Here is a 121,587-nt window from a genome sequence, read left to right on the forward strand (position 1 = left end):
TCAAAATAAGAACAAAATACTTCATGGATTTAAAAAGGAAATTAAGAGATGGAATTCAATATCTGAAAAAAAGTTTTAAGAAAGAAATTTTAATACACATAACAAGTTTTATTTGTTTGAAATTCCTATTTCATCATCAGTTATTAACAATTTTATACTTATCATTAATGTATTTTCCTTTACAATGAATCATAAATATTTAAAATTAAATAATGAAGAGCATATAATTAGCAATGGATCATCAAATCGAGCATAAAATCGAAATCGAAACATATTAAATACGAAAGCTAAATTTGTCAATTGAAAATCAAAACTTTTATAATTATTCACGAATTATTGATTTATAATCAAGTCCTTGGCTTAATTAACATTGTTGACCAAATCATCCACGTTTTTTATGAGATTTATTGAAAACATGTTCTCTAAACTAAGTCACCGTTAATTTATGCTGATGGATGATTTGAACATAGTGTTTCTCGTCAATTTAATTAAGTTGTAAGAATGGTTGCAGCTGTATTATACAAAACTTAGTTACAAAATGTTGAGAATCGGATTTCAATTTCAGGGATAGAATCATTTTATAATATTGATTTTCAATAACTTTTGTTTGAATATTGAATATAAATTAAAAAATCAACCTCCAATTTCATCAGAATTGAAAGTTACTGAAATTTGCCAAAAATATTCCACTGGAGTCACTGCCTCAGCCATGAATGTTTTGGGTGTTTTGAGTCTTGCAGTATGGCCGCCAGGCAGCCATGCTTAGATCACTATGCTTACATCACTCATACTTGCAAGAAAAAACAACGAGATGAACAATCCGAAGGGTGGTTCATCTTTTTTATATAGCATACACATGAACAACATTGAGTGTAGATGTTTGTGTGACAGATTTCAATTTATCTCACAAATACACAGAATTTTGACAGTAGAACTGACAGTAAATTCACGTTAAAAAAAAGTCAGGTAGAATAAAAATTGACTGGGTGGTCCTAGATATGTAAATGCATAACAAACAATTATGGTAAAAACTATAGAAATCATTGTTTTGAATAAACCATAGAAATCCATAAAAACAAAAAAATTAAACGCATAAATCTGGTCTAAAACCGTCGATAAAATTGAAATATCTCTTGAAAAAAAATCGTTTTTATTGTTTTGTTGATCATGAATTCGAAAATATCAGCAGTATTTCAATTTTTAAGCAAAAATAAAGTTCAAATGATTAATAGAAAATTTATTCACCATCAATATGAGAAACAGAAATTTAAAATCGATCTTATGTAGCGGAAGTTAAGCGGATTTCAGTGTAAGTACTTTAACTTTTAACTAAATTTTATTGAAAACTGGTCTTCTTAGATATGTTTAAATTAAATTTTAATATTCAAATTTAATTAAAAAATGCCATAAACGAGTGACATCATCAAAAATTAAATTTTTGTTTTCTAAAGTGCGTACCCATATGCATCAGAGCCTGCAAATATTGTGGAAATATTTCGAAGAACAATTTTGAAAAAAGAGAAAAGATTTTAATATATTGTTGAAAACCAGTCAAATGGTGTTGGACTGTTCTTATTCATGTATCATAAATTTTTGTATACCAGAATGGATTCTCCAAGATACACACTTATGAATATAAATTTATGTTACATATAGAGAACACCAATAATAACAAGGATATTCCAATTAATAAAATTTAAAATTAAATGTTCATATAAAAATTAGTTTTTCAGAAAGTCCAAATCACTTATCTTTCCGGGCGTTGAAATTTTTTATTGTTTCAGAATGACAAAAATTTGAGTAAAAATACATAAAAAAAATCAAAGAAAAAAGTTACTTTTCTATTACACTGGAATAATTTAACAGATAATAATTTCTAAATATGGACTACAAATCTTCAAAAAAAAACAAAACGTATGGGGACTCACCGACCAAATATTTAAATTTTGCCTGAAAATGATTCAGAAAAGGCTAAATTTTCCATTTCTGAAAATAATAGAGTTGCTGTATTTTTTCTTTTACACATCTTCCATAAACACACCGTGAATAGGTAAAACGAACTTTACCGGGTCAGCTAGTTCTTTTTTAAAAAGGGAAATTAAAGGGAATCTTTCGATTGCTTTGATTCAGTTAAATCATAAAACCAAGTAGGCTCACTAAACATATCCGAGTGAAAATGAGAAGCGATGACCAAAAAAAAGGTCATCACTTTGAGCGAAATTTCCGTTACTTTAACATAGCCTGATTTTTATTTCACCAGTTCCCTGAATTTTGAAAAAAATGTTGGCAACCCTGCGCTATTTAAGCTGACTTCAAACGACATTTTCTACGATCTTTTCACTATGCAGTTGGAACTTGGATGGAATTGAGATTCGCAACAACATTGTAAACGCCTTGCACCCTTTTGCACGGGAGCTCGAATCTTTATGCCAGTAGTGCTTTTCCAATCATATCTCATCACGTTTGGTACAATGCATGTTTCAGCGCATTTTTGGCACCGAGTGGCATTGAAATTTCGAATCCTCTTCTGTGTGCGTACCTAAAGTTACAAATATTAAACTAAATCTTCAATGCTTTAAGGTTTTTGAAATAACAATTTTCAGCATCATAAAATAATTCTTAAGAAAATAAAACCATATAAAAAACTAATCAAAATAAAGTAAAAAAAGTCAAAATTCTATGCTTTCATTTGCAAGCTTTCTAAGCTTGCTCTGAATTGTCTGGAACTATTTATAAGAAACAAGATTAATTCTTTTATCTGAAATAGCCAAAGCCTATAACATCTAAGGCCCTTGGAATCAAAAGAGTATAAATAAGCGCATATAAGCTTTGCGAGAAAACACACTTTTAAGCTGTGTTTTTTATATCATTTATATTAAGTATTAATAGAAGGTATGAACCTAAAGTTCCTAAAATCTTAAAAAACACCAAATACACACCCATAGAAGAGGTTCAAAAAATCCAATGCCTATTTTGCAAATCTCTGTGCCGAAAATGCGCTGAAATGTGTACTGTGACAAAGAATATGATTGGAAAAGTACTTCCGGCATAATGACTCGAGCAAAATGATACATTCAAGCGGAACAAAAAAAACGAAAAACGTGTGCTGCACTTTCAACCGACGACGCCTACTTCACTGCCAATTGGAGCCAAAAGTGCCAAAACCTAAATGCATAAAAGCTTAAAGGGTGATACGGTCAAAATTTGGTCAATATCAACTTGACGTATTTCATTCAATTTTACATTTAAAAAACCTGAACACCCCTCATTTTGAAGGTGTGTGTGTGTGTGTAGAATGTTGCTCCTATTTTGATTTTGGAATTCACTCTTCAGTTGTCAAAATGCCGTCCAAGGAAGAAGAGCTAAATTGCTAAAAGTTGCCAAATCAACCGTTACAAATGTAATTAAAGTGTTTGGGGAACGTTTGTCGACAGCCAGGAAGTTTGGATCGGGGGAAATCGAAAACCGGAAGCCGCTGAGACGACAAAGAGAGTTGCCGGTAGTCTCAAGCGAAACCCTAACCTTTCTCTCCGGGATGCCGCAAATAAGCTGGGTGTATCGTCTACAACCGTGTATCGAGCCAAAAAACGAGCCGGACTATCGACTTACAAGAAGGTAGTGACTCCAAATCGAGATGATAAACAAAATACGACGGCCAAAGCGCGATCCCGGAGGCTGTACACGACGATGCTGACGAAGTTTGACTGCGTGGTAATGGACGACGAAACCTACGTCAAAGCCGACTACAAGCAGCTTCCGGGACAGGAGTTTTATACGGCAAAAGGAAGGGGAAAAGTAGCAGATATTTTCAAGCACATGAAACTGTCAAAGTTCGCTAAGAAATATCCGGTTTGGCAAGCCATCTGTACCTGTGACTTGAAAAGCAGCATTTTCATAGCTTCCGGGACTGTCAACCAAGAAATTTACGTGAAAGGGTGTTTGAATAAACGTCTGCTGCCTTTCCTGAAGAAACACGGTTGTTCCGTACTGTTTTGGCCGGATTTGGCATCTTGCCATTACGGTAAAAAGGCCATGGAGTGGTACGCCGCCAACAACGTGCAGGTGGTTCCCAAGGACAAAAACCCTCCCAACACGCCAGATCTCCGCCCAATTGAGAAATACTGGGCTATTGTTAAGCAAAACCTAAAGAAGACCAAAAAAATAGCTAAGGACGAGCAGCAGTTCAAGGCAAACTGGCTTTCTGCGGCGAAGAAGGTGGACAAGGTGGCTGTACAAAATCTGATGGTAGGGGTTAAGCGTAAGGCCCGGCAATTCGGTTTGGAAAAGCGGAAGCCTAACTGAATATTTTTCCTGAATTTTATACTAATTAAACTTGAAAAAGAAATTTAATTTGATTTCTTAAATAAACGATTTCACCGATTTACACGCGTTTTCCCTTGAACAAATTTTGACCGTATCACCCTTTAGCAATATTCCTGTTACCCAAATTTCCTCTCATGTCAAATTAGTTTCCATTTGCATCATTAGTTTTCGAGTTCCAAAGCCAGCAACAGCAAACTCGTTCGGTATCATACACTTAGAGAAATCTTGGTGTTTGATCCACAAAAAATTAATTTTGATTCAAAAAAAGTATTCTTTTGAAACAAACTCATTTTTAATTTGATACAATGTATTATGAGTTTGATTCTTAAGAAATATTTTTGAAACAGAGAATTCAATCTTTGAATTTAAAAAATACTTTGAATCAAAGAATTTTTTTATTTCAAGAGGAAAAATTCTTGAAATAAAGGAAAACGTATTAGAAACACAGGAAAGACATTAATGTTCACAAATGGAGTGAACAGCCATGAAAAAATTATATTTTTTTGTACGAGTTTCATCATAAATTCAATCCTTCCAGTAAAAGACTTATGAATATGCTAAACATTACTCTGATACTTCGATCACCGAAGGTCTGAAATAAATTTCATTGGAATCTTATTCTTTGTTGTCAAAATTAGAAGGACCAGGAGCAAATATTGAATTTTGTAGATGCATTTAACTGCGTTAAATCTGCTGATTTCATTCATCTCTAAATGCTGGACTGATGACGGACTTGATGCAATTTCAATTAATAGCCTTCAATTACCTACACCCGTCCACAGGGCCGGATTAAGTCATCGGGGCGCCCGGGGCAAATTTTCTCGGGGGGCCCCTATGAACCAATTTTTATCAAATGCTTTCCTAGAGAATGTTGATTAACTGGTTAATCAAAGAGAATACAAAACGCGTTAAACGTGTAAAAGAACTGGACATGAGTTCAGCATACTGTCTTCAAATAGCCTTGTCTACGTAGAAGATTGTTTCTGGCACCTTCAAATAAAAATTGTTAATTAATCACTTGCTAACATTGCGGATGAGTTTAGAAATTTTAGAAAAAAATTAAACATCTGATTCAAGCTGCAAAATACAAAATTTATTCATCATTTTTTTATACTCTTATCCCCAACTTAAATTCTTTGATTTAGAAAAATGACCGAATAGATATTTTCAATGATTTTCATTTCATAATTGATCGTCTGGTTTATTCTTCATGGAGAAATATTTACCTAATGACATTTGGGCAGTATCATAAACATTTGAAACATAGAATACAAAATTCAAAAAAAATAATTTAATCCAAATTCCAAAGAGGTACAGATATAAGAGTGTCAGAATTCAAGACTTCAATCAGGTTATATTCAGAACCACAGTTCAGTGTCTCAAATCTAAATCATAATTTCAAATCAAGTTTGAAAAACAAAATTTGAACTTGATTAAAAATAAACAGATTCAAAGTAACAATCAGAGCCAAAGTAGAAATAGCACAAAATGTGAATTTCACAAAAAAGACGTTTTCAAAAGATGTTTGAGAATATGTTTCTCATCAGATAAAAAAATTGTTATCAAATTGTTATTCTAAATATGACAAAAGTTTCATTCGATGCCCTCAAAGCCAAAGGGGGTATAAATGCAAAAACGATCGATGAAAACAAATTCAGAATAGAGATTCAATGTTTGAAACACAGAATCAGTTATCATTCACAAAGGTCAGAGAAGGAATCCAAATGAGTTTAGTACCTTAAATAAAAATCCTGAATTCTCAAAATTAAGAAAATCCATGAAACTGAACTTCAGTAACTAAAAAAACAACACAAGACTTGAAAATCTCAATGAATCAAATCTGGCAAAGATAATATTTAAAATATAGAAACATTCAAGTTAAGAAAATCACAAAAAAAATTGTTAAGAGAATCACTTAATGATATTTTACGATAATTTGAGAATGATCATTTGGAAAATCATATGCTGAATTCAGGATATTTACTTCAGTAGAAGATGAAATTTTGGTTCAATCACTTGAAAATGGTTCAATACGAATTTCAAGTCTAATACAGGAATTGGGATGTAAGTTCCATAAAGAAACACTGTATTGTTGACTGGTTCAATTTTAGCAACTACATTTTTTTTAAGATTTTATTTTCAAAAATAGGGAGGAAAAAAGGTTTAGAATTTATAAACCAACGGAAATTTCAAAAATTATGATTGAAAAGTGTAAAATTGAAATAATACCCGGTATTAACCCAGATACTGCCCGAGTAAAATTCTGAAATGTTTATCATAAAGCTTCCCTATTCTTTCTTGGCACTGTGAGCCAGTTTTGGCGAAATTAGCTGCTATTTTAGTGCAGTAACCATTACGTAATAATAAACAATATTATTGTGCAAGACGTTTGTACGTAATGAACATGAGGAGATGTTTTTCTTTATTTTTCCTGTTCTGTACAGAATATCCTGACTGACATGATGAGATTGAAAAAATGAAAATTTGAGGTGTTTTGCCTCATATTCTTCCAATTTTTTTCGAATTCTGTTGACATGATTTTTGTACAGATTTTGGGTTGAAAATTTTGAAATTCAATACGAAGATTTTGATATTCTTATCCCGCAAAATGCGGGAGAACTCCTTCACTGTTTACTCGAGGGGGCCCCCTTAACTTATGTAAGAGAAACATTATTCTAGATATTATTTCACGGGGGCACCTTTAGTTGTGATATTTCAAGTTTTGATTTTATGGATTTGTAGAAATTAAAGTAGTATGATAAGAGTAATGTTAAAACTTTTTTTTTATCGGGGGGCCCCCCAAAGCCGGGGGGCCCGGGGCAATTGCCCCTTTTGCTCCCCCCCCCCCCCCCTTAATCCGGCCTTGCCCGTCCATCATCGGTTGTTAGTTAGCTGGACGAGACGTGGAACATCCATACCTCAAATCCAAACAAACTCATCATCAACAACGGACAGACACAATGATGTATGGATGTAGATCGGAAAAAATTAAGCGGGTCAACACAGCAGAAGAGGAACCGCAATGGGAAATGTTGTGGAAATTTAAATGAGCTCTCGCTGCTAAAGCCATCAACATATGAGTTGAGCCTGGATGGAGTGTGTTTGGGTTGCTTCATATTATGAATGAATGAATGAAGGAACGAGATCATTCATCGTCGGAAACTGAAGAGGAGTTCCTTTCCTATGCTGACTGTTTTCCAGTCAGTAGTTTAGTAGGTACCTCTAACTAGTTGTTCTTTTTTATCGCAAGTTAGCATCAAGCATTTGGGCTTGATGTGGAGCGCATCCGAGTCGTCGCTGTTTTCCGGTTTGAGGGACAGATTTTTTTCATTCTCTTCCCTTCGCTACCTTCTGCTGTTCTAGCACGCTAACCTGTTGATGTCGTGTGCAATCGTCACTCTTCTTTATCATCAAGTTATGTTATGGGAAAGGCTTTTCCTGACAGTTTGTTCATGAAGATCGACGGATTTTACCACCTCACCTAACTCTTCCATAGGTAACCACGAGTTTGACTCGTGAAAAGGAATTTGGTCATGAGTTATAAATTACTACGCTGACTCGTTTTCATGAAGTAAAATCCACGAGCTTACCTCATGTTTGTCCAAAATCTCAACACCTCGATCTTGACTCCTGATTCACCATAAACCAAAAAAGTCCGAGTTTGGCACTTGATTTTCTTAAAAAAAACGAGTCAGAATCGTGGATAAAATTTGAACAGAGTTTTATTCGAAGTATTATAAAAAAAGTTTTTTCTCGGAAACCTAACAGTTTGAGTTTAAGAAAAAATGAAGAAAAATTCCAATGAAACTTCCGGAAGTTTGTTGATGGTTGTAAACTCTCAGTCATGCGCTCTTGGCTTGAGGATCCCAGAGCGTGAAGCAGCACAATTTTTCCCCATCGAATGGCCTCGAGTCCCCCGGCTTAGATCATATCTTTTGATGGATTCTGTCTTCCCGTAGGCTACAGACGAAGAAAAAAAACTAACAGGACTCACTCGGGAATGTGGTGGGACGCCCAAATTGCCACCCGGATGACTCCGGGTCGAAAGTTCGACCCAAAACCGGTTCTTCGGTGTGGCGCTGCTCTGTACGTGATTATCTTTATATGTACACCTACCTTTCCCTCTATTTCTAGGATTACCCAATTCTAGACATGCCGACCATCGTCGTTAATGATGATGGCTTGCCATCTCGAGTTTCGGGCGGGCAAAAAGAGCGCCGTAATTAAAACTGGACCTCGCTCGACTAGGTGATCATGATCCCAGGAAAATGGAGGCTAGGAAAAAAAACTAAAATATAAATCAGCACCGTCATATAAGTCTTGTGGTGTGATCATCGTTCCTTGTCGTATTTTTTTTTTTCTTACTGCTGCGAAGTTTCTTGCAAACATTAAGACGATCTGATTACTAGGAGTTCTAGACCGGCAGCTTCTGCGCTGAGCTTAAGTACTTGAGACCAAAACTTGATTCCGCGTCGAGTGTTGCAATTAAAAATGCTCATCCAAGTTAATTGTTTCCACTTTTCATCCGGTGCTCTTAGTTTTGTTTTGTTTTTTTTTTTTCAATAAAGATGAAGAACGTGACTCGCTCATGAAACAAAAACTTGAAGTTGTAACACTTTTCTCATTGACAATCTAAAAAAATTCGCTAGTGTTACATCAGTCGTTTCAATATTAATTTAAAAAAACGAACTATCAAATGTTTTTTTTTTCAGTACTGAAACAGTTCTTCCAAGGCCATGGGTGTAAATTTTCAAGCATTTGACCCAAATTGGTGCAAAGCCATCGTCGTTTCAATCGGAAAAAAACAACAACAACCGTTAAAATGTGTTAAAAGCCAGCAACAACATCGACCCAAGATCATGAGATCCCACAAGAAACTACAATTAGCAAAAAAAAACCCAAATAGAAAAACAACCAGTCTTTAGCTGATCGATCAGAAGAATCGATCGAGAGAAGCTTTCAGAGCGTCCAGTTAGATAATTATAATGATTTGAGAGTCGTCCCGCACCGTTTGAAAAAAAAGGTTGAAGAGGTAAAAATCAATCACATGCGTTGGTGATTGAAGCTTCAATTAAATGAGTAACGTGCGGTTTCCATCAGATTGGAGTTTTTCAATCGGATGTTTAAATTTTGATCCAAACTCTGGGATCTATTGCTGATTTGTGACTCAAAATTTTGATTTTTTCGAAAAAATTATTTCATAACTTGAAAATTTTGACAATTTTCACAATTTTGACATTTTTGTGATTTTCGTCATTTTTGTCATTTTTGTCATTTTCGTCATTCTTGTTCTTTTTTGGTCCTTTTTGTCATTTTTGTCATTTTTGTCATTTTTGTCATTTTTGTCATTTTAGTTATTTTTGTCATTTTTGTCATTTTTGTCATTTTTGTCATTTTTGTCATTTTTGTCATTTTTGTCATTTTTGTCATTTTTGTCATTTTTGTCATTTTTGTCATTTTTGTCATTTTTGTCATTTTTGCCATTTTTGTCATTTTTGTCATTTTTGTCATTTTTGTCATTTTTGTCATTTTTGTCATTTTTGTCATTTTTGTCATTTTTGTCATTTTTGTCATTTTTGTCATTTTTGTCATTTTTGTCATTTTTGTCATTTTTGTCATTTTTGTCATTTTTGTCATTTTTGTCATTTTTGTCATTTTTGTCATTTTTGTCATTTTTGTCATTTTTGTCATTTTTGTCATTTTTGTCATTTTTGTCATTTTTGTCATTTTTGTCATTTTTGTCATTTTTGTCATTTTTGTCATTTTTGTCATTTTTGTCATTTTTGTCATTTTTGTCATTTTTGTCATTTTTGTCGTTTTTGTCGTTTTTGTCATTTTTGTCATTTTTGTCATTTTTGTCATTTTTGTCATTTTTGTCATTTTTGTCATTTTTGTCATTTTTGTCATTTTTGTCATTTTTGTCATTTTTGTCATTTTTGTCATTTTTGTCATTTTTGTCATTTTTGTCATTTTTGTCATTTTTGTCATTTTTGTCATTTTTGTCATTTTTGTCATTTTTGTCATTTTTGTCATTTTTGTCATTTTTGTCATTTTTGTCATTTTTGTCATTTTTGTCATTTTTGTCATTTTTGTCATTTTTGTCATTTTTGTCATTTTTGTCATTTTTGTCATTTTTGTCATTTTTGTCATTTTTGTCATTTTTGTCATTTTTGTCATTTTTGTCATTTTTGTCATTTTTGTCATTTTTGTCATTTTTGTCATTTTTGTCATTTTTGTCATTTTTGTCATTTTTGTCATTTTTGTCATTTTTGTCATTTTTGTCATTTTTGTCATTTTTGTCATTTTTGTCATTTTTGTCATTTTTGTCATTTTTGTTTTTTTTTTGTCAATTTTGTCATTTTTGTCATTTTTGTCATTTTTGTCATTTTTGTCATTTTTGTCATTTTTGTCATTTTTGTCATTTTTGTCATTTTTGTCATTTTTGTCATTTTTGTCATTTCTGTCATTTTTGTCATTTTTGTCATTTTTGTTATTTTCGACATTTTTGACATTTTTGTCATTTTTGTCATTTTTGTCATTTTTGTCATTTTTGTCATTTTTGTCATTTTTGTCATTTTTGTCATTTTTGTCATTTTTGTCATTTTTGTCATTTTTGTCATTTTTGTCATTTTTGTCATTTTTGTCATTTTTGTCATTTTTGTCATTTTTGTCATTTTTGTCATTTTTGTCATTTTTGTCATTTTTGTCATTTTTGTCATTTTTGTCATTTTTGTCATTTTTGTCAGTTTTGTCATTTTTGTCATTTTTGTCATTTTTGTCATTTTTGTCATTTTTGTCATTTTTGTCATTTTTGTCATTTTTGTCATTTTTGTCATTTTTGTCATTTTTGTCATTTTTGTCATTTTTGTCATCTTTGTCATTTTTGTCATTTTTGTCATTTTTGTCATTTTTTGTCATTTTTGAAATTTTTGTCATTTCTGTGATATTTGTCATTTTTGTCATTTTTGACATTTTTGTCATTTCTGTGATTTTTGTGATATATGTCATTTTTGTCATTTTTGTAATTTTTGTAATTTTTATAAATTTTGTAATTTTTGTCATTTTTGTAATTTTTGTATTTTTTGTAATTTTTGTCATTTTTGTCATTTTTGTCATTCTTGTCATTTTTGTCATTTTTGTCATTTTTGTAATTTTTGTCATTTTTTGTCATTTTTGTCATTTTTGTCATTTTTGTCATTTTTGTCATTTTTGTCATTTTTGTCATTTTTGTCATTTTTGTCATTTTTGTCATTTTTGTCATTTTTGTCATTTTTGTCATTTTTGTCATTTTTGTCATTTTTGTCATTTTTGTCATTTTTGTCATTTTTGTCATTTTTGTCATTTTTGTCATTTTTGTCATTTTTGTCATTTTTGTCATTTTTGTCATTTTTGTCATTTTTGTCATTTTTGTCATTTTTGTCATTTTTGTCATTTTTGTCATTTTTGTCATTTTTGTCATTTTCGTCATTTTCGTCATTTTCGTCATTTTTGTCATTTTTGTCATTTTTGTCATTTTTGTCATTTTTGTCAATTTTGTCATTTTTGTCATTTTTGTCATTTTTGTCATTTTTGTCATTTTTGTCATTTTTGTCATTTTTGTCATTTTTGTCATTTTTGTCATTTTTGTCATTTTTGTCATTTTTGTCATTTTTGTCATTTTTGTCATTTTTGTCATTTTTGTCATTTTTGTCATTTTTGTCATTTTTGTCATTTTTGTCATTTTTGTCATTTTTGTCATTTTTGTCATTTTTGTCATTTTTGTCATTTTTGTCATTTTTGTCATTTTTGTCATTTTTGTCATTTTTGTCATTTTTGTCATTTTTGTCATTTTTGTCATTTTTGTCATTTTTGTCATTTTTGTCATTTTTGTCATTTTTGTCATTTTTGTCATTTTTGTCATTTTTGTTATTTTTGTCATTTTTGTCATTTTTGTCATTTTTGTCATTTTTGTCATTTTTGTCATTTTTGTCATTTTTGTCATTTTTGTCATTTTTGTCATTTTTGTCATTTTTGTCATTTTTGTCATTTTTGTCATTTTTGTCATTTTTGTCATTTTTGTCATTTTTGTCATTTTTGTCATTTTTGTCATTTTTGTCATTTTTGTCATTTTTGTCATTTTTGTCATTTTTGTCATTTTTGTCATTTTTGTCATTTTTGTCATTTTTGTCATTTTTGTCATTTTTGTCATTTTTGTCATTTTTGTCATTTTTGTCATTTTTGTCATTTTTGTCATTTTTGTCATTTTTGTCATTTTTGTCATTTTTGTCATTTTTGTCATTTTTGTCATTTTTGTCATTTTTGTCATTTTTGTCATTTTTGTCATTTTTGTCATTTTTGTCATGTTTGACATTTTTGACATTTTTGACATTTTTGACATTTTTGACATATTTGATATATTTGACATTTTTGACATTTTTGACATTTTTGACATTTTTGTCATTTTTGACAATTTTGACATTTTTGACATTTTTGTCATTTTTGACATTTTTTATATTTTTGACATTTTTGACATTTTTGTCATTCATTTTTGACATTTTTGACATTTTTGACATTTTTGACATTTTTGACATTTTTGACATTTTTGACATTTTTGACATTTTTGACATTTTTGACATTTTTGGCATTTTTGACATTTTTGACATTTTTGACATTTTTGACATTTTTTGACATTTTTGGCATTTTTGACATTTTTGACTTTTTTGACATTTTTGACATTTTTGACATTTTTGACATTTTTGACATTTTTGATATTTTTGACATTTTTGACATTTTTGTCATTTTTGTCATTTTTGTCATTTTTGTCATTTTTGTCATTTTTGACAATTTTGACAATTTTGACAATTTTGACATTTTTGACATTTTTGAAATTTTTGACATTTTCGACATTGTTGACTTTTTGTCATTTTTGTCATTTTTGTCATTTTTGTCATTTTTGTCATTTTTGTCATTTTTGTCATTTTTGTCATTTTTGTCATTTTTGTCATTTTTGTCATTTTTGTCATTTTTGTCATTTTTGTCATTTTTGTCATTTTTGTCATTTTTGTCATTTTTGTCATTTTTGTCATTTTTGTCATTTTTGTCATTTTTGTCATTTTTGTCATTTTTGTCATTTTTGTCATTTTTGTCATTTTTGTCATTTTTGTCATTTTTGTCATTTTTGTCATTTTTGTCATTTTTGTCATTTTTGTCATTTTTGTCATTTTTGTCATTTTTGTCATTTTTGTCATATTTGTAATTTTTGTAATTTTTAGTAATTTTTTGTAATTTTTTGTAATTTTTTTGTATTTTTTTGTAATTTTTTTAATTTTTTGTAATTTTTTGTAATTTTTTGTAATTTTTTGTAATTTTTTGTAATTTTTTGTAATTTTTTGTAATTTTTTGTAATTTTTTGTAATTTTTTGTAATTTTTTGTAATTTTTTGTAATTTTTTGTAATTTTTTGTAATTTTTTGTAATTTTTTGTAATTTTTTGTAATTTTTGTATTTTTTGTCATTGTTGTAATTTTTGTCATTTTTGTCATCTTTGTCATTTTTGTAATTTTTAGCTTTTTTTGACAATTTTGACAATTTGACAATTTTGACATTTTTGACAATTGTCGCAATTTTGACAATTTGACAATTTTGACAATTTTGACAATTTCGACAATTTTGACAATTTTGACAATTTTGACAATTTTGACATTTTTGACAATTTTGACAATTTTGACATTTTTTACATTTTTGATAATTTTGATAATTTTGACAATTTTGACAATTTGACAATTTTGACAATTTTGACAATTTTGACAATTTCGACAATTTTGACAATTTTGACAATTTTGACAATTTTGACAATTTTGACAATTTTGACAATTTTTACAATTTTGACAATTTTGACAATTTTGACAATTTTGACGATTTTGACAATTTTGACAATTTTGACAATTTTGACAATTTTGACAATTTTGACAATTTTGACAATTCTGACAATTCTGACAATTTTGACAATTTTGACAATTTTGACAATTTTTGACATTTTTGACAAATTTGATAATTTTGGCAATTTTGACAATTTTGACAATTTTGGCAATTTTGACAATTTTTACAATTTTGACAATTTTTAAATTTGTCAATTTTGACAATTTTGACAATTTTGACAATTTTGACAATTTTGACAATTTTGACAATTTTGACAATTTTGACAATTTCGACAATTTTGACAATTTTTAAATTTTGACAATTTTGTCATTTTTGTCATGTTTGTCATTTTTGTCATTTTTATCATTTTTGTCATTTTTGTCATGTTTGTCATTTTTGTCATTTTTATCATTTTTGTCATTTTTGTCATTTTTGTCATTTTTGTCATTTTTGTCATTTTTGTCATTTTTGTCATTTTTGTCATTTTTGTCATTTTTGTCATTTTTGTCATTTTTGTCATTTTTGTCATTTTTGTCATTTTTGTCATTTTTGTCATTTTTGTCATTTTTGTCATTTTTGTCATTTTTGTCATTTTTGTCATTTTTGTCATTTTTGTCATTTTTGTCATTTTTGTCATTTTTGTCATTTTTGTCATTTTTGTCATTTTTGTCATTTTTGTCATTTTTGTCATTTTTGTCATTTTTGTCATTTTTGTCATTTTTGTCATTTTTGTCATTTTTGTCATTTTTGTCATTTTTGTCATTTTTGTCATTTTTGTCATTTTTGTCATTTTTGTCATTTTTGTCATTTTTGTCATTTTTGTCATTTTTGTCATTTTTGTCATTTTTGTCATTTTTGTCATTTTTGTCATTTTTGTCATTTTTGTCATTTTTGTCATTTTTGTCATTTTTGTCATTTTTGTCATTTTTGTCATTTTTGTCATTTTTGTCATTTTTGTCATTTTTGTCATTTTTGTCATTTATATCGTTTTTATCATTTTTGTTATTTTTGTCACTTTATTTTTTTTTTAATTTTGTCGGATTTCCCTTTTTTTGTTGTTTTAATTTTTTGTCATTTGTGTTGTTTTCTGTTATTTGTGTTTTTAACTTTTTAAAAACCTATTCAAAGTAGAATTTCGAATAAAAATTTCTTGAAGTGATGCGGCTTTTCAAGTTTTCTGATTGCAATCTGAAGGTAGAGTAAATTTGTGGGATTTGCATTCTTTTCAATAACCGTTATTTTCAATGTGCCATTGGGGTGAATTTGAGTTTTGCTCAAATCTGAATTCAGATCGGTATCCCGATTAGATTTCGGAAACAAACAACTCGATTTTGTGATGCTATCACATTTTGGGATTTACAACTATTTCAATAGATAAAGGGGAAAATTTCTTAATCCCATCAAATTTGAAATATTTATGCTGAAGAGTCACGATTGGGCTGCAAACCGCCGACCAAACGAAGAAGGTTGACAATCACTACCAGCTGCTAGTCGGTGTTGTTCGATATGGCCAACAACGAACGGTAAATAAAACATTGTCAATTAGCCGCTCTGGAGCGTGGTTCCTTTGCGGTTGACCGCCCATGAAATGCCCATGCCGGTAGTTTGGCAAGATTTATAGATTCCGGCACCATGCGAAAAAAAAATAGACGGCATAGGTGGAATAAGCCATTAGGTAGCGCAAAATAGACTGGAATTTGTTCTTTAGCTAGTTCGTAATGAAGCCGTAATGCAAAAAATGAATGTAAAAGATAAAAAACCGCATAAAAGCGTCAAAAGAGAATAAAATTCTTTCTTAGCTAAAATTAAAACAACTTTAGAGCGTTATCTTCCCAATCCTACGTTTCTGACAGGACTTAATGAAATTAGAACAGTTTTTGACAAAACGATTTATCAACTATGTGTAAACAAGATGTAATTAGTGTTACGGTCCTTTGTATCATGTGAGGAACATTCTTGTGAACAAACATTACCAGACCGAGGAATCCGTTACTCAATAAGAACTTACCCAATTCTTTTAGCTCTCTATGCAATGGGTACATCGTGGAGTAAAATTTAACCATAGTCGTCACAGTCATGGCGCTAATTTTATTAGATTGTATCATTCTTTCAACCATTAATTCATTCCTACGCCCCTCAGTCTCGGTGCGGAACTGCGATTGTTCCTCGATTCTTGGATCAGCAACTACAGATGAAAAAGCAGAGAACAAAGCCTTAAAAAAACAGGTGCGAAAAGCGCAATTGTCTCACAAATGACCGACTGACGACGATGACTACCGGCTGCTTGACTGACTGACATTAAACAGAGGTAAATGTTCTTGTACCCCGCGTGTAAATCATAATGGCAGACATCTATTTGGGGAACGTTATGACCACATTTAAGGTGATTGACTTTGGCGTTTTTTTTTCTTTGCCTTCAACTCCACCGCGGTTTCTTTTATTGTTTGTTATAAAGTAAAGTTCACTCAAATTCGCGGCTGAGTTCGAATGCTTGGCTGCACTTTCAACCAGGTTGATTTTTAATAAAATAAACAAACCGTAGCGCGGTGTTGTATTTGTGGTAGACTTTTGCAAACTTCAAAATGCTAGTTCCAGACAATAGTTACAAATGGCTTCCGAGAACTGTTTTATTTGTGATTTACACATAACCCAATATTGAGTGCAAAATATTCAAAGTGTAGAAAGTGTCGAGTTTCCCAAAAAAAAAAATTGAGTGACACCAAGGACTTTTGGGGAAAAGTTTATCCCCTGAATAACTCAACCTGATCATGCGAGGTGAGTATTTTTGCGGTTGTCATGGTGCATCGACCGGCTACAAACTGCCGCGCGGTGCATTCAAGCGTGGGTGCAAACAAACAAAAAACATATCCAAAACCGGTCAAGCGTGACCGGACCATCCATGCTGGCAGACCCTCCCACGGGGATAAATGCTACTCAAAGTCTGGTTGAAAGTGGTATGAGCGACGCAGATGATTACCGAGGGACTGGCAGACATAAGTGTACCAATTCTTTCTGCGGGAACATAGAATTGTTACATGTACACAGTGGGTATGCATGTTGAGTATGATCAGACGTCCATCGGGGCTCGAGCCAGGCTCACGTTATTGATACAGAAATGAAGCGCCTCACCCTGCCGGTTTAACATAATCAATTGCACATGGAATGAAACACATCTGTACCTGAGGGTAGATTGTTTGATGGATTGAGTTGCACAAGTTGATAAATGCTTTGTTTTGACAGTTACTATGACAAGAGTTGTTTGTTAGCAGTTAGGGTGCGTTTTGAAACGTCACATCTATATAAGGTACACCGGGGTAAGTGGGGACGGGTTTTCGTATAGTTCAACTTTAAAAAATCATTAAAAAATCAGCAGTGGGTCAATTTTGATAAAATCGCGTTCAATGTGATGCAGAACATGTTGTTCACAAATGCTGAAGAGATGAGCTTGATAGACGCAAAGCGAAAAAAGTTATCACGTAAATTGTTATGGACTGCTGGTGTCTTCACTTACCCCGCTTTATGGGGTAAGTGGGGACGGTAGATTTTCCCTTTGATTTCTCAGGAAATTTTCAACAAATTTGTGTTTTTTTGGTTGAATACGTTACTTTATTACTCGAACCGTCCAAAATTTTGGAAAAAGTTCATGGTACTATTAATAAGGCATCTTTCAATGATTATTGTGTGTAATCCGATATTATTGAAAATATATACTTATTTTAGAAAAAACAAGTGCTTTTCCCAACTTTTCATGATCTGAATGCTAAATAAAGCTAAATTTGTATTGAATGAAGGAGAAAAATTGAAAAAATGTGTAAACATCAAGTATGTATAAGGCCGTCCCCACTTACCCCAGGTAGGGTTTGGAGACACAATTTTAGATTTTTTCAAATAAACCCTTTTTTCGCAATTTTCAACCGTCATTTCTTTTCCTAACTGGTTGTTCCGAATGTAAGGATTGTTTCAATGTAGAGTTTTTCGTCAAGAACCAGCTAGTTTACGAGAAATTTGCGATTGAAAAAGATGCACATCAACTCCACATCGTAGTTAAAAATAGAAAATTTACAAAAAGTCACCGTAAACATCCGCAATTGTCGGAACCGTATCTCTTTTACAGTTATTGGATAGATTACAAGTAAATTTAACATTCTGCATTAAAAGTTTGAAAAAATAGTCCACAGTATTGTTTTAATAGCCACCGTCCCCACTTACCCCGCGTCCCCACTTACCCCGGTGTACCTTATATAAAAAGCAATTTCTGTATGTTTGTTTGTTTGTTTGTTTGTTTGTTTATTTGTTTGTCCTCTATAGACTCAGCCGTCTTAAGAGCTAGAGAGCTGAAATTTGGCATGGATACTCATTAGGACCAGGAAGGATGAAAAATGTTCTCAGATTTTTGGATGACCCCTTCTGAAGGGGGTCGTCCATAAAAGAAAAATATTGTTTTCACGATATTGACGTTATTTTTCGTCGGATTGTATTGAAAATTGGCACATGAGTGTGTTGAAAGATGAGCAATCGATTTCAGATGTCAAATTTTGTGTAAGGGGACATCCAAAAGGGTCGTCCATATTAACTGTTCGCTGCTTTTGCGATATTGACGTTATTATACATCGTATTCAGATGAAAATTGGTACATGATAGTTTTGAGTGACGTGCAATCGATTAGCGGTATCAAATTCAGTGTAAGGGGCCGGCAAAAGGGGTCGTCCATATTAAATTTTCAGTATCTTAGTGATATTGACGTTTTTATACATCAGATTGAGATGAAAATTTGCACATAAGAGTTATTAGGGACAAACAACTGATTTCACTTATCCAAACTAAAATCAAGGGTCGGCCAAAGGGGTCGTCCATATTAACTATTTACTGTTAATGCGATATTGTCGTTATTATACATCTGATTCAAATGAAAATTGGTACTCGAGAGTTTTGAGGGACGAGCAATGGATTTCAGGTATTAAATTCAGTGTAAGGGGTCGGCAAAGGGGGTCGTCCATATTAACCTTTCAATATTTTTGCAATATCGTGGTTATTTTTATCGTATTGGCATGAAAATTTGCACGCGATAGTTTTTGGGGACGGGCAATCGATTTCAGATGTCAAATATTTTGCAAGGGGTCGACGAAAGTGGTCGTCCAAATTAATTAATTTTTCACTTTTTTTAGCAATGTTGAAGTTATTATGCAATGAATTGCTTTGAAAATTTACACACGGGAGTTTTGAAGGAAGGGCAATTGATTTCAGATATCAAAGATTGTATAAGAGACCACCGAAAGGGGTTTAAATTTTTAGCAATAATTTCGTGCAGCGATCCAGTCGAAATTTATACTCGGGGGTTTTTTTGGCACGGTCAATTGATTTCTGATTTCAAATTTAGTAGCAGACGACAGAAAAAGTGATCGTCCAATATTTTTGCAAATTATTAGTTAACAATGAATTCGGAAATGCACCCGGTAAATGCTTGGCAATTGACTTTCATACAAACTGTTCATGACATATTCCGAGTTAAATGCGAAACGGAGTTCGTATGGGATCAGCTAGTCTTGTATAAAGGGCATTGTTAAGAATTTCAACAATTTTGTAATGAAACTTAGATTGAAATGTAGTCCACAAGTGCAACAATAAACGTCTTCCAAAGCTTTTTTTCAATTATCATTCTGTTGAGATTTGTCTCATCATAGCAACCGATGAAACGAATATCAACACACACACATCAGAAGTGAACAATTAGGAAATGTAACACTAGAGATGGTTTTAGTATACATAGACAGATAAGTTAAAAAAAGTATTCCGATTTCTACAAGCTATTAGTTAAAGATCTCTCCTTTCCAGTGCTCAAAGTGCTACTTCTACAGGTTCTGGGCACAGTACTAGTGAAAATGGGGAGAAGAGGAATCAACAGTGGAAGATCTAGCCAAGAGGCTGATGGGAGGAAAATGAGCCAAATCCTGGAAGGTCAACAAACCAGCAATCATCGGGAAGTCTTTGAGACAGGAACCAGAGCCACTGGAAGGTGGTAGGTGCAGATCCATTGGGAGGTCGTTGTGCCGGGACCATTGGAAGGCCGGCGAGCCGAGTACTGTGGAAGATTGTCGATCCAGGAACCACCTGAAAGGTCGTCAGACAGATGCCATGGAAGGCCGTTGAGTCCGAGCCATTGGAGGCGGACCGAAATCACTTGTAGATCGTCTTGTCGGAAGGTTGGTGGGCTGGTATCATGGAAGGTCGTCAAGTCAGGAACCAGGTGGTCATCGGATCAGCAGCCACTGCAGAAACGGAGTATCACGAAAGATCGTCAAGCTGGTGCCGTGGAAGGTCATGGTATCGAAAAGCCAAATGGAGGGCCTTGTACTGGGACCACTGGGAAGCCTCCGGCCCTTGGAAAGGCGTCGAGGCGAAAGGAAAGCTTCGAGCCGCAGAAAGAGCGTCGCAACTAGAGCCATGGAAAGTATTCGAGCCAGAGCCATTGGGAGGTTGTCGTCGAACTGGTGTCATGGAAGGTCACCGAGCTGCAACAGGGGCAAGAGCGTTGTTCAAATGAAGGCGACGATTGAGGTTCAGTGTGTCAATACTGATGTTATGAAATCGTTTGGTACATCTTTGTACCTAAAAATAATCACATTTTCGTAGATGACGGAAAGAATTAAAGAAACATAAGCTATCAAAGAACGAAAGAACATAAGCCGTAAATATCATGAATTTTTCGAAAAAGATACAACGGCTCACCGACAGGACTTGAACCTGCAATCTCCGCTTCAGTACAACGGCGCGTTAGCCAATTCCACCACGGTGAACGTGATGAAACCGGCGAACCCGAGCAATCGAGCTCTGCCGATCAACTGCTGGACCTTCTATCGAAAACACAACGTATATCCCGCATGTCCCATGTGTAACTGGTCTGCTCGGAACCTTGAGCAGCACTGATTCGCTTCTACATCTGACCGTAAGTTGCGGCAAACCCGAAGCAATCGACCATGTGCTCGCTCGGCTTAAATCCCGAGTCGATGGGTGGGGTTAGAGAAACAAGAGATATCAGTAGCTGGAAAGATCACATGCGGGATATACATTGTGTTTTCGATAGAAGGTCCAGCAGTTGATCGGCAGAGCTCGATTGCTCGGGTTCGCCGGTTTCATCACGTTCACCGTGGTGGAATTGGCTAACGCGCCGGTGTACTGAAGCGGAGATTGCAGGTTCAAGTCCTGTCGGTGAGCCGTTGTATCTTTTTCGAAAAATTCATGATATTTACGGCTTATGTTCTTTCGTTCTTTGATAGCTTATGTTTCTTTAATTCTTTCCGTCATCTACGAAAATGTTCAGTGTGTGTCGTTGAAGAGGAGCAGCTCCATCTTCAGGAGGAGCCGCCGGATGCAGTTAGGATACTGCTGATGAATGTGTTGCGAAGGAGTGTTTAAATTTGTCTCATAGTAACAATCAATATCAACACACACACATCAAAAGTTAACAATAATTAAATGTAACAATAGAGATGGCTTTAATGTGAATAGACCGAATAGCTAGAATTAAAAGTATTCCAAGTTCTACCAGCTAGTAGTTAAAGATCCCTTCTTTCCAATGCCCAAAGTACTGCTTTATCACATTCGAAAAAAGCTAAGCCTGCAGCATAAAGCATGGATCACTACAAATCTGGACGCACTATTTATTTTACCATAGTGCTCCTAGTTGTCGGATCTGGAATGTTTTGGCAGCACTTTGTAGAGGAATGTTTTTTCTACCAGTGCTGAAAATTTCATTACGATTCGTTTTGTTTCAAAAAAGTGACACGTGATGGAAGCCGCGAGATGAAAATAAATTTTTAACACCCACGTCAAAAACCCAACGTGGTCGGGTTCAAAAATCGCGAAATCGTTAAAAATGGTCAAATCAACCGTGTTTAGGGTTCTCAAACGTTTCCGTGAGATGCGTACTATACATCGGCAGGTTCATACCAAGCGTTATAGTGGACCTAAGAATCAGAAACTGCATTTGAAGGTGTTGAGAACGATCAAGGAAAACACAGGGTAGTCGGACTATGACATTGCCAAGAAATTCAACGCCGACCGGTGCACCGTCAGCAGAATTCGTCTACGCGAGAGAATACGATCCTATCGGACCAGTAAGCAACCAAACCGGACATTGAAGCACAATTTAGTAGCCAAAGGACGTGCCCACAAGTTATACAACAAGATTCCAACGAAGTTCGACGGATGTATCCTCATGGATGACGAAACGTACGTGAAGATGGATTTTGGGCAGCTTTCTGGCCAAAAATTATGTAAAGCCACTGCAGTGGTGCACTGCACTGGTCATGGTGATGTCCCCGGCAACTTCAAATTCGTTTTTGCTGATAAGTTTGCAAGAAAGTGTTTGATCTGGCAAGGTATTTGCAGCTGCGGACAAAAAATTCCGGTTTTTGTGAAAAACAAGACCATGGACTCCGAAATTTACAAGGAGGAATGCCTGAAAAACTTTTTTTTCGTACATAAGATCTCACAAAGGACTAGTTAAGTTTTCGCCAGATTTGGCAAGCTGCCACTACAGCTAGGAGGTTCTACAGGGGTATTGGGCCAACGGGTGGATTTTGTCGAAAAGGACATCAACCCACCCAACTGCCCTCAATTCCGCCCTATCGAAAAATTTTGGGCAATTGTCAAGCAGAAGATGAAAAAGAATGGTAGGACGACTCGGGAAGCAACAGAGATGAAGAGATTGTGGAACAAAATGGCCGCTGAGGTCAGCGAATAGGGTGTTCAAACTATAATGAGTGATACTCAACCAAAAGTTCGAAAATTCATCAAAACAACATCGGAATAATTTTTTTATTATTTTTCCTTTAAAGTGCAATAAAAACCCTACATTTCAAGTACAAAACATTTTTATTTCGTTTACATAGCTCCGAGATAGACCCGTTTTAATGCGTCCAGATTTGTAGTGATCCATGCTTTAATGGTGTATTGGAAAGAACTAAAATATTCTATATCACAGAAGCATAAAATTTTATTCAATTTCAGAAGAAACTTACGACTTTTATGGTTAAAAAACTCAACAACCCATAACTGTCTTAATTTTAACATAACTTTTTTATAAGGATCTGTGCTAAGTGCTAAATAAGAGCAATATCAGCGCACGCATAAGTAATTAGTTAGCTAATACTCAGTTTGGCTCAAACAATAGTTTGAGTTTGAATTATACTATTTTCGTTCTGCTTATCTCGGTCGCAATTTTTTTCTGAAATATTTCAAAACCAACGACCTTTCCGCTAAAAATACTTCGATCAGCACGTGTCTCAAAATAACGAAAATAAGCCCGTACCATCTTAAGTGGAAGCATAAATTATGAAAATCGAATCGTATGTGTGTGGATTAATTCGAGTAGCGAGCTCCGTCTGGCATTCGCATTGGCACGGTCAGTCAGTGTTTTCTCGAGTGGTCCCTCAGTTTGTCTGACAGCAAACATTACCGAAGATATGAACCAAAACAATTTTCATCTATCAGATGCCATGTATCATCTCTTCATCTTATTTAGCCAGTCTGCCGGGCGGCGATCAGCCATCATGACGACCGGCGGGCATCTTAAAGTTGGTTTTAAAACCAGAAAACTAAATTAAAGCAATGCAATTCTACGAGCAGCTTTTTTTACACTAATTAGTGAAACTCTTAGGGCGGTTGCGCGAAAATTTCTGCACAAAATTAGTCGTTTCAAGCCGCTCGAGTGTTGTATTTTCACTTTATTAAAGTGTTAACGCCAACATTGGTATCGCGAAAAAGGGTTCCACAATTTATTCATTAAATCGTCGAAAGTAAACATTATCGCACCAGTTCGTTGTTGTTTCGCGAACGAGTGTTTTCGGATAGTCGAAAGGGACTGGAAAATCGACGATTTTCGAATCCTCGTGGATTTTGACGTGAGAATGACATTGAGTGGGCGAATGAGAGCAGTCAAGCGTGATGGGCCGTGCCGTGACGTGACGTGTGTGCTTTTGATGGTCGTGGAGCTGAGTGTTGAGGCTGTAGGTTGTTGGTTTTATTTATTTTTAACAGGGCTGACATGATCTCTTACTCGATGCTGGGATTTTCACTTTGAGGCTGAATCATTAGGCAGAAAGTCCTCAGACAGAAGGCCATTCGGACGTTAGGTCGATAAGGCCACTAGACCGAATTGGTCATATGGCCGAATAGATGTTTGTCCGAATGGACGATAGGCAGTATCGCATGGATGCTAAGCCGGCAAGGCAATTTTCGACGCTAGACTCAGCCAAATTGACGTTTGACCGAATGGTCATTAGGCCGAATGGTTATAATGACGATAGGCGACTTATTGATCACCCAACCTCGCATTCATTCGCCCTAACTACCACTACGTCTATTCGGAGAATGATCATTTGGTCTAATCTACACCCGGCCTAAAAATTACACCCGACCTTATGTCTCATTCGGCCTATTGCTCTATTCGGCCTATTGTCCTTTACGGTTGAATATCCTTCGGCCTGGTTCCCAATTCGGAATATTTGCCACCTATTTCGAACGTAATCAACGCAGATTTCAGTGATGGAATAGATTTAAAGAATAAACTACTTCAGTAAGGTACATAGCTACACTCTGCACTAGCGATTGCTAGTTCCACCAGCGACTGTCAATACGTGAATTGCTAATCGTGGGGTTCAACAGTTTAAAATTTTTAATAAGTTTCTTTTGTTGTCTTTTGATGAAGATGTATTGGTAAAACAGCATTAGCTTAATGAAACTTAACTCATTACATCTTGCCAAAAAAAAATTTTTTTAAATATTTGAATGTCTCAGAAAGAACATTCCGACTAGCGTTGGGTCACCTTGTGTTGCGCAATTTTCATCCATCGCAACCTGAAGTGGACCGACCTTCAAAGTTGCTCTCGGTTCCGGATGAACGATCCACATAATACCAAACTGCGCGTTGATACCAATCAACGTAATACCTTTCAAAGGAGAAGATTGCCATCATTCGAATAATATACGAACGAAAAAAAAATCAAACTCTGCTATTTTATTTCCCATGGTCATTCCGAAACATCGTTCTTCCATTTGACCTGTAATATCTACTGCTCACAACAACCGGCTGAAACTGATTCCGTCCGAAAAAATAAACGCAGCCCCACATCGGATAATTACACGCGGATCGGATCCAATTCAGAATCTGGGACCGCGTTCAGCACCAAAACACACATTCGTCGATCGATCGATCGAAAATAATCGGGCCAAGCCAATCCAGTCAGTAGATACTTAGGTGGGTTGGTAGGTAATTGAATGAATGAACTCTCCGAGCGAGCGGGTCTAAAAGGTAAATAAACATAATGAAAACGCTCACTCACTCATGGTAAGCTCGCTAATCAATAAAATGCCGGGGGAAGCAAGCGGTTTGATTTTTCCGCTGCGAGTACCCCGGCCCAATCATCGAGGAATGTGATATCTACGGGGCTCAGCTTACTCTCGATCGATCGATTCGCACTATTATTGGAGAAGGAGGTGCTGTAGCAAAATGTTGGCAATTGGTTAGTGGTGCAGGTGCGTGCTTTTTTTTCTCTTCCATTCTTCATTATTGTTGCAATTTTGCGGGCTTCTCGGAAACTCGGACGGAACGGCGGAAATGGGATCGAGTTTCTGGGCTGGTCTTTACACTCAGCGGATTTTTGCGGGAGTGCGAACAGCGGATGTTCTATGTGGAATGCCGGTCGTAACTGAGAAGAACATACCTGATTTATTTTGCGAACCGCAAAATGTAATGGTGAACAATAGACTGCTAGTGTTTTGTACGGAAAACTTCAAATTTATACACTTTTACACCACCTCCTATTACTTTTTTTTATTGTTTCTACAGCCAGAAAAATCTCGGTACAATTTGGAAGCGATTCATTCAGTCCTTGATCAGCGCAATGAGGTTGAATTTTGTGTGGGATTAAAATTGCCATTCAAAAATCACCACTGGAGGTTAAAAAAATCCTTGGAAGATTAACACTAAAATGTGTGAAAAAACCTTACTTTATTTTTTTTATATATTTTATGATTTTCACCGTCTCTGAATGCTAAATAAAAAGCTCCTTTACCTTAGGACGTGAATAAAAAAATCCCAACAATCTTTACAGGCTTTACAGAACCTTTGCAAAAGCATTACATAAAACTGTTAAAGACGATAACTAAGGAAAACCTGATTTTCTTTTGCTACTTTTTATTGGATTAATTATTTTTATTTTTATTTGATTACAACTTTTTCTAGGAAGTACTTAGCTTCATCCCATATTAAAGAAATATTAAGCTTAAAAATGAACAAAAGTAAAATAGAAAAAATAATAAAACTCAATACACTTATTCATGAATCAATCAATTCTTATCATATTGCAAACTGATGCTTGGTGACCTAAAATTTTGAAAAGTCGAAATTGCCAAAAATGTCTGAAATGTAAAATATGACAAAAAAAAACAAAAATGCTAAAAATGTCAAAAATGAAACAAATGTAAAAAAGTAAAACGTGTGAAAAATGTAAAAAATGTGCAATATGAAAAAATGTAAAAAATGTAAAATATGTAAAAAATGTACAAAATTTAAAAAATGTGAAAAATGTAAAAAATCTAAAAAATGTGAAAAAAGTAAAAAAATGTCAGAAATGTCAAGAATGTAAAAAATTTCCAAAATGACAAAAATGACAAAAAAAAACAAAAAAGACAACAATGACAAAAACAACAAAAATTACAAAAATGACAAAAATTACAAATTAACAAAAATTACAAAAATGACAAAAATGACAAAAATGACAAAAATGACAAAAATGACAAAAATGACAAAAATGACAAAAATGACAAAAATGACAAAAATGACAAAAATGACAAAAATGACAAAAATGACAAAAATGACAAAACTGACAAAAATGACAAAAATGACAAAAATGACAAAAATGACAAAAATGACAAAAATGACAAAAATGACAAAAATGACAAAAATGACAAAAATGACAAAAATGACAAAAATGACAAAAATGACAAAAATGACAAAAATGACAAAAATGACAAAAATGACAAAAATGACAAAAATGACAAAAATGACAAAAATGACAAAAATGACAAAAATGACAAAAATGACAAAAATGACAAAAATGACAAAAATGACAAAAATGACAAAAATGACAAAAATGACAAAAATGACAAAAAAGACAAAAATGACAAAAAAGACAAAAATGACAAAAATGACAAAAATGACAAAAATGACAAAAATGACAAAAATGACAAAAATGACAAAAATGACAAAAATGACAAAAATGACAAAAATGACAAAAATGACAAAAATGACAAAAATGACAAAAATGACAAAAATGACAAAAATGACAAAAATGACAAAAATGACAAAAATGACAAAAATGACAAAAATGACAAAAATGACAAAAATGACAAAAATGACAAAAATGACAAAAATGACAAAAATGACAAAAATGACAAAAATGACAAAAATGACAAAAATGACAAAAATGACAAAAATGACAAAAATGACAAAAATGACAAAAATGACAAAAATGACAAAAATGACAAAAAATGACAAAAATTACAACAACGAAAAAAAATGACAAAAAAGACAACAAAATGACAACAATGAAAAAAAATGACAAAAATGACAAAAATGACAAAAATGACAAAAATGACAAAAATGACAAAAATGACAAAAATGACAAAAATGACAAAAATGACAAAAATGACAAAAATGACAAAAATGACAAAAATGACAAAAATGACAAAATTGACAAAAATGACAAAATTGACAAAAATGACAAAAATGACAAAAATGACAAAAATGACAAAAATGACAAAAATGACAAAAATGACAAAAATGACAAAAATGACAAAAATGACAAAAATGACAAAAATGACAAAAATGACAAAAATGACAAAAATGACAAAAATGACAAAAATGACAAAAATGACAAAAATGACAAAAATGACAAAAATGACAAAAATGACAAAAATGACAAAAATGACAAAAATGACAAAAATGACAAAAATGACAAAAATGACAAAATTGACAAAAATGACAAAGATGACAAAAATAACAAAAATGACAAAAGTGATAAAAATTACCAAAAATTACAAAAATTTCAAAAATTAAAAAAATTACAGAAATTACAAAAATCACAAAAATTGCAACATTGTCAAAGATCCCAAAAATCACAAAAATGAAAAAATGACAAAAATGATAAAAATCACAAAAATTACAATCACAGAAATCAAAAAAAATTTTCAAAAATGACAAAAATCACAAAAAAAACAATAATCTATAATCTAGCTTGTTTGCGGTGAACAGGTTTGATATCAGGACCATCTCAGTTTTGATCAACTGCTGTATGGAAAATCGTTGTACATTATCATCGACGACGAAACCTATTCAAGTTTGATTACAAAACGCTTCCGGGGGACCAGTATTACAGTATTCGGGATGGCCAAAGTGTTGACGACACGGAGACATCAATTTTTATCGAAAAATTCGATAAGAAGCCAATGGTTTGGCAAGCCATATATGAGTGTGAGTCGGAGATTCGTCGTCCGCTGCTCATGATACGCAAGCATGATCATCTAGTACTGTTTTGGATAGAATTGGCATCAGTTTTCTACTCAATGGCTTGAAACTTTTTAGACCTTTACCAAATCCTATTCGAGAAAACGTGTAAAGCCTGCCGATTATATCGAAAACTTCGCTAAAGACTGGAAAAAAGTGTTCAAAATCATCAAAAATCAGTCTGTGCTCAAAAAGCATATTCAGTGAGTTAATTACGCATTGGAAGCTGGCTGGCACAATTTTCAAACCGAAAAGTATTCTATGTGCTAATATTTTACAAAAATCGAAACTTCTAAGAAAAATAATGTATTCGTTACAATACGCGGGCTCAGTTGCAGGAAATTACTGACGCATAACGCACGGTTTTAATGAAATAAAATGCTAATTAACAAACATGTACACTACACCTCTAAGATGTGTCAATCAAAAGTTATGATGATTTCAAAATTAAATAATTTTTGTTGATATTTTTCTCATCTGTTCAAATGGCACCCCTGTACTGCGTTTTGGGTAGGAGCCATTGTACGTTGGAAGCTAGCTGGTGTGTTTTCCCATATGCAGAAATGTTTTCGTATCATTTCATTGGTTAGTTTGCTTGTCGTAAAAGTAGTTGATAAGTTTTTTGAATTTTTAGATACCTTCAAACCTTAGAGCCACAGGTGTTATTGGGCCCAAAAGAACCATTGACCGTTTGATACTTTTTTGTCTCGATTCTGACCAGTCCAATGTATACACGATACTCAGTAGTGAACTTCCATCAAGAAATAGTGTTGTGTATATCAACGTGATACTCTGGAGTGAATTTTCTCTTCAAGAAAGTTTCAGAATGTATACGCACAGTAAAAATCTCAAAAAGAAAAATATGAGCGTATTTCAAAGTGAAGTATAATTACATCACAACTTAGATAACTTAGGACAAGGTACCTAAAATTCGATCACTGGCCTACGGTTGACTGGAATCTAATTTTGTATTAAATCACTGTTAACTTTAAATCCTGCTTAGACATAATGGGATACCCTATAGCTTACGATTCTGGAAATAGCTTCCACCAGTTTTCACAGATAGGTCGGTTTTTATCAAAAATTGATAACTTGACAACGCAACTTTGGCATTCTTTAGATAACGCTACATTGATCGATTATTACAAATTTAAAAAAAAATCACATGGAGGATCTTTGTTCAATCAATTATTTTTTTGACGATCAATATGTTACCAGTCAACATGTTTCCTTTGAAGTTACTTAATCCATTTCTTACTCCTCTTTATAGTATACGAAACATTTTTAAAATTCATATCAAAAGGTAAAAAACCTTTGGCCACCAAACCATACCGCTGATGAAATATTAATACGAAAAGTAAAAACCGTAACTCGTACACACACGGGTATCCGCTTCGATGGAAATCACACTTCCCAGCACGGGGAGTTATGATGCGTTCTTTGGCCTTAGGTAATCCGGATCGGATAGCTTAAGCGAATCGAAACCCACTTGTGCCGATTCATAAGTAACACAAGTTGGTACAAAGAAATTGAGTTCCCCGAGTTCACCTAAGCGTGAAATTAATCATTAAGTTGTTCTGTTGAAAAGTTGACCGGTTTGAGTTTTTTCTTCGAAGCTCGAGCGGAACAAGAAGTAAATGTGTTATTAACTGACGACTTGTTACTAACTCTTCCTAAATATTGAGTTCAAAGTGATCCAATCATAAAGTTATCTGATGACGAAACTGTTCCAAGTTGCTTTGTGGAGACATGTAGAACATTAAATTTTAAGAACACCTGAAATTGCAGCAAATAACAGGAAATTCCTTTCGATGAGTGGAGAATTAATGTCCATCACCTCCAAGTTCTGAATCGACTCAAACATCGACCCAACTAACATTGAAGTGAAATCGAGTAATTTCCATCCGGTTGGAGTGCATCGAATTCCGCTGGTTTTTTTTAAGCTTAAAATTCAAATAATAGAAGGAAAAAAATCTCAATAACCATCGCAAAGTCTCCATTAATTAATGTCCGAAACGCAAATGGTCGCAATTTTATTGGACCTTGGCAGAGTGCGCTCCGGATTTGTTTCTGATCACGTTAAGATTTTCGTCTGCTGGGCATTATTGATGTTTATGGCTTTGTTGGTTTTTGGGTATTTTTTTCCTCCTTCCATTCAGGCGGCCATTCAGCAAAATCCAACTCAAGAAATCGAAAGTTGTAAATCGGAAGATGAATGGACGCGGGGAGATTCGCCGCGGAGCGTTTATTCAATTACAACAATGGCCAGTGTCGGTGCCACCGCAAGGTGCGTTAGAAGTACCCTTTTCCGCGTACATGAAGCGTATGAAGCGGTGCGTGTTTTTTTCTTTTATTTTTGGGCTTTTCGTCTACTGAACCTTGTTCAGGTCATAAGCCAACGACCATGCATCTTGGAAGCTTTTCTCGTTATTACTTACCTACTCATTTTTTTCTGGAAATATTTCGAGCGGAACACCACCAGTGAGTGAAATGGTTTCGCGAGATTTCCCTTTCATTTGGTGACAATTGTTCGTATTTCTAAGGTATCTAAATCTACAAGTTGCTTCAAAATTCATTTCTGAATAAGTCGAGTAGCAGTCGAAAAATGTCTTGATCATTCGTCAATTTCGGGGCTAGCATTTTCCAATGTTGTGCTACACGTTGTTTTCTCATTACCATACCCAGCAGCAGTCAATCAATGGTTGGTAGCAGGTATAAGTAGTGCGCGGAACTTCTCTCTGTGTGTCAGCAGAGTAGTAAACAACAATCTTTTAATGGGCCGGATTTTTTTTCTACTTTTTCTACCGGGCGACGACATTTGGTCATGCCTTCGAGAGTCAAAGTAAAGAAAAACTTTTACTTTTTTTGTCTGTCCCTTCGCGATGGAGAAGACGTTCCGCGACGATAATTCCATTCGATACGGTGCGAATTTCGGAAGTTTCCGGTACCAACCTTGTTTGAATTTTCAAGACGGGATTACCACGTTTTATTACAGCTTACAGCATTTAACAATATTGTCAGTTTCAATCTTGTGGCTTATTCATTTGGAGAACAACTTTTGTGTACCCAAGAAACAGTCAAAGTTTATACAATTATAAAGGAATGTAACATCGCAAATATCTTATAAAACCATTAGGATTTATAATGTCTCCGAAAAAAGCTGATTGAAGATAGGCAATTTTGAATTAAGAGAGCAATTAAGAAAAGCTGTTTTGAAATTGAAGGAAATATCTCATATTATTTTGACTGATGTAAAACTTAAATGGTAGGGGAGAGTGGGGTAACGTAGGCCACTCTGAATATCTCAGATGTGTGTTGAGATGAAAATCTCAATCCAACTGTCACCGTCGTCGCTTTGCTCAAGCATATTTTTCTATATGTTGTTGACTTGAATACGCATTAGGGGGCATCCATTAATTACGTAACGCTCCTAGGGGGGGAAGAGTAAGCTCGAGCGTTACGAAATGTGACATAGGGGAGGGGGGGAGGTATGCTCCTCGTTACGTAACGATTTTTTCCTTAAAAATTTCAGTTTAATCGCAGCTATTTTGATGTCATGCAATTTTTGCAGAATGATAAACAAACCAAAATCAGCTTAAAATTTGTAAGCTTTATGATTAAACAAACTCCTTGAACAAAATGGATTAAGGAAGGTAGATCATCAGATAACAAGCACACAACAACTTTTAATAAGACAATCATATTATTCTATCAGAGAGTTATCATCAATGAGTACTAAGAAGCGATTTGGAGTGATATTAATTCCGTTTCGAAGAACGTTAAAAAAAATTACGTTAAAGTCTTTTTTGCCATCAAAAATTATTCAAAAACATGAAAAGAGGGGAGGGGGGTTATTATCAGCGTTACGTAATTTTCATAGGGGGGGGGGGTACGTCGAAGCGTGACGATTTGTGACATACGGGGGGGAGGGGGTCAAAAAAGTGCATTTTTTGCGCCACGTAATTTATGGATGCCGCCTTATATGCTTCTTTTATTTATCAAGCTTAAAAAAGTTAAAAAAAATTAACTTACTCAATATTAACTAATATGCTCATACGCTTATGTTCTTAGTTTTGTCATGTTCTTTCACGTGGAAAATAAATTATTGATGAAACATCAATAAGTCACACAAACGCAACCGATTTGCAAAACATAGCTTGTGGGGAATCGTGGGCCACACATTTTGGGCCATCTATATTTTTATGTTTTTAAACACATTCAATAATTAAAATACATTTTCCCTATCTTTAAAGTTCTCTTATGACAAATGAAAGGCTAAGAAAAATATTTTGTCCATCCCATATAAGGATTTTTGCAAAACGTTCACGAGCCAGGTTTTTGAATCTTTTTGATCATTCACATGTCTCTTTTTTATTTCATCATCTAAAATTGCTTTAAAATAACGAAATGAATTATGAAATTACAGTTTTAGGTCAACTAATAAACTTTGCATGTTATTTGGTCAATTTGGATTTGATGGCCCATGATTCCCCACCATTTTTCAAAATCCCAAAAATATTGCTTTTTTTGAAACAGTCAGAACTTGGGGAAAATAACTTATTCAAAATAAAAAAAAAAGTCAAATAATACCTTAAAAATGTAGAAAACCATATCATTTTTTATTTTTATATTATCTTTTATAATAGAGAAGTTATGGAACAAAGAAAAAAGTGGCCCATGATCCCCCACTCTCCCATAAGATTTTTAAACTGTTGAGAATATTCCGTCCTGAAATGAGCATTCATCTGAAATACTCATTTGACTAGTTGTAATTCGTTTAGCTTGAGGTGGCCAAATTTTTTTCCACACGTATACGGGCCGGGCAAATCCGAGCTTTTTATCTAAAAACCTGGCAAATTCCTGGCATTTGATTTCAAAATTTTCAACTTAAAATCGAACATTATTAGGAAAATTAGATAAAAAAAAGACTAAAAATGCAAACAAAAAAATATGGACGAAATATTAAAAGATTACAATAACTCAATTTGAAGTTCTTGTTGTATTTTACCGAAATTCAGGCAACCGGTCTGGATCAAAAGCCCAAACTTTTATCAAAGTCCTGGATTTAATATAAAACTCAGTAAAACAAGATAAGACAAGACAAAACTTGCTTACAAAAAGTAAAACTTTATAGAAAAAGCAAAGAGAACAAAACAAAATTAAACTAAATAAAATAAAGTTAAATTTAGAAAAAATAAAACTAGATAACCATGATTGAATCAGATTTAATAAGATTTAACCAGATTTTTTTTAAACAAGGCAAACCATGATTACATAAGATTGAACAAGGCTAAAAAAGATTTAAAAAACCCAAACAAGGTATATCTAAATAAAACATGACGTAAGCAAGATGATAAGGTAAAAAACAAAAGTAGGAAAAACAAAAAAAAAACATTTATAGGAATATATATAAAAAAGGGATTTCTAGCTGTCTGTCTGTCAGTCTATTCCCTATTTATTCGGAAACTAGTGAATCGATTTGCTCGATTTGCTTGAATTTGCTTGACAGGTGGGTGCTTTTGAGGCAGCAGAAGGTTCCTATTGCAGTTTGAGTTTGAGTTCGAGAATCATTCAAGAACATGGTACTAAATTTGGCATGAAAGAGTATTTGGCTACGAGAAATTTTTCTATGAATGTTTGGTACCCCTCCTTTTTTCCAGGAAGGAAAAAGGAAAGAGAAAGGGAGGCTCTTTTACAATTTTTAACATATCTCGAGAATAAGTCAAAGAAATGAAACCAGATTTGGCATGTGAGGGTATTTGGATACGAAAAATGTTTCAATGATTATTTGAGACACTTCCCTTCTTCCAGTGGGGAGATTGAAAGATGGAGGAGGGCTTTCATACAATTTTTATTGCATTCGATAACTATTCGAGTAAATGGAATCAAAGTGGCATGAGAGGATATTTGGATATGAGAAATAGAAAATATTAAGGACAGAAAGTCTCATTTGTGTTCCGTTGAGAAGGTGGAAGATAGAAAGTTGAATTCTGATGTAAAGATTTGATACTTTATGATGAAAACAAAGAAAATGGTTATCAGAAGACTGAAATCCGAATTCTGAAAAAATAAATGACAGAAACTATAAAAAAAAATCATCTGGGAATAGATCATTCATGTTTCCCCGATGGTGACGAAGACGACTGAAAGTAGCACGTAATTTAATCACTTATAATTTCTCAACACGCACTAATAATTGACGGACAAGTGAACAACATGCAGAATCAGAGAAAATCTGACTACTTCGATTGGAAAAAAATTTCATTGTGTTCATGGTTGCGCGGTGACTTTTACTTATAAATAGAACGGCACTTGTGCTAATCGGGTCATTCTAAAATCGTCTATACGTCTGCCAATCTATATACAAATATCTAAGAAAAGTAGGGGAAAGGTTATAGATTAGGATCCATTTTGGTAAATGGTGCGATCGGGTTTTCCTGCACCTTCTGTGATATTTCTTAAGGAAACCCCTATTTCTATCTATGAGGCAGTGATTGAAAACCTCTAAAGCTGTCTGAAAGACAAAATATAGCATTTTTTTTTTAATTTAAACTAGCTTGTTTTCCTAACGTTTATACCTGTTATATAAATGAATTTCAAGAAAACGATTTTTCAGAATGAAGAGATTGATTGAAGTGAAATTAGAATGAAATATTTGATTTCTGAAAGTTTTGTCAACCAATAACATGAACCTAGTTATTCTGGTTAAATTTTTAAATAAGTTGTCAGTTGTGATAATTAATATTGGTCGTTTTTGGAAATTCATCAATGCAATTCTATTGTTATGAGATATCGCTATTACGGAGAAGAAAATTTATGGTGCTCCCTAACATACCTGTTTATTTTCCAATAAAATTCCGTCTGTTAATGCTTACATTAAAAAAGAATAACCTTTGGGGAATGAATTCATGAAAAATGAAAAGAAAAAAGCTGTTTAACTATTTCACATTTGATATAAATAAGAATATCCTTTCAAAAATAAACTTAGTGTTGAAAAAACCCCTTAAAACAAAAAATAATAATCAAAAAAATTATTTTGATTTTCGAAACTAGAAGAAATAAATAAATGTCAAATCATTTGTAACGCCCTCAATGAGATGAAAATTGTAATATTTCGGCAAATGTTTTCTCAATTTGATTTTCTTGTCAATCGCATTCTCCTGAATGGGACTTTGAAAGCGTGATAGCAGTTACATATACGTAATTTGAAACTGTATATAATTAAAGAAAAAATATCAAATTTCAACACACAAACACATTCTCAAATAATATACATAAAATCATTAAAATGAGTTTTTAAACCTTGAGACCTTCAAATATGTGACATAATGAGCTTTTCAAGCATAAAATTTTGCAAATCACATTTACAATAGAAATATTTCAAACTAGAAATCAAGCAAGTGTAGAAAAAAATTTTGAACTTTTTCTATTCGACTAAATTAAAATAGATATTTAGAAGAACCACTTTTCATCACATAGGGGAGATAAGAGCATCACGAGCACCCAGGGCATAATAAGCACTCCTTTTTTCTACAAAAGTACGTATTTTCTAAAACAAATTTTCATGAGGATTTGTTTCGTACTACTTATAGTATTAATTTTTCACCAAAAAAGAAATATCCTTTTCATTTTTACAGAAATATTAAATAATAACTGTGTGTAGTATAAATGTATGCGTGGGCTCAACAGCGAATTATATACTCGCGAGAGTTGACTCGAGCGGTTTGATGTGTGAGTGAGTACGACACCAAGCACACATCCCCGCGATAGCTGATTCGAGCAGTTCAACCGTCATCCATCAGTCAGAGTGCACAAGCTAAGCGAACAAGTCGAAGTGATGACGACAACTTGTGATGGGTGGTTTCCAGTAGATAGTATGCTACACATTTGGCGACCGACAGGTATTTTGCAATTTATAATGCGAATAAGGAAACAAGGAACCTTGGAAGGAAACCACCCATTGCAAGAGAAAATACTTAAAATGAAAGTGAAAAGTGGGAAGCATTTAGAATTTGGAAAGAATCGAAGTGTTACCAGTGTTGCTAGATTTTCAGAGTGAAGTGTAGTGAATGATACGAAAAAATTAAGATATGTGTTCTCTCACTGACTTAAAAAAGTGATTGGTAACAACATAGTTTAGCGCGTCGGGAGGACAGCTGGAATTTTTAGCGTGTTGAAAGGACCACTCCAGAAAAGAAGTAAGAAAAAAACTAGAAAGCGAGTCGGGAGGACAGCTTCAAAAACATGCGAGTTGGGAGGACCGCATGAGTAGCGTGTCGGGAGGACAGCTAAGAATAAATGCGAGTTGGGAGGACCGCATGAGCAACAAAATAGCGAGTCGGGAGGACCGCTAAGAGAAAGTGCGAGTTGGGAGGACCGCATGATTAGCAAAATAGCGAGTCGGGAGGACAGCTAAAAGAAAATGAAAATTAGTAGAATCACATGAGTAACAAAATAGCGTGTCAGAAGGACAGCTTAGAATAAATGATGGAAAATGAGTTGAGTGGACTACGCAATAATTAAATTGAAAATTTGAAATCATTATAGGCATGAATATGAACTGGAAGGTTCGCTTGAGATACAGAGAAGTGCATCGGAAAACAAAAACAGACTGAAGTGTGTTGGAAGAACAACTCTTGGAAAATCTGATTAAAGCGAAACTTGACCGTCAAGAAGTATGTAAAAAGTATCATTTAATTTAAAAAAAGTCAGATTCAAAGAAATATGAAAAGCAAGCTTAAATGGAATTGAAGTCCATCAAAATCATTTACAAAAATCGACAAAGAAAAACTTAAAAAAATGCCAATCAGAAGTTTAAAAATAATGATATTCTGTGTTAAGATCGTAAAAATAAGTTTGAACTATGTATAATAAACGGAAATTAAGTGGATTCAGGAAGTGTGTACTTGCAAAAAAACACATTTCAGAATGTACGGAATGTGATTTGTTAAAGCAGCTTAAGTTAAAGAAAATATAAGAGGAAACCAACATAGGGGATTTGAAAAAAAAAACTAAGAACAAGAATTTAAAATCACGCCATGTTAATAGTCTTACAAAAAAATGAAACAATAATATTTTCATTGTCCAAGAAAATTTGTTGATAATAGATAGAATAACGAAGGAGCGAATTCCCACGAATTATGAAGGAACGAATTCCCACGATGAAGAAAAATGATTTCAGATATTACTACTATGATTTGCCAAATGTTGATATTTGAAATAGATTAAAATAAAAATTCATACCTGGTAAGATGGCAAGTCAGACGTGAAAAAAATAAGTCTAAAGCCTTCCAGAGAAGCTATTTCTCCTTTGTGCCTGTTTTGACAATATTTGCAGAAATACAGAAAATTCGTTGATTTTAGAAGATTTGCTCTGGGAATAACATCAGAATCTGTTGATTTGGCCACCATGAATACGTATATCACGTTATTACATGTCTACCGTCAAAAGTTCTCATGTGTGCGTGGACTATTCTTGAGACATCAAATAAAATCTGAGAACCGTTTGCGACTGTATGTAATCAAATAAAAATGAAACCAAAGAGATTGGCTTAGGGTACGCATACAAACGAAATCTAAGAAGGTAAAAAAAAGCGGGTACCTACAGCAACTGCAAATGCGGTTTTCCAACATATGCTAAAGCATTGATTCAGTAAGCTGCACTAGGAAATTATTTTGCTCTCTCATTTGTAACACTGGGTAATGGGGGTTTGGGTTTGATTAAACTGAGTCGCAGAGTAAAACCAATACGGCTATAAAGACTAAGAAAACTTATAGGACGAACATTTGGTATGAGGATGAAAAAAAAACGATTCCAAAAATGACGATGAAAAAAATTTAATAAAACTTTTGGCAGGAGTCATGTTATCATACTGTTTCTGTTTTGTTTCATGAGAGGAAAAGACTCGAAGAATTACCATTTTTTATTATTTTTATAATTATAATTTTTAATGATCATAAAAGTAGATGAATGTGTAAATGAGTAAGTTAGGAATGTTTAAAGACTATGAGAATCTGGGTGCCATGTCCGAAACTACAGGCTACAGACAGCTGGTGTTCAGCAAGAGCGCAAATTCTTTGGTTTCGGGCCAGAGAAAATTGTTGAGAATTATAAGCTTTTTTCACTTGCTCACGGAATTATTGTGAAACTGAGAGCATGTTGGTGTTTGGACGCAGTTAAAAGCCCAAGCCGGTAGCACTTTTAAATTTATTCACCTGAAAATAAATCGTTAGCTATAGTCAAAATAAGGTTGGGGATATCTTTTTTCATTTTCTGCACGAGCTTTAATTGTTTTGTTTTTTCCCGAGAGGAAGGGAAATGTGTGTAGTATAAATGTATGCGTGGGCTCAACAGCGAATTATATACTCGCGAGAGTTGACTCGAGCGGTTTGATGTGTGAGTGAGTACGACACCAAGCACACATCCCCGCGATAGCTGATTCGAGCAGTTCAACCGTCACGTCATCCATCAGTCAGAGTGCACAAGCTAAGCGAACAAGTCGAAGTGATGACGACAACTTGTGATGGGTGGTTTCCAGTAGATACACAATAACCATCTAGGTTCTCGAGTAACGAAAATATTATAATTTTTGAGCACCACCAAATAAGCTTTTATGACCTTTAAATCATCTTGATCTGAAATGTACGCACTGCAACATGATTAACACATTGTTTCTCAATTTTCACGATCATAAATTTTTTTATTTTTCACTTAAATCAATTTTAAAACGCGTTTTTACTTAAATTTGTTGACCTGGGCACGATGAGCGTTTTCTGCCGTATAATCTAGCAGCGAATTCAACTCGATGAAGTCAACTGAATAATAGAGCTACAGCTTGACTTGTTTCATCTGTCGATTTGGCCTATTGGTAAGGTGTCGGAGAGGTAATCAGTAGACTCGAGTTCGATTCCTGTTCGAGATTTTTTTTTCACATACCATTCATGATCGATTTTTTTTTTATTGTTACATTATAAGGCTAATAGCATCAAAGCATCATCCGTCAAACAAAACACCAGAAACATAATGTATGAGCATGTGTTAATTCTTTGAATTCTACAAACAGACCTAGATTATTTTGTTATTGCTGTGTTTGATGAATCTACGCCTCACCGTTTAGTGCAATCATGATCATGAATGATAAATGAAAAAAAAATCACCTCGACCAGGAATCAAACCAATAGGCCAAACAGGACATCTTACCAATAGGCCAAATCGCCACAGATGAAAGAAGTCAAGCTGAAGCTCTGAAATTCAGTTGACTTCATCGAATTTAATTTGCTGCTAGATTCTACGGCAGAAAACTCTCATCGTTTCTCGATTAATGGTGCTTATGCTGCCCCAGGGGGGGTTCTCATTACGCCGATACAGTGACTGATTTTCAGCTTTCGGCGAAAATTCTTAAAATTCATTTTTAAACGTTTTTATCTAGTTTTTCAAGTTTCAGCCGATTAGGAAATAGACTTTTTTAGTGTCTGAATACGAAACAATGATGTAACTCACATATTATAGCTGTATTTTATGGTTGAACAAGCGTCCTCCAAAAGGTGGCCATTATGCCCTTTCTTCCTCACTTAAAATTGAAAAAGGCCAACTGGCTCAATCATATGTCACCAATTTAGGATGTTATTCTTTCATAAACCATTCATTCGAAAACAATGACTTAAAAAATAGTGGAAAGCTTTGTGAAACTATTTTTTCATTAGCTCAAGTCGTAATGTGACTTTTGGTTAGTTGATTGGGTTTGTTTTGAAAATAAATCTTCCCAAATGTCGTGCAACTCCTTGATCAAATTATATCACCATAAATGTCTGGAGGATGAGATAATTCCACAATCTTTTCTCTCTACTGTTTAGCTGGGGTAATATGTAACAGAATGTCACCTAACTACCGGGCTCTCAGTAAACATACACCTTCATTACCATCATCGGCCATTTAACGCATCAAACCAAACGAAAGTCGGTGATATGATAGATACCTACTTACTTCGTTAGCGGTTTCCTCCTCCGGGGCGTTGCATCGTTGACAACCACGACGACCGACGCCGCCCCGGCTGCTGACAAGATGATTTGGTTTATGTTGCTTTTTTTGCTGCGTTTGGTTTTCCTTTGGTGGACAATTTTTGCAGACTCCGAGTGTGCAAGTTGTTTCGGCCCTCTCTAAACTAAACATTCCTCTGAATGCAATCACGCACGAGACTTATCCCTGGAAATGGAGACGATGTTGAAGTTTGAATTACAACACGTGAATTATGTGTGTAAGTACCTGCACCATAAATGGAAGAGCACGTGAGCTGAAAATAAAAATATTTTAATTAGAGGAATTCCTCCGGCAGGAAAGTTGTACAACTTGGTTTAATGGGGTTGGAACTATGGCTTTAGCTGCAGTTTTACGCCTTAACTATCCGGCCAAACTTAGTTCAGATCTAGAGAAGTTCTGCCAGATTCGAGGGCGAAAGTTATTTTTTAGATTTTCCACCCAATTCTCATTTTAATTTTTACATATCTCTAAATGACAATAAAATCATACCAAATGCAAAACCTACAATTTTATGTAGAGTTAATCAATGAATTCCAAACCGCCATTTAACTAGTTACTAACTGTTGAATCATCCTAAATAACAGACCTTCAACGAAAATTTCTCTCAACCGGCTTGGACGCCCCGGCCTGTAATTGAAACATAAAAATCCACATTAGAGTAGTAAAGCGCGCGATGTGATTATGAGATGAATAGACCTTACAACAAAAATGAAGGGCTACACTACTGTTTTTTTTTCCACTTTTTCATCCCAATCTTCAAAGAGTGGACTTTTTTTGTGCTGACATCGGACCAAGTATGATGGGTTAAAATGCTCTCACTCGTGTGGGTTTATCGACTACTCAGAGGGGCATTTTGCCCCAACATTTGGGGCTAGTTTGCTGGTTGTAACAAAATGCCATAATTTTCTCTCGACAACCAGAAGCCCTTTCTTGCTGCTTCTGTTTGAGATTTGTTGCTGACCGCGTAATATGTAACTGCAACCACTAATTCAACGAGTAGACATCACCTGTAACTAAGCTAGTACATACATACATAGATGAATAACTCAACCTAGTCGGATGAATATAATTGAATTGTAAGCAGAGCGCTGTAACATGCAACCCAAAAAGAAGTCGAAAAAAAACAATCAACAACTTACCTACCTACTTACCAATAAAGGAAAGAAAAACGACACAGATTGTCTGACTAGGGGGAAAAACTATTTAAAAAAAAGTAAGACCAAAAGCTACTCATTTAGCTTAGCTTAGCTTAGCTTAATTGACTACTCACATCCACCTGGATCATTGAACCCGAAATGCACCATTATCAAATTTTACAAAATTATGTTTCATTATTATCAGTTAATGAAAGCGTCATTATAGTTACAATAAATGCATTTCGAAAACCATGATCGCAAGCGTGGCTCTGTAGAATTAATTCCACATCGCCAATGGTTGCTACTCCGTGATTGACCGAGGCCATCAATTTTGTACAAAGGTCAAAAGAATGGTACTTGGGATTAGTGACTCATTCTCATTGTACAAAACTGATGCTCTCTCTTTGAACATCAATAACGGCGCCGGCCACGTCCTAGTAGTCAATAGATAGTAAGGAAAAATAGAAGAAGGGATGAAAGATATAACTTTGCGCTTTAGGACCGAGGTCACCTCTGCATCCTAGCAAACAATTTTGTTTTGGAGTGTGGGTGGAAGGTTATGACCAGGAAACACTTTTGACCAGTGCGATCTATTTTTCAATCCTAATCTCGAAATTTTTTTTTGAAGAACATTTCTAACCTGCTAAATCCAAATTCCTGAATAATAATCCAATCTCTTTTTATTTTTGTTAACAATCTCTAACATAGCTTTCTCACAAATTTAAATTTTCAAAATCTTTTATGTGGCTAAGATTTACTACAATTTGAGACCTCTCATTTCTCATCCTCCCAAGGAAAAATGAATTTTTCGATAAACTCATTATATAATTTTTTTTAGGAATCCTGCTCAAAAACAAAATTTTTAGAACTTGTCATCTACCTGAATAAGGTTTTTTTCAATGTGTAGTATAAAAAATGAAATTATCTGTTTCTTAGTTTCGCTTATCATTGCATGAACGTTGAAGTGTGATATGAAAAAAAAAATCAAAATTTTAAGATGAATTTATAGAATAATCTTTTTTGCTAATAAATTTCATATACCTTATTTATTTTTATCTGAAACATAAATTAGGCAATGTGTGTTATTCCTGACAATCCAAATGAAAAGAATTTTATTAAACTGTACGAATAATTTACTCAAGCTTGTCCGTCAAAAATGCTCATTTTGCAGCAAATAAAAAAAAAGAATTTCCATACTCATAACGAACGATTTGATTCTAGTATAACTAACTTAAATTTCATTTTAAAAAAAATAAAGCTTTTTTCCTGGATTCCTTAAAATTATTCAAAACAATTGAATTTTAATAAAGTTATTGTTTTTCAAAACTTCTTAAAAATTATTTGTTAATATTAACACTTCACATGCTATCAGTAATTAGAAGTTCTTCTTAAACCCTTAGTGTAAATATCCAGTTAGGTTCAATTGATGAAAATAAACGTTTTTTTTTAAAGAATTCTAAGATGATTTCATTATTCAATTTCAAATAAATTAAAATGTCCCTTATAAAGCCTTGAAAAAATTGATACTCCTCAAGTAGCGGATCAAGATTTGCCTAAAAAAGTCAAATGAAAATATTTAACCGAAAAACTCAAGGTTTTTTTCCATATAAAATTTCGAATGTTTTACCGTTTATGAGTGTCTAAGGTATAAAAGATTTTAATTTCCATAATAAAGTTGGTATAAATAGCTTAAACAGGCAATTGGCACTATTTTTTAAATTCTCGCAAGAGCAGAATATGTAATTTCACCGATATATCCTGTAAATTTTAATATTTTTTTCTATTTTGTATTTCTCGCGAATGTATTATGTTTATTATTAGATTGAAGTTTTTATTTTGAATTATGAAATAAATGGTTTATTTTCAAAATCTTTACAAATTTAAACTTTACAAAACACATGTAAAGAAATATTTTTCGAAGAACAGCAATCATTTTCGTTCAATACTAGCACCTGAACACTATTTTGTTTTCTACTAGCATTCATTTATCATCCATACCACAATATGCGCATCCTAATTTTACATCAATTTCATATTCAAGCCTCAGCCGAAAAATAAATCCTCCAATCATGTGTAACCACCTAAATCGTTCCCCTTATCATCATGTTTAAATGTATGTCTGTAATAATACTTGTAATGTAGTGTAGCTAATCAATTTAATAGAACCAACTAATGAAAATTTTTGATATATGTTTTAAGAAAAGATGGAGACGTGTTTTATCGATTTTTCGAAGAACTGTTTCAACATTTTTTAACCTTATTGATTATTTCAATCCTTCAGTCTATACCACAAACTAATTTGCATTAAATAATAAAATAAAGTAGTATAAAATAATGAAAAATTTCGAACGAAAATGTAAATCGATATTCACTTACGCACAACCGTCCAATTAAAAAAATTGAAGACTTCAAATCCGGAATATCATTCTGAATCATTCACTAGATGGCGATATGAAAACCAAATTTTCTCACAAGATGTCGGTAATGCGCGTTAAGCACGCTATGACTTTCGAAAAGGTATTATCAGAGATCAGAGCCATCTACATTTATTTTTTTATTTCGTGGACTGACACGACCATCAAAAAACGAAACAAACGCTATGTAATCACAATACCAAAATTATAACAAGAAAATCATAAATAAATCGATGAAACCTTTTACTTCACCTCTTTGATTTAAAAAACTCATTAAGAAAACGCGAACAGCTCCAACCAGTTTCCAGTTCATAACTGTTACCTAAATGTGGAATACAGGAGAAGTCTAATCGCATAGAAAATCTTTTAAAACAATCAAGTACTATACAGTGCAATCTTCTACTTAATTTAGAAATAGAATATTTTGGAACCAAAACAAATAACTTGAATGAAATAAATTTAAAAAAATATGTGCCTCGAATGCCGATACTTATCTTTTTCGATGATGCAAGTTATCCCTCATGTCCCATGTTGAAACGCTAAGTTAAGCAACCGTTTGCTTTAGCTAGGACCTAAACCTTATTTTCAGCGCTAGCTTTATTCGTGTTGAGCGATGTTTTCTCGAAGCGTTGAAAGCGTTTGTCAACAAAACGTCATCCAATGACCAAATTGAAGACTTTTAAATCACTCTTTTTTAGAAACTAGCAAAAATGTTTCATAAAACTTCACTATAAACAAACTTGCGGACACTTTATTGATAGATTGCTCTTATAAAATTTTAATTTTGAATAGGTAACACGCGTAAAAATTCACTAAAATTTTCTGCAATAAAACTTGTGTTTGCTAGCAAGCAGTGCTTCCAGACCAATCAGTAAGACCAAAAGCTACTCATTTGCAAATTAAGTCGGTGCACACAACAAGAGCATACCCAGGGTAGTTAATGTGATCTGGTGGACTAGTTATGTAGGCTAAGAGCTAGTCTTTACTTCGGAACATGCACAGAGGAAATCCTCGGGATGGATTGCGGGCGTTTTTCTGACTAGATCAACTGATGATATGAGAAACGAAACGACAACCACGTTGGGTTTTGTGAATATGTTTACAAATAATGAGCTGAGAAAACTCATTGGTCGTTGCCTTAGTTTTATTGCTGATGAGATATTAAAACATAATGGTATCAAAAATTTCTATTTCGATGCAAATCAGAAAGAAAATGCCAGCTTTGAAGGATAAACTTCAACAGAAATCCATCAGAATCAATTATAATAAAATTTCTTTTAATGTATCCCAATGAATACGTGAGAAACGAAGGCTTACATTTACATGTTAACAAGAACATGATATCAAAAAGATGCATAATTATATCTGTTGCCTAAGGAGAGCTTGTCTCACATCACCCACATGAAAAAATACATAGCAAAAAAAATTAAAAAACAACAAAAATGACAAATATCAAAAAGCAAAAAAAAAACTATTAAAAATTGAAAAAATTACAAAGAAAAAAACGCAAACATGAAACCAAAATGACACAAAAATGACACAAGAATGACATAAAAGACACAAAAACGACACAAAAAATGGCATAAAAGCGACACAAAAATGACAAAAAAATTACACAAAAATGATTTGAAATGACACAAATATGACATAAAAAACGACACAAAAATGACAGTGAAATGGCACAAAATGACACAAAAATGATACGAAAATGACAAAAATGACACAAAAATGGAACAACAAATAATAAATATGGCACAAAACTGACGATAAATGATTAAAAATGACACGAATTGAATCAAATATGACAAAAAAATGGTTAAAAAATGACAGATTGAATACACTGACAATAATGACAAAAATGACACAAACAACAAAAACGAAAATAACGACAAAAATTAAAAAAATAGCAAAAATGATACAAAAATGAAACATGAATGACACAAGAATGACACCAAAAAGACAAGAAAAAAACACAAAAACGCCACAAAATTAACATAAAACTGGCACCAAAATGACAAAACATTGACACAAAAATTACAAAAATTACAAAAATTACAAAAATTACAAAAATTACAAAAATTACAAAAATTACAAAAATTACAAAAATTACAAAAATTACAAAAATTACAAAAATTACAAAAATTACAAAAATTACAAAAATTACAAAAATTACAAAAATTACAAAAATTACAAAAATTACAAAAATTACAAAAATTACAAAAATTACAAAAATAACAAAAATTACAAAAATTACAAAAATTACAAAAATTACAAAAATTACAAAAATTACAAAATCTTCAAAAATTACAAAAAATACAAAAATTACAAAAATTACAAAAATTACAAAAATTACAAAAATTACAAAAATTACAAAAATTACAAAAATTACAAAAATTACAAAAATTACAAAAATTACAAAAATTACAAAAATTACAAAAATTACAAAAATTACAAAAATTACAAAAATTACAAAAATTACAAAAATTACAAAAATTACAAAAATTACAAAAATTACAAAAATTACAAAAATTACAAAAATTACAAAAATAACAAAAATTACAAAAATTACAAAAATTACAAAAATTACAAAAATTATAAAAGTTACAAAAATGACAAAAATGACAAAAATGACAAAACTGACAAAAATGACAAAAATGACAAAAATGACAAAAATGACAAAAATGACAAAAATGACAAAAATGACAAAAATGACAAAAATGACAAAAATGACAAAAATGACAAAAATGACAAAAATGACAAAAATGACAAAAATGACAAAAATGACAAAAATGACAAAAATGACAAAAATGACAAAAATGACAAAAATGACAAAAATGACAAAAATGACAAAAATGACAAAAATGACAAAAATGACAAAAATGACAAAAATGACAAAAATGACAAAAATGACAAAAATGACAAAAATGACAAAAATAACAAAAATAACAAAAATGACAAAAATGACAAAATTGACAAAATTGACAAAAATGACAAAAATGACAAAAATGACAAAAATGACAAAAATGACAAAAATGACAAAAATGACAAAAATGACAAAAATGGCAAAAATGACAAAAATGACAAAAATGACAAAAATGACAAAAATGACAAAAATGACAAAAATGACAAAAATGACAAAAATGACAAAAATGACAAAAATGACAAAAATGACAAAAATGACGAAAATGACGAAAATGACAGAAATGACAAAAATGACAAAAAATGACAAAAAATGACAAAAATGACAAAAATGACATAAATCACAAAAATCACAAAAATGACAAAAATGACAAAAATGACAAAAATGACAAAAATGACAAAAATGACAAAAATGACAAAAATGACAAAAATGACAAAAATGACAAAAATGACAAAAATGACAAAAATGACAAAAATGACAAAAATGACAAAAATGACAAAAATGACAAAAATGACAAAAATGACAAAAATGACAAAAATGACAAAAATGACAAAAATGACAAAAATGACAAAAATGACAAAAATGACAAAAATGACAAAAATGACAAAAATGACAAAAATGACAAAAATGACAAAAATGACAAAAATGACAAAAATGACAAAAATGACAAAAATGACAAAAATGACAAAAATGACAAAAATGACAAAAATGACAAAAATGACAAAAATGACAAAAATGACAAAAATGACAAAAATGACAAAAATAACAAAACCGACAAAAATGACAAAAATGACAAAAATGACAAAAATGACAAAAATGACAAAAATGACAAAAATGACAAAAATGACAAAAATGACAAAAATGACAAAAATGACAAAAATGACAAAAATGACAAAAATGACAAAAATGACAAAAATGACAAAAATGACAAAAATGACAAAAATGACAAAAATGACAAAAATGACAAAAATGACAAAAATGACAAAAATGACAAAAATGACAAAAATGACAAAAATGACAAAAATGACAAAAATGACAAAAATGACAAAAATGACAAAAATGACAAAAATGACAAAAATGACAAAAATGACAAAAATGACAAAAATGACAAAAATGACAAAAATGACAAAATTGACAAAATTGACAAAAATGACAAAAATGACAAAAATGACAAAAATGACAAAAATGACAAAAATGACAAAAATGACAAAAATGACAAAAATGACAAAAATGACAAAAATGACAAAAATGACAAAAATGACAAAAATGACAAAAATGACAAAAATGACAAAAATGACAAAAATGACAAAAATGACAAAAAATGACAAAAATGACAAAAATGACAAAAATGACAAAAATGACAAAAATGACAAAAATGACAAAAATGACAAAAATGACAAAAATGACAAAAATGACAAAAATGACAAAAATGACAAAAATGACAAAAATGACAAAAATGACAAAAATGACAAAAATGACAAAAATGACAAAAATGACAAAAATGACAAAAATGACAAAAATGACAAAAATGACAAAAATGACAAAAATGACAAAAATGACAAAAATGACAAAAATGACAAAAATGACAAAAATGACAAAAATGACAAAAATGACAAAAATGACAAAAATGACAAAAATGACAAAAATGACAAAAATGACAAAAATGACAAAAATGACAAAAATGACAAAAATGACAAAAATGACAAAAATGACAAAAATGACAAAAATGACAAAAATGACAAAAATGACAAAAATGACAAAAATGACAAAAATGACAAAAATGACAAAAATGACAAAAATGACAAAAATGACAAAAATGACAAAAATGACAAAAATGACAAAAATGACAAAAATGACAAAAATGACAAAAATGACAAAAATGACAAAAATGACAAAAATGACAAAAATGACAAAAATGACAAAAATGACAAAAATGACAAAAATGACAAAAATGACAAAAATGACAAAAATGACAAAAATGACAAAAATGACAAAAATGACAAAAATGACAAAAATGACAAAAATGACAAAAATGACAAAAATGACAAAAATGACAAAAATGACAAAAATGACAAAAATGACAAAAATGACAAAAATGACAAAAATGACAAAAATGACAAAAATGACAAAAATGACAAAAATGACAAAAATGACAAAAATGACAAAAATGACAAAAATGACAAAAATGACAAAAATGACAAAAATGACAAAAATGACAAAAATGACAAAAATAACAAAAATGACAAAAATGACAAAAATGACAAAAATGACAAAAATGACAAAAATGACAAAAATGACAAAAATGACAAAAATGACAAAAATGACAAAAATGACAAAAATGACAAAAATGACAAAAATGACAAAAATGACAAAAATGACAAAAATGACAAAAATGACAAAAATGACAAAAATGACAAAAAAGACAAAAATGACAAAAGTTACAAAAATTACAAAAATTACAAAATTTACAAAAGTTACAAAAATTACAAAGATTACAAAAATTACAAAAATTCCAAAAATTGCAAAAATTGCAAAAATTACAAAAATTTCAAAAATTACAAAAATTACAAAAATTACAAAAATTACAAAGATTACAAAAATTACAAAAATTACAAAAATTACAAAAATTACATAAGTTATACAAATTACATAAATTACAAAAATTATAAAAATTACAAAAATACAAAAATTACAAAAATTACAAAAAATAACAAAAATTACAAAAATTACAAAAATTACAAAAATTACAAAAATTATCAAAATTACAAAAATTACAAAATTTACAAAATTTACAAAAATTACAAAATTTACAAAATTTACAAAAATTACAAAAATGACAATAATGACAAAAAAAATGACACAAAAATGACAAAAATGGCAAAAAAATAATATGAAAATGACATAAAAACGCACAGAAATTACACAAAAATTACACAAAAATTACACAAAAATGACAAAAATGACAAATGACAAAAGTAACAAAAGTAACAAAAATTGTTATAATTTTTAAAATTACAAAAATTAAAAATATTACAAAATTTACAAAAATTACATAGTTTTCCAAAATGTATGTTATGAGTTCAATTTATATCTCCCAGAGTTCAAAATGATATATTCGTGGTCATTGCTTAACACGAAATTACTAATATTTGTCCAACTAATATGTATCCTGTAATTACCCGATGAAAAGGATTCGAAAAACTGTTTTATCCAGAAATTATAAAATTACACCTTAAGTATGCAATGATTATACTGATTATAGGGTAGAAGACAAACTTTTAGAATTCTCATTGTCTGACACTTACAAACTGTGAAACGAGAACGAACATGGTCAAAATAGTCAATGGATCTTTCCTTTTTTTGCTTGATTTTTGCTAAGGCGTATGGCCCCTGGAATAAAGGATGATGTCTCTTTTAACTTAAAAAATATCACTTTTTTTCGTCTCGTCTCTTTCTAGTTCATCTATGGGCTAATGTTTCGTTCTAATTTTGAAAGCATATAAACTTGAAATTACAAACTGTTAGAAAATGCAAAAGACGACGAGCAGCAATTTTTTTCCAAAATGATATTAAGAAAATAAAAAAGGGGATCAAGTATCCCCATTCTCCCCTACAGATTTTCAAATCGTCGGTATTACTCTTTAACTCTGTAAAAATATTGTTGAAACTTACGGTTTTCCTTGGTAGCAGCAAGCAGCAACCACGAGCAGAACCAAAACAGTTTGTTTTGGTTCCGCATGCTTTGAGTCAATTCGCAATTGAAACAATAGCGGTGATGATTGATGATGACAGCTGATGATGGTAAACACGGTACAAATGTTTACATCATCATACTGTGAAGCCAAACAACTCAACTTAGGTTTGTGGTAACACAACAGTGTTGCCAAATATTCTGGGTAATAATATCAAAGTACTCATTGAGAAATGAGTACTTTCCCGGTTAGGGAATATAAGAAGTGGAAAGTGACAATTAGCTATCGCTAATTAATATAGTTGTATTCTACTGACCTCACAGACGAAACATAAATAAAGATAACTCTATTCCACCACTGAAACCTGCGTTTTCAACAAATATCATCATCTTTATATTGGTGTTTGAATTTGTTTTAAATTTCGATACAAAGAATTATGCCAAAATTCCATAACCAACTTTGGCGTCTTTGAGCAACCTTCCAAGTTAAAGCCAAACACTAAGGTTGGTTGGTTTCTATGAGTGAAAAGCAAAAAAGTATATTTATGATTGTTTTCACGTGTATTTTTACTGCTACAACCATAACTTTCCTCCATGTTTTATTTAGATTTGAGACGAACTCATGATATTTGGTTCAATCTATCTGTTTTTATCGCTGTTGAAAGTAAAAATCAGCAATAGTCGAAATTGTAAATTTGATTGTTTGATTGATATTTTTTACACTTTAATCTGTGACAAACGGAAAAAAATCAGCTCTAATGAATTTAATCCTCGGATACATCGCTTACTTTTTTCCATCTGCTATATGCCTAGCATAAATATTTTGTTGAATTTCTGTCAATGTTTAAACGACGTGTATGACTGTATTGAAATGTGAAAAAAATCAGGAATTCAGGAATCAAACGATATAATCAAGAATAATCGACGGCCCTCAAAAACCCTGAAATTCGTAAACTTTCTATGGAAAAAGTTTAAATTTGCTATTAAAGCACAAATACTTGAAATTCACTCCAGAGCACCATTACCTAATTCCATGATTAAGTGATGCCTTGAAGCATTGTTGTACCTCTAATAACATAATATGGTGATGAGCGTTTCTTGTAAAACTGTTGAACTGGTTTCAATTTCACATTAAGTCTTGTTTCAAAGTACCCATTTATAACATCCAACCGAAAACCGTGACCTGTCGTCGTAGGAGTAGAGTAGATCGTGCGGTGGCTTAGTTCATCATAGAACCGCATATTTATATATTCCGTCCAATTCGGTCGCTTCGAAACAAAAACCAAATCCATCAACGCCAAATGGCGACCTACCGCCAAACAGTTGGCCACCATCATTTCGGCTGATGGCTTGTTATTGCTTTAATGAGTGCGAAATAAGCGTTTTTTATTTCATTTCGCTTTAAAGTTGGATGTCTCTCCTGCCGCCGGCTTTTACGATGAGTTTGTATGTATATTTTATTTATTTCTCGATGACAGCGCGAATTCAAACTAAAGCTTTCCAAAGTTTTAGGTGCGTAAGCCGTCTTTTCACCCTCTGGACGGTTAATAAATGAACATTTTAAGAAGGGTGAAGTGCTTTCATTCAATTTGTAACTTTGGGGGCACTCCTTCTGTCTGGCGATTCTCAGGGGCCACACATAATACCCGTAATTTGCGCGAGCCCAGAGACTTTCGTGTATGGAAAACGTGATCTATGAATCAGCAGGCATCTGGCCCAGCTTCTTTAAGGTATGAAGAAGTTTGGCTTGACCACTACTGACCGACATCCGAAGACGGAACGGATCACACGGAATGATGATGACATTAGAAGATGAGTTTATAATGAGAATGGACGGGCAGAAAATGCAACTGTCGAAATCGATCTCCCAGGGAGGCTGCTGTCTTCTGATTGATATTTCAAAATTGTTATGTGCCTTTTTATGAATAGAAACCAATCTCGGAATGGAGTGGCTGAATTTGCCTACTGACTGACCGATTGATGCTCAGTGGTCTCGGAGATGGTTTTGTTTACGTAATGGTCAATTATTAGGAGTAAAAAAGTGGATGCTGCGTAGGTAATTATCTCTCTACGGGATATCACCGAAAGGGACGACTGATTTCGAAAGATTATACAATCTTGGGGCTTGATAACTTTTGATTCAATATGTTATTATCAACTGAGAGTTTAAGCTGAACTGCTGAATCTGAATTAATTTACAAACTGATAAAGTTGTTAACCACCACGTACAGGAATCGAATTTTCTACGAGTTTAAAAAATCATACACACAAAAAGTCAATGGTAAAAGACATTTTTGTCATTTTTGTCATTTTTGTCATTTTTGTCATTTTTGTCATTTTTGTCATTTTTGTCATTTTTGTCATTTTTGTCATTTTTGTCATTTTTGTCATTTTTGTCATTTTTGTCATTTTTGTCATTTTTGTCATTTTTGTCATTTTTGTCATTTTTGTCATTTTTGTCATTTTTGTCATTTTTGTCATTTTTGCTATTTTTGTTAGTTTTGTTTATTTTGGGTTATTTTTGTCATTTTTGTCATTTTTGTCATTTTTGTCATTTTTGTCATTTTTGTCATTTTTGTCATTTTTGTCATTTTTGTCATTTTTGTCATTTTTGTCATTTTTGTCATTTTTGTCATTTTTGTCATTTTTGTCATTTTTGTCATTTTTGTCATTTTTGTCATTTTTGTCATTTTTGTCATTTTTGTCATTTTTGTCATTTTTGTCATTTTTGTCATTTTTGTCATTTTTGTCATTTTTGTCATTTTTGTCATTTTTGTCATTTTTGTCATTTTTGTCATTTTTGTCATTTTTGTCATTTTTGTCATTTTTGTCATTTTTGTCATTTTTGTCATTTTTGTCATTTTTGTCATTTTTGTCATTTTTGTCATTTTTGTCATTTTTGTCATTTTTGTCATTTTTGTCATTTTTGTCATTTTTGTCATTTTTGTCATTTTTGTCATTTTTGTCATTTTTGTCATTTTTGTCATTTTTGTCATTTTTGTCATTTTTGTCATTTTTGTCATTTTTGTCATTTTTGTCATTTTTGTCATTTTTGTCATTTTTGTCATTTTTGTCATTTTTGTCATTTTTGTCATTTTTGTCATTTTTGTCATTTTTGTCATTTTTGTTATTTTTGTCATTTTTGTCATTTTTGTCATTTTTGTCATTTTTGTCATTTTTGTCATTTTTGTCATTTTTGTCATTTTTGTCATTTTTGTCATTTTTGTCATTTTTGTCATTTTTGTCATTTTTGTCATTTTTGTCATTTTTGCTATTTTTGTTAGTTTTGTTTATTTTGGGTTATTTTTGTCATTTTTGTCATTTTTGTCATTTTTGTCATTTTTGTCATTTTTGTCATTTTTGTCATTTTTGTCATTTTTGTCATTTTTGTCATTTTTGTCATTTTTGTCATTTTTGTCATTTTTGTCATTTTTGTCATTTTTGTCATTTTTGTCATTTTTGTCATTTTTGTCATTTTTGTCATTTTTGTCATTTTTGTCATTTTTGTCATTTTTGTCATTTTTGTCATTTTTGTCATTTTTGTTATTTTTGTCATTTTTGTCATTTTTGTCATTTTTGTCATTTTTGTCATTTTTGTCATTTTTGTCATTTTTGTCATTTTTGTCATTTTTGTCATTTTTGTCATTTTTGTCATTTTTGTCATTTTTGTCATTTTTGTCATTTTTGCTTTTTTTGTTAGTTTTGTTTATTTTGGGTTATTTTTGTCATTTTTGTCATTTTTGTCATTTTTGTCATTTTTGTCATTTTTGTCATTTTTGTTAGTTTTGTTTATTTTGGGTTATTTTTGTCATTTTTGTTTTTTTTTGTCATTTTTGTCATTTTGTCATTTTGACTTGATGAATTTATGAATCAATGAATTGATGAATGGATGAATTGATGAATTGATGAATTGATGAATTGATGAATTGATGAATTGATGAATTGATGAATTGATGAATTGATGAATTGATGAATTGATGAATTGATGAATTGATGAATTGATGAATTGATGAATTGATGAATTGATGAATGGATGAATTGATGAATTGATGAATTGATGAATTGATGAATTGATGAATTGATGAATTGATGAATTGATGAATCGATGAATTGATAAATTGATGAATTGATGAATTGATGAATTGATGAATTGATGAATTGATGAATTGATGAATTGATGAATTGATGAATTGATGAATTGATGAATTGATGAATTGATGAATTGATGAATTGATGAATTGATGAATTGATGAATTGATGAATTGATGAATTGATGAATTGATGAATTGATGAATTGATGAATTGATGAATTGATGAATTGATGAATGGATGAATTGATGAATTGATGAATTGATGAATTGATGAATTGATGAATTGATGAATTGATGAATTGATGAATGGATGAATTGATGAATTGATGAATTGATGAATTGATGAATTGATGAATTGATGAATTGATGAATTGATGAATTGATGAATTGATGAATTGATAAATTGATGAATTGATGAATTGATGAATTGATGAATTGATGAATTGATGAATTGATGAATTGATGAATTGATGAATTGATGAATTGATGAATTGATGAATTGATGAATTGATGAATTGATGAATTGATGAATTTATGGTTTGATAAGTAAGGTTTTCCATTGATTTGTGAATTTATGAGGTCACGAATTCATGAATGCGATATGACCAAAGTTACTGATTAAAAATATTAAAATATTTCAAACTTGCTTTTATTTTTAATTTTTTTTGTACAATTAGGAAGTTCAACATTGAAATCATCATATCTAACGAACTGACAAAGTCATTGTAACCTAATCAGCGAAATGTTTTCCGTCTGTAATTAAAACCAGCGCCATGTCTAATGAAGTCTTTTCCTTCTTCTTGTCTTGTTTATTTGTTTTGCAAATTCAAATCAAGAGGGGGCTCAAGTGTCATTCAAAAACGACCCATCATCAATCTTGATGGTTTGCAAACAGTGGTACCTATTGCTTCTAATACACTGACTGGGTTGTATAGTTAACCCTCCTCCCCTTTCCTCTTTCCTCTTTGTTCCATTTGGGTGCTGCTGACTGCCTCGGGGCGGATAAGATGGGATGGGAAAACTATTTTTCGGCTTTGTTTTGATTCTACTTTCATTGAATTGCTCCGCCGCCCCGTTGGGGTTTATTTCGCGTTATTCAGCCCATTTTGACCAACTTACACAGCCAAGTTTTTTTTTTTTGCGCTGGATTGCCGAACGGGAGAAGATTGTTTGTTTGGAATTTTGCTTCTGTTTGAGAGGAATGGAGGCCATCCATAGATTTATCAAAGAATCTATCGGTATGCTGCAAATAAGTATGGAAGTACTTCAAACTTTTTTTAACAATACCATTCGGAACTCATCAGCAGAAATCGTGCCAAAGAAACACATAAGAAAATAGGTATTTATGACAGATTTTGTACATACATTTTCAGAAGATCATTCCCTGTAACTATAAATAAAAACTTCGATTGATTTTTAAACTTAAATAAAATTTAAATAAAACTCAACGACTTAAAAGATAAAATTCGTATGATTTTTTATTTTGACCTAAAATTTGCAGAATTAGCATTTTTTTTGTGAACGCGCCATGGGGAGATTTTTTTCTACCTTCGCCAATTTTCAAGAAACTCCAAACAGTCTGCAGCAGCGCACCATTTCTCGAAAGTAGGTGAAAAATTTAATTACAGATTTTAATTGTAAACCCACCGGCCGGTAGCGAGTAAGATGCCCGCCCTCTTTCGAGCCGCGAAACTGCTATTTTCCCAATGAGTTACTTCGAAGCATTTGCCTGGGTAAGAAGCTGCCTGATAGGAGGTGTAGATATATGGGAAATCGGGCGTCATATCTTATCGGTCTATTTGATTCGCGAATTGAACGAACGGAATGAATGACCGGAATTTGAACCGAGGCAAAAGTGGATCGGATGTGCGGGGCTGCCTTATCACGGTTGGATGGCTGCATGGAGGTAATTTGTTTGGCTACCAAACCGGTAAGACATTATTCTGGAAATTGTTCAACCGTACGCTTGAAATGGTTTAATTATCAAGCCTTCTTTTGAGCTCAAAAACTTAAAACCAATGACAATTTCGACGATTAACGATCACAAACAATTAAATTATAAATTTATATCACTAGTTGATCGACTTCTTCCGGCGCCACCAAAAGGTTCCATCCTCAGCTATGCATCTTTTTATATAACTTTCAGTTTCTCTCCTAAACTGGGTTGATAAATGACCACCATCGAATTTAAAATTTAATAAAGTGTTAACTCTTTGTATTTTTTTTTCAAACCGATGACCTCGTGCATCAAACATTAATTTAATTCACTCTTCCTTATTATACGTTATTTCAAAACCAAAAAAAAAACGACAACGACAATCCCAGCCGAGGTAACAGAAGCCAAATTTATTGAGACGGAAAATGGAATAATTTATCACTGTTGATGCCAGTTCAGACGAAGTTTAGACGTTGAACCCTAATAATTTATTTGTGCTTCAATATTCGGGCAGCAGATACACTAACATTTTCTTTCGCTGTGTGGTTATTGTTGAGTGAAATTTTACCTGCTTGTCACAATATTTATCCAACCACAACTAGTCGGTGGAAAAAATACCAACGAATTTCGCTTATATGAAGTGATTCATAGTTCAAAGTAATAAATTCGTAGCGCCTTTTAAAACGTCTGGAATAAATTTTCTGTTTCTATAAAGAGAACAGATTTGGGTTATGAAACGATACTTTTTAATTCTACAATTAAATAAAGCAATCAATAAATTTTGAAACTACTCTCAACCTATATTCTTGTTTCTGCTAACTATCAGTTCAAGTGCTTTCAATTGAGCTAAGCCTTTAAACATTCTTTTTTTCTCTAGAGATTTTCAAAATTGACAAAAATGACAAAAATGACCAAAATAAAAAAATGCAAAATATGACAAAATGACCAAAATTTAAAAAAATAACAATAAATAAAAAAAATTACAAAAATTACAAAAATTACCAAAATTAAAAATTTACGAAAAATAGAAACAACTACAAAAATTACAAAAATGACAAAAATTACAAAAATGACAAAAATTACAAAAATTACAAAAATTACAAAAATTACAAAAATTACAAAAATTACAAAAATTACAAAAATTACAAAAATTACAAAAATTACAAAAATTACAAAAATTACAAAAATTACAAAAATTACAAAAATTACAAAAATTACAAAAATTACAAAAATTACAAAAATTACAAAAATTACAAAAATTACAAAAATTACAAAAATTACAAAAGTTACAAAAGTTACATAAATTACAAAAATTACAAAAATTACAAAGATTACAAAGATTACAAAAATTAAAAAAATGACAAAAATTACAAAAATTACAAAAATTACAAAAATTACAAAAATGACAAAAGTTACAAAAATGACAAAAATTACAAAAATTACACAAATTACAAAAATTACAAAAATTACAAAAATTACAAAAATTACAAAAATTACAAAAATTACAAAAATTACAAAAATTACAAAAATTACAAAAATTACAAAAATTACAAAAATTACAAAAATTACAAAAATTACAAAAATTACAAAAATGACAAAAATTACAAAAATTACAAAAATTACAAAAATTACAAAAGTTACAAAAACTACAAAAATTACAAAAATTACAAAAATTACAAAAATTACAAAAATTACAAAAATTACAAAAATTACAAAAATTACAAAAATTACAAAAATTACAAAAATTACAAAAATTACAAAAATTACAAAAATTACAAAAATTACAAAAATTACAAAAATTACAAAAATTACAAAAATTACAAAAATTACAAAAATTACAAAAATTACAAAAATTACAAAAGTTACAAAAATGACAAAAATTACAAAAATTACAAAGATTACAAAAATTACAAAAATGACAAAAATGACAAAAATTACAAAAATAACAAAAATTACAAAAATGGCAAAAATTACAAAAATTACAAAAATGACAAAAATTACAAAAATGACAAAAATTACAAAAATTACATAAATTACAAAAATTACAAAAATGACAAAAATTACAAAAATGACAAAAATTACAAAAATTACAAAAATTACAAAAATTACAAAAATGACAAAAATTACAAAAATTACAAAAATTACAAAAATTAAAAAATTACAAAAATTACAAAAATTACAAAAATTACAAAAATTACAAAAATTACAAAAGTTACAAAAATGACAAAAATTACAAAAATTACAAAGATTACAAAAATTACAAAAATGACAAAAATGACAAAAATTACAAAAATTACAAAAATTACAAAAATTACAAAAATTACAAAAATTACAAAAATGGCAAAAATTACAAAAATTACAAAAATGACAAAAATTACAAAAATTACAAAAATTACAAAAATTACATAAATTACAAAAATTACAAAAATTACAAAAATTACAAAAATTACAAAAATTACAAAAATTACAAAAATTACAAAAATTACAAAAATAACAAAAATAACAAAAATTACAAAAATTACAAAAATTACAAAGATTACAAAAATTACAAAAATTACAAAAATTACAAAAATTACAAAAATTACAAAAATTACACAAATTACAAAAATTACAAAAATTACAAAAATTACAAAAATTACAAAAATTACAAAAATTACAAAAATTACAAAAATTACAAAAATTACAAAAATTACAAAAATTACAAAAATTACAAAAATTACAAAAATTACAAAAATTACAAAAATTACAAAAATTACAAAAATTACAAAAATTACAAAAATTACAAAAATTACAAAAATTACAAAAATGACAAAAATGACAAAAATGACAATAATGGAATAATGACAAAAATTACAAAAATGACAAAAAAGACAAAAATGACAAAAATGACAAAAATGACAAAAATGCCAAAAATGCCAAAAATGACATAAATGACAATTACAAAAATGACAAAAATTACAAAAATTACAAAAATTACAAAAATTACAAAATTACAAAAATTACAAACATGACAAAAATGACAACAATAACAAAAATTACAAAAATTACAGAAATTACAAAAATTACAAAAATTACAAAAATTACAAAAATTACAAAAATTACAAAAATTACAAAAATTACAAAAATTACAAAAATTACAAAAATTACAAAAATTACAAAAATTACAAAAATTACAAAAATTACAAAAATTACAAAAATTACAAAAATTTCAAAAATTACAAAAATTTCAAAAATTACAAAAATTACAAAAATGACAAAAATAACAAAAATTACAAAAATAACAAAAATTACAAAGATTACAAAAATTACAAAAATTACAAAAATTACAAAAATTACAAAAATTACAAAAATTACAAAAATTACAAAAATTACAAAAATAACAAAAATTACAAAAATGACAAAAATAACAAAAATGACAAAAATGACACAAAGGAAAAAAATGACAAAAACGACAAAAATGACACAAAAATGACAAAAATGTTTTTGCAATGGAAAATGTTGGGTTGATTAAAAACTTTGAAACTGTGGTTCTTAAGCTACTCAGTTTAATATTTCAACATCTTTTAGTTATCCCTTATTCATAACTAAATTAAAGTGAAAAATTTATTCCGTTGAGTTGATGATGTCATCACATTTATTGCCACATATCTGACCATCCCAGCAGCATAATTCGAGGAACATGCCCTCAAAAACAAAAGACTTGAGCGAGCCCATCGGCGTACAAGCGACGAACCCATTAATCATATTAGACTTAGGTATCGTTTTGATTTGACGCAATCGTTTGTTGTAAAAAAAATGTTCGCTTTTTGGGGCACTCGAAAATTGTCAGAATCAATCCAAACGGATTATGCTCAATCAATCCAATTAGTCGCCCCCCTCAATTAGAAACATAAGTTTAACCTTCGTCCAAACTCAACGCCAACAACAACAACAGGTTGCGAAAACAGGAGTTTTTTTTCGCTTGTATCTTCACCCTCACGTTTCGGATTGAAAACGGATTGCACGCGAGCGAACCTCGTCACGCAAATGTTTCACTTTTGATTTTATTAGCTTTTTTTGAGTAGTAGTTAATCGTTTTGTGCCCAAATCAGCTTAAACCAATTGACCACCTTCCTAGGAAGAAAAAACTCTAATTAATAGGATTAAATTTCGCGCTCGATTTTTGATTTTCAAAAGTGCACAGTTGTTTTTTTTTTTGCTACTAAAATGCAACTTCGAGAGTACCTATTCGAATCAGCCAATTAGGGCTATTGTTTAAAAAAAAACGACTACTTACCGTCGAAGGAAAGTGTGAAAACGGCGGGCGGCATTTTCGCCAAACTACCTTCATTGTGACCCGAACGAGATGATGGTGCTCGTTCAAAACTTGTTTCAGATGTTAACTTTTATCAGAGACACTACCTTGAGAAACGTGGAAGGTTTGGAAAAGACCGAGTTGTTTTCTTTCGCACGTCGTATGTTTGAATTTGATAATCGCGCCGGGAGAAAATTATCGCACTTTTGTTTCCAATTTTCACTTCACTGATGAAGATTTTTCCGCAAGCAGAGGGAGCGAGGAGGCAATCTTATCTTGTTTGTTGTCTTTATGTCGTTTTGTTGGGACTTAATGTCGCAGTTATGCACCACCAACCGAGTTCAACTCATCAACCTTACTAGTTGAGTGGCACACAATATAATGTGCTGTTCTCAGATCAGCATCACCCCGGCCGGAGTTGTCTTTCTTAAGTCGACCGACTGACTGAGTTGTTGAAGTTTAAACAGTTTAACACCTCATGTAACACTTTAAAGTTGATGATTGAGAAGACGTCTTTGATCAATCAACCCAATCTGATCTTTCGTTTTCCCTTTTTTTTCTTTCAGAGAAACAAATCTGCACCGGCGCCGTGAGAGTGCGCCTCCCCTGACCCGGAACATAACCTCAAACGGGGCTAGTTCTGCACGTGACGAAGCGTATGTGGATGCGCTGAATAAGTTCAACGAGTGGCGAGCCAAGCAGCGATTGGATCGCATCAGCGAGGGATGTCCAGTGGAGCCAATCGATAGGCGAATCCCGAGTGTGATTGAAGAAGAGAAAGAATCGGAAGGAGGAGTTCTAAGTGACTTTAGCTCGGACGTAGAGATCAATAGCGAAGAACGAAGGGCACTTAGCCGTAAGTCGGATGTACCGAAAAGTCCACGATACACAAGACACCGGCAAGATACGGGAGTCCCGAAAAAGCCGAAACGATCCGTAGAATTCTACAGAAACATCAACCGAATACCGGAGCACGGCGAGTCAAGCCTAAACAATGGCAAATGCGTCAATGTGAACGAGAGATTTTCGCTGCCGACAGTGATGCCATCGAGTGTCCCGCGAAGAAGCAAAACAAGACTATCGAAACCCAATAACAATAACACAATCTACGAGAATGAGGTTGAAGAGTTCGAACAAATGCATGTTCGCGATAATTTAGGTGACACCTACGCTATTCAGAGTCCACCAAGCAAATTCTACAAAGACAATTCCAGTCCCTATCACAACACAAGCCCTGCCTGTCACAGCAATCCTACGATAGTCGATGCTACCCCAAAGAAACAAACCAACCTCCTCCAAAAAGCTTCCCGATATCGTAGCTTCAAAGATAAACCCGCTCCACAACCTCCTATGGCGACCGTCGCAGAACAACCTCAACCCACACCACCCAATCGAGCCAACAAATCCAGCTCCGAGTCCCCATTTGCCGGGTCCTACCGCAAATACGACCTTAACTCATCGTCCATCTACGACGAGAATGTAATCTCCTCCCGGGGCTACCGAGGCTCCATGAAGCCCCTCAACTCTACCATGCAATCTCCGGCCTCCAAAGAACCCCGCCGGAAGTCTCCCTCCTACCAAACCATCGTCAACAAGCACGGAGACCTGGTCGATTACGCCCTACCCTTTAGCGACACAACCGACACCCAGTCGGAACTCAACCACTCCAAAACGACGGGCGACCTGCTCAGCGACATCCGTGCTTGCGAAGAGGTCATCAACGAAAACTTTCGATTCCTCAACAGCGATCTGCTACCCGCAAGTTTTGTCCTCGACGACACCACCAGCCTGATCACCGAACCCATCAGCGTCCTCAAAGAGCGGGCACCTCAAATCGTAACAGACCTGGACCGTTCCAACCAGAGTACCATCAAGGAAGACCATCAAACCCACATAGACGACGTGGACCTAGTGATTCACGAACCCCAGGACATCCTCATGGAACTGGACTCCCTTGAAAAATGGAGCAAATCCATCCAAATCTCGGATGACTTCCTCCAAAAACAGTTCGCTGAACGCAACCTTCTCGAATTCTTTAAAAGCTCATCCACCCATATTCTAACCACGACCCCGAAGGAGGTCCATTACCGGGTGGGGTCACTTCGAAGCAGCTTCCTAGCGCCGCTAGAATTTTCCTGTGGACTATTTCGCCAAACTCCGGTTACCCTGCGCAAGTACTCCCTAAATGTCGAACGAAGTCTGTACTTTGCCGAGGAGGCCTGCAAACGAGACTTCGAGCTACTGAACCAGATCAAGCACTACGGAGTCGCCTCGCTGATGGCCGTATGCTACGATGCCGGGCTGAATCAGGCTACTCTGGTGCTGGAACCGTTCGATTTTACTCTCTTCGATTACATTCATAAAATGGTAAGTGATTTTAACACTTAACTAGGCATCTCATAAACCTTCCCTTAAATTTTTTTCAGAACAAACGCCTCTCACTATTGCACGCCATCACCGCGGTGCAGCAAATTTCCTCGGCCGTTTCGTTCCTGCAAGAGTGCGGCTACATCCACTCGAACATCTCCAGCGGCAGCGTTCTGATGCGCAAGTACCCCTACACGGTGAAGCTGACCTCGTTCGAGCTGACCACCGAAGCTTCCGATGAAGTTCGGAAAGAAATCGAAAACCGTTATGGCAGTACCTCTTCTTCAAGGAATTCGATGACCTCGTCCCAAAACGAGGAAATTAAAAAGATTCACTCGTACTCGAGGTTGATCAAGAACGACGAACAGTTTCTGCGGGACAAGTATCGGAAGCTGTCGAAGGAAGTCTCCGATAGTCGGAAAGGTCCAGTTGGGTCGATTGGGGATCATGGAGGGTACGATTGTCAAGCCAGTCGCTACCTGCCGTATTGTAAGGAGTATCGGGAGAAGTTCTCGCTGTACTACTACGTGGCTCCGGAGCTTCTGGTTCCGAAGTCGAACTTTGTTTTTCCTACCAAGAGTACCGATGTCTACTCGTTGACGCTGTTGTTGTGGGAAATTCTGAACGGTTATGTTCCGTTTGTGGTTTACAGCAGACAGGAATTGGAAAAGCTGCAGATTTCTGCAAACGTTCAACTGCCTATATTTGAGAAGGAACGCTGCGAACGCTTTCGACAGATTTTCAACATCGGTTTGGCCGATTTGAATGGTAGGAAGTTAACCGTTGTTGATATAATCGATACCCTCGAATGTCTGTTGTTGGAGCAAGGTTCCGATAAAAATGCTTACTCAAATGGGTTTACCGAGGATTATGAGGAGCAACAGAATAGTTCGGAGATTCGGAAGAAGAACGAGCTCAATGACATTCGTAAACAAAGTGCGTTGGAAAAGACGGATAAGATTTACTTCCAGTCGACTCCTATTGGTGCAGACACCACAGCAAAATCAAGTCCTTCAACGCACCCAGAAGAAGTTAAAACCAAGCCAACCAAGCATCAACCAAAGAAACCGGCGCGTAAAATAAATAAAGCAAAACTAGCTAAAGAAACACCCGAAGACAGCAAAGTAAAAAAATCACCGTTTGGTTCGAGCTTCAACTTGTCCAACTCGGCAATTTATCAGACAATATTTGACTTCAACAACAAGTTCCTGTCACCACGACCGTCCAAACAGGTGGTGTACGAACGTACAAGCACAGTCAAAAAGCACAAGAAGCCAGCACGTTTGAACAAAGTGGCAGCAAAAGAACTGTTTGAACCAATCAACGTCGGTGACAGCACTGGCAGCTTCCACAAACTGAGCAGCGCAGATTCGAAGACCAATCTGCTACAGGAAACAGCGAGCGTATCGGATGACAAGAGAAAACAAATCATAGCACCCCTGGAAACTTACAGCAAAGAAAGCCCGGCTAAACTGAACATCAACAACAACAAAGCCAAAATCCTGAAAGAAGTCGTTATGAACACCGAATCTTCCTACGATCGCACAAACGAGAATCTTCACGCCGATGCGTCCCAATCCTGCGATAGTCTCCCGGGCAGCAAACGAAGCAAGAATCGTTCCTCGAAGCTATCGAATTCTCTCCGATACATCATCGGTGATATCACGCTGCCCGATACTCCAATCGCCCGGAAGAACAAAATCCGCAAGCACGCTTGGCTCTCGGACCAGAAGCTGGTGATCACGGACGATAATACTTCCACACCCGTTACACCACAGACCCGGCGAGCGTGTTCCTTCTTCAACGATCTCGATAACCATGGTGGTGACAGCCGGTATCTGGACGCAACGACTACTCCGTTAAACTTGAACATTTCAGCCTCCATGCAGGACATCAAACCGAAAAAAATCAACATCAGTGTCAACATTATCAAGAATTCGGATCATAGTGGAAGTAAGCTTAAAGCCCAGAGTCAAGATTTCGACCTTGCCCTCGATACACCTTTGGGTCCAGAGGACAGCAAAAAATCGGAATCCGTCAACAACATCTTCGAGGGAACGCTTTGGAAGAAGGAAAAGGAGATTTGCGAACGCTCCCGTCTCACCCAGTCCGCCGACAGTCTCGATGGGGATCAGTCTGATGAGTCCGACAATGTCATTACGGCACACCTCACGTCCGTACGGGATGCCGTTCGGAAGATCGAAACTACCTTCGAAAACACCGGTTTCGACTACAGCCCCATTCGTAAGCTGGACTCCGCTAAGAAACATTCCGAAAGTAAGAGAATTTGTGAAGAAAGTTTGGTCGTCGAAGAGAGTCTTCTCATTCCGACGAAAATCTTGGAGCTTGAAAAAACCATTGAACAGCATCCGATGCCCGAGGAACCCAAAATAGCAGTTTCTCGACTGGACGTGATGCTGACAAACAACACGTTAAAGAAAAAGGAAGAACTACTTTCAAACTGCCAACAGACGCCTCAACTTCCACTATCGGATCAGAGACCTTTCAACCCCAACTCCCAGCTATTCATGCGACGAAAAGCCACCAATACCGGTAGTAGCGTGATCCAACGTACAGTCTACCGCGAAAGTATCGTCTCCAGTACCGATCTCCCGGGACTGGACACCATGAACCCTTCACAATCCTGCAGCACCCCTCTAGGCAGCGCCCGCAAAAAGAAACTCACCACTCGAGTAACGGTCAACATGCGCAAAATCTCTCGCCGCGCCTCCGACATCGGTGGCAACAGCCCGGCCTCCACTCGGCCAAACTCTCTCAACCTAGAAGAAGACCTACCCCATTCCGGGTGCATAACTCCAACAAACGGGGGAGCAGCGGCACAGATACGGCATTCCTGCGCCCCGGAACTGTTGAAAGCGTTTGCCAAGCTCCGGCTGATGCAACACCAGCAGCAGCAGCAGCACAACAGCGGTGGAGAGGAATCGGCTGGTGTTTCGCGAAGTTCCAGCGTTAATGAGGAACGGGCTCCGGTTGATGGGCGACGGAGTATCTGTACCCCGATTAAGCTGACCGGGAGCCGGGAGAAGATGGTGTGCTGCAACTGCGGTGGCACAATGGTTTCAGCCGATAGTTTGAATGGTAAGATTTGTTTTAAATTCTATGATAAATGTCAACCTAGAATAGACTACAAACAATAGTAAGAGTTTAATGGATTCAAGTTATGGACTCGTTCTCCGATGAGTTTTTACAGGAAGTAATCAAGGTCGTTTTCATCTTAGAAAATTCGGCGTGAAGGAAACAGCCTAAATGCCTTTGTTCAACTCTCACTTTTTAGTTTCGGATACCACACTTTTATCCTAACATAATTTTTATTGGTTGTCCTTCCCTACTGTTAAAGTAGTCTCAGTAAGGCAAAGACAGGGTAAACAGCAAATAGGTCGGAAAGATTCAGACTTGATCTTAGCAATTTGCTGGTCATGAGCAGTTTGTGGCCCAATTCAAACATACAAATCGTGGTATTAGCGCTTCCAATCGAGATTTAATCACTGGACTTACTTGATTTGTTCTAAGGTAAACTCCAACATTTCGTGTGGGCTTTTTCTCAGGACAAGTGCCAGAACACTGTTGATAACTGAATCTGCAGGATTGCGGAAAACCATTCGCTTTAACAGTCTAGGAATTTTCATGTTCGGATATGATGGAAGAAGGAATGTTTACCGTAATTGAGATGACGCCTGTTACAGGGTTTGAAATTATTTCTACCTGGGTCTATTTTATTCTGGCAGCAGTCCACCTAAGATCTCCAATAAGAAGAAGCCAAGATCGTTTATGTGACTAACAAAACGGGAATGGAAGCTTGATTTTCGGGTTCAAGTTTTCAAGGTGTGGGTGTGTGAACTCGAAGAGAAACTATACACTGCCTTAAATCTATTCTTAGGAATGACTTCTTTGTTTTGTCGATTTACTAATCACAACACTCCTCCTCAAAGAAATCATTTTGATTAGTTCGCCGACACTCCGATGGCAGTTCGGTGTTGTTCCAGCTTGACCCTCTCCAGTGGCTTGGTCATAACGTCATGCCTCCATCTTCTCAGTTGGCAGGTAACGGACTGCGATGACGCCTCGCTGATCGAGATCCTTGGTGAAGGCGTGTTTGGTATCGACATGTTTTGAACGCCTTTCTATGCGGTCCGATTCCACCATCCTGATGCAAGACTGGTTATCTTCCCAGACTACTATCGGGTGGGCTTGATCGATGTCGATGTCGGCTAACAGCTTCTTGCACCACAACAGTTTTTGACAGCCTTCCGCCAAGGCCACGAATTTTGCCTCTGCCGATGATAGAGCGACACATGTTTGCTTTCGTGTTGAGTTCGACTTACAGTCTCCTTCGTTGCCGGCTCAATCGGCGTCTACGAAACATTCGATCGATCCGCTTCCGATGCCCAGATTCAGCGGAGTTCTTTGGTACCCATTAGGTACTCGAACACCCGCTTAGATTCTATCCAGTCACGGTAGATTGGTTGGGGACCTTTCGACCCAACAATGATGTGGTCAAGCAGATGTCTGGACGGGTGTTTACAGCGACGTATAACAAACTGCCCATTCGTTTGTAGCATCTGTTCCTCCTTTTTGTTGGCGTACGATGGGTCAAGAGGGATCTTTGAAGACTTGGCTTCCTCGTGACCGAATCGCTTCACTACCTTTTCGATGTAAGATCGCTGACACAGGATGTACCGTCCATTCTCCTTCTTCACCTTTATTCCCAGAAACTGAAGTAAGTTTCTCAAACTGGACAACTGGAACTGTTTCTGTAGTCCAGTCCTAATTTCATCGACTTCGTTTTCTGATTGGCAGAAGACGACGATGTCATCCACATAGATCAGTATGAATGTCGGCTTGTTTCCTCTTTTGCGCACGTATAGGCAAGGGTCCGCGTCGGTTGCCTTGAACCCCATTTTAGTTGAACACGCCGTTGATTTTGCTGTGCCATACACGCGCCGACTGTTTTGAGATGGCAAACCAGGTCGTTGCCCTGCGAAAAGCCAGGAGGCTGCTTCATGAAGATATCTTTCTCGAGTCCCGCGTACACGCACGCAGTTTTTATATCCAAATGTTCAACTAGCAAGCACCGGTTGCTCGCGTTGGTGAGCATCGTGCGAAACGTGGTCTGTCGCAATACAGGGGTGAAAACCTCGTCGAAGTCTATGCTGAACCTTTGAGCAACGAGTCACGCTTTGAAGCACACAGTTTTCCCATCGCCGACGTCCTTCTTCTTATAGGCCCACTTGCAACCGATTGCCTGCATACCTGGAGGCAGCGCTACCTACTACCAACTTCCACGTCTGGTTCTCGTTGAGAGAGTTGATCTCCTTCTTCATCGCGGTCAACGACTGGCATAGTCGTCTTTTTCAGGGCTTTTGACGGCCTCGTTGTAATTTTGTGGCTCGTCGCTGCTTTGTTCCGATGACGAAGTCGTTGCGGTGTACTTTTCCGTTGGTATCCCCTTGTTCGAGCGCTTGGACCGGAGGGAGCTAATCTACTTGCAGGCGCAGTGTTTCAAGTACGCTTTGAGAAGAGCACACGTTTAGTTTAGGCAAGCTTTCAATAGATTCAGCATAGTCTGTTCACAGGCGTAACATTCGAAATTCGCAGTAGGCGCAGCTTAGATAATCGCAGATGCAACCAGCACATTAGCTCACATCGATGGCGGCAAAGCTCACATCCGGCACTTCGCATGCGCAATAAACATGCTCGCATCGGAGGCAGCATTCAAGCTTGCATCAAGCGCAGCACTTCGACTCGCAGCGGGTGCAGCATTCAAGATTGCATCAAGCGCAGCACTTCAGCTCGCATCGGACGCGAAACTTCGGCTCGCAGCGGGCTCAGCATTTAAGTCCGCATCAAGCGCAGCACTTTGGCTCGCAACAGGCGCAGCGCAGCATTCAAACTCGCATTGGGCGCAGCACTTCGGCTCGCATCAAGCGCAGCATTCGAGCTCGCATTAAGCGCAGCAGTCCAGCTCGCATCAGGCGCAGCATTCGAGCTCCCATCAAGCGCAGCATTTAGAGCTCCCAACAGGCGCAGCATTCAAGCTAGCATCAAGCGCAGCACTTCAGCTCACATCGGGCGCAGCACTTCGGCTCGTAGCGGCGCATCAAGCGCAGCACTTTGGCTCGCAAAAGGCGCAGCACTTTAGCTCGCATCAAGCGCAGCACTTCAACACGCATCAGCGCAGCATTCAAAATCGCATGTGCATCATGCACGTCCTTAAAACAATTTTATAGTACGTACGGTTACAGTTCAACACGCACTCTTCGTTTGTCACTTTCAAATTATGTTCAATTCACATTTCAAGAGATTAATTCATTAAACATAATTCTTAAAATTTTCCCTAAATATTTCAATTATGTTTAATATCTCAGTTTGGCCAAAAATTGGCTCCTAGAGGGATCGCCAAATGTGTTAACCACATAATGCCAAGTTGGAGGTTCAGTCACTTGCTCGACAGGTAGGTACGGGCAAGATCCGTTGTATCAGCGATGCATATCAACGACGATGAGTGATGAGGATAAACAGCATTCATGAGCGGCCGGGCGGAGAGATGGCATTTATATTCGCTCTCCGTTTATTACGTTGGGCGCCTCCCACACAGGTACAATGCAATAGAAAATACTCCGTGTATACCTCCTACTCCCTAAACTTCACCTGCGGCCACAGACCTGATTCCCACCTGGATCTGTTTAACACACTATGCTTCAATAGTGAGAGGTCTATTCGCGCAAGTGCCCTCCAAGGCAATACAACGATCAATCTACTCATTAACGAGACCACTTTCAGCAAAACCTCTCATCCTTATGACTCGACGCCTGAACTCTCCTCAAACGACTTGAGAACCGACATCTCCTCGCAATGACTCGAGATTCTCACATAAATCTCTTTTCTTCGCGACTCGAGACCTGATCTCTCCTCTAACGACTCGAGATCCGACCCCTTCTCGCATCGACTCGAGGTTGGCCTCTTCTCCGCACCATTCAAGGTCCGATTTCTCCTCTCGCGATTCGAGATCTGACCTCTCTTCGTAGGTACTCGAGGTGACCACTTAATTATAACCATTCTGTTGTTGATAAAAGGCCTGATCTCTCCTCTTACGACTCGAGACCCGACCTCTTATCGTAAATACTCGGGGTTGATCACACAAACGTTTTCTGAAGATTCGAGGCCTGACCTCTCTTCTAACGACTCGAAGCCCGATCGAGATCAGCTTATCCTAGACTAGCGCCTGGCTCAACACACGCGCGGGACTTAAAGCAACTACTCGGATGATTCCCGACGAAGACGTCATCCTACTCCTACTCGAATGGCTCACTAGGCGTCGGAACCACTCTACCCGTGGGTATTCCCCGATCGTGGAATAACCTTTTCCCGACGATTTCCACTGCGAAAAAGGTCAAATCTTATCCCCGCAGCTTCGGTCGTTGGAAACAGCACTACTTGGATACCTCCCGAAGGTGGATCATCGGCGCACCCACGGCATCCGCTACGCAGAAGATTTTGCCTTATCTTTGTAGGGGTCGAACGCACACTACTCGACAGCCCCCCGTCGATGGAGTCAGTCTACTCCGACCGTTGTCCGGTCTTCTTAATCCCTTTGGCTGGCAACCCTGGATTTTCGGCCCGCGTCTTTTTCTGCCTGTCGTGTGCCAGATCGAGAGCAGCTTGACCTGGGCTCACGCCTGTCACGGTACACATTCGGGACTTTGAACGCTACGACTCGGATGTTTCCCGACAATGACGACATCCTATACCGACTCGAGAGGCTCGCCTGGCATCGAGAACCTCTCTACCAAAGGGTATCCCCCGAAAGTGGTTAACCCAGTATAGCTTTATCCTCGCAGTTTTCCCCTTACGAAGCCGCACTACTCGGATACTTTCCGGCGGTGGGGTATCCTACACACGATCGCAGAGCACCCCTGACCTCCGCTACGCAGAAAATGATGCCTTATCTTCGTAGCTTCGATCAAGGGACCGGACGCACACTACGCGGATGCTCCCCGTCGATGGAGTCATCCTACACCGATTGCAGACTGCCGTTGACTCCAGTTCCCCTGCAGGGCAGTCATGATCTGGGTGAACCCATTGCTGACCGCATGCCAAGTGTTGGAATCCGTACACATGCTATCGCCGTTATGTGGATCGTACTCAGAGTGAGCTTCGTCGCAATCCAAAAAAGTTCTGGAAATTTGTGGACTCGAAACGGAAAGAGTCCGGGCTTCCAGCTATACTTCAATTAAACAACCGTATTGCTATGTCACCTTCTGAAAAATGCCATCTTTTTGCGGCGCACTTCGCCAGTGTTTTTTCAGACGCATCGCCAACTGCCGAGCAATTAAACTCCGCCTTATCACGATTACCCATCGACGTGTTGGATCTGGATGTTTTCACCGTTAGCGAGGAAATGGTTTTAGAGGCCATAATTAATTTGAAGAACTCCACTTCAGCCGGGCAGGATGGAATACCGGCGTGTGTATTGAAAAAGTGTCGCACTTTACTGGTGGAACCTCTTACGCGTATTTTTAATCAGTCTTTAGAGCAGCAAAAATTTCCAACCATCTGGAAAAAAATCGTTTATGAGCCCAGTGCACAAAAAAGGTGACAAACAAGATGTTGTTAACTACCGAGGTGTCACATCGCTAGCTGCCTGTTCGAAGGTATTTGAGAGGATTGTCAACGATGTCATGTTTTCGGCCTGCCGGAACTGGATTTCTGAGAACCAGCATGGATTTTTTCCTAAACGTTCGGTAACTTCAAACCTGATGCTTTTTACATCCTTATGCATATCAAACATGGATGGCGGCAAGCAAATTGACGCGATTTATACCGATATTTCTGCGGCATTTGATTCTGTAAACCATGGCATTCTACTGAAAAAATTGGTTAGATTGGGATTTTCCGAACGATTGTGTGCGTGGATCAGAAGCTACCTAACGGATCGGCGATTGGCTGTAAAAATAGGTTCTGCTGAATCCTCGGACTTTATTCCGAACTCTGGGGTACCCCAAGGCAGCAATCTGGGTCCTTTATTGTTTACGCTCTTTTGTAACGACATCAACTTGGTGCTGATTGGATGTGGAGTTCTCCTGTACGCGGACGACCTGAAAATATTTTTAGTCATAAACAGCCAAGCTGATTGTTATGAATTGCAACGCTTCTTGGACGCAGTCGTGAATTGGTGCCGTAATAACTTACTTGTTTTGAGCGTTGCGAAGTGCTGTATTATCACGTTTGGGCGTAGGAAAAATCTTTTCATGCATAATTACGATATTCTGGGCGAGCAGTTGCAACGTGTTGAGGAGATAAAGGATCTTGGCGTTTTGTTGGACAGTCATATGACTTTTAAGCGTCATTACTCTGTGGTACTCGAAAAGGCAAACCGAATGCTGGGATTTATTATACGTTTGAGCAAAGAATTTACTGATCCAGTGTGCTTGCGAGCTCTGTATTGCTGCCTGGTGCGATCGATTTTGGAATCTGCGAACCTAGTATGGTGGCCTTTTGAAGCTTCATGGAAAGCGCGTTTTGAAGCCATCCAACGTAGGTTCGTGCGTTACGCTCTTCGTGAGCTACCTTGGGAGAATCCTTTGAATTTACCGCCATACGCTCATCGTTGTGCCCTGCTTGGACTTCATACGCTGTCGGATCGTCGTTCCATCGGTCAATCGCTGTTTGTGGCTAAGATACTTCGTAACGAAATTGACTGCTCCTGGCTACTTTCTCGCTGTAATATTTATGCTCCAGAAAGAACCTTGCGTAATAGAAACTGGCTCTCTCTGGAACCCAGAAACACGAGCTATGGCAGCAACGACCCTCTTCGTTCCGCAAAAATGTGCTTTTTGCGTTATTATAATGTTTTCGACTTCAATGTTTCTACTCCAACTTTCAAACGTCGTATTGAATCTTATTTAAGTGACCAATTAAGAAATTAAGAAAAGTATCATGTAATGTGCTAATAATATTAAGTAGATCATTAAGACACCTATGTCAGATGATTTTAATTCAAATAAACAAATAAACAAATAAACATCCTCTGCACCACGTTGTCTGTTGTCGTGTTGGGCCCACAGGTGGCAAGTATGGCGCCGCAAACCTCGGACAGGCAAACACCACAATCTGGGCAATATGGCGAAGCCACATGTCCAAACCGGTAGTGGCACTTCATGAAGCATGATCAGTCCATGGAAGTCCACTTCACCGTGTATTCTTTCGATCCAGCTTTCGATGTGCGAGATCAAACGATGGGTCCAGCTTCATCTCGCTGAGTTGTCCCACAGCTGCTGCCAGTTGGACATCGAGTCCTCGTTGGCGAGGTCTCGTACGTTGGGCGCAGGTTCATCAGCCGCTGGACGCTGCTAAGTTTCTGCAGGTTACATTGTCTTCTCAGAGCCCGCCTCCAGGCTGCTGCAACGTATCGCAACATTAACGTGGTCGTCACGCTTGCCAGTATTCTCCTCTTACTACTGTGGATGCGGTGAATGTGGCCATTGCCGCTTTCTTACACACGTAGCCGACATGTCTCGCAAAGCAGAGTCTGTTGTCGATCATCACCCCTAGGTACTTAATTGCGCGTTTGGACACGATGTTGCACGATCCCAATGCAATGGTATTGTCAATGCAGTTGAAATCCGAAGTTTTCGCGCTAGTGATTGGCAACTTTGCCAACCAGCGACGGTGAAAAATTCATCAAACACCTCGGCAATCGACAATCCTTGGGAGATGTTTGATAAATGTCTGGTCAGTATGAAATATCGTCAGTGATGTTGCAGTCGTTGATGTTGACGAAAACTCCGGTTCGGGGATTCAATGAGAATACCTGTTTGGGACATTGATGACCTCTGAATTGTTCTAGTCGAACGTCAATTCTGTCTAGCTATATGTAAGACCTACAAATTTAAATCTTTACAAAACTGTCTTTCTATCTTTTCTCAATCAAGTGCCCCCAGGCAGCCGCATCGGTATGAGCTCCGCATTCCCCCGTGAGAGCATCGCCTCAATGTTCGAGGACAACCTAGGATTCCTGCCGCACCCCCACCAGGGTCCCGTAGTTCCGGGAACTCCGCTCAGCCGCCACGCCCTTGCAGCTATTCAGGTAAGCTTTGCAAGTTCCTATTTTCCCGTACAATTTTTTTTCACTTTACGTCTAATTTCAGAACGCAAAATCCACGGAAGATCTGTACATCGACGACGACTTCTGCCAGGGCCTTAACCTGGGCGCCAACATGGAGCTGGTGGAGTTCGTGGACGACGGCCACTATCTCGATGAGTTCGGGTACGATATCTGCACCATGGAGGAGATCTACGACGACGATGTGGAGGGCGAACCGGATCGGGAAATCCAGGCAATGGAGATGGAGAACGGCGAGGAACAATTTTTGTCCAAATGTGCCGCCATGAATCCTAGCTGTATCGATGCGATTGGGTCGGTGTTTTCCCCGATGCGGCCCTCCTCGATGGAGTTCGATCATCTTTTCGTTGAAGGGGTCGATGCGGAGCAGCAAAAATTAGAACAATAGCGGAGGAAGGAGGTTTTTACCTTGAGTGATTATATATTTTAGAGCTACGTTTTTTATATACCTATATAATGTTGTTACAAACAAGCTCGTTGAGCAAACGTATACAAAGTATTTATATTACTTAAATTTCCTAGAAATGCACTGAACTTAAGCAGCAATAGTTGAAAAGAAGAAAAAAGTATTTATAGCCCTACAGTATTTGAAATGGATTTGGTCCTGGACAGTGAAGAAACAATCTAAAAAAAACTTAAACATGGTGATAACATAATTTATACAGCAATTCGTTTCACATTTTCAAGAGATTTTTTCGCAGATATCCTTGATATAAGATACCAAATATTTATAGAAAAATAACATCCAACATCGTATTTATTACCATATGAGCGAGCAACAAAAAGTGAAATAAATATTTTCTACTGTTAGAAAGTTGAGAACCCTCGGTTTTTTTGTTGTTGTTGCTTAGTTTACACTTCTCTAGCACCTTGTTTTCTTTAACTGATATTTGTACAACCACTTCTCACCCGAGAACACTTATCACATCCAGTACGCTCTGAGGACAGTGCCTTCGATATCGAGTGCAGTTATGCTGCAGGCCAGCTTTCTCCGCACGGTAGAACTCCCGAGGTAAACTTTCATCCTCCGAGTATGAGGGTCTGCAAAAAGTCGAGTCATTTTTTCGTTGGGGAAATCCGAAAACTTATGTGACACACTTACGTGAGCAAAATTTGTAATAAATCTCCTATTATTCCGTTGCCCTCGAATAGAGGAGCCTCCGATGCCTCACAAATGGCTCTGAGGACACATCGTTTTCCATTGAAGCCACCTCTGAAAGTAGTAAGAATATTCGTGAAAACTTGCAAACCTCCAAGCCAATTTAAAACAATACTTGTGCAAATTGATCTCCAACGTCCGGTAGGCCTTCTTCCGGGTAAAACTGCTGCCGGCAATACTTCTACGCATCAAACTAGCCCCGGCATCGGTGTACAGTTCCATCTGGTCGACCCGCTTCAACGGTCCCTGGCTGTAGTCGGTGGCCGTCGTCGGCATGTTGTAGTTCATCTCGAAATTGTACGACATAAAGATGTTCCGATCCGGCACGATCAACGGAATCGATAGAGCTACAAGAATCTACCACAAACAAACATTGAAATCACTCGCAATAACTCCTCAAATATACTAGCGACTTACTCCAGTGGCACTGTTAAATGTGTAAACAATTCTTTTCTCCCGGCTCAGAACGCGACCTGTACTATTGCTGTTGATCGAAGAACCATCCACACCGGAAATCGAAAGCCAAATTTGAACTAGCACCATCAAAAGCACGTTACTTCCAGGTTTCAACCACATCGCGGACTTTCATACTGGCGCCAGATCGAGTGAGTTCGGACGCATCTGTTGGCTGTACAAAAGTGCACTGATCCCTAACGGCAGTTCGATCCGAACCTCGGACACACCAATCGTTCTGAATCTTTCATCACCCGGCGATTCAAGGGGGAAAAAAACTACAGCCATGCCCTGTTGATGCTTGTTAATCCAATTAGCGCCTCGTTATTTGGACAGCTTGGCAGAAGTATGTAAACAACTTCCTGTAGCGTCATGGCTAGAATAGTCAGAATAGTTATTGAATTTTTAGGTCTGAACATCCCTTGTGCCGAGTAATATAGGTCACAGTTAATAGAGAAGATCAAAACGTCATTTTCTGTAAACTGTTCCATTTCAATTCATTGATCTTCATACCACCCTAATGACGACGGCCGAAAGACGCGTGCAGGACACACTTGACGCTGTGGCGAAAGTGTGACCCTACGTCGTCGGCACTCGAAGCCTTCTAAATCAATGTTACACTGTCATAAAACGTTTGCTTAGTACAGAATTAAGTTTTCACGAAACTCAGGAAAACGAATCATCAAACTGTAACACAAAAAATTGAATGGAAAATTTGAGAAGAAAAATTTGTTCAATTTTATATCATTTTTGTCATTTTCGTCATTTTTGTCATTTTATTCATTTTTGTCATTTATGTCATTTTTGTTATTTTTGTCATTTTTGTCATTTTCGTCATTTTTGTCATTTTATTCATTTTTGTCATTTATGTCATTTTTGTCATTTTTGTCATTTTTGTCATTTTTGTCATTTTTGTCATTTTTGTCATTTTTGTCATTTTTGTCATTTTTGTCATTTTTGTCAATTTTGTAATTTTTGTCAATTTTGTCATTTTTGTCAATTTTGTCAATTTTGTCAATTTTATCAATTTTGTCATTTTTGTCATTTTTGTCATTTTTGTCATTTTTGTCATTTTTGTCATTTTTGTCATTTTTGTCATTTTTGTCATTTTTGTCATTTTTGTCATTTTTGTCATTTTTGTCATTTTTGTCATTTTTGTCATTTTTGTCATTTTTGTCATTTTTCTCATTTTTCTCATTTTTGTCATTTTTGTCATTTTTGTCATTTTTGTCATTTTTGTCATTTTTGTCATTTTTGTCATTTTTGTCATTTTTGTCATTTTTGTCAATATTATCAATTCCGACAATTTTCCCAATTTTGACAATTTTTTCAATTTGTTTCAATTTTTTGGGCTGTCGGAAAATTTTTCAGATATTTAATACTTTGAATATATTTGCTTATGTAATTTAATTTAGATTCTTTTTTATAAATTTCAAAAATTTTAACATTTGTAACAGATAAACTACTGGAATTTATATGATTTTATTAGTTTTGAATTATTATGAATTTTTTGTTTGTAATTTTTGGCAACTTTTATAAATTAAAAAAAAGTTATTTTTCACTTTTGTGACATTTTTGTAAATTTCGTTCCTTTCGTCAATTTATCTTTCTTGTCATTCTGGTGTTTTTGTTATTTTTGCCTTTTTCCTTTCCTTTTTTTTAGTAGGTATTAATTTTTTATGCTTGACAGTTTGGTTATTTTTGTGATTTTTATCGTTTTTGTCCTTTTTAATGATTTTATGATTTCTGTCATTTGGGACTTTTTGTACTTTTTGTGGTTTTCGTCGTTTTTTTTTTACTTTAGTCGTTTTGCAGCTTTTTAATTTATGCCATTCTTTATTTATTCATTTCTGATAATTTAGTCCTTTTTTGACATTTTTGTAAGTTTTGTCATTATTGTCATGATACAAATTTCTAGGCCTTTTTTCAATTTTGTCATTTTTTCTATTCATATCGTTTTTATCAACTCCCTTTTTTACTATGTTTGTCAGTTTTGTCATTCATACCAAAATTCAGACATTTTTGTAATTTTAAATTTCTCGTTGTTTTATCATTATTTTATTAGATCCATCATTTATTTTTATTTTTTCATTTTAAAGATTTAAAGAAGATCTGTCGTTATAGCCATTAATAAGGAGAAAAATCTCAAAGATCACATGAATGTTTGGATTTTTTTTTTTCATTTTTATGTTTATCTTCAAAATTTCTGTAATTTTCATCATTTTTTTTTTATTTTGTTTTTTTTTTGAAACCAAAAATCGTCATTTTTTTTTGTTTATCTTCAAAATTTCTGTAATTTTCATCACTTTTATATTTATTTCAATTTTGTTTTTTTTTTTATTTAAATAAACCAAAAATCGTCTTTTGGAAACGGCGATTTTCCGAAAAATTGCCAAGTCTTAGAAAGTCGATATTTCAAGAAAAGTTTTATGATGTTAGTACTTTAATACTTCAAGTAATTTAGCAGTAATTTTAGAAATTTCTGGCAAAAGAAGTCAAGTTTAGGAATGGAATTAATCGATTAGCAAAAGGACGTTAGCGCCAAACACGTCATGCAAAAGTTCGCAAGCGCTTGTTTACTCAAGAAACTAAATTCATGTCTGTATCGAATACACAAATCTCAATCTGTTTTCACATCGCATATCAAGTTTGCTAATATTTCTGTTTCTATTTCAGCCGTGGTAGGTATGTGATATAAATCGAACTATTTTTACATCACAGCATTCGGAAATAGAACACGTGTTGTAAAAAGTTTGAAAGCCGCAGATCTTGAAATTTTTTTCGCTTTGTAAAGTATTCCAAACGTGCTGAAGGGTCAAAATTTCTACCACTTTTTCCCAACACGATTGAACTTGTCCATAATCCTAGCTTTTGAAACTCCATATTCGACAAAAAATACCTCCCTATCCCTATCCCTCACTTAATATTTATTGAAAAGAATATTACCCGGCTGACAAATTTAGCCTACAGCGATTTTTTTGGGAACTGCTTAAAGCTTTGTGAGAATAATAAATATTTTGAAAATATAGTCAAAAGCCGAACAGAAAAAAGCTTTTTTTCATGGAAGTGAAGTTTATTTGATTGCGCAGAATAAATTTTCTGCCATGAAAATCAAAATTCTTCGAATCAGCAGAAATGCAAACTTCAGTTTTCTGAGTTTCTAATAAAAACAAAGTATTTTTAATCGAAGTTGACTTGAATTACCGGAGACGAAAAAGATTAAAAGTTTTTCGCTTTCAAACATTTCCGGTCAGAATATCGGGAGTAATTTAACAAGTGAAAGTCACCTAATCGGACGACACGTTGGACGTCAGTCGGACGTGCCCAGGCCTAGTTTCCGAGTTTCCTATCCGGTAAAAGAAAGTGAACTTGATCCACAATTGAAAATGTATCACCTTCCCAAAGGGGTGCTAATTGAACCCATCGATGACCAACGGTTGAATTAGCTTATTATCTGTTCACTTTTCACTTTTTCTGAGAAGCTGATTCCGGTTATCCGAGGGTTGAAAGCATTCGGTCTGAATGGAAATTTGGAAGGTGCCAATGCACTTCCATCAGTGCCTTCGCGACGTTGCGCAGTTTTTATAAAAATGTTAAGAAGAAAGTTGGTGGTTCTATCGCTGGTCGGGACATTCCTGACGACCGCCTTTGGGTATCCTGCAGAGGATTCTGATGGTGCAACCAGTAGTAGTAACGTAACCGACAGTGAACAAGGCCGGTTCCTCCTTTGGGGGAAACCTATTCTGATCGTACCTCCAACGGCGCCGACCCGTCATCAGCTCATTTCCGGTATCGGTATTCCACTTGGGACACCGGAATCGATCACCACCGGATGGGTCATCAAGGCCCAGTACTTCCTGCCGACTTCGGTGAACGATCTGAAGCCTACCAAGTGGGAAGGTTGGAACGAAACCAGGCGGACGATCGAGAAACGATCAGTTCCCGGGACTCCGGAAGGTCAGTACGAGCAGTACACGGCTAGCCAGGTGAATATTACGGAGGAAAAGCTTCCGGAACCGAAGCTGGACGACGATTATGAGGAAGACGAAGATGACGAATTTGAGGACGGTGATGAGAACTACTGGATGGACGAGGATGAGAAGCAGCTTTTTCAGGACATCGATGAGAAGTTCCCTGCGGTGCAACCGGATCCGGAACAGCTTAAGGGTTACAATGCCGGCAACTCACGGTGGCTGACGTACAAAACGTTGGAGAAGATTGGCGAAAGTTACGGCTGTGGAGGGCGAGCTTGCGTTCTGCGGAGCATTTGTGAGGCGGCCGATGCTGAGTTTAGTCATACCGGAGGCGTTTTTGCCGAGCTGATGCATGTTATTTTCACGTAAGTCAGAAAAAATTCTTTTCAAGTAAAGAAAATTTCTAAAAAAAAATTCTTCAACCGTAGGCCTTCCAGTACGACAGAACCCCTCTCGGAGCACAGTGATAATGAGTACTTCCGGGCGGAGCAGTTGGGCAGGGAAGGAGCACCGTGTGCCTTGATCTTTAAGGAATGTAAGCATTCGATATTGGACGTTTTTACCGGGGTGCATGATCCGTCGACTAATGCCCTGCTGTTGGCCCATCAGAAGGTTCTTCAATCGATTATGAAATAAAAAAAGGGGTAGAAAAATTTTGAGTATGGTTTCATTGAAATTTTCCGACTGATCTAGACATGTTAGATAATGGATTTTTATTTATCCTAGTTTTGCGAACAATGTTGATTTTGCTAAGTCCATTTCAAAATTGAGGCTAGGATCTACAGAACTTTTTAGCGTTACATTAAATTGTACACCAAAATTTTGATGCAGTTTCGTACTGTAAAGCTAATATCCCGAGCAGACTTTTATGGCAAAATTATAGCAAATTTTGCTATCACGCCTTGAGAGCCAAACTTGCTTTCATTTTGGTTGACATAAGGTGGTACACAGCAAAAATGAGAGCAAAGATTTCAATACTTGGTTAGCAAAGTGATACCAAAATTTGCTAAAACTGAGACCCTAACTACACCTCATTTTTCGAGAGCTTGGAAAGCACAATGATGCCAATATAAAGCATCAAATAATTTCCAATGAAAGCAAAATTTGACCTCAATATACTCTCAAATATAAAAAAAAACGAGGTATCGAAAAAAGCAAAAATATGCATCACTTTGCTAAGAATGAAGATCTTTGCTCTCATTTTTGCTGTGTACCACATTATGTCAAGCAAAATAAGAGCAAATTTGACTTTCCAGGCGTGATAGCAATATATGTCATAGTTTAGCAATAAAAATTTCAATTCAAGTTAGTACCGTCAATTGGATGGCGTCTGGTTTCTCTCGAAAATAGTGCAGCGGCTTGGTGAAAAACGTGAAATTTAATCAAGAAATACCGTTTCTCGGTGACCAAACTGGATGAATTTTGCTTCTTTGAGGTGTTCTTTTAAGTTTTTTACTTTTTGTTTATCCTCGGAAGATGGATATTCCACCTCCTCCCAATGGTAAGTGTTTTTGCGAAAAGCCATCATCGCACATCATGTCGAATAATCGATCAAATTCTAGTTTTTTTTGAAAGGATACTGTGGGGCGAAATGCTCTTGAAATATATTAAGATTTATTTTCTAAATTTAATAACATAGATAATTGTTGTAAAGCCAAAATTATCCAGAAATTCTTTGGGAAACGGCCTCTGCGGTCAATTTTTGGAATTAATTTTACCATTTTGGGTGATTTGGGCTAAACAATACCTACTACAGTTCTGGTTACAATCGACGGTACATCCGAATTCTTAAGACATTTTTATTTCAGACAAAACAATCTGTGGCTTTTTTTCTTTTTTTTTTGTAAAGAAGGCTATCGTTACTCAATAAAATTACAAATTACAAATTAATTTGTAGTTAAATAATATTTTTATTTTTATATTTCTCCGCTGTACTCCACCTAAGCCGAGAAAATAACATTTTAATTTAATTTATTTATTGAAAGTCCGTACCCTAGGCTCTATTGGGTCACGGCGATGTTGTGCTTTCTTGTGTTTATGGAAGTTCACGGTTTGGAAACAAGCTCAAAAACTAACATGAACCTGACAGGGCGGTAGCACATAACCTTATTCGATATGAGATCATAGAAACCTAATTTAAAGGTGGTTTAAAAATTATAATGATGTATATTTTTTCTTTAATGATCCATGTTGATAAGGTGAATGGGAGTTGAAACACTTGCCCTCCCTTCCATCGGACAAAAAGAGCGTTGCGCAGTGGAAATATCACAATTAGAATTTTTTAAGTTGATATTTCCACTTTTTTACCACCATGCGCAAGTTAGGTTAGAACAGATAGTAATGTGAAAGATAGACAACTGTAATCAATCTTTTAGGATAGTCTATTTAGGATACTGGATAGGTGGATGATTTAATAGAAGATACCATAATTAGCTGAATGAGAACGTTAACAATTAGGTACTGATATGGTAGATAGAAATAGAATAGATATATAATGGATGGCATTCGTCTCCCCAATGCTCTAGTAAGTGTGCATTTGCGGTTTATGAATTTCGGAGGCTTATTCTTAAATCAAGCATTTTACAAGATCTAGAGGCTCATTGGATGAGAATGCTGTTTGAACTGCTTTCTTGTTAATTGTTCGTTGTAATAGGGTTTTTTTTTTCTGTAGTAGATTTGTCTGTCGTTAAATTATATTTCAAATTCAAACAAGAAAGAAGTCGTGATATAAATGGGTGGACCTACTCGCACAAGATTTTAAAGTGTCGAATACTGGAACTATCACATCAGATCTTGCGAACACGAACGAATCACTGATGAACACCAGTGAAACGGAACCTACGTTTTGGCTCCACGGCTTTAAACAAACGTCTTACCAGTGTTTAATATGGTCCGATCAGAATTGATTGTTTGACCTGATATAGTTTTTCATACAATTTGTTTAATAAAGTTTTATATTTCAGGTCCTTTATTTTCAAAGAAGTTCTCTTAAAACAAAATTTCTAAAACAGGTTTTAAACGAAGCATATGGTAAGAGACGTTAAAAAGCTTCGTTCCAGGTATTATTATTATATATATATTTTTAAATCTTACTGATAGGAATATCAACAAAAATCAACCTCACAAAGGCAGCGGTGTGTATGAACGTGGTTTCTTATTAAGATTCAAAATAGAAGAAGTGCTGGACAGTTTTAATTAGTTTAAATTCTGTAGGTTCAGATGTGTCCATTTTTGATGAACCATGTTCATAAGATGAATGAAAATTGTAACACTTGCCCTCCCTTTTGCAGAAAAATGACAATATTCCTTAGTGAAAACATCACAATTAACAGATTATGCATTGTATGTACTGTGGATAAGTGTTATAACAAACATATTGATTTTTTTTTTAATTTATCAAAACTCTGTAAAACACCTTTTTGTGTTCTGTAGAATTATTACGCTTCAGATTCAGATTTTAGTTCTGTTTCTTGTCATTCTAGTTTTTTTGTATAATTACCGAGTTTCCACGCATTTGTTCTGAATCTCTTAACATTGACATATTTGGAAATATTTTATTTTTTAATCTATGTTAATCTCGAGTAAAAACAATCAAAAATTCAAATTTATTGAAACGAGTAAGGTTAGGTGACAGGTAGGGAAAACTCAACTACGGTAAGATAGTGAACCCTTCTGACAATGATATCGAGACTTTGGCGTATGTTATCATACTGTTACTGCTCGGTTGAATTGGAGGTTGGGTTAACTCGAAGTTCATGTAGGGCCCATCTGTCCCAGTCCGTCGAGCACTATCTTAACGCTTCCTTTCTCTGGTGCTTCAGAACTCTCGGGCTCTGTTGCCGCTATCCTGTTCTAAGCTATGCTATTCTCGTGTAAAGTTTCCTCTTCTGTCCCCCGTTCTGTTTTTCCTTTCCGGGTCAGCCAGGTAGCTTATAAACCCATCAAAAAAAAAAAAAAAAAAAAAAAAAAAGTTAGTACCGTCAATTCACAAGAAAAATTTCTTTTGTCGACCAACCGCCTGAACGTATAAATAAAAATCCTAAATTTTGGCATAAAAAAAACAGAATTTGCCAACAATAATGCGCCTTCGGGCAGACAACGCGTGAGAAACAGATTATCTAAGCAAAAACCACCAAGTTTATAAAATGCATGTGTTGTCTACATACATACATACATCTATTCCAGCTTTGTGTCTAATTTTCACGAACAAACAAAAAAACATCTAAAGGAAAACAACAATATCGAAGGATTGCGAGAAGAACCAAGTCTCAAAAACACCGATAGTGTACAAAACGACATCTCAACACAACCACGAGGGGTAAAGATGTTTATTCGCGTGGAGAGTACCGGAAACTAACGGGAAATTTATAAGCGGCATCCTTTAACCTCGGAAAATAACAGCGCGAGTTGTAAAAAGCGAATCAAGCAACCGCACAAAACCAAAAGCAAATTTTTAAATTGTTATAAAAAGTATTAATTTCCTAGTTCCCTTACTCTGAATAATAAGATAATCCTTAAACTAGATAAGTAATAATAAAAGGAAAACACTCACGATTTTTCCAGATGATTTTTTGCTCCAGCCATCATCAACTTTATTGAGTTTTTCCCTTAGGCGTCGAATCAACAGATAGGCCATGAAGATCGAGCCAGTCATCCTCCATCACCTCTATTGATTTTCGAAGCTCCTATGGTTCATCACAAGAACACGAGTTTTAGGTTCTTTTACGGCTGTCGAAAGTGCAACCTGGGAGATGGGAAAAACTAAATTAATGTCCGATAGTTTCATTTACTTACCTTCTACGATACAACTAAGCCGCTACATGAAACCAGAACCGTTTTTGATTTCGTCGTTCTCCCGTTCCGTCGCCCAGATTTTTCTCGAACCCAGTTCACCGTTCTCAGCTGGGGGAAACTCAACCCAGACCAACCCGGATCACCGTTCTCAGCACGGGTATAGCTGATGCGGATCATCGCACGCAGCATCATCCGGATCTTGTCGCAAATTCAATCCCGCTAGCAGCAACACAGTAGTGATTGCTAAAAAAAAAGAGGGGAAAAGACAAACTTACACCCCATAGTTGAAACGAAACAAACAGCTGACGGTCCTTGGTCCAGTGTAGTCGGCAGCCCCGAACACCAGTTTATCCGTCCACCGGTCGAGTTATCGGCCACCGTACGAGGAACGTCCAGCTTTTCAGTCGAAACAGCAGAAAAATCCGAAAACGCACGTCGAGTTTTCGCGAGTTTGTTTTGATTTTGGTTTGACGCATGATGAATCTAGTATGGTGGTCTCACATGCCAAATTGCACGTTCAGCCATACTGAAAAAAGTAATTGATGATTGGCAAAACTACGCGTTTTACAAAAATCAGAGCACCTCCCGCATAGATAGGTATGCGTTCCTGTGATCTTTTTCCCGAGACACTGAAAAGATTACCTTAATAGTAGTCAGATTATTCATGGACGATTATACAAATAGTTTTTGTAATCGTTTGGACACACTTTACGATACATCCAACGGGTCGTGAAGTAGAGTTACGATTCAATAACTATTCAAATTCATTGAGCCAGTTAGGATCATACGTGTTATCTTTTGTTAATGACCCTCTCATAAAAGAATGATGCTTCAGCTTATCGTCTGGTATTGGTAAAATGATAAAAAATCAAATGAATAATTCTTTTCAAATCGTTTATTTCACCGATACCTTACATAATTCCTAAAACACATATACAATCCAAGACTTACATGATATCAAAAACACAGAAGAAACTTTTCTAAAACGATTACTGTTGTTGATGTTGAGCTGCTGAGTTGATAATGATGAGACAGAACAAATAGGAAGATCCATCAGTAAAGTATTTGTGCTATTGGCCACCTCACATTCCAGCTGCATCGGCACAATATCCTTGAAAATCATGATCGAACCTTTACCGCTGGCTGAGATCTGTCGTTTTGGGTACTGTGGTAACTCCTCCGCTGTTTTTTTCACCATTGCCTTGCAAAGAAACCGCCCGATTTTTCCCGTCGGCTCCTGTAATAAACAAGTTTCAATCAGAAAAACGTATAGGTATAATGGTATAATGGACAATAAAGGTACTAACCTTCGTTACATCGGAACCTGTGCTGTTGCCTACCGGACCGGCTTGAAACAGTAAAACTTGCGTTAACTGTGCCGGGAGATCAATTTTTTTCAGAAAAAATCGACCACGTGCGTTGACAGCAGAATAAATTGGGGCGCGTTGCAAAAATAATCATTTTTATTTCTTGATCATTTATTCTATCTTCCAGAAATAATGTTTTATCTTCTCGTCGCGTTGCTAAATTTCTCAATTAGTTTTTAAAAAGATAAGTCGTATCTTTTACAAACCATTTTAAATCGTTTTTAGCAACGGCACGTTTAGTAGGGACCCAAAAGAAATCGTCAATATTAATGTAATCTGAACCGAATGATCCGAAAGATTCAAAGTATGGTTTTCGACTATGTGGGCTGGCATCCCAGCCAACTCAGCCAACAGCCAACTGTCAAATTTCGGCTGCGTTTCGCCCCCACCGCCGCATCCAACCCTCGCCTACTTTTTGCCAAAGTGAGACCACCATATCTAGATTCATCATGGTTTGACGTTTGGGTTGTGGTTGCCAGTTAGTTTGTTTTTTTAGTATGAGTGTCGGAGTTCGCAGAGATGGATTCTGTAACATGAATGGATGGGGGGCGTATGAATGGATTTGAATGAATGAGTTAATTTTTAGTTTAAGGTGTTACCTCAGATTCTCATAAGAGAATCTGACTTTAAGAATTGACTTTCTGTGAGCATAAAATAAGGTTTTCCTTCCAACGCATAGTCAATTTCATTGTTTGCCATTCTACAAACCACGTTGTGTATTCCAAACACAACATAAATTTGTGCGTTGAGCGATGGTCGAAATTGAATGATTATATTTTTGCTGTGAAAAATACATAATATAGCTTATCATTGCCTATTTTTGCTATCAATGTTTTCTTTCTATGAAGAAAAAAATTAAATAGATTATTTGCCAGATGAGGCCACATATTTGATTTCTTTTTTTTTAAATTAAGTGTTCCTCAACTATGCCGAATTTTGCTGTTGGGTTAGTTGTACAGCAAATTATGCTATAATGTTGGTCTCAGATTTTTATTAATGAAATATATGGATACCTTAGTTATGCCTAGTTTTGCTATCATTTAAATTTCTACACCAAATTGTGCTCATTATTTGCTGTTGATACCTAAATGTGGTCTCAGTTTGCTGTCAAATAAAATTATGTGAGACCTTAATTATGCCTAATTTTGTTCTCGTTCAAAATTTTACAGCAAAAAGATGCTATCAGTTTGCTGTAGACACCTTATTTTGATCTCAGTTTGCTATCAATTCGGGTATCAATGTCTGCTCGGGATAAGATTTTTTTCCGCTCACCGGGGCTCTCAAATACTACACAAATTGTTCGAATTCTCAGAAAACTGTAAAAAAAATCAGCCATAAAATGAATCTTATATTACAAAAAAAGTATATCACTTCGTTAGAAACTCTCAAGAAATTACACAGGGAAACAGCATTTCGTTCATATGCGGTTCTGGCTTTGTCCTCAGGAATCGCCTGCTTACCGATCGGGGAACGGACTACTGACCTGACGAGCTCCTTCCTCGATGACGGATGACACGAACTGGCCCGCCGACGGTGTGACGGGTTGCCAGTTTGTCTTCCTGGTAATCGAGCTATATTTCGATACGGCACATCTCTCCCCTTCTTCCATTTAAAAATGAGATTTAAAAAATGGTTCTAAGCCGGGCCCAAAACAAAATTTACAAAATTTATAGGCATATGATATATATTCAAAATATTCATGATCGTTATGGATTAATTTTTTTTAATCAAATTTTAATTTTACTACTAACGGAACACAACGACCTCGAGAAGGATACCTGATGAAGTTTAAATTCATTAGTTAAAGCTTAAAATCACCTAAGAGTATCCTCACCAAGCTATTGCGTAGCTTTTGGTATGTTAACGGTACCGAAACATAATCAGGGTTCCCATTCAAACATGGAATCATAAGCAATTTAGCTGAGACGTGAAACATACTATTTAGCTCTAAGTTGTTTTTCCTCCATTATTTTATTTTTAAGCTGAAGTATCAGAGTTCGAGTATAACTTACGGATATAAGTTCCCCTCGAAGCTCAGCTAGAACCGATAACAGGTCCACATAAAATTTCTATTTTTTTTTTCAGTGATGTCCGCGTTAGCATGCATTTACCTTTTCACCAGGGCTCACGAACTTTTTTCCAAGTTTCAAACTCACGGAGATCTGCCGGAATAATTTGTAAAAGAATCAAAACTATGTGCTCTCTTTTTACTGGAAAACCTTTCTCCAAATACTATTTATATAGTCTCACACTTTCAATGAACTTATTGAAGTCCCTCTTTTCTCAGTCTCAGTCACATTCTTGCATTTGCTTTTATTCTGGCCGCCACTTCTAGCTTTATTCCCAAGAGTTTAATCGTCGAGGTGACATTACACTCAGAAATGAAAAAAATATATATAAAAATAAGATTTTCCTAGTAGGTACCTGGCTAGCTTTCCGAATGGCAAATAGTCGCATCATACATTTTTCCAAGGCAACTATTCAAGCAGGCTTCCAGGCGTTTATATCATCTGGGTTTCCTAGAAAGCTATTCTACGTCCTTCCAGGCGCATTGATTCTAGGGTAAGCTCTCTGAGTCACTCTACCAAGCGGCTTCCCAGGAACGCTCTCGCTCTCATGCTAGCTTTTCCATGCCGCTTTCTCTGGCGGCCGTCGAGACACGCTCTTTCTCAGGAAAGCTGTGTCAGTCCTCACATTACACGTCCTTCAAGGTACGCTTTCAATTTTCAGGCAAGCTCTCTGAGCCGCCGAACAAACAGGCCTGCACTGCAAGGCAGGCTAATCAAACTTGGACACCCAAGTGTTTCAGTTGTCTTAAGCGCCCTTCATGGCACTGCTTTCTTTATACAAATTTGAGTCTAGCTTTCATGGCTAAAAACGCAAGGGGCTTTCTAAATGCGCTTTTTTTCGGTTCTCTTCATATTCATATCTTCTAGCCGCGATGGTTTTTCTTTAAGTTTCCTAAGCCATCAATCCATGTGGTCTTTCAGGTGCGCATTTTCAAATCTTTGCCAGCCTCAAAGACCTTCTAATGCACTAACTCGCGAAAGCGCTATTTTTTTACTAAGCCCTTCAAGTTGTCTGCTCATGTGGCTTTTTTTTGACACTTTCTCATTTTCTTGGGCAGTTGTTCAAGCCGCTTTTTCTTAGGGTTTTAAGCGTGTTGGGCTTAACAATCCGCAATCCTTGTAGTCGCGCTGTTCTTGTAGCCAGCGTTCGAAGCCACTACTTTCTTACGGTATTCCATGCGCATTCGTAAAAAGGCCAGCTTTCCTAGCTATCATATTTCTTTTTGGTCTTCTATAAGGCCAACTTTCACTGCCTTATTTATTGCGGCTTCTCAGGCGCATATTTTCGAGAGGTCAGCTTCAAAGCCGCCTTCTTTTCATTCGACCTTTCAGGCACGTTATTTTGCCTAAGGCACATTTTCTCGCGGCCGCAATTTCAACAGGCCAGTTTTTCAAGTTGTTTTTTTCTTTGCGGCCTCCTAGGCGCGCGATTTGTGCAGGCCTCTCATTTCAAGCCGACTCTCTCAGTCGGCCTTCTAGGCACGTGTTTTTCAGGCTGGCTTTCCAAGCCACCTTTTCCCACGGCCTTCCTGGCTCGCGTTTTTTGGGTCGGTTTTGTAAGCTGCCTTTTTTTTTATTGCGGCCTTCTAGGCTCGCGTATTTCCGGCTGGCTTTCCAAGCCACCTTTTTTATTTCACGGCCTTCCAGGCGCGTGTTTTTCGGGTCGGCTTTCCAAGCCGCCAATTTCGCTTGCGGCCCTCCAGGCGCGCGTCTTTGAGGTCGGCTTTCCAAGCCGCCTTTTACGATGGCCTTCTAGCAGCCGCTCACTCTCTCTCACACTTTGCTGACTGCTTATCGGCCATTTTGATGGCATTTTTTTCAACACTTAAAGAACCGGTACTCAGGCGATTCTTGTGCAAAAGACTGATTCCTTTTAGAATTTTATTCTAAAAATTAAAAGCCTGTGCTCCTGGCAGGATCGCCAATATGCGGTTCTGGCTTTGTCCTCAGGAATCGCCTGCTTACCGATCGGGGAACGGACTACTGACCTGACGAGCTCCTTCCTCGATGACGGATGACACGAACTGGCCCGCCGACGGTGTGACGGGTTGCCAGTTTGTCTTCCTGGTAATCGAGCTATATTTCGATACGGCACAGTTCACTTTCTGAATCAATCAAAAGATGATTGTTAGTTCTAACCCATTTACTTAAAACTCAAAAACTAATTAACAGTTATTTTATTTTTTGTTCTTTTTTACGTCAAGAATAAATTTTTAAAGGGATGAATCATTCCAAAGGATAAAAATCGGGAAAAAAAAAATTTCAGTTTTGTAATTTTAGAGACAAATTGCTTTCAAAAAGTAAAATTCCACAATCATTTAAAAAAAATAATTATTTCAATTAATTTTAGAAGATTGTTAAGAATTGCAAAAAAATAACTAATCGCCAACAAAATAAGAATTTTTAGATAAGAGCTCTAAAATTATTTTGAAATTTCCCCAGAATAAATTCATATTTTACTGAACGGGGCAAAACCATCTGTGTGGTTTTTCTCAAATGTTAAAATTATTTACCGCATAGAGAAAATTAGTTGTTGATTTAAAACCTTCAAATTCATATCTGAGTTATATTCTACAGTTTTGCTTAAAAAAGTTAACAATATAAAAAAAATTTAAACCTTTTTTTTTTCAAGAGTGGACTTTCGAATATCATAAGCTGGAGCTGATGGAAAAATATAGTTACTTCAGCGCCCCGAATCCAACAAAAACATTCCCAATTTCTTGGCATCTCTGAAAACGAAAAAGTGAATATGAAGACGACCAGTGTTATCAAACTTTTTGAAAAATGGTTAATTGATCTAAGCTATCAATTTTTTTCTTAACACATTTAAGGACCGGAAGAAATCTAAGCCAGGAACAACGAAATTCTGTATTGTTTAGCTCAAACCTAGCTGGACTAAATTTAATAAATTTAGTATCTGAAAATGTTGTGCTCAATTTTGCAGGTAAAAATTTTATTATTAAATTTACAACAGAAGCATAGTATTTAATATGCTACTTAGAGTATCACATTTGCATCAAGCGAACAAAATCGCATTTGGTCCCCAATGTGATAATTGACATTTTGACAATGTTGAACATTTTGACAATACTTACGACTCTTTAAATAGATTTTCTTGCTCATTTGAACAAATGCGATGGACCTTCGCTTAGAAAGATGGTATTTTGGCGCTTAGAAAGATTGAATTTTGTCAAAATTCAATCGTTGAGGAACTTTGCCAAAATTCTATGAAAGTGTCTGAAAGAAGAAAATAAGTAAAACAAAACTACTAATTTTTCGAATATGTATATCATGGATTGTATGTTTAATGAAAAAAAAACCAAATTCTTTCGATCATTCAATAACTTGTCAAAAATGTGGAAATATTCAAAATTGTCAAATATTGAAAATATTGAAAATATTCAATACGGCCGAACTTTTAAGATAGTTTAAATCGCCAATTTTTTTAACGAACACAAATACACACAGCATCTAAATGAAACTTGATGTTTCCTCGAAGAGATTCCTGTTTACTTAAGTCTAAGCGTACAACTTTAAAGGATATGATGGCTAGCATCTTACAAATGCTAAAACCACCAATCCACACAAAGTGTACTTGTATGTCCACAATGGGCCAGAAACCACAGTTTTGCAGTCAAAATTGACTGCAGGCTAGGGGCTTCGTTGTAGCACATCGGTGTCTTCGACAAAATTACTCGACTATAATTGCGCTATCTATTGATGGACTTGGATTAGTTTGGATTTGGATTAGTTCCGCAAGATGGCGCCAAAATCTAACTTTTTACAAAAGCAAGATGCAGGCATGGTTTCTTCTATATAAAGTTGTTCATTATACCTTTTACATCAACTTTGTAGAACATTGTTAAGCTCTATGTTGTGTACTTACATTGCAAAAACAATAATTATAGAAAACCTTGGAAAAATGGTTTTTTATTATAATCCAAATGAATGCAAAAACTGTCGGTGGGTTCTCGTGGGCAAATCTCCTTGCCAAATGATTTAATAAAGTTGGTTAATTCTCAATACAAATTCACATATTTTAAGACCTTTTTCAAAGAAAACATCCGCATTTCTCGTAGAAAAATCGAACTTTCATCGTTCAGTTATTGAATGAATCTATTGCTTAACAAGTCGATGCTGGAATTAATAATTCAGCACATTTTTCTAATTTTCATCAAATTTGTAAAAATAATAAATTTCAAAAATTGATTAAAAAAACAGTTCTAAATTATTTTTTATCTTTTTAATCTTGACCAAATGTGCTTAATCGCTTAATTAAGCATAGCAATTGACTTAAGCAATAAAAAACGACGAAAATTCGACTTTTCTACGAGAAATGCGGATATTTTCTTTGAAAAAGGTCTTAAAGTATTTGAATTTGTATTGAGAATTAACCAACTTTATTAAATTATTGGGCAAGGAACCCACGAGAACCCACCGACATTTTTTACATGCATTTAGATCATAATTACAATCGTCACTTCTCCAAAAATGAGGTGCGCCCAACTGCTCGCAAGCAAGTTATTGCAATTTGAAAAATGTATAATTTTAACCTATTTTTGCGATTTTGACAGAAAAAATCTGCGAAGCGAATAGGTCTATTCCAATCGAATACTGTGGAAATTTAAGGTATTGTATAGCTGAAAACAAAAATAGGTTAAATAACCTTTTTTTTTGCAAGGTTTACTTAAATTATTATTTTTGCAAGGTAAGTACACAACATATTGCCAAACAATGTTCGACTAAGTTGATGTAAAAGGTACAATGAACAATTTTTTAAAAGAAACCATGCCTGAATCTTGCTTCTGTAAAAAGTTAGATTTTGGCACCCCCTTGCGGATAAAAATAGAACTAATTCAAATCCATCGATAGATAGCGCAAATATAGTCGAAGACACCGAAGAGCTACATCGAACCCTCTGGCCTGCAGTCAATTTTGACCACCAAAGTTAGGTTCCTGGTCTACTGTGGCCATGACCAGGACCGTTGGCTTAGAAAACGTGAAGGATATCCTCTAAGCCACGGGCTGCGGCAAAAATTGTCAGTTTTTTTTTGTATAAGTAGAATTATCAAAATTGAGAAAAATTATTTTATATTAAAATTAAAAATAATAATATAGAGTTTGAAAAAAAAAATTCAAACTACAAAACTTGGAAAAATTTCAATATTGTCAAAATTGTTGAAATTGTCAAAAAATTAGAAATTTTAAAAATTGTCAAAATTGTCAATATTGTCAAAATTGTCAATATTGTCAATATTGTCAAAATTGTCAAAATTGTCAAAATTGTCAAAATTGTCAAAATTGTCAAAATTGTCAAAATTGTCAAAATTGGAAAAATTGTCAAAATTGCCAAAATTGTCAAAATTGTCAAAATTGTCAAAATTGTCAAAATTGTCAAAATTGTCAAAATTGTCAAAATTGTCAAAATTGTCAAAATTGTCAAAATTGTCAAAATTGGAAAAATTGTCAAAATTGTCAAAATTGTCAAAATTGTCAAAATTGTCAAAATTGTCAAAATTATCAAAATTGTCAAAATTGTCAAAATTGTCAAAATTGTCAAAATTGTCAAAATTGTCAAAATTGTCAAAATTGTCAAAATTGTCAAAATTGTCAAAATTGTCAAAATTGTCAAAATTGTCAAAATTGTCAAAATTGTCAAAATTGTCAAAATTGTCAAAATTGTCAAAATTGTCAAAATTGTCAAAATTGTCAAAATTGTCAAAATTGTCAAAATTGTCAAAATTGTCAAAATTGTCAAAATTGTCAAAATTGTCAAAATTGTCAAAATTGTCAAAATTGTCAAAATTGTCAAAATTGTCAAAATTGTCAAAATTGTCAAAATTGTCAAAATTGTCAAAATTGTCAAAATTGTCAAAATTGTCAAAATTGTCAAAATTGTCAAAATTGTCAAAATTGTCAAAATTGTCAAAATTGTCAAAATTGTCAAAATTGTCAAAATTGTCAAAATTGTCAAAATTGTCAAAATTGTCAAAATTGTCAAAATTGTCAAAATTGTCAAAATTGTCAAAATTGTCAAAATTGTCAAAATTGTCAAAATTGTCAAAATTGTCAAAATTGTCGAAATTGTCAAAATTGTCAAAATTGTCAAAATTGTCAAAATTGTCAAAATTGTCAAGATTGTCAAAATTGTCAAAATTGTCAAAATTGGAAAAATTGTCAAAATTGTCAAAATTGCCAAAATTGCCAAAATTGCCAAAATTGTCAATATTGTCAAAATTGTCAAAATTGTCAAAATTGTCAAAATTGTCAAAATTGTCAAAATTGTCAAAATTGTCAAAATTGTCAAAATTGTCAAAATTGTCAAAATTGTCAAAATTGTCAAAATTGTCAAAATTGTCAAAATTGTCAAAATTGTCAAAATTGTCAAAATTGTCAAAATTGTCAAAATTGTCAAAATTGTCAAAATTGTCAAAATTGTCAAAATTGTCAAAATTGTCAAAATTGTCAAAATTGTCAAAATTGTCAAAATTGTCAAAATTGTCAAAATTGTCAAAATTGTCAAAATTGTCAAAATTGTCAAAATTGTCAAAATTGTCAAAATTGTCAAAATTGTCAAAATTGTCAAAATTGTCAAAATTGTCAAAATTGTCAAAATTGTCAAAATTGTCAAAATTGTCAAAATTGTCAAAATTATCAAAATTGTCAAAATTGTCAAAATTGTTAAAATTGTCAAAATTGTCAAAATTGTTAAAATTGTCAAAATTGTCAAAATTGTCAAAATTGTCAAAATTGTCAAAATTGTCAAAATTGTCAAAATTGTCAAAATTGTCAAAATTGTCAAAATTGTCAAAATTGTCAAAATTGTCAAAATTGTCAAAATTGTCAAAATTGTCAAAATTGTCAAAATTGTCAAAATTGTCAAAATTGTCAAAATTGTCAAAATTGTCAAAATTGTCAAAATTGTCAAAATTGTCAAAATTGTCAAAATTGTCAAAATTGTCAAAATTGTCAAAATTGTCAAAATTGTCAAAATTGTCAAAATTGTCAAAATTGTCAAAATTGTCAAAATTATCAAAATTATCAAAATTGTCAAAATTGTCAAAATTGTCAAAATTGTCAAAATTGTCAAAATTGTCAAAATTGTCAAAATTGTCAAAATTGTCAAAATTGTCAAAATTGTCAAAATTGTCAAAATTGTCAAAATTGTCAAAATTGTCAAAATTGTCAAAATTGTCAAAATTGTCAAAATTGTCAAAATTGTCAAAATTGTCAAAATTGTCAAAATTGTCAAAATTGTCAAAATTGTCAAAATTGTCAAAATTGTCAAAATTGTCAAAATTGTCAAAATTGTCAAAATTGTCAAAATTGTCAAAATTGTCAAAATTGTCAAAATTGTCAAAATTGTCAAAATTGTCAAAATTGTCAAAATTGTCAAAATTGTCAAAATTGTCAAAATTGTCAAAATTGTCAAAATTGTCAAAATTGTCAAAATTGTCAAAATTGTCAAAATTGTCAAAATTGTCAAAATTGTCTAAATTGTCAAAATTGTCTAAATTGTCAAAATTGTCAAAATTGTCAAAATTGTCAAAATTGTCAAAATTGTCAAAATTGTCAAAATTGTCAAAATTGTCAAAATTGTCAAAATTGTCAAAATTGTCAAAATTGTCAAAATTGTTAAAATTGTTAAAATTGTCAAAATTGTCAAAATTGTCAAAATTGTCAAAATTGTCAAAATTGTCAAAATTGTCAAAATTGTCAAAATTGTCAAAATTGTCAAAATTGTCAAAATTGTCAAAATTGTCAAAATTGTCAAAATTGTCAAAATTGTCAAAATTGTCAAAATTGTCAAAATTGTCAAAATTGTCAAAATTGTCAAAATTGTCAAAATTGTCAAAATTGTCAAAATTGTCAAAATTATCAAAATTGTCAAAATTGTCAAAATTGTCAAAATTGTCAAAATTGTCAAAATTGTCAAAATTGTCAAAATTGTCAAAATTGTCAAAATTGTCAAAATTGTCAAAATTGTCAAAATTGTCAAAATTGTCAAAATTGTCAAAATTGTCAAAATTGTCAAAATTGTCAAAATTGTCAAAATTGTCAAAATTGTCAAAATTGTCAAAATTGTCAAATTTGTCAAAATTGTCAAAATTGTCAAAATTATTAAAATTGTCAAAATTGTCAAAATTGTCAAAATTGTCAAAATTGTCAAAATTGTCAAAATTGTCAAAATTGTCAAAATTGTCAAAATTGTCAAAATTGTCAAAATTGTCAAAATTGTCAAAATTGTCAAAATTGTCAAAATTGTCAAAATTGTCAAAATTGTCAAAATTGTCAAAATTGTCAAAATTGTCAAAATTGTCAAAATTGTCAAAATTGTCAAAATTATTAAAATTGTCAAAATTGGAAAAATTGTCAAAATTGTCAAAATTGCCAAAATTGCCAAAATTGTCAATATTGTCAAAATTGTCAAAATTGTCAAAATTGTCAAAATTGTCAAAATTGTCAAAATTGTCAAAATTGTCAAAATTGTCAAAATTGTCAAAATTGTCAAAATTGTCAAAATTGTCAAAATTGTCAAAATTGTCAAAATTGTCAAAATTGTCAAAATTGTCAAAATTGTCAAAATTGTCAAAATTGTCAAAATTGTCAAAATTGTCAAAATTGTCAAAATTGTCAAAATTGTCAAAATTGTCAAAATTGTCAAAATTGTCAAAATTGTCAAAATTGTCAAAATTGTCAAAATTGTCAAAATTGTCAAAATTGTCAAAATTGTCAAAATTATCAAAATTGTCAAAATTGTCAAAATTGTCAAAATTGTCAAAATTGTTAAAATTGTCAAAATTGTCAAAATTGTTAAAATTGTTAAAATTGTCAAAATTGTCAAAATTGTCAAAATTGTCAAAATTGTCAAAATTGTCAAAATTGTCAAAATTGTCAAAATTGTCAAAATTGTCAAAATTGTCAAAATTGTCAAAATTGTCAAAATTGTCAAAATTGTCAAAATTGTCAAAATTGTCAAAATTGTCAAAATTGTCAAAATTGTCAAAATTGTCAAAATTGTCAAAATTGTCAAAATTGTCAAAATTGTCAAAATTGTCAAAATTGTCAAAATTGTCAAAATTGTCAAAATTGTCAAAATTTTCAAAATTGTCAAAATTGTCAAAATTGTCAAAATTGTCAAAATTGTCAAAATTGTCAAAATTGTCAAAATTGTCAAAATTGTCAAAATTGTCAAAATTGTCAAAATTGTCAAAATTGTCAAAATTATCAAAATTATCAAAATTGTCAAAATTGTCAAAATTGTCAAAATTGTCAAAATTGTCAAAATTGTCAAAATTGTCAAAATTGTCAAAATTGTCAAAATTGTCAAAATTGTCAAAATTGTCAAAATTGTCAAAATTGTCAAAATTGTCAAAATTGTCAAAATTGTCAAAATTGTCAAAATTGTCAAAATTGTCAAAATTGTCAAAATTGTCAAAATTGTCTAAATTGTCAAAATTGTCTAAATTGTCAAAATTGTCAAAATTGTCAAAATTGTCAAAATTGTCAAAATTGTCAAAATTGTCTAAATTGTCAAAATTGTCTAAATTGTCAAAATTGTCAAAATTGTCAAAATTGTCAAAATTGTCAAAATTGTCAAAATTGTCAAAATTGTCAAAATTGTCAAAATTGTCAAAATTGTCAAAATTGTCAAAATTGTTAAAATTGTCAAAATTGTCAAAATTGTCAAAATTGTCAAAATTGTCAAAATTGTCAAAATTGTCAAAATTGTCAAAATTGTCAAAATTGTCAAAATTGTCAAAATTGTCAAAATTGTCAAAATTGTCAAAATTGTCAAAATTGTCAAAATTGTCAAAATTGTCAAAATTGTCAAAATTGTCAAAATTGTCAAAATTGTCAAAATTGTCAAAATTGTCAAAATTGTCAAAATTGTCAAAATTGTCAAAATTGTCAAAATTGTCAAAATTGTCAAAATTGTCAAAATTGTCAAAATTGTCAAAATTGTCAAAATTGTCAAAATTGTCAAAATTGTCAAAATTGTCAAAATTGTCAAAATTGTCAAAATTGTCAAAATTGTCAAAATTGTCAAAATTGTCAAAATTGTCAAATTTGTCAAAATTGTCAAAATTGTCAAAATTATTAAAATTGTCAAAATTGTCAAAATTGTCAAAATTGTCAAAATTGTCAAAATTGTCAAAATTGTCAAAATTGTCAAAATTGTCAAAATTGTCAAAATTGTCAAAATTGTCAAAATTGTCAAAATTGTCAAAATTGTCAAAATTGTCAAAATTGTCAAAATTGTCAAAATTGTCAAAATTGTCAAAATTGTCAAAATTGTCAAAATTGTCAAAATTGTCAAAATTGTCAAAATTGTCAAAATTGTCAAAATTGTCAAAATTGTCAAAATTGTCAAAATTGTCAAAATTGTCAAAATTGTCAAAATTGTCAAAATTGTCAAAATTGTCAAAATTGTCAAAATTGTCAAAATTGTCAAAATTGTCAAAATTGTCAAAATTATCAAAATTATCAAAATTATCAAAATTGTCAAAATTGTCAAAATTGTCAAAATTGTCAAAATTGTCAAAATTGTCAAAATTGTCAAAATTGTCAAAATTGTCAAAATTGTCAAAATTGTCAAAATTGTCAAAATTGTCAAAATTGTCAAAATTGTCAAAATTGTCAAAATTGTCAAAATTGTCAAAATTGTCAAAATTGTCAAAATTGTCAAAATTGTCAAAATTGTCAAAATTGTCAAAATTGTCAAAATTGTCAAAATTGTCAAAATTGTCAAAATTGTCAAAATTGTCAAAATTGTCAAAATTGTCAAAATTGTCAAAATTGTCAAAATTGTCAAAATTGTCAAAATTGTCAAAATTGTCAAAATTGTCAAAATTGTCTAAATTGTCAAAATTGTCTAAATTGTCAAAATTGTCAAAATTGTCAAAATTGTCAAAATTGTCAAAATTGTCAAAATTGTCAAAATTGTCAAAATTGTCAAAATTGTCAAAATTGTCAAAATTGTCAAAATTGTCAAAATTGTCAAAATTGTCAAAATTGTTAAAATTGTTAAAATTGTCAAAATTGTCAAAATTGTCAAAATTGTCAAAATTGTCAAAATTGTCAAAATTGTCAAAATTGTCAAAATTGTCAAAAAGGTCAAAATTGTCAAAATTGTCAAAATTGTCAAAATTGTCAAAATTGTCAAAATTGTCAAAATTGTCAAAATTGTCAAAATTGTCAAAATTGTCAAAATTGTCAAAATTGTCAAAATTGTCAAAATTGTCAAAATTGTCAAAATTGTCAAAATTGTCAAAATTGTCAAAATTGTCAAAATTGTCAAAATTGTCAAAATTGTCAAAATTGTCAAAATTGTCAAAATTGTCAAAATTGTCAAAATTGTCAAAATTGTCAAAATTGTCAAAATTGTCAAAATTGTCAAAATTGTCAAAATTGTCAAAATTGTCAAAATTGTCAAAATTGTCAAAATTGTCAAAATTGTCAAAATTGTCAAAATTGTCAAAATTGTCAAAATTGTCAAAATTGTCAAAATTGTCAAATTTGTCAAAATTGTCAAAATTGTCAAAATTATTAAAATTGTCAAAATTGTCAAAATTGTCAAAATTGTCAAAATTGTCAAAATTGTCAAAATTGTCAAAATTGTCAAAATTGTCAAAATTGTCAAAATTGTCAAAATTGTCAAAATTGTCAAAATTGTCAAAATTGTCAAAATTGTCAAAATTGTCAAAATTGTCAAAATTGTCAAAATTGTCAAAATTGTCAAAATTGTCAAAATTGTCAAAATTGTCAAAATTGTCAAAATTGTCAAAATTGTCAAAATTGTCAAAATTGTCAAAATTGTCAAAATTGTCAAAATTGTCAAAATTGTCAAAATTGTCAAAATTATTAAAATTGTCAAAATTGTCAAAATTGTCAAAATTGTCAAAATTGTCAAAATTGTCAAAATTGTCAAAATTGTCAAAATTGTCAAAATTGTCAAAATTGTCAAAATTGTCAAAATTGTCAAAATTGTCAAAATTGTCAAAATTGTCAAAATTGTCAAAATTGTCAAAATTGTCAAAATTGTCAAAATTGTCAAAATTGTCAAAATTGTCAAAATTGTCAAAATTGTCAAAATTGTCAAAATTGTCAAAATTGTCAAAATTGTCAAAATTGTCAAAATTGTCAAAATTGTCAAAATTGTCAAAATGACAAAAATGACAAAAATGACAAAAATGACAAAAATGACAAAAATGACAAAAATGACAAAAATGACAAAAATGACAAAAATGACAAAAATGACAAAAATGACAAAAATGACAAAAATGACAAAAATGACAAAAATGACAAAAATGACAAAAATGACAAAAATGACAAAAATGACAAAAATGACAAAAATGACAAAAATGACAAAATTGATAAAATTGACAAAATTGACAAAATTGACAAAAATGACAAAATTGACAAAAATTACAAAATTGACAAAAATGACAAAAATGACAAAAATGACAAAAATGACAAAAATGACAAAAATGACAAAAATGACAAAAATGACAAAAATGACAAAAATGACAAAAATGACAAAAATGACAAAAATGACAAAAATGACAAAAATGACAAAAATGACAAAAATGACAAAAATGACAAAAATGACAAAAATGACAAAAATGACAAAAATGACAAAAATGACAAAAATGACAAAAATGACAAAAATGACAAAAATGACAAAAATGACAAAAATGACAAAAATGACAAAAATGACAAAAATGACAAAAATGACAAAAATGACAAAAATGACAAAAATGACAAAAATGACAAACAATGACAAAAATGACAAAAATGACATAAATGACAAAAAAAGACAAAAAATGACAAAAATTCATAAAAATGACAAAAATGTTAATAATTTCAAAAATTACAAAAATGACAAAAATGACAAAAATGACAAAAAAAAAACAAAAAATGACAAAAATTCATAAAAATGACAAAAATGTTTAAAATGTCAAAAATTACAAAAATGACAAAAATGACAAAAATTACAAAAATGACAAAAATGGCATGTTAAAAAAGACAAAAATGACAAAAATGACATGTTAAAAAAGACAAAAATGACAGAAATGACGAAAATGACGAAAATGACGAAAATGACAAAAATGACAAAAATGACAAAAATGACAAAAATGACAAAAATGACAAAAATGACAAAAATGACAAAAATGACAAAAATGACAAAAATGACAAAAATGACAAAAATGACAAAAATGACAAAAATGACAAAAAATGACAAAAATGACAAAAATGACATAAATGACAAAAAAAGACAAAAAATGACAAAAATTCATAAAAATGACAAAAATGTTAATAATTTCAAAAATTACAAAAATGACAAAAATGACAAAAATGACAAAAAAAAAACAAAAAATGACAAAAAAAAAAACAAAAACTGACAAAAACTCATAAAAATGACAAAAATGTTTAAAATGTCAAAAATTACAAAAATGACAAAAATGACAAAAATTACAAAAATGACAAAAATGGCATGTTAAAAAAGACAAAAATGACAAAAATGACATGTTAAAAAAGACAAAAATGACAGAAATGACGAAAATGACGAAAATGACGAAAATGACAAAAATGACAAAAATGACAAAAATGACAAAAATGACAAAAATGACAAAAATGACAAAAATGACAAAAATGACAAAAATGACAAAAATGACAAAAATGACAAAAATGACAAAAATGACAAAAATGACAAAAATGACAAAAATGACAAAAATGACAAAAATGACAAAAATGACAAAAATGACAAAAATGACAAAAATGACAAAAATGACAAAAATGACAAAATGACAAAAATGACAAAAATGACAAAAATGACAAAAATGACAAAAATGACAAAAATGACAAAAATGACAAAAATGACAAAAATGACAAAAATGACAAAAATGACAAAAATGACAAAAATGGCAAAAATGCCAAAAATGACAAAAATGAAAAAAATGACAAAAATGACAAAAATGACAAAAATGACAAAAATTACAAAAATGACAAAATTGACAAAAATGACAAAAATTACAAAAATGACAAAAATGACAAAAATGACAAAAATGACAAAAATGACAAAAATGACAAAAATGACAAAAATGACAAAAATGACAAAAATGACAAAAATGACAAAAATGACAAAAATGACAAAAATGACAAAAATGACAAAAATGACAAAAATGACAAAAATGACAAAAATGACAAAAATGTCAAAAATGACAAAAATGACAAAAATGACAAAAATGACAAAAATGACAAAAATGACAAAAATGACAAAAATGACAAAAATGACAAAAATGACAAAAATGACAAAAATGACAAAAATGACAAAAATGACAAAAATGACAAAAATGACAAAAATGACAAAAAAAGACAAAAATTAATAAAAATGATAAAAATGACAAAAATTACAAAAATTACAAATATGACATAATTGACAAAAATGACAAAATTGACAAAAATGACGGAAATGACAAAAATTACGAAAACAACAAAAATGACATAAATGACTACAATGACAAAAATTACAAAAATTACAAAAATTACAAAAATTACAAAAATTACAAAAATTACAAAAATTACAAAAATTACAAAAATTACAAAAATTACAAAAATTACAAAAATTACAAAAAATACAAAAATGACGCAGTTGACAAATCTTAAGAAAATTTTTCAGGGTTAAAGAGCCACAGGTTGCTCATGCCTAGTCAAAATGAATTGAAAATTTCCACTCAAAAATGGCAAACTATAAACGAGTTAGTATATATGATTCCTCAGAAGAAATTCGCCAGACCTCGCCTCAGACGATTCTGATTAATCACTCTTCATAAATCGATTGGGAGTGAGCCAACCACGTGGCCGGACAATTGAAAATCCAATCCGATAGTGCGTTCTTGTTTGGCCAAACCATTATCACTCAAAAATTGGACCCCAATTGTGGTTAGTGCCAAACAATGAGGCAGACATTACCGACTTCTGGCAAGCTGACGATTTGGTTCAACTATCACCAAATATCAATACGCGAAGCCAGTGAGAGTTTAGTTGCACGCATTTTACCTCCAAAAAATGTCAGGTCGTTGGTTTGAAATCGGGATTCTGATGGTGGTCCTCCTTAAGTTGATCACTGCCCTGCAAACGGTGGAATCCCGCCAAAAACGTACCCTACTGATCACGGAAGATTCCGCCACCGGGATCCTGGCTGCGATAGCCGTTCCCCTGGAGAAGGAGAAACCCCACGGGGTGGACATTTTCGCATCATATAACTTCGAGGCCAATTACGGAATGACGACGGAGGCAACCGATTGGACCGATCCCTGGAAGAGGGTGGGTTGTGATCGTTAAAAAAACTTGTGTTATAATTTAGTTGAAACTTTTTTTTATTTTCCAGTTCAGGGTGGATGAAACCCAGAATGGGTTGGCCGGAAATACTGAAGGGGGTGGCGAGGGTCGAAAAATTAGGAACGCAATTGGCAGCAACAGAACCGCCGGAATGACCCGTAGGAAAATTTACCACGTGATTGAGGAGCATATGAGAGTGTGAGTTAGTTTCGGAAAGTCTTCTGTTGAATATAAAATATTATATTTCAAACGCAAATTGCAGCTCTGGTCTAGATGGGAAAAAGTGTCTTCTGCGGGCGATCTGTGAAACGGCAGCCTCTGATGGTTTCCATTGGTCTAATGGCGTTCTCGGGGATCTTGTGCACATCCTACTGACGTAAGTAGTTTTGCTAATTTACATCTAACAGTTATTTTAATTTTTATAATCCAATCACAGACCATCATACTCAATGGATGAAAATTTGCCAAAAGAATTCTACAAAGCCGAAATGCTCGGAAGCCGGAATAAATGTGTCAAGTATATCAAAAAGTGTCCTCAGAATGTGCTCGGATTGATTTCGTTTGAAATGTGATTGTTTAATTGATATTTTTTTTAAAAAAATTGAATAAATAACAGGATGTTTCATAAAGAGTTTTGCGATTTTTCTTAAAAGTAACTTAATCCTAAATCACCTGTGATATGAGATCGAATAAGCCTAAGGGACAGTGTTGTTGATACTTGGTGCAATCGGACCTCATTCCGTTGATTTCCGCCTCCCGGTAGGAACTCGGCAAGCTTTCGACCTCGGAAGCCGATGGGGTAAAGGCCACATGCATAATGTCCCCCAGAACGCCGTTATGCTCATGTAGTCTCATTTCCGGAGCTTCACAGATGCTTTTGTGGATGCAGGCCGTTCCGTTGTATCCGTACCTAAAATATTAATCAAAACTTCAAAACATCACGATTTCAAAAATAAATAAACAATCTTACATATCCATTCGTTCGGCCAGCAGCCGATAGAAAAACGAGCGGCTAAATCGACTCTGGTCCACCATCCGCCGTTTCCTGCGAATGGCTTCCGGAATGTTGTACCGGGTGTCCTTGAACAGGGTGTACCACAACCGGAACTGCGTTACATTGGTCGGAAGGCCGTAGTTCATCTCGAAGTTGTGCGACAGGTAAATGTTCCGGCCCGGGACTTCCAACGGAATGGCAATGGCTAGCAAGATCTATAACGGTAAAATTCAAAAATATTTACTTAAAAAAAGGTATTTTTTAAGTGGAAAATCTTACCCCATTTGAGGACATCAGCGGAAATTTGAGGGCTGCCCGTTCCGACCTGCCCAAATGTCCCACTTCATTGGAACTGATCCGGGCGATTGCGACCGTAAGAAAAACCCACACTTGAACTTCACCAAACATAATGTGATCGTTCCCTTCGGTTCGCAGCTACACAACAATGTTAACTGACCTCAAGATGATTTGGGGGCAAACAAAATAAATGCACCTGCATTTTGCAATCCAGTTTAAAAGCATTAGCCTAAAGGTGCGAAATTCTGCACGTGCAAATTCTGGTTGAATAAAACACGTATCAGTGCTTGAAAGGGAATTTTATAACCAGTAACGATTTCTCTAAGTTTAATGCGCTGAGGTGTTCTAGCGGATAGGCCAGCGCAAGTTTGGTTTTGGGTAGCATGAAAACACGGACTAGAATTGGAACTTGGAATGTTTTTAACCTTGCCCAGCCAGGTAAGCTAGCTCAACTTGCTGAAGAAGGGACTGAGCGAAGTCCGTTGGAATAACACTGAAGAACACAAGACACAGCCCGGGCAAGTACTGATTTACTCAGGCATACGAGGAAAACACGCTTCTCGGGAACGAGGGTTTGGTTCCCTGTTAAGCCCGCAGGCCCATGCGGCCCTCATAAGATGGGAACTGATAAACAAAAGAATTATCGTAACCAAATTTAGAACACGGGTTAGGAACCTTACACTGGTCCAGTATAATGCGCCAACTGACGTTGCCGATTTTCAGGAGAATTGAACAGCGTAGTTGAGAAAATTTCGAAGGGTGGCATTCAAAACCATTTGGGCGACCTCAGCGCAAAGATTGGCTCTGATAATCAGGACTTTGAGCGCATCTATATGACAGATGAGCGAAACCGTTTTGTAGAATTTTGTGGCAACAACAACATGGTGATCCGTGGATCTCTCTTCCCCCAGATCATCTGGGTATCCCGAGATGGCCGAACAGAAAATCAAATTGACCACGTCTGCATCAGCCGGAAATGGGAATGAGCCTTCTTGATGTCCGCAACAAACGAAGCGCAGACATTGCATCTGACCATCACCTCGTCCTTGGTGAGATACGACTGAGAGTTGCGCGTGTCCAACGGCGCGAAGAGAAAGTCGGGTGTCGATACGACGTCCGCCGGTTGGAGAATACAGAGGTGAACAGGGCATACGTTGAACAGCTAGAATCCCGAGCCATGGAGATGCCGACAGACGGAACAGTCGAAGAACAGTGGTGTGGAATCAAAATTGCATTTATCACGACGAACCATGGTACTCTCGGTAAAGTCTGTGGAAGAAGAAGTAAATGGATGTCGGATGAAACTTGCAGGATGGTCGATGATCGGAGAAAGGCGAAAGTCGGAATTGAGCAGGCATGTACCGGGTCAGCCAAAGCAGCCGCCCGCTTGCGATATGCGGAGCTGGAAAAGTCAGTTAACGCGCTTTTAGACGAGACAAGAGAGCCTGGAGGGGGTAGCGGCATTAGAATACTACCCCGGGGTCGCTGACCCATGTCGTAAGAGGCGACTAAATGCAGCAAAACTCCCCCCTGACCTACGCAACGAACTCGGATTATGCACCCGGAACAAATCGGAACCATCCCCTCTTCCAACGATAACATATGCAACGGAAATGGATTATGCAAACGGAACTGATAGAAACCCCTCTTATAAAGACACATGCTACGGAAATGGACTATGCAAACGGAATCGACGAAACCCCCCTACGGATGAAGACATACGCAACGAACTCGGACTTTTCTAACGGAACCTATTGGATACAACGACCCACGATTACCCAAAGTGTGCCGCTCATGGGGGCGTGAAAACGCCTCTATGCGAAAGACCGTGCTGATGAGGTGGAAGGCTGGCGGGTCGAAAATGTGTCAGTCGCCTGTGGAGCACCAGGACGCACCCCACAGTAATGAAGTCCTTGCTGCGCTAAAGCAGGGCACTGGCGCAGTGGACCGCATATTTCCCTAGCTACTCGTGGGACTAATCATGAACATAAACAACAACACTAAAAACAGAAAGAACGTCGAGACAACTGATGTTAGCTTGGACGAAGGAGGAGAAAGCAGAAGAACTCAGACGGAGGTCTTTGCGAAGAGAGGACTCCTTAGGTCTCCTCTACTGAGCAAAGTAGTAAAGGAGCTAGGAAAGGAGATTGGCAGGGAGGTTGCCAAGGAAGCGGGAAGAAGCCCGGTCGCGGATGGGTCCACTGAAAACCTCAGCAGTTCCCAGCAAGAGGAGCAGGTCCCAATCGCAGGAAGAGGTGCACCAAGGGGCATCAAAAAGTGTGGCCTTTTGGAGGCAGTCGACATGGTCGACAAGATGCAGGAGTTTGTGCGAAGCACCAACAACGTGCACACGCACATCAAGACCTGGGTGCCGAAATTGATGGTGCTCCTGCAGAGTGCCGTCAAGGAACGAACGGAGTTGGTGCGGAAGGCCGAGGCTGCAGAGAAGGACCTGGAGGAAGCAAAATTGGTTGCTTCTCAAGGACTTTCGAAGGAGTCCAAGCCAAGAAAAACCGCAAAAAGAGACCGCGACTCCCCCGTCGTGAACGATTCCTCCAAAAAAAGGAGGGGCACGGATTATGAGGATGCCGACGGTGAAAGCAGTGCTGGAGGCTGGCGAATGGTTCGCAATAGGAAGGAGAACGTAAAAAGAAAGGTCGTTATGAAACCAGAACCACCCCCAAAACCCAAACCTCAACGGGTGATATCCAGGGGTGATGCGCTTATCGTGGAAGCGAAAGAAGGCACAACGTATGCGGACTTGTTCCGGAAGTTGCGCGCAGAGCCAAAGTTATCTGCTCTTGGTGAGAGCGTCACCAAAACAAGACGCACCCAAAAAGGCGAACTGCTCTTCGAGCTAAAAAAGGACCCGGCGGTAAAAAGAAATCCAACAAAGCACCTGAGATCGATTGCATCCCTGCTGAAATGCTGAAAGCCGACACTGCCCTGTCAGCACAAATGTTGCACCGTCTTTTCACTGACATCTGGGATACTGCAACATTCCCGATACTGCAACATTCGTTAACTGTCAACCGTTTTCTGTCCCGCTTTTTCTCTTCTTCATTCTGTGTCGTGTTGAAAAGGAATTGAAGCGGTTCGTGCCAAGATATTTTTTAATAAAAGTGGGTTGAATTACCAAGTTCTAGTTGTTCCTGCAGAAACAACTATATAGAACTTCTGGAAGCCTGGATGGAGGAACCACTTATTCTAACAGCGTAGCTTGGGTGAAATATCAACATGTCGGTGAATTGGCCATTGCAACCTTTTTTAATGCAAGTTGCATTATCTAACAAAGATGCTGGGGCAGAACATCAAGATGACTGCCAAGGACCTGAAGAACAGGTTGATTGAGCAGCATTCGTAGTAATGAAGCAGGTAATTTTTATAAGATGATTGTATGGTAACTTAAAAATTAACACTTTGTGTTTTTATTTTCAGACGAAATCCCGGGCCAACCAAAATATACTCCAGGACCGTCAGCAAATTTATATTTGTATGCAACTCATCCAGTTAATAAATGTAGTTTTCAAAAGTTCAGATGTTTGTAATTTTTTGCTAAATAAATCCCTAATTTAGATCCAAAACTTGAAAGAAAGCAGTCTCGAGCCTACAGGAGAATTTCGAAACTTCCTGCATACCACAGGAGGAAACTGTTTCGAACCTACAGGTGATTTTGACAATCGTTTTCCTGTAATGTTTTTCTGTCCTGAGATCGTCCTGTAATTTTCAGCTGTTGAAAATACAGGACGAAATCGTCCCGACCACAGGAGAAAAGATAAAGTGAGTAAGACTTAGAAAAGTGAATAAAAACTTAAATTTTTGGCTGAGTACCATGTTATTGAAAAAAAAAATATCTTCAAAAAAACATTCAAATAAAAAAAAATATCTTCAAAATCTCATTGCAATATCAATCCAACCTTGATCACTTCACATCTACACATATTTGAAAAAAAAAAAAAGATGCGATGCGCTATCTCTTTAAAAGGAACTTTTCTTCAAATTTCAAAACACTCTCGAAGAAATATGAATAATGACCCAAAAAACGAATAAGAATATCAATTCCTGCTTCAAATCCTATCCTATTTTGATTGATTGAAATAAATAAGCTTCACAACAATTGGAATTTTTCGTAATCGATTTTTTTTTCCCACGGGATCTCAGTATACCCAAGAAAAAAAAATCGAAAAAACGCTCTGAGTTTTAATTATTTTTGTCGTTTTTTTTTGTCATTGTTGTCTATATAACTATAACTTTATCGTTTTTTGTAATTTTTCATTATTTTTGTTATGTTGTCATTTTTATATCATATTTGTCATTTTTATTAAATTTGTTATTTTAATATTTTTTGTCATTTTTGCGGTTTAAGGTTTTTGATTTTTTGTTTTTATTGTTTTTACATTGCATATGATAAATTAAAAAAATACATTTTTATAAGCTTCGTATTTTTTATGGTTTTGGCATTTTGTGTAATTTCTTCTCTTTTTCACTTCTAAACTATGTGTAATTATTCATTTCTTTTTTTACCGACGTTGTAAGATTCGTAAGAACAGTAGAATCTGTACCTGGTTATTCCCGGTTTGTACTACGATTTGATCTTTTCCGACCTCAGTCGCACGTGATCTCCTCAACCTGCAACATGAGCTTAATTTCGACAATCGCTACCTACCACTTCTTGATCCTACCGTTACTCGCTTCTCCGGACAGGGAAAATTCAACAACTCACCAACCGGAGTCCCTAAGCCGCCAGAAACGTTTTCTCATCTTTCCTCGTGGCAATCCCACTCGGCACCAGTTGGTAGCTGGGTTTGGCATTCCGGTGGACTTGGTACTGGAATCCATCACCGTCGGTTACGTCTTCAAGGCGGTCTACTTCCTACCGTACAATGAAACCCATCTGATTCCACCATTCCTGAATAGAGACGAGGCAAATTTGGAGCCCCCGGCTATCCAGTTGGGTCAGTGGAGGAACTTTGTTGAAAGACCACCAGCACCGGAGGAAGAAGTGGGACAGCAATCTGAAGATGAGGGAGAAAACGAGTCTGCACGTGCTAGCTCCACGGATGGTTCCAGGTGGTCTTTCTACAAGATGCTCGAGGCAATCGGTGATCAGTAAGTGTTCAATGTGAAGTTTCTAAATATAAAATCCTGAAATTTTAACTTCAGAAAAGGCTACAACGGACGCAGTTGTCTGCTGAGAACGATTTGCGAGGCAGCCGAGGCCAGATTCTCCCACTCGAACGGCATCCTCGGGGAGCTGTTGCATATCCTGTTTACTCCATCAACGAGCGCTGATCATCGAGGCAGGTTTAAACGCGACGACACAACGGAAGAAGATCCTCTGCATCGAGAATACCGCCGGGCGGAGTTGTTGGCACACCAACACAGTGGCCGCTCCCCGGACACCTCGATCTGTTCGGATATGTTTGCCGATTGTCCCTTCTCGTTATTGGGACTGTTTTCTGAAGTGACCAAAGGCTAGTTAAAGTTTTGTCTTCTTTTAACAAATCTGTATTGTAGTTTTTTCCTCTAAAAAAAATTACTTACAATAGTTTATAATTTTGTCACTTTTAGGTGGGATTCAGTACATTCGTATTTGCAAAAATGTGTTCATTTTTTAAGAATAACTTTTCCTCTGGTAAAAATACTGTTCTGAAATTAGGGTTTAGTATTTTAGCAATAAATAGATGGGTTGCAATTACAATCTAACAGATATTATTCGTACTCGAAAAAAACCTTAGCTTGCAATAAATTTTGTGTTGTGTTGTTCAGATTTTGAACTTAGAGGCTTCTACTCGAAAAAAAAATTCTATAAAAATCGATTGTCTGTTTGCGTTTGTTAGGCGATTGTGCGCATTGAAAAAAAATCAAAGTGCGTATAAATAATCTAAAAAAGTGGTTCAATAAATAATCGAATAAATAAATAAATAGTTGAATAAATAACACGTAAAAAAGACATATCAAAAACCGCGCATTCCTTCGATGTTAAGTTTCGTTTTTTTTTTCTCTCAGCAAGCAATCGATTGGGGTGACCAGCAAACTTCCACCAGACTAGATGCGGTTGTTGTGGCGGCTCATCAGCTTGAAGATGCTTGTTCCGGTTTTGTTTCCTGGGCAGTAAGAGCTAGATAGAGGGAGGGGGAAAATTCCAAAGAAATGTTGAACAAACCTATACCGAAAGTGGTGAGTTTCTCTTAACTTAAGTTAGTTAATTAACTGTTTGAACAATTCCAATCGGGCCTTTCATGGAAACAGTTTAAAAAAATTCAATAATTGATTCAATTTTATCATTCTTAAACTTGGGGAAGGCTGTTAGTGTAACGCAATAAAAAAACAAATTTGTTGTAGTTGTAATTTTCGTCTTTGCATTCTTTTAATTGTTGTCATTTTTGTCAATTTGAATTTGAACGTTTAGGTTTGTATGGAGAAATTGATTTTTGAAACAACATAATTTTTGTTCCAATTAATAAATTCTTTAAATGACATTTTCCGCCGAACAACTTTGTCGAAGACCGTAACTTCGTATCGTATGAGGTAAAAAAGTTATTAGATACCTAGTTGTTGAATAAGGGTATGTCCTTTGGTATAACTTGGTAAAATTATTTGGTAAAATCTTAACCAGACTGCTCTGGCAGCACTGCGGCACTATTTTAAGATTGTGGCTGTTAGCACAAGCTATCGCTAGAAAATAGGTACATATATATTATTTTTTAAATTAAGTCAGAACAAATTGCACAGATTCTTAATTCTCAACCACGTGGCAGTTTCATTTGGGATTGATTTGAAAAAAGCCATTTTTTTAAATAGGCTCAGAAAATGGAAAAAATCAACTCTAGGGATGTGACACTGTAAATTATGCATGACTTATCCGGATATCAAATCAAACAAAATAAAGACGAAATTGATGTTTTACTTCTTAATGTATTTCTCTCATGGGTTTTGAAACGATTTACGACAATACATATGCTTTAGTCAATTGTATAACCAGTTTCACACCCCTAGCGCGAACAAATTTCATAATTTTTTCCGACTACTGACTTTGGAACTCAATCGTTAAAATCTCAGAACTATTTCTCTCTGGCCAATGTATTTGAACAAGTTCACAAACAATCAAACTGCCAGATTTCAAGTCAACACAAAACTATTCAACGTAAAGTGCGTTATAAGACTAAAATACATATCAGAATTAAGAAAATTAGCTGAAAATCATAATGCATTCGAAATTCATTTTCTTTTCTCTGCGTCGTTACATAATTCATTGATCAATTCATGCTTGAATTTCGTTCTTACATAATGATTTTTTTTCTACTAGTAGTGACTTTTAAACATGATTTGGATTTAAAAAAGTGTGACCTAATAGAGTTCTAATAGTTTGTTAGAAAGTTAAGTAAGTAAAAATATGCCTTCGGCTTTCGGGAATCTCTCAATGCTGATTCCCTGTTCTGGCTTTCTATATCTAACTAATCAACTAATTTTGTTCTTAATAAAAACAATGTTACATTCAACTTAAACAAGTAATCAAAAGTGACTATTATAGATCCTATCCGATAACTATTCGAATTCAGTTATCGGGAACTAGTTCTGTTAGTTTGTCTCTAGACACTGGACGTTTACTTACATAGTGTGGCCCTGCTGGCCACAGCACTGACAAACGCATTCGAGCAAAATCGGACAGGTAACGTCCCCGTTCGGTCCCTTCAGGTTGTGAGACAGATAGATTTCCCTGTAGAAGAAAAAAATCAAATAAATTTATAGTTTTAAAGTTAATTTTCAAGACCTTACCGAACTTCTTTGTTGCTCTTGCAGAAACTGCAAAAGTAGCCGGATTTCTTGAGAATTTCCCAATCGTCCTGCCAGTTCTCTTTGTCCTGACGATTGCGACGACCCGCCGTGGTCAGCAGAATTGGCTTGGACCGTTTTGGAAAGCCCACATTACCGCCATCGTTCTTCGCTGCTGATTCGACGAGCTCCGGTATTTCGTTGATCTGGAGTGCACCGAGAATCGAACGTCTTTTCTCCGGAACCGGAACTGGTTCCGGGTTGACCATCGCGAGACTGCCATCACCAATACCACCAATCATGCTAAGGTATGGAAAGCAGATGTCGTTCTCGTCCACCTCGCGGTTTCGCCACACCAAACGGTTGGTCAACTTTGAACGGACCAAAGTGCCATCGGTGCTGACTCCGCTCTTGATAGCGGCCGTCATCAGTTCCATTGTTTCCTTGCTAACGGACATCTTTTATTCGAGGATACTTCACAGTTCAAGTCTGTCGGATGTGTTTTGGTGAAAACTCGTGTTTGAAAAATACCGGAACTGCACACACGAGGTGAACTTTAACCTGGTCAAGACGAAACTGATCGTGATCCTGCACCGCACATTAATGGCGCGCTCTGCTGATCTGCTGAAGGATCCTGGAAGAAGAAAACGATTCATTGAAAATTTTGCGCGCAAAACCCAAACATGCTCGATTTTGGCACTCAGCTGATGATCAGTTGAAATTTAAAAGGCCATCATGCTGTCATTTTGATTAGGTCAACTAAAATGACTCATACACGATTGGCAAATTTAACAAAGATATCAGCACTAACACGAGAAAAGGGTCTATGTTCATATATGACGTTTCGAGAAAAACGCGTTTGAAAATTTTGCAATCTTTTTTAAATCGCTAATTAAAATTCACGAGGAATCTTCAAAGCCTATATGGTCAAAACGATGCGTAGGATCATTCTAAATATGTTTTATCGGTAAGACGGTATTATCATGGAAAAATAGCTCGAAATTGTTTATAGACCCTAGCTGGAGTATGAAATTCGTCTAATTGTTTTTACACCCTTTGCTTTGTACGGTTTGTCTCATATGTGTGAGTGAGATGGAAATAAAATTTCCCCTATTTTTTGACAAAGGATTATGGTTCTCGCTACAGGAGTGAGTGAATAGCTTTCCGCATTTTTCCCCTTTTAATGTTTTGCATCTATAGACCGTTTGCTTTGTTGTGGAGTAAAGGGTGTAAAAGACAATCTGTGTGAGGATAATGTCATTTTATGGCTCTAAATTTTATAGATCCTTTGCTCAAACTGCATTATAAATCTTACGAAAACTGAAAAGTTAAAAACGGTTTTTGTGTTAAGTAGAGCTCCTATTGGGCTATTTGAATCCACTGAAAACGGGTTTTGTTTATTTTGTCTTTTATACCCTTTTCTCATGTTGGTGCTGATATGGTTCTTTGGGACTCTTTTTGTTGAATGAACACATTTTAGTGTTCAATGTGATCCTTTTTGGAACGAATAATTAGAAATATTTTTATTGGCATTCGATACAAAAAAGAAGTTGATTAACAATTTTTTAAATCGAAAATTAAACCAATCTGCTTTTCTCTACCCATAACTTTTTTTTTATTTTTCAATGACTTAATCAAACTACTCATTGCAATATTACAATTTTTCTGGCTGTGTACAGTACGGAACATCATCTATGAGTTTTGTTTAGAAATTTTTGACAAAGTTGTGTACTCAGTAAGTTTTTATAAGACCTCTTTCACACTCTACGCAATAAATCTCTTCAATGCCTAAAAACAGCTTTGGCCGATGACATAGTGAGAGCGATGCGATGCGAATTAGCGAACGCGACCAACGCGAACTCGAGCGGCAGAACAAATTGAGATATGCGCATTGGAACGCATTTGCTGGTACGCATCGCATCGCACTCACTATTACCGTATTTTTTTTCGCCTGGAGGCAAACCAGAGGCAACCTAGGTTCGCTCTAACTGCTGTCATCGTGCTCATTTATTGCTCTAGAGGCAACCTAGGTTCGCTCGAAAAACGGACGGAGTCGCCCTGAAAAGAAAGTCAGTTTTGCGAGAAGTTCACCATGGTGAATATGCAATACTCTGAACGTTGTTGTCAAAACATTAAACAGCTGTTTTTGGCTGAAAGCAAAACAGTTGAAATATGAACGGGAAAATGATTATTGCCGCGATTTTGAACCTCTCAGCCAAGCAAAATCGTACTATCTGCTGTCCAGTACAATCCGGACACGAAAAAAGGCAATCCGGATGTGAAGAAATCCAGAAGGGAAAACAAAATGACAGCTGCATGTAACATTACGCTCGTTCTCACGCACACCTACGTATGGAATAACTCGAAACCCGAAAGTCGTTTTTTTATTCGGATGGTTCCAGAGCCAAATCCAGAATGAAAAAAATACGCCATATGTCATCGGCTCGGTGGGTGAATGCTTTTCAAATATTTTTTTTTTTTTTTTTAATCAAAGGTCTGTTTATTAAGGCATTTTACTTACAAAGTTTCATTTTGCCGAGTGTATCACTTAACTTATCTATGTTAGTAGAAGGGGGAGCCGTAATAGTCGCGGCGACTCAACTGTTAGATTATAATTTAATTTAGGAGAGGGAAGGGGAACGTCTAGGGTTCAGTATAAAAATTTTTCATCTGGGTACGCTGGTGGCTTCCTGTAGCTGAGGTTCCGATAGCTGCTCCAGATGATCGTCTTCCTGGCCAGCCTTTTGGTAGAGTTTATCGGACCCATCGCATGAGAGGTTACTCTATTAATGAAACGAAGCCACGATTAATAGGGTACATATACAGGGGGGAAGATTAATAGGGTACATATACAGGGAAGGTAAGAGGACTAAACGACCGAGTCAGACATTTTAAGATATTTGTAGATAGGGTACAAATATTCAAGATCAAGTTTTGCCAATATGTCTCGAATTGGAACACCAGGTGGTTTACGTCGGGCCCTAAGGGTATCCAGTAGCCAAGCCCTCGATCGATCAAACCGTTCACACGTCCACACAACATGATCAATGTCGTGGTAGCCATCCCCACAAACACAAACATTGCTTGTAACTAGTTGTATACGAAACAAATGCGCGTCAAGCCGGCAGTGATTTGACATGAGCCGAGAAACCACGCGAATGAAATCGCGACTCATGTTAAAATGCTTAAACCATGCCTTCGTCGGAACCTTAGGGATAATCGTATGGAGCCAACGTCCCTTTGTGCCATTGTCCCAGCTAGACTGCCAAGCGTTAATCGCTAAAGTGCGAGGTATTGAAAAATATTCATTGTAAGTTATTATCCTCTCAAAGATTTCACCTTGTAACGCGCCCACCTTAGCCAATGAGTCCGCATTCTCATTGCCTTGAATAAGACAATGAGACGGGATCCAAGCTAAGGTAATCCTGTACGAATTTTCGATCAAAGCGCCCAATATCCCTGAAATTTCCAGCAAAAAATGGGAAGAGCGCTTCATCAGTTTCATCGATCGAATTGCCTCAACGGAGCTGAGACTATCCGAATAGATGAAATAGTGGTCTGCGGGCAGTGTGCGAATGTGTTCCAAGGTGCAGTAAATAGCGGCTAGCTCAGCAGTGTAAACAGAGCATGGCTCTCGAAGCTTGAACGAAGCTTCAAAGCCCTCATTATACACTGCGAAGCCAGTCGCGTTGTCGATTCTAGAACCATCAGTAAAGAACATTTTTATAGGATCAATTTCACGTACTTTTGAAGCAAAGATTGAAGGAATAATGTTGGGTCGGACGTGATCTGGAATTCCACGGATGTCATCGGTCATGGACAGATCGAATCTTATCAAGGAACTGCTACTCGGGTAAAAGTGACTCGTGTCCGAATTTAATAAAGAAGGATTTATTTCTAATTGACTAAAAGTTTTATAATTATTTACATATTTTACTTGCGGATTAATATTCATAAGCCTTTCCAGATTTTCTATCACCAAAGGATTCATAGTTTCACTTCGAATTAGGAAACGTAGCGATAAATCGAAGAACCGATTTTTCAACGGCATTATTCCCGCCAGTACTTCGAGACACATCGTATGTGTCGACTGCATACAACCCATGGCAATACGCAAACAACGATATTGTATTCGTTCTAGTTTAATCAAGTGGGTATCCGCGGCTGACCCAAAGCAAAAGCTTCCGTATTCTATGACCGACAGTATCGTTGTTTGATATAACCTGATGAGGTCCTGTGGATGAGCACCCCACCAGGTTCCAGTAATCGTTCGAAGAAAATTGATTCTCTTTTGGCATTTTTGTGTCAAGTACCTAATGTGTTTTCCCCAGAGGCATTTAGAGTCGAACCAGACACCCAAATATTTAAAACTAAGAGATTGAGTTAGAGTTCTACCCATCATAAGGAGCTCTATTTGAGGAGGGGAATGCTTCCTTGAAAAAACTACTAACTCGGTTTTACTAGGCGAAAACTCGATGCCTAGATTCCTGGCCCAATGTGATAGATTATTTAGAGTTTCTTGTAGCGGAGGTTTTATTTGAGTGTCTGTTTTACCTGTGATATGAACAACACAGTCATCCGCAAGCTGTCTTAGCGTACAATTTTGTGCCATACAAGCATCGATTTCTCGGACATAAAAGTTGTATAGCAGGGGGCTTAAACATGAGCCTTGGGGTAGACCCATGTAACTAATTCGTTTAACGTTGGTTTCTCCATGGCTAAAATGCATGATTTTTTCAGACAACAGGTTATATAGAAAATTGTTCAAAATTGGTGAAAGTCCGCAAGAGTTAAGATTACTAGATAGCACTTCTATGGACACCGAATCGAATGCCCCTTTGATGTCCAGAAAGACTGCCCCCATCTGCTCTTTTTGGGCAAACGCCAATTGAATGTCTGATGAAAGTAATGCTAGACAGTCGTTCGTACCTTTGCCTCTACGGAATCCAAATTGTGTACTTGACAACAGATTGTTTGATTCAACCCATTTATCCAGCCGAAAGAGAATCATTTTTTCGAGCAATTTCCGGAGACACGAGAGCATTGCAATCGGCCTATACGAATTGTACTCTGAAGCTGGTTTTCCCGGTTTTTGGATGGCGATGACTTTCACTTGTCTCCAGTCATGCGGAACAATGTTTAGCTCCAAACACTTATTGAATAAATTCAACAAGCGTTTCTTAGCGGTATCTGGCAGATTCTTCAACAAGTTGAATTTGATTCTGTCCAGTCCAGGAGCTGAATTGTTGCAAGACCAGAGCGCAAGTGAAAGTTCGACCATCGAGAATTGATCCTCCGTTTCGGAACTATTCTCTGTATCCCGATAGTGTTTCTGAGCTGGTGCTGCGTCCGGGCAGACCTTTTTCGCGAACTGTATCAGCCATCGACTTGAATTTTCTTCAGTTTCGTTCGAAGGAGTATGATTTCGCATGTTTCGTGCCGTTCTCCAAAGCGTGTGCAAAGACGTTTCTCGAGATAACCCATCCACGAATCGCCGCCAGTACCCCCGTTTCTTGCCCCTGATCAAGTTCTTGAACTTGCGTTCCAAGGCCAAGTAACGTTGGAACTTCTCTGGCATTCCGGTTCTGCGAAACTCAACAAACGCCTTGCACTTTTCAGTTCGCGCGCGCGAGCAATCTCCATCCCACCACGGAGTGGGAGGCCGTTTCTGTATCGTCGAGCTTTCATTCCGTCTGACCTGTGCCCCGATTGCACAGTCCACAATTGTCCCGGAAATAAAACTGCACTCTGCCTCCGGAGGCAGTTCGTCTGTTGAGTCGATGGCTTCAATGACATCCGATGCATACTTTTTCCAATCTATATTCCTTGTGAGGTCATAAGGAATATTGATTTCTTCGGGTGGACTACGACCACTGGTGATAGAAATATGGATAGGCAAATGATCGCTTCCCTGAGGGTCCTGGATTACCTTCCACGTACAATCCAAGCTCAGAGAGGAAGAAGCTAAAGAAAGGTCTAAAATACTATGCTGTGATTGGGATCCATTAATTCGAGTCACTTCCCCATTGTTTAAGACAGTCATGTTGAAGTCGTCGCACAGCTCATATATCATGTTAGCACGATCATCATCACGTGAGCTACCCCAGCCCACGCCATGGGAGTTGAAGTCTCCCAGAACTAATCGGGGTTCTGGAAGAAGTGAAATAATATTCGCCAATTGGTTCCCGCTCACGCTTGAATTTGGCGGAATATATACCGAGGCTAGGCAAAGGTCTTGGCCTTTAATTCTAGCTTGGCAACTGACGACTTCAATACCTGGAGATGGTTGTAGTGGAATACGATAGAAAGAGTTGCTTTTCAAATATGCAGAAAAATTTTTTTTAGTGTTGTTGACCTAATTTATTTTATAAATTGGAAAATTTTTTTACGGGAAAACGTGTCAATCGTTAAATTGGGAAAATGATCAGCAAAAAGAAAATAATTGACAATAAAAATCATTATGAATTATTTATGTTATTTATTTCATACTTGCAAGAAAAATTTAAAATAATTTTAAATGATTTTTCAATGGAAAACTCAAGAATGTGACAGGTTTTGTTGCATGGTTGAATCAATGGGATAATATTTTTAAGAAACCTGTTCGAAATTCATGTTTTAACGGGTTTTATCAGTTCTGGAGAGTAAGTATGATACAAATAGTGTTATTTTGCATATTAATTTATTTATATTAATAAACAGCTTTGAGCGAGCATGATAAGATCATAAGGAATGCGGTGTTGCTTTTTCTTGAGTTCCGATAAACAGAAATCGTGAAATTTCACAATACTCTGAAATATTATTTTTAAACTATACCCTTCATCTTTGCGTGCAAATTAAATTTTGCATTGAACCAAAGATATTCTATTTGAACGCACTCATTGACTAAATTTTAATTCGTTTTGGGTAGTCTGCACTTTGCGTGTTTTCGTCAGCTTCAAAAATCGCTTTTTAGCAACGCACCGACCACATCGGATCGGTTCAAAAGTTTTCCGATTCAACTCGCCGCAACATAAATCGTTCAACACCCAATCGAAGTAGACGTCGTACGTTCGCGCACGCAATCCCCCCCGGTGATAAAAACGTGTGTAATCTGTTGGAAGAAGAGCAGCACCCGGCAAGTGGAAGGTACCTGATCTCGTGTGGAAACAGCGGACACCGAACCAGTTCCGGTTTTTAATTGAAGCACTTATCGGTTAGAATATTAGGTAAGTGAATTATTTGCCTTTAAAACTTGTAAATTGTAATAGGATTTTTCTGGACTTCGGAGCATATGAGGTTATGTTCCAGAAGTTTCGCTGACATCGAAATAAACTGGCCCACTTTGATAACAGTGAAACAGTTTTGAAAACTTGAACATCGGAAATGTTCATGGGGTGAAATGAATCACAAATTTTCAGATTTTGATTCGGAATCAGAATTTTGTTCACTGTATCCAAGTGCGTTTGCTTTGGTACTGGAACAAGCATTACATGTTACGTAATGACCAGATGCATGCATTACGGGAGAAAGATGATGAAATACTTAGAGTGAATTCTTGAATGAAATATAACGAATTATGAAGGCATTAAGCTAAATTACCTCGTGGAAAGCTAGAATAAATACTCAAACCCAGTCAGACTCTAAAATTCGTTTGTTTTTTCGGTGATCATCGATCGGCTGTGTTTGTCACCAGGCAGAAATGTCCGCCGCCGTGTCGAATCAACAGAAAACAATCGAAATCCTGCGGGAAACCGAACGCGTTGCCGATCAGGTGCTCATGCGAAAACAGGAGCTGATAGCCCTGGATAAACGGCGACAGGAAACGCGTGAAGCAACGCGAACACTGAAAAATTCTTTCCCCAGTGGCAGCGCCAAGGTATGGATTACCGTTGGCTCGATGCTGATGAAAATGCCCCGGGACAAGGCGCTGGAGCTGCTCGAGAAAGATGCGGCCCAGATCGAGCAGGAAATCAATCGCCTGAGGGCGGAACAGAAAGTGCTGGTCAGCAAACAGCGGGACCTGGAGCACGAGAAGCCGTTGCGGGGCTTCGATTTGAAGCCGCTGACTGCGGCCGAAATTTCCGCCATCAAGGCCAATGCACCGGCTTTTTAGGGGAACTAATTTTAGTTGTCCTAGTATGATCTCTGATGTATCTTTCTCATTTATTTGATTTTTTTTAATGTATTAATAAAGTATAACTCCCTATCTAATAAAAGGTGTCATCCATCAAATATGAATAAAAAAAAGTTTCTTGTTTTGAGAAATATTTAAGTTGTGTTAATTCTTTCGTTTTAAACAAATTTGTTTGAACTATGAAAAGCATTTATGTATTTCGGATGAACTGAACTCAATTAAGATTATTGGCATGACTTAACTTTGAAAGTTGAATTCGTGTAAATTCAGTTAATTTCATGTTTAAGAATGGAACAATAATCTAACTAGGTACAAATCTCCTTGCACTTTCTTAATAATAATGTTTAACCACGAAAACTGTTGTTTTTTTTTTTTAATTTAATATAAAAAATTTGAATAGATTTACTTATTCGCCACTTTGAATGTACTGAA

General features: G+C 34.9%; 8 protein-coding genes across 9 annotated transcripts; 5 read left to right on the forward strand and 3 right to left on the reverse strand.

Moving 5' to 3' along the window:
- Positions 1 to 31,046: 31,046 nt before the first annotated feature.
- Positions 31,047 to 75,624, forward strand: LOC129753894 (uncharacterized). The gene is made up of 5 exons (XM_055749740.1): positions 31,047 to 31,072; positions 61,871 to 63,671; positions 63,731 to 66,770; positions 74,624 to 74,778; positions 74,840 to 75,624. The coding sequence occupies exons 1-5, from the start codon at positions 31,047 to 31,049 to the stop codon at positions 75,200 to 75,202; spliced, it is 5,385 nt and encodes a 1,794-aa protein (XP_055605715.1). The 3' UTR covers positions 75,203 to 75,624.
- On the reverse strand, positions 75,374 to 76,710 carry LOC129756739 (uncharacterized). Its single transcript, XM_055753735.1, has 4 exons — positions 76,391 to 76,710; positions 76,089 to 76,330; positions 75,917 to 76,027; positions 75,374 to 75,855 (listed from the first exon to the last, which is right to left on the reverse strand). Exons 1-4 carry the CDS (start codon positions 76,547 to 76,549, stop codon positions 75,720 to 75,722), a joined length of 648 nt encoding a protein of 215 aa, XP_055609710.1. The 5' UTR covers positions 76,550 to 76,710; the 3' UTR covers positions 75,374 to 75,719.
- Positions 76,711 to 79,992: 3,282 nt separating this feature from the next.
- LOC129756738 (uncharacterized) lies at positions 79,993 to 81,036 on the forward strand. Its single transcript, XM_055753734.1, has 2 exons — positions 79,993 to 80,765; positions 80,829 to 81,036. The coding sequence occupies exons 1-2, from the start codon at positions 80,017 to 80,019 to the stop codon at positions 81,034 to 81,036; spliced, it is 957 nt and encodes a 318-aa protein (XP_055609709.1). The 5' UTR covers positions 79,993 to 80,016.
- A 22,666-nt stretch (positions 81,037 to 103,702) lies between these two features.
- Positions 103,703 to 104,547, forward strand: LOC129753895 (uncharacterized). The gene is made up of 4 exons (XM_055749741.1): positions 103,703 to 103,960; positions 104,025 to 104,173; positions 104,238 to 104,351; positions 104,412 to 104,547. Exons 1-4 carry the CDS (start codon positions 103,703 to 103,705, stop codon positions 104,545 to 104,547), a joined length of 657 nt encoding a protein of 218 aa, XP_055605716.1.
- Positions 104,548 to 104,638: 91 nt separating this feature from the next.
- Positions 104,639 to 105,369, reverse strand: LOC129753896 (uncharacterized). The gene is made up of 3 exons (XM_055749742.1): positions 105,249 to 105,369; positions 104,946 to 105,184; positions 104,639 to 104,885 (listed from the first exon to the last, which is right to left on the reverse strand). The coding sequence occupies exons 1-3, from the start codon at positions 105,261 to 105,263 to the stop codon at positions 104,639 to 104,641; spliced, it is 501 nt and encodes a 166-aa protein (XP_055605717.1). The 5' UTR covers positions 105,264 to 105,369.
- A 4,533-nt stretch (positions 105,370 to 109,902) lies between these two features.
- LOC129753897 (uncharacterized) lies at positions 109,903 to 111,102 on the forward strand. Its single transcript, XM_055749744.1, has 2 exons — positions 109,903 to 110,375; positions 110,430 to 111,102. The coding sequence occupies exons 1-2, from the start codon at positions 109,903 to 109,905 to the stop codon at positions 110,743 to 110,745; spliced, it is 789 nt and encodes a 262-aa protein (XP_055605719.1). The 3' UTR covers positions 110,746 to 111,102.
- LOC129756502 (nanos homolog 2-like) lies at positions 110,788 to 113,685 on the reverse strand. Its single transcript, XM_055753405.1, has 3 exons — positions 113,046 to 113,685; positions 112,882 to 112,986; positions 110,788 to 111,387 (listed from the first exon to the last, which is right to left on the reverse strand). Exons 1-3 carry the CDS (start codon positions 113,498 to 113,500, stop codon positions 111,315 to 111,317), a joined length of 633 nt encoding a protein of 210 aa, XP_055609380.1. The 5' UTR covers positions 113,501 to 113,685; the 3' UTR covers positions 110,788 to 111,314.
- A 6,317-nt stretch (positions 113,686 to 120,002) lies between these two features.
- LOC129756549 (p53 and DNA damage-regulated protein 1) lies at positions 120,003 to 121,293 on the forward strand. 2 transcript variants are annotated; one of them, XM_055753458.1, is made up of 2 exons: positions 120,003 to 120,247; positions 120,719 to 121,293. In XM_055753458.1, exon 2 carries the CDS (start codon positions 120,721 to 120,723, stop codon positions 121,132 to 121,134), a length of 414 nt encoding a protein of 137 aa, XP_055609433.1. In that variant the 5' UTR covers positions 120,003 to 120,247; positions 120,719 to 120,720; the 3' UTR covers positions 121,135 to 121,293. The 2 variants fall into 2 exon arrangements, with proteins under 2 accessions (XP_055609433.1, XP_055609432.1); XM_055753457.1 differs by having other exon boundaries at positions 120,006 to 120,247; positions 120,715 to 121,293.
- Positions 121,294 to 121,587: the final 294 nt, after the last annotated feature.

The sequence above is a fragment of the Uranotaenia lowii genome, chromosome 3 (genome assembly GCF_029784155.1).
Source record: "Uranotaenia lowii strain MFRU-FL chromosome 3, ASM2978415v1, whole genome shotgun sequence".
NCBI classification, from domain to species: Eukaryota; Metazoa; Arthropoda; class Insecta; order Diptera; family Culicidae; genus Uranotaenia; species Uranotaenia lowii.

Bases quoted from the DNA above. Each gene is read 5' to 3' on its own strand.
- LOC129753894 (XM_055749740.1), top strand. From the start codon at position 31,047: ATGGCCAGTGTCGGTGCCACCGCAAG. The intron at 63,672-63,730 runs GTAAGTGATTTT...AATTTTTTTCAG, and splicing joins TCGATTACATTCATAAAATG to AACAAACGCCTCTCACTATT. The intron at 66,771-74,623 runs GTAAGATTTGTT...TTCTCAATCAAG, and splicing joins TTCAGCCGATAGTTTGAATG to TGCCCCCAGGCAGCCGCATC.
- LOC129756739 (XM_055753735.1), bottom strand. From the start codon at position 76,549: ATGTGGTTGAAACCTGGAAGTAACGTGCTTTTGATGGTGCTAGTTCAA. The intron at 76,028-76,088 runs GTATTGTTTTAA...TACTACTTTCAG, and splicing joins TTGGAGATCAATTTGCACAA to AGGTGGCTTCAATGGAAAAC. The intron at 75,856-75,916 runs GTAAGTGTGTCA...GACTTTTTGCAG, and splicing joins TTATTACAAATTTTGCTCAC to ACCCTCATACTCGGAGGATG.
- LOC129756738 (XM_055753734.1), top strand. From the start codon at position 80,017: ATGTTAAGAAGAAAGTTGGTGGTTCTATCGCTGGTCGGGACATTCCTG. The intron at 80,766-80,828 runs GTAAGTCAGAAA...CTTCAACCGTAG, and splicing joins CTGATGCATGTTATTTTCAC to GCCTTCCAGTACGACAGAAC.
- LOC129753895 (XM_055749741.1), top strand. From the start codon at position 103,703: ATGTCAGGTCGTTGGTTTGAAATCGGGATTCTGATGGTGGTCCTCCTT. The intron at 104,174-104,237 runs GTGAGTTAGTTT...CGCAAATTGCAG, and splicing joins ATTGAGGAGCATATGAGAGT to CTCTGGTCTAGATGGGAAAA. The intron at 104,352-104,411 runs GTAAGTAGTTTT...ATCCAATCACAG, and splicing joins CTTGTGCACATCCTACTGAC to ACCATCATACTCAATGGATG.
- LOC129753896 (XM_055749742.1), bottom strand. The intron at 104,886-104,945 runs GTAAGATTGTTT...TTAATATTTTAG, and splicing joins CTGGCCGAACGAATGGATAT to GTACGGATACAACGGAACGG.
- LOC129753897 (XM_055749744.1), top strand. From the start codon at position 109,903: ATGAGCTTAATTTCGACAATCGCTACCTACCACTTCTTGATCCTACCG. The intron at 110,376-110,429 runs GTAAGTGTTCAA...TTTTAACTTCAG, and splicing joins CTCGAGGCAATCGGTGATCA to AAAAGGCTACAACGGACGCA.
- LOC129756502 (XM_055753405.1), bottom strand. From the start codon at position 113,500: ATGTCCGTTAGCAAGGAAACAATGGAACTGATGACGGCCGCTATCAAG. The intron at 112,987-113,045 runs GTAAGGTCTTGA...TTTCTTCTACAG, and splicing joins AAGAGCAACAAAGAAGTTCG to GGAAATCTATCTGTCTCACA. The intron at 111,388-112,881 runs GTAAGTAAACGT...CCCTCTATCTAG, and splicing joins GGCCAGCAGGGCCACACTAT to CTCTTACTGCCCAGGAAACA.
- LOC129756549 (XM_055753458.1), top strand. From the start codon at position 120,721: ATGTCCGCCGCCGTGTCGAATCAACAGAAAACAATCGAAATCCTGCGG.